The sequence below is a fragment of the Anolis carolinensis genome, chromosome 4, assembly GCF_035594765.1.
Source record: "Anolis carolinensis isolate JA03-04 chromosome 4, rAnoCar3.1.pri, whole genome shotgun sequence".
Taxonomy (NCBI): domain Eukaryota; kingdom Metazoa; phylum Chordata; class Lepidosauria; order Squamata; family Dactyloidae; genus Anolis; species Anolis carolinensis.
This window is the reverse complement of record NC_085844.1, coordinates 111,047,542-111,191,720: the sequence shown is the minus strand read 5'-3', so window position 1 is coordinate 111,191,720 and position 144,179 is coordinate 111,047,542. Positions and strand designations below refer to the sequence as shown.

Below are 144,179 nucleotides of genomic sequence, written 5' to 3'. Positions count from 1 at the left end.
TGAATTGGAGATTAAAGATCACATATTTCAGTTCAGTCAGTTCAATTAATTATAGATACAAATCTTCTCTGTTACTGATGCTTAAGTGATCTAATAAACATTAACCTTTAGATTGCCTATACATTCAAACATGCCCCTTTCTAGAACGATCTCATCAAAAAAGTGCTTATCATCCTGAAATGCCTACAACAATGAAGTAAATATAACCACCCTGGCATAGATATATCTCAATTTTGGATGCTTAAAAATGTCACTGTATTCTGAAGAAACCCAAATGCTTGCAAGTTCCCTGACCTCCATTATGTGCTGAGGTGAAAAAGTCCAAGGAAGAAAACAAATCTATAATCATAGCCAGAAACCTTATGTTTATTCATAAATGGCAGCACTTGGTGACTGCTCATTAACTGCACTCATTACTCATTAGGTGATGATCCCTGGGTCTTTAGGTTGAAGAGTGCTTTGAACTGTTTCTTCCCCCTGTTTTTAATTAATCTTGGGTGATTCAGTAATTTCCTTTAATGTGAACATGGTTGTTGAGCTAAGAGGGAAAACATAGGCTAGCATAGGCAGAGAAAGTTTGCAGAGATGATCATTGCTGCATAAAGAACCTAATATAAGTAAAATTGGGAAGACTCCTGTATTACTTTTCAAAGCAAACTGATCTGATCTTCACCTTCCCAAGACATTTTAGTTCAGAGCAGTTGTTCTTCAGATTTCACAAAATCAGAAATAATGGAGCCCTGAGATCAAGGCTAGGCAAATGTTATGTTCTGTCAGTGGATACATTCCACAGGGACAAGCTATAAAGATTGATTCAAGATTAGATACCATATAATCTTTCTAGACTACACATAAGGATTAGGTGAAAAATTGTAACTCATGGTAGAATGCATGAATAACTCAAATGATAAGGCTTGAACCATACCTGGTATGAAAGTTCTCCAAAATGGTCCATCTGTGAGGCTGACAAAACTTTAAAATTGTATGCATGGGTGAATGAATTAGACTTTATTTCTATCCCACCCTTTCTCCCCAGTGGGAACTCAAGGCAGCTTACAACATATAGAGAGGAAAACATTCAATGCTGTATGGTCATGGCATTAGCACAAGTTAAAAATAGAGATGGGGAAATCCATCAGATATCTCTTTTTACAAATTCATTTTTAAAGCCTTCAGGTTTCTTCTATCCTGTTTCTGAAGAAATATATGAAGAGAGAAGAAGAGGCAGCCCCATCTACAGGCACATCTCTGTCATGCCCAAATCCAGGAGGAGATGAACAACTCTTCCTTCATTGCAATTGTGACTGTCTTGGACTTGGAGAGAGAGTGATGAAGCAAACTCTATCATGCCTTGGCCCAAAAATAGATATGTTGTCGAGCACCAATGCCTCCCTCCCAGGGTCAAATTAATAAAGGAATAAAGTTGGATTCATGGTGAAGAGACCAGGGGGTGCTGGAGCACAGAGCCCAGCTGACCGATTGATCAGAGGAATGGAGGAGCATTACAACAGCTACCAGAACTAAGGATATTTTCTATCAAAAATCCTTTATTACAAAGTAACTCCCTAATAAGCATACACTGTGGTGTGTTATCCTAATTTCTTATTCTTTGTGTCCTTTTTGCTTCCTGTGTCTTTCTCTCTCCTTTTCACCTCTTGCAGTTTGTTCCGGTGACCACTTGGCCCCCACATCCCTAAGAGTGGGGCATCCTCCCTCTTCCTCCCCAGAATATTAACATCCTTTTACCCTAACTTAACCCCAAGTCAACCCTCATTCCCATGAATACCCCGGCTCCTATAATTGGGTGCCCTGCTATCCACAGAGCCTCTTGTGTGTGTAATTTAGCATATTTTATGTTTTATATAATCTTCAGAGACATGCCACCGATCAAGACTCAAGTAACCTTTCACCAGCACCTCTTGACCCTGGAATGCCCTCCAGCATTTTTCTGGTCATCACATTAACAATGGACTTAAGCACCCATCATCTCTGGAATCAATTCATCTCTATTGGTTCCTATAAGACTGGCTGTACAAGGGATAACAGGACCCTGAGTGATTGCTCCACCCTTCCTTTGTACAATGACATGGACACAAATAAGAACATTAATCACCTGGCACTCTTCCCTGATACCTGGAGGTCCTGCCCCACTTTCCAAGATGCCATTTCCACTTTTCTCAGGGACAGATTCCATAATCCCATCACTTTGGACAATACCCTGACATGGACTACAATGGACATGGACACCGTGGGTGCCCAACCCACCTTGATGGGTCACTCACAATACAAAGGAGAAAATCATAATCATCAGGTTTCTGATGGCCCCATTTTGTTCATCTCCAAATAGAGACAATGTGATTCACTCAAAAACTATGTATTTGTGATGTCTCAGGCACCTTTGCCCCCTGACCCCACAGCCATTGCTGATCAAACTGAAGAGGACTTGGGGTTTTTCCCAAGTGAGCAAGATTCAATTCCTTTCCAGATGCCTTCTGTTGGCATTTCCGTGCCAGAGCCAATTAAAGATGCCCTTGAGACGGTGCCGGCGCTGCCCGGATCTTCGGAGGGTTTACGTTTTGATAGAAGGGCTTTCTTGAAAACAGATCGCTCCCAAAGGCAAAGTTTAAGATGAAGTGTCAGATTAGCAGAGCGAGGCGATTGTGGCTAAACGCAGTTCTCTTGGGAAGAATTAGGGAGGCAGGCACCTGGTGTGAGACTTTGGTGGCTCAGTTCTCTTGGGAAGTTTTGGGGAGTCAAACACCTGCTTGGGGGAGCTATGAACTTCGTTAAAAGTCTTGCGCGGAGAATCTTCTGTGCGGTGTCAACTTAACTTCAGATTGAAGAGTTCATCATCTCTCGCTCCTGAATTCCAAGTGGCCTGCCGGCGCGCTTACCTTTGAGTAGACCGGGCGTCGAGTCTCATCCCTTGCCAAGTTTGGACTGCATTTCAGATCCATCATGAACAGCCATAGCCTTGCCTTGAAACCTTTCCTGAGGAATTTTGCTCCTTTCCCCACTCAAACTTCCATTAAGTTTGAGTGTGTTTCGGTTATTGGACTTTGGACTCTAATACTGGACATAAGACTTTCATTTATTGGACTAATTTTGATCTTTCCTGAAAGGTCAACTGCTTGACTATCTATTCTGCTTATTTTTGTTTGAAACTTTAATTGCTTTAATAAATATATTAGATTGTTTATTGGCCTCCGTGTTGGTTCCCAGTGTTCGCGCTGCTTAGGAATGTTACAGTATTATTTTCTCTCATGGGTCATTCTTCCCACCGTCAGCCATTGGAGAGCAGAAAATTGCATTGAAAGTGGGGAACCCTCCCTGATTGACTGGTGAGATCTGCAGTCCTGCCTCACAGTGGGAGTCCTCCCAGCTAGCCATGATGTCAAGACCGGCTTCACCAATCAGTACAAAGCTAGCCCCAGCTCAGCATGAGCGGGAAAAACAAGACTATACAGTATAAAAATGTATCTTTTACTTGTATTAAACATGTCAGCTTCTTTGAGTGGCTTATTACTGAATAAACTTCTGGGTGGCTTCTTTTTCAACTGATGAGATTTTTTGATTGGGGAACATTGGGTCATAACTTTTAGTATTGCCAGGCATGAACTCTCAGCAGCTCGCTGCTGGGTTTCGTTATCTGCCTAATGCATCTTGATTCCACATATTGGATCTCACTATCTGTGATCCAGATCTCACTACCTTCGATTGTATTAAATTGCTCAATTTCAGACGAAAGGCCCTCTATCCATCCCAACTGTCATTGCCCTAGTCTCAGGCCCTATCAACACTGCCATATAATCCAGTTTCAGAATCCAGATTATCTGCTTTGAACTTGATCATATGGCAGTGTAGATCCGTCCTCAGAGGGAGAGAAGAAGAAGAAGGCACATTTCCAACTCGCATGAGGCACAGAGTATAACAGAAGAGGCAGCATCTGATAGACTTCATCCCCTTTTCACACTGACATCCTCTGAGGGAAGGGGAACATTTTTTCTGCTCTTTTAGTTGTAAAGTCTGGTATGTAGTCACTAGATAATTTTAAAAGAGTTAAATTAATTTCTTCCTGATTTGCATGAGTCAAACTCAAGAAATACAGCTGCTTTGACCCCAATATAGAGTGAAACATGTGGTCCCCATTTGCTATAAAACTGCTAAAGATGAAGAGACTATCTGAATTAAACCATAGCAACTTTCATTAAACATTAACATGGTTCAACACAGAGGCATTAAAACTCACCCCATTCACATCCAACCCACTCAAAACACTGAGACCGTTTGGGCAAACATGTCTATTTCGATTTCTTTAGAAAAACCTGTAAGAACATTTTAGGCTAAATGTGAAGAAATGTTTGCATTTTGTCAAGTTCATTGAAAACAAACTAAAATGAAATTATCAACCATTTTACTTGATAAAATGGGCACAAAGGCAGTCTGAACACAGTTCTAGACCTCATGTTGAAAGAATGTATCATTTCATTTGTATATCTGAACTTTAAGAACCTTAAATCCAAACTTCTCTGTTAGAATTGTGCAGCTGAGAATGCTTTGTTCCTAAAGCAAAAGCAGAATGTCTGCTTTGGAGGGTTGTGTTAATGCTATGCCCAACCTGTGAAAAATGATTTTGTCCTCTTGTCTCTGTCAGCAGATAGCATTGAGTTTCTAAGACAAAAAATTCAACTTTGCATATAGTTTTATTGTTTTATTCATTGAAAGGCCAAACCGCTTGTTCAAATCTCATTTGCTCTCTACCTTTTCAGAATATTTAATGTCGGCAACTGGAAAAGTGGCTCTAAGTTGAAATAAAACGGTTTTAATTAAACTCTAAGCAAGAATGGAAAAAAGCAATTGTCTGTAGAGTAAGGAAATGGGAAGATTTCCATCATCTCAGACAGCAAATACAAGTGAATCACTAGCTAAATAAGGATGAAGCCTCCAGTTCTGTAAAGCTAACACAGAAAGCAATTTTTCCCTCCAAATTAGACTATAATGTCTTTCTTTTCCTTCCCAGTTTTCCCCTTGTGATCAGCATGTGTTCAATTGCTTTAAAATACAGTGCATTTTGGCTAAGGAAAAATCTTATGCACAAAATACTAAAGACTCCTTACCATGTTGAGCTATGATTGCCTTAAGGCACTTCCTAAGAAAAGTGCACAAACTATGTGTTTGTGCAGGAAGGTCAGCATCATGATTGCAAGTTGGAAACATTTGCTTCTTTGGAATGATCAACCCAGATTGGAGAGGGCAAGAAACTATTTTAAAGGCACACTGATCATTTAGATTGGTGTGAGGTTGGATCAGTTTGCAGGCAGCCACCAAACATATGCAGGCGGATCCAGATTAATCCAAGGAAAGCTGTTTAATTTGACTACACCACAGCTTTAAAAACCTCAGGGGATAGCCCAAATTCTCCACCACAGTTTGATATTTCTGTTGTGTTCTGTCAGTGCAGATACCCATATTGGTAGTCATTCCATACTCCTCATGTTCAGGCAGCCTAGGAACACAGGATGGATGTCCCCTCCTGACCTTTTACTCCCTATACTACAATCAGGATAGGGCACATGCCTGCTCTAGTTTCATGCCATGTAACTGACAAAGGAACCTGGGAGGAACAAGGGAGATCGCTCTTGCTGGGCTCCTTTGCCATTTGCATTGCATTGAACCTGCAAGGATTGCTGCTGAGAAGCTAGTATGTCATTCCATTGCTACTGTAACTGGCAACAACAGCAACAGAGAGGGAGTGGCATTTGTTTCCATGCACAGTGGCACTGAATTGACTTCCACATGACTGGAGAGTAGGAACAGTTCAGGGTTTCCTTATCAGGAATCAATGCATGCCAGAACCAGCATTTTCAATGCCAATTCCAGCCCGCATTATGTGTTTGTGAAATGTTAAGATGGCTCAAAGCCTTGGTATTGACTGGATGCTCAAAACCAAAGAGTTGGCTTCTGATGTTCAATTGAATAGGATCTATAGTTCTAATTTAGGATGCTGCACACATCTTTGCAAAAGCTGTGAATTATAATAACCACAATTAGACAATTATACAGTACATTTAATATGCAAAGCCCTTTAAGAAGTTTAGCCCAAATCTTCATAACAATCTTATTAATTGTTATGAAACAAGACAAAACAGAAGTGCTCCTGGTTAGTTGAAAGGAAAATTGGGGAATAGGGGTTCAGTCTATGCTATATGAGGTTGCATCCCTCCTGAAGACACAGGTCCATAGTTTGGGGTTCCCCTTGAATCAGTGTTTTAAACTTGTTCTCCAACTGTTCCTTGAGATGCTGGATTTGGCCATGGTGGTACATGCCTGGCTTACATCCTGTTTGGATTACAGCAATGAGCTCTGCTTAAGACTTCCTTTGAAGAAACTTCAGCTGGTCCAAAGAGACTGTTCAGTGGGACTATATGAAGTTGGAACAGCTCCAGTGGCTGTCAGCTGGTTTATGTGCATGACCTATTAAGCCCCATATGACTCAGGCCTAGGCTGTTTTGTTGATTGTACCTCTCTGTACAAACCTGCCTGAACCTTAAGATCTTCAGTAGAGCTCCTTCTCTCAGTCCCACCCTATCACAAATGCAGTTGGTGGAGATAATAATAATAATAATAATAATAATAATAATAATAATAATAATAATAATAATAATAACAACAACTTTATTGTCTTATCTCCACAAGGGGACTCAGGGCGGATTCCAACATACAATGGCAAACATCTAATACCTCCGTAAATAAACAAATACTGACAAAATCCCAGAGAAACCCTACATATGAAAATGACATTAAAACCTAACATCAAATTAAAGCCGAACATCAGTAATTAAACCTAACATCAATTAATTAGTTGATGTTAATTAATTAATTGTGGGGGCACATTAATTTACAACAGCCAACTAGAGTTCACAGTGTGGGTTGGTTATGTAGTCAAACAATGATCATTGGGCTGGCATGGACTAGGAAGGTCCAAATATGATATACATAGTTCTCAGCCAGGGACCTGGTAGTGATCTCTCATTATCTAATCATCCTCCTCCTCTCCATATGCCAGTGAGCATAAGTAGGTCTTCAGATGTTTTTTGAAGGAGAGGAGGGAGGGAGACAGCTTTATTTCTTTAGGGAGTTGCAGAGGTGGGGGGTGACCATGGAGAAGGCCCTCTCTCTCGTTCCCACCAACCGTATTTGAGATGGGGTGGGACTGAGAGCAGGGCCTCCTGAGCAGGGCTCTGACTTTCTCCCACACAATTATACACTGAATCCTGATTCTGAAAAAAGATGTCTCAATATTGGAACTTGGTGAGTGGCATACCAGGATGTGAGAATCCCCCCTCTTATTGCCCATAGGAGAACGCAAAACATCAGAGATCTTTTAATACATTCTGATATAGTTCCAAAACAACATTCCATAAAACCCAATCTGATGGGTAACTTTGCATGTCAACACTGTTCCATATGCCCACAATTTCTTCAAGGGCAAGTTCTTCAAGGATCAGTACAATAATTTTGAATACAAAATACATCATTTTGCTATCTGTACCACTAATGGGGCTATTTATGCTATCACTTGTTCATGTCCATTAATGTATATCAGTCAGACAGGCAGGGAAGTTAAACTTTGAATTATAAAACATAAAACTAAGATCAGAAATCATTATATTGATTCTATTTTTTGCAAGCATTTTGAAGATTTGAACCATAGCCCTGAGTCACTTCGGGTCAAGATTCTAGAAGTTGTCACACCTTCTAAGGCTATTGATTTTCAGACCAAACAATCACAATGTGAATCATTTTGGATTTTCACTCTCCAGACAGAATTCCCTAAAGGTTTGAATGATATTAACTCCTATGACTGTTTTTTTTATAAATTGGTTGTATTTCTTTAAATGCGACTCATGAGTTAATGCTACACATTGTATTGTAGAATACCCGTGTGAGATTCTTTGTTATATAAACAGCAGGTTGAGCCTTTTAGGTTCATACTTGCAGTAGAATAAAACCTGAATGCGAAGTATCATTGATTGGAAACAGAATGCTTTGTAAGTATAGGCATAATATCTTTTCAATATATATTATTTAATGTTTATTCACACTGTGTTTAATATATTAATAGAACAACTAGTAAGCAACTGAATGTTCCCAATAGGTTCCACAATATCTATCAAAGATTTTACTCTTCATTGATTACACTCTTGAATTGTTTGAATTAAATAACAAAAGTAAGTAGTATGTATTAATATTAACCAATTTTCTAGACCGGAAAACACTTTGCACAATTGTATAACTATTACCCAATACTTGCAGACCCTACCACCAGACAAAGATTATAGGTAGTAGAAACTTGTTGTGGATCAGGGGTCTACTCATCCTTTACAAAGACTCAAGAAAATAAACAAGAAAGTTTACTACATTGTGAATGCAACTACCATTGATCATACTGTGAATGTAACAGTTTGATTGTGATTTGTAACCATTTATCTGGTATTTATATTCATATATTGTACATAATGCAATGTTTAATGATATCTAATACATTGTTATTATAAAACATTTCTTACTCAGGCAAACTTTTAAAGAAGATAGTTTTTAAGATTGAGCCAGAGTGTCCTGTGTAAAGTTTAAAGGTTTTTAATAGTTTTAGTGGTTTTATGTATTTGTATCTATTTTAACAATTCTTTGTTTAATTCTATTATACTGTTTGTATCTTGTGACTTGTAAATTGTATTTTTAGTGTTGTTAGCTGCTTTGAGATTCCTTTAGGGGAGGAAAATGGAATAATAATAAAAAGCTATGGAACTGTTAACTTCAAGAGAGGAATTTTCCAGAGCGACTCACTGTCACCACTGTTGTTCATCATTACAATGATCCCACTGTCAGTATTTCTACATAAAACAACCCCGGGCTATTAAACTGCAAGAAATTCACCAAAAGATTCCCACTTGCTGTACATGGATGATCTGAAGCTTTATGGAAAATCAGAAACAGAAATCCAGTCATTGACCAACACAGTCAGAATCTTCAGCACTGACATCAGTATGGAGTTCAGCCTAGAAAAGTGTGCCACTGTGGCATTAAAGAAAGGGAAAATTATTCACAGGGGGGCATAGAGATGCCAAATGGACAAACCATAAAGTGCAATCAGCTTGAAGCCTATAAATATCTGGGCATACCACAGCTGGACAATATCAACCATAAAGGTAAAGGTTTTCCCCTGACATTAAGTCCAGTCATGCCTGACTCTGGGGGTTGGTGCCCATCTCCATTTCTAAGCTGAAGAGCCGGCATTGTCCGTAGACACCTCCAAGGTCATGTGGCCGGCATGACTGCATGAAGCGCCGTTACCTTCCTGCCAGAGCGATACCTATTGATCTACTCACATTGGCATGTTTTCGAACTGCTAGGTTGGCAGAAGCTGGAGCAACAGCGGGCGCTCACTCTGCTCCCGGGATTTGAACCTGGGAGCTTTCAGTCTGCAAGTTCAGCAGCTCAATGCTTTAACCACTTCACCACTGGGGCTCCAATATCAACCATGGACATGTGGAAAATGTAATCAGCAAAGAATATGTCCAAAGGGTCAGAAAAATTTTGAAGAGAAAATTAAATGACAGAAATACAATCAAAGCTATCAACACCTGGATCATATCTGTCATCGGATACAGTGCTAGAATTGTGAACTGGACGTCTGCAGAATTGGATGATCTGGACAGAAAAACAAGAAAACTGATGGCAATCCACTACTCATTCCACCCACGTAGTGATGTCAACAGACTTTACCTGCCCAGAAAAGGCGAAAGCAGAGGGCCTTTGCAAGTGAAACAAAAGTAGAAGAAGAGAAACTTGCACTGGCAGATTATGTGAAAGACAGTCAAGAACCAACATTGATGGAAGTCAATGATAAAGACGGAATGATAAAGACGACCCAGATTGTTATATGGATAAAGTTGGATGATATTGGACGAACGGATTTTAAGCATATGTTTTATGTTTTATATTTTGTATGTTTTATATGTTGTTGTTTTTAATGATGTATCGGCATCGAATTGTTGCCAATTGTACGCCGCCCTGAGTCCCTCCGGGTGAGAAGGGCAGGATAGAAATATTTGAAATAAATAAATAAGTCAATAGCAGAAAACTGCTCAAAGTGCAAAAGACAAAGAGTGAACAACATAAAAATACAGTGCACAGCAGAAGAGAAAACTGTCAAAAGAAGACTCTCCATGGTCAGTTCCTCTGAACAATTGAGAGCAAAATTGACAAGGAAAAAACATGGATGTGGCTCACAAATGGAATTTTGAAAAAGGAGACTGAGGACCAGATTCTTGCAGTCTAAGAACAAGCCATGAAAATAAATGCCATAAAAGTCTGAATTGAAAGTTGACTAAAGATCCCAAGCGTAGACTCTGCAAGGAAGCAGACTAAATGATGGATCACATACTTAGCTACTGTAAGAAGATTGCACTACAAGCAGAGGCATAACACTGTTGCTCAGATTATCTACTGGAACTTGTGCCACAAATACCATCTTCCTGTGACAAAGAACTGGTGGGATCACAAGCCTGAAAAAATTAGAGAAAATGGACACGTAAAACTCCTCTGGGACTTCCGAATACAGACAGAGTTTTTGAGCACAATATTCCTGACCTCACGATCGTGGAAAAAAGCAAAGTATAGATTGTTGGCTGGTCCATGAGGTCACAAAGAGTCGAAAACGACTGAACGAGTGAGATGACAACGATGATAGATTGTTGATGTTGCAATCCTAAGCAACAGCATAATTAATGAGAAGCAACTGGAAAAGCTTACATAATATGAGGATTGAAAGATCAAACTGAAAAGACTCTAGCACAAGCCAGCAAAGGTGGTCCCAATTGTGAATGGCACACTGGGTGCAGTGCCTAATGACCTTGCCCAGCACATAAAAACAATCAGTGCTGTCAAAATCACCATCTGTCAGCTGCAAAAGGCCACCCTACTCAGATCTGCACACCTTATTCGCTGATACATGACATAGTCCTAGACACTTGGGAAGTGTCTAATGTGTGATTCAATACAAAAGCCAGCATAGTGATCTTGTTTGCTGTGTACTAATCTTGTTATGTATGTACTACTACTACTACTACTACTAATAATAATAATAATAATAATTAATATAAGGGTTTTCCCTGTCAATCATGAGCAATCACTTGTGTCTGAGTAGAATGGACTTCCAAGCATTGGGTCTTGATGGTGGGTCTATAGGTGACTGTGGAGACCTATTCTTACCCTCATGTTATCCCGCATTGAGGACATTGGTTTCCATATGGAAGGTGGTCCCGGTCATGATTGGCTTGACATGCCTTTCTCTTGATGCATTATTCCCTTTCACTCTCAATTTGTGCCTCTTTGAAGTTCACAGCACTGTTGGTAACAGCTGGCCTCCAGTTAAACTGCTTGAGGGCTACATCTTCCCAGTTCTCAGTGTCTATGCCACAGTTTTTAGTGGGGGACAGAATAATCATGGGAAGGAGGTAGACTAGCAGCAGGATGTGCACAAAGTTGTGCTATGGGAAGTGTTTTAATGCCAGTTTGCCTCCCTCTTGTAATATAGTCCTTAGACTAATAACAACTTCCAGAACCATACCACTCATCCTGGGATTCTGTAAGCTGCAATTCAAAATTAATTTTCCAAGTGATGAGTAAGCCAGTAACTTCATATCAACCAAAAAAAAAGCACAGAATACCAGAAAGCCACAAGCTAGAACTCTGTCTAGTTTATACTTCAGATAGATCCAGATTTTGTTTTTTTTTTCTTTTACTTTCTGAAATGCACATGTTTGTTGAACAGCAGGAGGGAGAAATCTTTTGAGAAAACCCCATTTAAATTATATGCCTACATCACTAATGTTAATGGTTTGAATTAGTTGATAGCTTTCCCCACCTTTACCCTGATTCAGACCCAATTCCTATGTAGGGAACTACATATACATTATATATTCCCTCTGTCATTGTAGAAAGAATATCCTATGAAGAGATCTCCTGTAGCCCTTTTTTCTTTCACTATACCACTTTCTCTTTCAATGTAACAGCAACAACAACAACAGCAACACATGTATTACCCACCTCACCTTGTGGCTTAAGGTGGGGCACTTTATGGGACTATTCAAAAAATCAATATTTCTCATAAGGAAACATATTTAAGAAATTAACCATCAACCTGAACTCTTAGAGAACACGCTCTAATGGCTCATTATTTTAATAGGATTGTTGGCTCTTATTCATACCTGAAGCTGCACTAATCAAGAAATGAATGTGTGCATTGCCTGTAAAGTACAGATCAACCCCAATACACATGTCACAATGTTAAAATTATTTTTAGAGCCTTGCTTGGACTGTTTCCAACTGAAAGGGGGAGGGTGGCTTTAGACATAGGGACTTAGATATGTTGGATTCCCAGTAATAGAACTTTCTCATCAGGAAAAAAAATCATCTAACACTTTGTGCATTTATTTATTCATTTTGTCCAGTTATTTGTTGTTTTTGTGTGCCTTCAAATTTCTATGGTGACCCTGACGCAAAACTATTACCTAGTTGAAACTGGTGGCTCAGCCAATTAGGTATTAGGCTCTATCAGGGAATTAAAGAGTCATTGTTCAGTGCTCAAACAGCTACATGCTGGTAAAGCAAACCACAAGACACCAGAATGTTACAAGCCACCATTTCTGCCCATCCCAGTCAGTTTCTTAAGGTCTGTCTACATAAGGATGCTTTGACTTGCGAGTGGAAGATGTGCAAGAAGAAGGCTGTCTCTATTGTGACCTCATCAGATGGGATTTACACATTGTGGTGAATCTGGTTGTGTCCATGGGGGGGGGGGGGTGGAGAACCCATCACCCCATGCTCCACATTGCCTAACTCACCGAAGTCCCCATTCCATGTGGGGAAGTGTTGGCCAGCTGGCTTCCCCTTGTTGACTTATGTTCAAAATGGGAAAGCTCTCATGTTGCCATTGTGACAGCATACACTTGTTCACTAATACTTTTATGACACATCCCCACCGAAAGTTGCTCTATGTTGCTCCGTTGTAAAAGTATTAGCAAACCAACACATGCTGCCGAAAAGGACCTGATGAGGTCATTATTCCCACCAAAAATGATTAAGAAAGTGATGGGAGAGACAGGAGTTCTTTTTAAGATTTTATCTATCTCAGAGGATCATAAATGGTTCATAAAAAGTTTGTATATTAACCTTTTAATTGTTTTATACATGTAGAAGCCTACTGAATGACAGTTGGACCTTACTTCACTGGACAGCAATACTTCAGCCCATCTGCAGTTGCATGATATACAATCCCTAGACAATGTGTCTTCCAATAAATTATTATTGCTGGAGTATTCAGGAAGAACAGTCAGAAGACTACATTGCTGTCTCTCAGTATCTTCTGCCTGAAGAGAGGGATGCAACCAGCTTGTTTATGGGCACAATTCAGAGTACTCATGACTTATACAGCTCTATATGGTTTAGTTGCAGATTATCTGAAAGACTTATCTCCCTTTATCAACCTACCAGAACCTTGAGTACTACAGGGGATGGCTTTCTCTCAGCCCTGCTACCATCATAGTCTCACTTGGTGAGGACATAAGAAAAAGACTAATAATAATAATAACAACAACTTTATTTATAACCTGCCCTATCTCCCCAGGGCGGTTTCCAACAAAAGATGAAAAACATTCAATGCCATAATAAGCAATAGAAACAAACCAAACTAAATCAAAACAGTTAACAAACGCATCAATACAAACTTATAGTAACTAGCCAAAAAGGTAAGTAATTAAATAGATGTGATAGATCTAAATCAATCACACTTACAGCATAATAAAAAATCTAATCAACAAAAATGCCTTAAAATTAATGAGTGATTTATAGCGGTCAACAGAGCCAAGATGACTCACCCGTTTCCAGATGAGGTTATACCTAAAGACGTTCTAGTCCTCCTCCTCTCCATAAGCCAGAAAAAATAGATGAGATTTTAAAAGTTTTTTTTTTAAAAAAAAAAAGAGAGAGAGAGAGAGAGAGGAGAGAGAGGCTGTTTTTATTTCTTTGCAGAGGGAGTTCCAGAGGTAGGGGGCAATCACAGAGAAGGACCCGTCATTCGTTCCCATCAGCCATCCTTGAGACGGGGGTGGGACTGAAAGCAGGGCCTCCTCTGCAGACCACAGCACCAGTGCTGGTTTATATACAGAGATGCAGTTTGTCAGATAGTCTGGGCCTGACTTCTTAGTTGCGATTCTGGAACTCTTTCATGGGAAGATACATTGCTCTTTTTTCATTGACATGTTTATTTTGGCAAGTTTTTTTATTGGACATGTTTTATATGTCCTTTAATTTTTGTGTGTTTTAATTGATTTTAAAACTATTACATGATTGTTTTTCCATTTTGTATGACTTTTTAAACTTTATTTATTTTTTTTGAACTGCACTGGGTACTAGACATGTGCGATCCAGAAAATAAATAGTTCTAAACTCTGTTCGAAAATAGGGGGTGCTGGAGCTTCATTTCTAAAGTCATTTCTGAATTTTGAAGCAAAAAAATTTGAAACTTTCCAAAATTTCCAAAACTTTGTAAGTAATTTGTTAATGGCAGACACGCATGCACAAGAGTGAAAAACAGCACTGAGGGGGGAAACTTTAGGGGACTCTCCCACCCTCAATTTTTAGCTATCCTGATTAAACTTGCTACAGTGGTAGAATACATTTACAACTGCTAGCTCACCAAATTTCAGAATGTTTCTGTTATCCTCTGATTTTTGGCGAATTTTCATAGTGTGTATGTGTGTGTGTGTGTGTGTGTGTGTGTGTGTGTGTGTGTGTGTATATATATACACACACACACACACACACACACACACATATACATACACAGTAGAGTCTCACTAATCCAAGCCTCGCTTATCCAAGCCTCTGGATAATCCAAGCCATTTTTGTAGTCAATGTTTCCAATATATCGTGATATTTTGGTGCTAAATTCATAAATACAGTAATTACAACATAACATTACTGCGTATTGAACTACTTTTTCTGTCAAATTTGTTGTATAACATGAAGCTTTGATGCTTAATTTGTAAAATCATAACCTAATTTGATGTTTAATAGGCTTTTCCTTGATCAGTTCTTATAGTCCAAGATATTAGCTTATCCAAGCTTCTGCCGGCCCGTTTAGCTTGGATTAGTGAGACTCTACTGTATGTATATATATATATATATATATATATATATATATATATATATATAATTACAGAAATCTGTTCCTGGTTTGAAAGGAGGAGGGCAATTCACCACCAGCAGAGAGGGTTTTTGGAAATGATGAGACACACAATGCTTTGAGGAGGCTCAAGCCAAACTAACAAAACAAACAAACAAAGAGAGGGGCCTTGATTCAGCTATGTAATGTCGCTGGGCTCCCCAGACTAAGGGAGTACAACAGAGAGGGTTTTTGAGAATGATGGGACATGCAGTGCTTTGAGCAGGACAAAGGCATCAGATTTTTAAAACAAAACAACCCCTTTCCCCTCCCCAAACTTCCAACCCCACTTTTGTCTGAAAAAATAAATGCGTCTTCTTTGTCCTTGATTTTAGAAGACAATGCGTCAGGTTTTTAAAATAACCCTTTTCCCCTCCCCAAACTCCTTTATTTTAGATTTTTAAAACAAAAAACAACAACCCTTTTCCTACCCCACCCCCAAAAATGCCTTCTCTTCTTGGTAAAGAGTTGACTCCTTTTTTTTTAATGACTGCCCCAGTTCCTCTAGGTTCCCCCCCCCCCAACAACAACAACAACAACAGACCAGGCAGGCAGGCACAGGCAGCAAAAGACCAGCCACCCTCCTCGCTCCAACTTCCAAGCCAGAATGAGCCTCATGGCATGCAGCAGATGCTTTTAAAGGAGGACCTCCAAACCCCTCCCCTTACATGAACGTCCACACAGATTGGGCAGGGATTCAAACCGAGGCTAGGCTGCTCCTCCCTGCAAGTTTGTTTGCTTCAAAAATGCTTTCTCATATATCTGATCTAAATTATGAGCCCATTAAATTAATGGGCTTCAACGTTTAGTACGTCGGAACCCCGTTCGAAAATCGGAATAGATCCAGTTTTATTCCGATTTACGATGATTCTGAGGAATTCGCCCAGGCCTACTGGGTACTGTTCTGGGATAAACATGGCATATAAATAAAATAACATAATATAAACTATCTAAACTGCTAGCTATGCCTATATACGTAGAGAACCAGGATGCTAACTTTAGAAGAAGCCAGTTCACATTTAGTTAGTGATAAAGTTGATGGAGTCACTTCAAACTACCGTTTGCATCAGCCAGATCACCAGCCTCACTATCACCTGACTTGCAGATATCTTTTTGATGTTTTTTTGTGACAGCAAAAGTTGTCACTACATCTAAGAAGGGGAAAAACAAAGCAAAAGGAAAGGCTTTAAAGTGTTTTCATCATGGACACTTCCACACATCTTTTCCATAGTTCTAGAGATAGTGGCACCAACATTAAAGTAAGCCTTGATAATGAGGTATAGAATATATTAAACCAAAAGAAATCACAGCAAGGGGCTAGTTTGAACTCATTATAGAGTTACTGATTAGAGTAGTTGTGTGGTGGGTTCATAACCTCTTTACTATTATTTTCAAATAATTTTAAATGTCCAGGGCTTAGTATGCAATGTTCACAAGAAAGAAAAGAGAATGTTGAGTGAAACACAATCTGCATGATGGCAGGCAAGAGACTGATGACAGAAGGTTGACATCCTAGCTTGTCCTTTGATTTTATTGGATTTTTTTTCAATAGAGGATTAAGAATGGATTTAACCTAAAGAAAATGTCAATTACAGGCAGTCCCCAATTTACAAACATAAGACTTATAAACAACTCATAGTTAAGAACAATGATGCGACAACAGGAAGTGAGAGAACTCTACCCTTAGGAATTCACTCCTAAAAGAGTTATCATGGCAAAAAGGTGTCTCCACTGAAGCTTTATCACAATCCATGTTTCCACAACAAGCCAAATCTTGCAAAATCCAATTGTCACAGGGACAGAAAGTGAGGTTAAATCTTCTGAACAGAGGCACAGACAACAAAGCAAACATCACAGGGGTATTAACCCTTCTCTATGCTATTTCAAAGTATGTGTGGGTGTGTATCTGTAGTTACACTTTAAAAATTCACCTGTTCTGACTTACATACAAATCCAACTTAAAAACAATCCTACAGAACCCAACTTGTTCAGAACTTGGGAACTGCCTGTATCAATAAACCGTTAACATTTTGCCAAGGTGTCCAAACGAACACATTACTTCAAATACTGAAAACAAGGGCAGCGTGCACAACCTACATAAAACAACCTCTGAGAGATTATCAGAAAGCAATATCTAAAGGTGGCTGCTTTAAAGAAGTGGTTTTGTTGTTCCTTTTTATGTCAGTAGGCACAAGATACCAGTAACCCAAACTTATTTACTTTTTCATTTTTGTTGCACATTTGCATATTTATGTATTGCATTCGTTTCCAATCGATCTTTCAGTGACCTCAGAGTAATAGATATGGCTCACCCTCTTGCCTTTTAACTTCAAAAGCCTTATAAAGTAGATCAAGTTGGCTCTCTCTCTCTCTCTCTCTCTCTCTCTCTCTCTATATATATATATATATATATATATATATATATATATATATATAATCACTCAACATTGCTAAGCCCTGCTCCAAACTCCAATTCAAGAGTTGGCAATTTTGTATGAATCAAAGAGTTAGGTAACATCTACATTGCATAAATAATGCAGTTTAGCACCACTTTAACCACTATAATAATAATAATAATAATAATAATAATAATAATAATAATTATTATTATTATTATTATTATTATTATTATTATTTTATTTTTATACCCTGCCCCATCTCCCCGAGGGGACTCGGGGCGGCTTACATGGGGCCAAGCCCAGGCAACAAGCAATATAAAACTCAGCAATAAAAACAAATCATAAACAAATGAAATCACATATACCAATAAACAATAAGCACACTTTGATAAAAACCTGGGTTGGCTCCTAAAAGGGTAGTGGGCCAGAAAAGTGCAAATAGTTTTGTACAGTACAGATTTGGAAAGAGGTAAAAAGAGAGAGAGAGAGAGAGAGAGGTGCTATGGAATCCTAGGATTTGTAATTTGGTGAGGCACCAGCATTCAAAGAAGACTAGGATTCTATAGCATTGAGCCATGGCAGTTAAAATGGAATCAAACTCTATTATTATTTCTACAATGTAGATGCACCCCTACTGTATCTACGGCAAAGTCATCCAATGAGCCTCATGACTCAATTCTAACAATCTATATTTTATTATTGATACACTACTCCTAACACCAACTTAGTACCTTAAGATATTTAAGAATGCATGGAATTTAGTACACCAATCTGCCATTTTATGACCTCATCACAAGGGTAAATTTACCCGTCATACAACACTTTCACCACAGTTGAGGGCCGAAGCCCACCAGATCCCATCAAACAATGTACATCTACTTCCAGTGGGGATCTGTCCCTCAATTGTGGTGAAATTATCATAAGAGGGAGCAGTGGGAGGCTTTCTGTGTTCTCATTGAGAAGAACAGGGAGAGTGTGGAAGGAAGCCGAATGCCGATGCTTCCCCCATGGGATGGGTAAAGGTGATGCAGGTAAAATAGGGCACGGGGCAACAGCTTCCTCCCACTGCCTGCCAGATTCACCATGCTGCATGGTGAATCCCCCAGCTATTGTCTACCATGTGGACTTCAATGTGATGTGGTCTTTAGAGAACTGAAAATGTAATAATCCTACCATTTGGTAGAGTGAAGCAATTGTTTGAAGTAGTAGTTCCTGCAGGGCAGTGGGAAAATGGCTTCAGCTATTGTTTTTGTGATTCCAAGCCATTTTCTAGTCCTGTGCATCAAGTTAGATATTCCACATTACCATTAACATTGCCTTTGGATGCGGAATAAAGGAGTTCCATCAGCAGTAGTCTAAGAAGGGTTAATTACCAGACTGGTCATCTTGTTGACCTGGAATGGAATACAGCAACATCTTGTTCTTTGCTGCAGAAAGGAAATCCATCTTAGATTTTAACCACGATTGCCTTTTAACGTAGTCCACATTCTTCGAAGATGTACTGACAGTGATCAAAGTCCAAATTAACAAGTAGTTTCTATCCAAGGCAGGCAGCAAAATATAGTCATATTAACAATTTCCTTGACATTTTCATTTCAGTTGAATTCCACAGCAACTAATTTTGTTTCAGGAAGAGATAGACATATTTGGGGAGATGGATTTAATTATCTTATAATTTTATCACATGAAGCTAACTTAATATCATATGTAATATTTAACATGGTTTAGATTTAGAATTCACAGGATAATTCCTGTAAAAGAGTGAGGGAGACAATTTTTTTACTTATTCTACTTTGTCTTCTCTGAATTTAGCTGAAACTTCAATAAAAACTGTGGGATAGATTATAGTAGCATATTATTTTGATCAATAATATATTATTTTGTGATGTCCTGTTACTAAAGTATTTTACATTGGCTTCTAATGGGCAATGAGACAAATAGGCTTTACAAAAGACATACTCCTTTGGAGATGCTAGTTACAATCATGTTGGCTTATTCATATATGAATCATGTGGTTGCCATCCCAATTACATCTTTCTGTGTGTCTATTCAGATATTGTGACATTTCCCCTTATCCCAATGTACAATAGCCATATTCCATAACTTCATAAATCTGAGGCTGCATTATTATTTTGTGGTTTATATTGTTTCTTCACATCATGAGAAGACAAGAAAGCTTGGAGAAGATCATGATGCTGGGGAAAAAGGAAGGAAAAAGGAAGAGAGGCTGACTAAGGGCGAGATGGATGGACGGTATCCTTGAAGTTACTGGCTTGTCCTTGAAGGAACTGGGGGTGGTGACGGCCGACAGAGAGGTCTGGTGTGGACTGGTCCATGAGGTCACGAAGAGTCGAAAACGACTGAACAAGTGAGACGACGACGATTGTTTCTTCAGCATATTTGTCTCCTCAGGGACCAGAAGTGTTTAGGATGTATGCAAATGCACATAAAATCCTGATAGATAGATAGATCTTATTATGTTTATTTGCATAAATATACATAATGGGATATCTTGGAGATGTTTATGTGCAAAATGGTAAGAGTGTCTTTTCTATCCATCTTACTTTAATCTCATAGTCTACTTTTTTCAGTAAAAAGCCTCACCACTCTCCATGTCCATAATGGGATATCTTGGAGATGGGACCCAAGTCTAAACACAAAATTCATTTATGTTTCATATACATTTTATACAGGTAGCCTGCATATAATTTTATTTACAAGGTAAAGGTTTTCCCCAGACATTATGTCTAGTCATGTCCAACTCTGGGGATTGGTACTCATCTCCATTTCTAAACCAAAGAGCCAGCGTTGTCCGTCGACACCTCCAAGGTCATGTAGTCAGCATGACTGCATGGAGCAGCGTTACCTTCCTGCTGGAGCGGTACCTATTGGTCTACTCACATGTGCATGTTTTCAAACTGCTAGATTTGCAGAAGCTGGGGCTAACAGTGGGAGCTCACCCTGCTCCCCGGATTTGAACCACCAACCTTTCGGTCAGCAAGTTCAGCAGCTCAGCGATTTAACCCACTCTGCCACTGGGTGCTCCTTATAGCATGACACAAAGCTTGTGTACATCAAACCATCAGAAAGCAAAGGTGTCACTATTTTAGCTGCCCATGTGGACATTATTTTTTTATTTTGCCATATTTCAGATTTTGAAATCCCAGATAATGGATGCCAACCTGTAGCTTATCTTCTGAAGGTGGTATGTCATATTAGAAAATCATGCCAAAATTTGTCACTTCTATTTCAAATATACTAGATACCATGTATTCCACCTCACATCCCACTCTGCTATAATATTGTGTGGGAATAACTTTAGAAACTTAGGGATCAATGCATCTTTTTGACAGAGCAATATTTTTGTTGACTGCTCCTTGCTTGTGGAATTGGATTCCTTGAAGATATTCCTAAGAAAATTTGAATACGTTGTAATGCCCCTAGGCAGCGCGAACACTGGGAACCAACCCGGAGGCCAATAAACAATCTTTATTAAAGCAATAAAAGTTTCAAACAGTAACAAGCAGAATAAATAGTCAAGCAGTTGACCTTTTAGGAAAGATCAAAGTTAGTCCAAAAAATGAAAGTCTTATATCCAATATTAGAGTCCAAAGTCCAAAATCCAATAACCGAAACACACTCAAACTTAATTTGAGTCCTGAGGAACTTTGCTTCTTTCCCCACTCAAACTTAATGGAAGTTTGAGTGGGGAAAGAAGCAAAGTTCCTCAGGAAAATACTTGAAGTAATAGTCCAGAGCAAGGTTACAAGGCAAGGCTAGGGCTGTTCGTGATGGATCTGAAACGCAGTCCAAACTTGACAAGGGACGGGACGCAACGCCCGGTCTACTCGAGAGTAAGCGTGCCAGCAGGCTGCTTGGAAGCTCAGGATCAAGAGACAATGTATTCTTCCATCAGAAGTTCAGTTGACACTGCAACAGAGATTCTCTGCGCAGAACTTTTATTGAAGTCCAAGAGCTCCCCCAAGCAGGTGCTTGACTCCCCAAATCTTCCCAAGAGAACTGGCTTAGCCACAATCGCCTCGCTCTGCTAATCTCACACTTGTCCTTAAACTTTGTCTTTGAGAGCGATCTGTTTTGAAAGTAACCCTTCTATTAAACTCCAAACTCTCCGGACATCCGGGAAGAGCCGGCAACATCTCAAGGGCATTCCTAATTGGCTCTGGCATGGCAATGTCAACAGGAGACATCTGGAAAGGGATTAAATCTTGCTGCAGTGGGAAAAAACCCAAATCCTCTTCAGTTTGATCAGCAATGGCTGCGGGATTAGGGGCCAAAGGTGCCTGAGACATCACATACATGTGCTGGGAAGTTATCGCTTCTGAAGACCAGCAAAAGAATGAGCAAAAGTAAAATGGGATTGAATCATTGTCATTGCAGGTTTTTGTGATTAATATATTGTCACCTGCCCTGAATCCTTAGGATGGAGTTGGCTATTAAATCATATCAAGCAAGTAAGCAGTTCAAACCTCCCTGTATGATAATATTTCAGTACAATGGTACAAGACAGACATTGGATCTTATATATAGTTCTTTTCTTACAAAATCACATTGGTGCATATATATCAGTCAATAAAATGGTTGGTGTTTCTCCAATGAAGTTTTATACTGGCTGTAAATTTCTCTGCTTCCTAGCACATGAGCCCCAAGCTGAGCTTGTAGAAGATAAGAGAACAGCTGTAGTGTGTGCTGGGATGAAGTCATAAATAGCTGTAATAGTTTCCTGGTTGCAAAAAGAGAGAAACTTTTGATCCAATGAAAGGTGCTGTGTTTATGTCTACCACAAGCAGCTTCTTGCATTTTTGCCTAGGCCCATGCTTACATGCATATGAAATATGACAAAGAGCCCTTAGCTTAGTGCTGGTTAACAACTGCCATTACTTGAGGCATTTTCCACTTCTGAAGCATGACTTTGGTGCCCATAGGGGGGAAAAATAGGCTGTAGTCTATCTGCTGTTCATGGCATTAAATTCCTCGGTGAACTGATACAGTGATATGTTGAACTGTAAGGAGCTTGCATTGCCAGAAATGTACTTTAAACACTGATTGAAAGCATTTCTTTATCTCCTACATTCTATCACTCAAATGAAAGGATCCTATCTTTGGTTTAGGATGCTTTTGCATACTAAAAACCTTTCCTTAACACAGACAGACAGACAGAAAGTGCTTCCCTGCCTTCAGAAATGTGAAATATGCTTCTGTAAAAAAAATGTTCCATGTGGGGAATGGGGGATATTTCTGTCAAAAAGAAACATCATTTCCTAAATTTGAAGGGGGAACAGTTTCCTTCTGTGAGGAATGAAAATGCTAAGGGAAGCAGAACAAGGAACATCATTAGTACACCTAGATCAAAGTTACTGCGTTCCCTGTCAGTGCAGCCACTTTAGAAAGGCAAGGCTTCCTGAGGGTATATGGGGAAGGTTTGAGTGCTCTCTCATGGGCTCACAGAGGAGAGATAATCAAGTCTCAGCGAGCCGAGCAATTCAGGTTGAGGAGAAAATATGATATGCATATTCAGGAATAGCTCTAAAGGACCAGCAGGGAAGGGATGCGAAAAGAAGGCAATCTGAAATCATATAATGACTCTGTTTCAGTCAGGCTGCAAAATAACAAAGGGAAAAGCATGCCAGAGGAAGTCTTGGGTACACAACAGATTGCATTATTGTGCCACTCACAAACACCACAATGATAGGCATTGTTTGAAAATAATCTGGTAATCATTTTCAAACACTGGTAGCTTTTTTTAGTGTGGATGAGGAGGAAAAAAGAGTAACTGGGACAGAGTAAAATGAGCACCACTGAACAAGAAGGAACCCTCAAGAGAAGCATAAAAGGAAAGACCCAGGATATCTCCCTGGTGTGTCTGTCTGTGCTATAGTTCTGACTTTTCCATAAGCTGTAAAAACTTGTGCAGGCTTTTTTGTCCCTTACTTTCATTACTTGGAAGGTTGATAAGGAGAGAGGCATGGAGTTTATGTGCAAAATGATAAGAGTGCCTTTTCTATCCATCTTACTTTAATCTCATAGTCTGCTTTCTTTCAGTAAAAAGCCTCGCCACTCTACCCTGTTTGCAACAGAAATGTCACCATTGTTTACAACATGAGACTGGTTTTTTTGTTTTGTTTTTTTGTGGCCTTCACCATTACTGAAAAAGCCTGTTGTCTGGCATGTGCCACTTCAGAGCACCAGTGAGAGTCAAATCCTTGAATATTTCTTTCTATGACACGGGAAATCCAAACACCAGGATCTTATTGTCATTCCTGACATGCTAGTTTTCTGTTTGGGCTGTGTTTGTTTTTGTGTTAAAGATGGAATAAAGTATGGGAATGTACTCCCAGTATTTGCAAGGGATAAATTCCAGACTTCACATGGATGCATGCTAACATGGAACAGTGAACCTTATTGAAATGAATAACTTCTGACTCAAGAGTTTCATTGGAAGACATTGCTCAGTTGTATGGAATTCTGGGATTTGGAGTTTTGTGAATTATTTTCCCCTCTCTGTCAGAGAGCCATGGTGACAAAACAAATTACAAATCCCAGAGATCCATAGGGGGGAGCTTCCCATTAAATTGGTATCAAACTGCTATAATTTTGCTCTGTAGATGGGAGGCTAAAGAGTCAGTAGAGAGGACATATTTTGTCAGATATGGATAAATGAAACTGTGAATACCATTTCTATGAATATGGAGGCCATACTGTATATGAGCCCCTATAATCATAGGGAGGGGAGGAGAGTGGAAGGCAGCGGATCCATTGCTGTCACAGAGGGTGAGAGATTGAGAGAGAGAGGAAGAAAGAGAAAGAGCAAGAGAGAGAGGAAGGGGGAATAGCCCTGTTGCTTCAAAGCCTGGCTGCAATAATGCTATCAAGCAAGTATCCAGATCTTCGGGATTCAGAAGCTGGATTTCATTTCGCCTGCATCTGTAGCAGACATCCTCAGAGGCAAGTGGGATTGTTGCAATTGTCACTTCAAGATAAAATTCCTTGAAAATAAGGCCCACTGAGTTGAATTAAACTCTAGCGCCTTTCAGAGCTGTCTAGGCAGTGTTCCAGAAGCATTATCTCATTATGATCAGAAGCAAGAGGGAATGTTGCAACTGGCCACCTTGATTGGCATTGAATAGCCTTGCAGCTTCAAAGCCTGGCTGCAATTATGCTATGATGCAAGTATCCCCTAGTAATTTGTTTGTATATGATTTTGAAAGTATTATACAGTGTATACTACTTTGTTTCCAGAGCACATACAAGTAAGTTGCAGAGTTTTCACCCATTCCTCATGCCAAAAATAACACTGAAATACCTAATTCCTCTTCTTCCTATCTTTCTTTCTTACTTACTTCCTCCTCTTTTTTAGGCAGAATCCCAAAGGGACAAACTGAGTGTGCTCAGAAACTTCTCAGCTCTCACATTAATGCAGAGTGAGGCTGAGATTTCAAGGAGAGGAGGATTTCTTTCAACAAATAATGCCGGTGGAGGGAAGGTGGGCAGGGCCTCAGATATGTAATTATATGAGAAATTTACTCAAGAATGTGTAGAACATACTAAGTTGCATGGAAGTGTGGTGAAGGTAAGAAATTCATCCATTTTAAAAAATGAAACTTTACTAAGCTCTACTGAGTAAAACATTTTCATCCATTTCATTGCCTTAAGTCCTTTGAAGCAGCTAAAATTCCCTTCAATCACCAACTCAAAATTCAGAATAGGGGTCTTGGTCAGAACAGGATCCTAGTGTGGACATAAGGGGATTTTAAACATTTTGACCCACTTTAGTCTAATCCAGATTACATTTGCTGAATTCTTTGAAATAGAGCAAACACAAAATGTTTCAACAATTACTTTTTTAAAAAAAGTTAATATTGGTGATTATGTTGGTTTTTTATTTCTTTGTCTCTCTGGGCCCATGTGCCTGTATGGGGCAATGAAGAAGGCTGCAGTGCTGTAATGATAGTAATTTCAAGAATGGATATGGAAGATAAGCAGCCACAGTAGCAACTCGTGCTAATTGTCATTTGCCCTCTGACGCAAGTGGATACAACTGTAAACAAAGAGCTTCAGTTGCCTAATTAGCAAGCAACAAATGCATGTAATGAAATCTTAATTAGTAACTATGATATAATTAACTTTTGATGAATAATCTAACATCTTAATCAGCCTTCTGTGTCACTTTACACTCCCTCAGTCCTCTTTCAGATCTCTAGATTTGTACTTCGGAGCAGTTAGAGCAGAGATAATCCCTCATGAAGCCCTCTCATAATGTTAACTTCTTGGGTAGTTTTATTGTTAGTAGTTTCTTACTTGGGAAAACAATAGAATCATAAAACCTTGAGTGTGTGAAGCAAAATGTAATTCAGATACAACTGAAGTGCTAGAATATTTTAAATCAATAAAGTTTTTATTTTTTTTATTTGTAGGCTCAAAGTAGTGGATTTCTAAAAATAAACTTTTTTTTTAGCCATATTGCTTGCAAATCAAAATAGTGTACATTTTCTTGTGATCCCCCCCCAAGTTTTTCTTTATTCACCATTAAACAGTTTGGTTGGGGCCAATGGTGAAATGGACTCCACCTTTGTCAGTGGTTCTCAACCTGGGGTCCCCAGGTGTTTTGGCCTACAACTCCCAGAAATCCCAGCCAGTTTACCAGCTGAGTTACGAGCCAGAGGAGGAGGCTCCATGCCCCACAAGTGGGTCTAGGGTGAGCCGTGAGCCTGACTGAAGGAGAAGGTTCCATGAGTGGGTTGTGGCCAAAAAAGAAAGCTCTGCGCCCGCAGATATTGCAGAGCGTGGAGCCTCCTCCTTCAGCTGCGGCTGGGCTCACTGTTTGCCAAAGACCTAGCGCAGAGCCTGCTCATGACCTTCCTTCAGTGGGACAGTAGATGGAGAAGAGTCACCCCAATCCCCGTGGGACCTCCTTCTCCACCAGGCACCACAGGGAGACCTCCAGCTCGGTCTTTGATAGGCAGAGGCGGTCCACCCGACAGGTGAGGGAGGCATTTTCCTGTGGCGTCATCGTCCCGGGGGCACCCTCGGCCCCCCGGGATTATGGGCCCACCCCCTGCCTCCTTCGGCTAGGTGCCGAAGATCCTTCCCGCCCAGGCCTGGCTCTTCTTGCTGCGAACTGTGCCTTGCCGTGGCTGCCTTCAGGCCCGCCCAGCTTGGCCCCGCCCACAACGCTGTGCGGCACTGCCCACCATGTCACGCGAAATGGTGGGTGGAGCCACACAGTGTGGTGGGCAGAGCCGGGCAACATGGTTTGGGAAAGGGGGCACAAAAATTCGGGAGGGGGGCACAAAAATGCTCTGTCTACCCCTAAAAATTGCCTAGGGATGACTCTGTTGATAGGTACTGGTCTGCAAGACCTCTGACAGGGAGGAAGAGAGGGAGGGAGATTAAAATTGCTTTAATTCATTCTGTAGCCAAGCTCTTGAGAAGGCGGGGAGGTGGTGTGGTTTTTGGGGGGCTGGAACAATTTAAACACATTTCAATTGGAAAAATTGTTTGACATACAAGCAAATTGAGTTACAAGCTTCATCACAGAATGAATTAAACTTGTATGTCAAGGTATCACTATATAGCCGTTTGAGTGTTGAACATGGATGCTGTGACCAGGGGTGACCTTGGGGAAATCAAAGTTTTTGAGAATGCATCCAAACTTATCAAATCAGAACATGGTTTTTACTCCTGTAATTAATTCTTTTTTTACAAGGTTCAGATGTCACTTCACACATTCACCTATCCTCTCCTTTCTTGAGTCTAGTTATTCCTTTCAATAGGATGCTTTCTTTTAAAAAGATACTTTCTGGTCTTCTAGTGTCCTCCTTTTTGTTCCCATTACATATCTTCTGCACATTTTAAGTCAGGCTTGCAGTAGTTTGAATCCCCACCGTGAAATAAAGAGACAGGGAAGTGAATGCAAAGAGGAGGGGGCTACCTGAAGCAAGGTTCCTTTAGCCCCTCCTCTCTGCCAACTGGCGGGAATGCCAGCCGGAACCAACTGGTCCTTCGCGGGGGGAGGGGGGGGTTCAATTGCTCCCCTCCAGCCCTTCGGTTGGCTCCTTCTGTCTGGAGGTGCGTTTTGCTTGTATGTGTGAAAGAGAGCAAATTCACAGGTTAAGGACTGAGGAAAATGGAAGTCCTCATCTCTCCCCTTTATTTTGCAAATCACATAGATGAAAAGAAGTGAGGTGGTGGAAAGAGAAAAAAAGATGAAAGAAGACATTTTCTAGATTTCTTGTTCAGTTTAATATGCCCGGTAGCGAAGTGTATTAAAGCACTGAGCTGCTGAACTTGCGGACCGAAAGGTCCCAGGTTCAAATCCCGGGAGCGGAATGAGCGCCCGCTGTTAGCCCCAGCTCCTGCCAACCTAGCAGTTCGAAAACATGCAAATGTGAGTAGATGAATAGGTACTTCTCTGGCAGGAAGGTAATGGCGCTCCATGCAGTCATGCCGGCCACATGACCTGGATATGTCTATGGACAACGCTGGCTCTTAGAAATGGAGATGAGCACCAACCCCCAGAGTCGGTCACGAATGGACTTAACATCAGGGGAAACCTTAATATGCCAGAAGATTCTCTTGTTGGATGGTGATCTTGTTTTCAAAATACTTAATAAGGAGAAGGAGAACATGCACTTTAATCTTTTATTTTAAAAAAGAAAGAAAGTAAGTTTGTGAATATGCAAAGGTAAGAAGCAGCCCAAAGTGACATTAAAGGTCTCTTTTACTTTAAATCAGTGCTACTTGCCAGTCCGAAGACACTGACAGCATCAGAGTAAGATAAAGGCAAACCTCCTCTGAGCAAATCATGCTGAGAAAAACTTGTGATACAGTTGCCTTAAGGTTGCCATCATCTGGAAATGATTTGCATGTATACATTAACATAACAACAAAATACATGCTTTTACACTTATGTGTGCATGTGAGTGTGTGTGTATCTGTGCATAGTGGAAAGGCATATGCATACACACAAGTTATGTTTACAACTGTGTTCTGGCTTAAACTACCTGATGCGAGTGATTGGATACTCCCCTCCTTCAGTATGTGAAGGACTAGTACGCTTTTTAATCTCTCTTTTATTACAATTGCTTTTTTCTTTCCTGGAAGTTCCTTAGGAAACAGCACCAGTTGACAAGGCATCACTTTGAGTAGCACTGCTCTAGCTATCATCCACTTACCCATCTGGCCATCCCATAGTGTGATATATTTAGAAATCCCTTGCCTTTCTCATTATCATCTTTACAAGAACTGTTTCTCCCCTTTCTGGTAACCTGGCTCCAAGTTGCTGTGAATTTTGTAAGTCAGTAGTATCACTTTAAATAGTTGTTCAAATAAATATAACTATTTTCTAAATAAAATGAATACATACATTCTGTGGGACATGTGTGTGTATATGCAGTGGGGCATTCTGTACATTCTGATTGTGGGAAGGCATTGACAGAAAACCATTAATTGAGGGCAATATGGCTGAGCCCCAAATAATAATCTCCTTTTCTTGGAATTAGTTTGTTAGATACTAGAGCATGCTCAAGTATAACTGAACCAATTATTCACAGATCATTTTGATTAGCAGCAAATCTGCGATGTCTTCGGGGGCCAACGTTCCTGCGACTTAAACAGCATCTTTTGTCTTCAAAGTGTGTTGAATGAGCTTTGCAGTTCCAGCAGAGCGGTGTTCAGTGTTCACTATTCATGCTTTCAGAAGCATGTTTTGCAGAATTATATTCCTGCATTTGTTCTTCCTACATAATAATGGAGTTTGAAAAACAGCAAACACCCTTGATTCTTTAAAAGTTTTAGACATCAGAGTTCAAATGTACTTTTGTTGGAAGACTAGTAAAAAAATACAGCCAAAGGGTACATTGAATATTAATTTCAACGTTGGAAAAATTTATTGTTGGTATGAAACATTGGCAGATCTAAAAATCATTGTAAATACTGCTATACTTTCTTCTTAACTGGTTGATAATATACAGATTGAGTAGTGGTTGGTCAGGGCCCATTCAGACAGGCCCATATCCTGGGGCCTGTCTGGGTTTGTACCAGGGGCATTCAAATGATGCCTCCGATGAAAATGAATTACCTAAGTTATTCTGAATTAATTAGATACCCTATTAGATCCGGACCTTCCTGAAAGGGCAAAGTTTAATGGGATATTGGGCCTGTGGGAACTCACTTCTGGGTAGTCCTGGGACTACCCGGTGGTGAGTCCTCATTTGCCATCCCAAACCTTGGAGCCTCCGGTGGTGCAGTGGGTTAAAGCCTCGTGACTTGAAGGTTGGGTTGCTGACCTGAAAGCTGCCAGGTTCGAATTCCACCCGGGGAGAGTGCGGATGAGCTCCCTCTATCAGCTCCAGCTCCATGCGGGGACATGAGAGAAGCCTCCCACAAGGATGGTAAAAACATCAAAAAACATCCGGGCGTCCCCTGGGCAATGTCCTTGCAGACGGCCAATTCTCTCACTCCAGAAGCGACTCAAGTTGCTCCTGACACGAAAAAAAAAAAAAATCCCAAACCTTTTGGGCTCCTGGAGCCCAAAGGTCTGGGATGTCACACACTCCTTCCCTCGCAGCCCCCCCCCCCATTTCCCCTTAAAAATAAAACTTACCTGGAAATGATGCACATGGAGATGGGGGGGGCAGGAGGGAGGAGGTATGTAGCCACCCCTCCCTGGAAAGCAAGGGGTTTGGGGGGGGGGGGAGTGGGGATGGGAATCTGCACCAAAGTGGGTTTATAGTGCCAGATTTATAATGTGCAGTGTTTAAATCGTAATTGACATCTGGCAATGGACCTGACTATGGCCTATTAGATGGGGTTTTAATCTATTGTTGTTTAACTATGTTTGTGCTGTCAATTATGTTGATGATGGGGTTTTTTAAAAATAATTTAATCCTTTATTAGATATAATTATTCTGGTGCTGTTCATTTTTATTGTATGTTATTATTTTTTTACATGTTGTTCGCTGCTTTGAGTCTCAACTTGGGAGAAAAGAGGGATAGAAATAATCATTATTACGTATTATTCACAGTCCTTTATCAGTGGAGATGGGATCAAACTGCGGCAATAGTGTAAAATAAAAGAGACCTGGTTGCGGCTATTCACTAAGTAGCTAAGAGTAAGAAGCTGTCAGAAAGAAGGGAAACTTATGATCTGATGCATGAGTGCATTGCAGTCATTATATAGAAACATATACATACACTTATAGATTCATATACAAACTGCCAATATGTGCAATAGATACTTGTGGGGTAAGAAGCAGGAACATTGTCTTCTTCTTCACCATGTGGAGATTTTGTTTGCTTTCAACTTTGATTACTATGAAGTTGAACTAGATGCTGATAACAACCACAAGCATATTGTTGGTAAGCAGGAAAACCAGGAGTCCTTTTGCTTTTGCTTGAGGTGCCAGATGTGCTTCTAACTAGAGAAGATGGATTTGGTCATTATGGTTTAAGCTTTAAGAACCTCTTGTAAACTGGAAACTATCATAATGTATTTTACATGGAGGTAAACTTGAAATGGGTTCAGAATCTGCATCTAGTGCAAAATGCAATGTCCTACCTGTTGTCTGCTGTTCACATTAGAGACCATGTTCTACCTTTCCATCTAATGAGAGCTTCAAGGGAATACATTAAGCCACATTCTACCTATAAATCCAAGCTCTTGACAAAATTTCACACAAATACTAAATATTTACCAATTAGCTGTAAATATTGTGTGTAAAGGTAAAGGTTTTCCCCTGAATTAAGTCTAATCGAATCTGACTCTGAGGGTTAGTGCTCATCTCCATTTCTAAGCTGAAGAGCTGGCATTGTCCGTAGACACCTCCAATGTCATGAGGCCGGCATGATTGCATGGAACACCGTTACTGTCCCACTGGAGCGGTATATATTGATCTACTCACATTTGCAAGTTTTCAAACTGCTAGGGGCTAACAGTGGGAGCTCACACCACTCCCCGGATTCGAAGTGCTGACCTTACAGTCAGCAAGTTCAGCAGCTCAGTGGTTTAACCCACTTTGCCACCAGGGGCTCCAAAAATATTGTGTGTACAATCATCCAAAATAGAGATGTAAATTTTCACTAAGTTTCTTGAGTAATTTCAGCAATTTTCTTGATAATAGGAAAATATCTTTGAGATCTATGTCAATATTTAATTAATTTTAAACATATCAGAAGCAAAACCAATTGTACAGTTGTAATGTATTTAGAAACACAAACAAAGTTAAAAACTTAGCATTTTTCTTAATGTCCTTTGACCAGAATCTGGCCACTTGGAGTGCCTCTGGTGTAGTTGTGAGAAGGTCCTCTGTTGTGCATGTGGTGGGGCTCAGATTGCATTGTAATAGGTGGTCTGTGGTTTGCTCTTCTCCAAACACATGTCACAGGCTCCACTTTGTGACCCCATTTCTTAAGGTTGGCTCTGCATCTCATGGTGCCAGAGCGCAGTCTGTTCAGTGCCTTTCAAGTTGCCTAGTCTTCTGTGTGCCCAGGAGGGAATCTCTCATTTGGTATCAGCTATGGATTGAGCTTTTGGGTTCTAATCTGCCACTTTAGGGTCTCGCTTGCTGAGGTGTTCCTGCGAGTATCTCTAGATTGTAGAAAACTATTTTTTTTATTTAAGTTGTTGGCGTGCTGACTGATATCCAAAAAGGGGATGGGCTGGAGATGTCACTACCTTGGTCCTTTCATTGTTGGCTGCTACTTCCCAACAGATATCAGGTGGTGCAATACCAGCTAAACAGTATAATTTCTCCAGTGGTGTTTTGTGTAGACATCCTGTGGTAATGCAGCATGTCTCATTAAGAGCCACATCCACTGTTTTAACATGGTGAGATATGTTCCACACTGGGCATGCATACTCAGCAGTAGATTAGCAAGGGCAGATGTCTTCACTGTATCTGGTTATGATCCCCAGGTTGTGCCAGTCAGATTTCGTATGATATTGTTTCTAGCACCCACGTTTTCCTTGATAATCAAGCAGTGCTTCTTGTAGGTCAGAGCACAGTCCAGGGTAACTCCCAGGTATTTTGGGGTGCTGCAATGCTCCAGTGGGATTAATTCCTAGGTAATCCTCAGAGCTTGAGATGCTTGTCTGTTCTTAAAATGAAAAGCACACATTTTATTTATTTATTTATTTATTTATTTATTTATTTATTGGACTTGTATACTCCCAATTTGGCTTGGAGCGGTTTACAGAAATAGATTAAACAATACAATTGGCTTTAAATAACAATAATAAAAGAACATAACCCCAAGTTTTTCACCCATTGAAAGCTGTTTGCATTTTATATGGATTAGGGATCAGCTAGATTTCCCTGTAATAGGCAGTAAGAGCACCTAAAGTTTCAAAGAGCTTCTTTTCAACCATTTCAAAGCTCCCTGCTTGGGCAGTGATGGCATGGTCATCAGTGACTGATCATTTGTGTAAATGTTAAACATTGATGGAGCAGGCATGTTCCCCTGAGGGAGGCTGTTCTTCTGTTTTCACCATCTGCTTCTCTGCCCATGGAATTCAACAAAAAAGCTGCTGTTTTGTAGCAGATTTCCTATGAAGCAGGTGAGGTGGTAGTCCTTTGTGATATTATAAGTTTTTCTCAGGAGACGGCAATGATTTACAGTGTTATAAACTGCTGACAGGTCTATGAAGATAGCTCCTGTAATCTGTTGCCTTTCAACACCATCTTCTTTGTGCTGAGTTTGGTTCAAAACCTGTAATATGCAGCTTTTACCTTTCCTGAAGCCATCTTGCTGTGGAATCATATATGGATCTATTTTTCCCCATAATTCTATGCAAAATAAGTCTCTTCAGAACTTTGTAAAGATGGCACAATATGTAGATTGGTCTATAGCTTTTTAATCATTATGATCTTTGCTTGACTTCAAGATGGCTATGATTCTTGATTCCCTCTAGATTTTGGGAATCTGACAGGATGCATGCAATGCAGTTGTTAATCAGCTTCAGCAGCCAGCACCTTGCTTTTGGGCCAAAGTTCTTAATTTGTTTCATCCATATATCATCCAGCTGCTTTGCCATTTTTACTTTTATTGAGCGCTTTTAATGACTAATCACAAAGTGAAATCTTTTCCACATGTGTAGTTGTTTAATGCAAAAAAAAACCCCCAGCATTTTCTGCACCTGAAAAAATATGATGTGGAAAATCACATTTCAATGCAGAAATTTAATGCATTCAGAGAAAATTCTGTATTTACACAGAAAATGCTATTGTATAAGCACAGCAGTTGTGGATTGCTCTTCTGATTCTGAGGGAGGAGGAGGACAGGTGGTTGAAGATGCAGCAGTACTTGGGGATTTAGAGTTAACTGGTGAGGAAAAAAAGATGAGAAAGGAGTGATAACAGATATGGCAGAGATCTCTACATTTTTGGAGCTACGAAGGAAGAAAGAGGGCAGAAGAAGGTCAGCTAGGCTAGTAGAGAAAACACTGAGCAATCAGACCTCACCCTAGGGTCAGCTATGCTGGAAGGTTCAGGGCTATAAATCAGCAGCAAGGCTAGATCCCAGTGCTGGTTGCAACTGTCTTTCGAGAAAGACGCTGAACCCAGCATCATGTATAGCATGGAATCTCTGAAACCTCCTGTTATTGGCAATTCGTAAGCCTGTTTATTTGATGTCTGCTGCAAATACATTTGTTTTGAGTTTGCTTGAAGATTAATATTGAGATATCACTTTCTCTTTTCTAAATTGCATTATCTTTATTTTGGCTGAAGTAAAACTCTTTTTATTTACTTTCACTGGTGTCTAAGGCTTTTTCTGGTGCCGACCTGGACAGCAATTATGTGTGAACCTTATGCAAAAATATCCAGAATTATCGTTCCTTTCTGCACAATATTAATAATTTTGAAATGAAATGTATTTTTTATTGCTGAAAATGGTTTTCTTGCAAAGAACATGCATATTTTGCACAGAATAAGTACCGAGCTGCAAAGATCCCCATCAATTAAGAACTCTTCTCATCAGAGTTTCCTGTTGGTCCGCGGTGGCGTAGAGGGATAAAGCCTTGTGACCTGAAGGTTGGGTTGCTGACCTGAAGGCTGCCAGGTTTGAATCCCACCCGGGGAGATCGCAGATGAGCTCCCTCTATCAGCTCCAGCTCCATGCGGTGACATGAGAGAAGCCTCCCACAAGGATGGTAAAAACATCAAAACATCCGGACGTCCCCTGGGCAACGTCCTTGCAGACGGCCAATTCTCTCACACCAGAAGCAACTCAGGTTGCTCCTGACACGAAAAAAAAAATCAGAGTTTCCTAACATTAAAAAAGAGATGGTTTTGGCCACAGTTAAAATATTTTTTGATCATCTTTTCATTTCTAGTATGATTAGATCAATGCATTTTGTGCTATGTCTATTGTTATCAACCTAAAATTTCCTCATTGGTTGGCTTCAACTGGTCATGTGCATTGACTGTAAAGGTGTATATTTCTCATGTAATAAATGCCCCATCGGACTGAAGCATTGTTCTTCATGTGGAAACACAGCTTCACATAAAAGAGATACAGCTAGGAATGGAGTGCTGATGAACACATTAGGACAGAGATAATAACCTCCCCATGAATTGTTTTCCAAAATGAAAATGGACAGAAGTAATTGGATGTTCTGTGAATTATTCCCTAGGGAAAAATATGATTGCATGGGCTACTCTTCCTCCTGCCAACTTACTCTTTATTCTGCACGCCAAAGATTACTAATGTATTGTTGTCTAAGGATCTAAAGAACATTCTCTGTCTTGCATTATTTTTTCCCATAGCCAGTGAATTAAATCTATCAGATTCAATTATATGACTGATGGAAGATATTTCCAGAGATGCTTAAATGCATCATAGTAGTCAATAAACCTATACCCTGAATACAAAAGGTGCAAAATGCTTTTGTGGGCATCTTTGTTTCCAAAAACAATGTCATGATTGTGTAATTCAGCTAAAGGCTTGAGGGAGCTTGAGTATAATCAAATATGACAGAACAAATAGAACAGCAAATGCACTGGCAAAGGTCCACATCGCTGAAGGTGTTCGTGCCTTGATATTTAAAAATACCCCTCTCTTTTTCATGTTTCCTTTTTCAGAAGCATTGCACATAGATAACAAGAATAAGCTTATTTTTGTATTTATCCAGGGGATCTCAAGATGGGACTTGGAAAATCAGCTGATTCTCCTGTTAGGCAAGAGGCACCAAGCAGCATGTGTCCAATCTCCACATCTATTTGTATTCAGTATATTTTACCTTAGTCAGCATGGTCAATCTTAAATAATGTAGGAGTTGAATTCCAATAGTTGAAGGACTATGGGGACTGCACTAGGCAAAGTGAGGGAACTAATTTAGGCAGTAAAACTGGAAAAGCAGTGAATACTTCAATAGGAAATTTATTGGCTTTTATTAGAAGCTTCTTATCTGGAACCCCAGTGGCGAAGTGCGTTAAAGCACTGAGCTGGAGACCGAAAGGTCCCAGGTTCAAACCCCGGGAGCGGCGGGAGCGGCCGCTGTTAGCTCCAGCTCCTGCCAACCTAGCAGTTCAAAAACATGCCAATGTGAGTAGATCAATAGGTACCGCTCCGGCGGGAAGGTAATGGCACCCCATGCAGTCATGCCGGCCACATGACCTTGGAGGTGTCTATGGACAACACCGGCTCTTCGGCTTAGAAATTGAGATGAGCACCAACCCCCAGAGTCAGACATGACTGGACTTAACGTCAGGGGAAACCTTTACCTTTTGTCTGGATGTTCAGTCTACTCCTGGAAAACACTCTCATGAAGAAAAAGGAACATCCATGTTGATGGTGTTGGTTTCCTTCACATGCATGATAGCATTATTTGAACCATAGACTATCTGTGTTTGCTGCTACTTTCAATTATCCATCTTCAAGGCAGTAGTGAAGCAGGAAGTAGCCAAATCCTAAAACAAACAAAAAATTAGTATTTATAGTGCTGGAGTTGGAGGTGTGGGGGGAGAGAAGTATTGTTCTCTGCCATTCTTTTTCTAGGAAGATACTTGCTTCTGACTACACATGTTCACAATTTTGCTATAAGTAGTGTATGTGTGTACATACACACACCAAAATCAGTAAGCAAAATAAAATACATCCCTGCTGTGAATAACTTTCAATCTATAGTTTGAAGCATTTCAATTAATTTTGTAGTCATTTTCCCATTCAAAATAAAGAATTTCCTTGTCTTTGTTTTAGGTGATCCAAAATTATCTCCACCCAAAATCCTCTTTGAAAAGCCTGATAAAACCATTTATGGCATACTTATTGAAGGTGCAGTAGTAATGAGTATTCATAAAATTGTTGCTAATATAGAGAGGTCAAAACAGTTTTAGTGCTGATATCTTTCTGCAGTTATATCTGTCATTCATGATGAGCCTTCAGTATGCAATCACAGCCATAGCTTCCTGTCATGCCCCTATTATTCCTGTTTGAAAAACAGAATCTATAGTGCTCTGTGATTGCCTAGAATTAAAAATTTCATTAGCTTTCATACCATAAAGCTTTTATTTATTTTACCTTGTGTGTGAACTTTTCCTCAGGCTGATATAAAAGGTGACACATTCATATAATTAAGATAGCACATTTAGCTGCAGGAGCAAAGGCATCTAATTTAGTATGTTTGTATAGTTTTTCATAGGTTTAATGGAGACTATTTATACAGCAGAGCCTTGTTCCTTTATTTCTCCATCATTTTTTTTTCTTTTAAAAAGGAGATCCTTTTTGCAGTGTTTTAAAATTTCATCTCAATGATTATTTCAGTGCAAGGGAAATTTTGCCATTACATTTCTTTATATCATAGATCCGTAATACTTAAAGCAAAAATAATGGGTAAAAGGAGAAATGGAGTGGGAGTCAATATTATACCACTAAATAGAGAAGACCCTCAGCATATTTGATGTCCATTACACTTTAATATTGGACTTTTGGGTTAAAAAAGTAACTGTTTTATGCATGGTAAAGGTCCTGATCCTGAATGAACATGTCAACTTGATTTGTATTACAAGATTTTGCCAGATGAAATGGGGAACTTATCTGAGTTTTGTTCACTTGGGTCCTCTGTATGGAGGTGGACAAGAAGTGGACGTGGGGAGGTAGAATTGGAGTGATATAGTGTGACTTTATTTTCTTCGCAAGGAATCTGCTGGGCTTGATTGTATGAATTTGATGGCTAGGGTAGCATAGGGATTCTGTTGGTGCTTGGACCACTATGTTGGTTTGTTCCTGAACTGGCTCTATTGTTATGTCAGAGTGTCTACAGTTTGTTTAGCTGGCAGACTTCAACATTCATTTGTCAAGAATGGCTCAGAACATTATATCCTCCATGATGGCCATGAATTTGCACCCAAATAGTGTCTGGTGTCATCTATGGAACAGGCCACACGGTAGACCAAGTTTTCTATGCAGGGTAGGATAAGGGTGATCTGAACATGGAAGAAATTGACATAGTTCTTCTGACAGTAAGACCGGAAACTTTTTCGGGGCAGGGAATTGATTAAGATGGTCTACAAGAGGAAGCTAATGGATCTAAATGGATTTCAGGGAGTTCCCTGGTATGCTAGGCTCAGTTGACCTCCAAAATTGAAAAATGACTAGAATAGTAAACATGTCCAAGAAAGTAAGCAAATCCCTGGTTTACTAAGCATCTGGCATGGCTGAAACAAATGAAATGGATAATAGAATATTGATGGCAGAAATCTTGGTCAAACATCTCTGGTTGAGCTTGGGCTAGAACCAAACATGTCTGATTGAACTTGGGCTAGAACCAATTTAGAAGCTCATGCCCTGGAAGTGGTGGCAATGAGAAAATAATATTTCTCTTTCATATTCTCTTTGCACTATGTTGTATAGTAAACATGACCCAAGTGGTTAGATGGTTTCTATATTCTGCTTTACAAAAAGAGAAATCAGATCACCATTATAAAGACTTTGCATGTGCTTCTCTCTTGTTTTTTTTGGGGGGGGGAGATACTTTGACCTATTTTGATGTGGATGCTGTAGTTTACATGTCATGTGGGTATAAGTTTGATTCTTGCTTGTCCCATGTTACTGGATACATTTTGGTTTGTGTATTTTGATGATCCAGACAGAATTCTTGTAATGATTAGAGCTGGACCTGTGTACTTGTGTCATTCTAGGCTCATAAAAGCACCCAAAGAGTGTTGAAGTGTAAGAGAAATAATTAATTCTTCACTGTGACAAGGTAGGCTGCTAGTAAAGAAGGCTTCGCTGAACTCTACTTCACTATCAATTATTGGCTATTTTCCAAACATTCTTTTTGTGGTCAAAAGAGTATTTTAATAGGATGTTTGCATGTGCTGCACTTGTATATTGTTGTTCTGTGCCTTCAGATTATTTCTGACTTTGGTGATCCTAAGGAGAACTCATGCTTACTATTAATTTTAATCAAAATAATAATAATAATAATAATAATAATAATAATAATAATAATAATAATAATAATAATAATAATATGCCTCAAGTACCACCTCCCTGCACTAAAGAACTGGTGGGATCACAAACCTGCAAAAGTATTGGAAAATGAGCATGCAAAGATACTGCGAGACTTCTGAATCCAGACTGACAAAGTTCTGGAACACAACACACAAAACATCACAGTTGTGGAAAAGAAAAAGGTTTGGATCATTGATGTTGCCATCCCAGGTGACAGTCGCATTGACGAAAAACAACAGGAAAAACTCAGCCGCTATCAGGACCTCAAAATTGAACTTCAAAGACTCTGGCAGAAACCAGTGCAGGTGGTCCTAGTGGTGATCGGCACTTTGGGTGCCATGCCAAAAGATCTCAGCCGGCATTTGGAAACAATAGGCATTGACAAAATTATGATCTGCCAACTGCAAAAGGCCACCCTACTGGGATCTGTGCGCATCATCCAAAAATACATCATACAGTCCTAGATACTTGGAAAGTGTTCAACTTGTGATTTTGTGATACGAAATCCAGCATATCTATCTTATTTGCTGTGTCATACAATTACAATAATAACTTAAATTAGTGTTTTTATATGATAGTATTTTTAACAAAATATATCTTCCAGATTTTTCTTATTTCTGGTTTAATTTTGTTGCAAGCTATCTTGAGTTCCATGCCAAAAAAAAGATCCATATACATGAGTTGTAAATAAATAAATATGGAGAGAATGTGGGTGCTATCTGTTCTAGAATCTATGTTCAGGATTCTGCTACAGCATAGCATAAGAGATGTCTGTCCAGCTTTCTGATAAACATCTCCAGTAAAGGAATACCCCACCAATTCAAAAGTATTTTCCCCTTTATATTGACACCAGGATGTTTTTTCTTAATGTTTCATTAAAAACTGCTTTCCTAAAACTTTTACCCATTTTATTTTGCTGCCCCCATCCCGACTATAACTGTATTTTTTAAATTTTCTAAACTGATGCCTTAACAAACACCTTAACAGGTGTCTGCCACCAAAAATTAAACTATATTCATCCACATTGTAGAAACGGAGGGGTCATGCATCTTTTAAATTGTTGTACATTTTTAATATGTTATATATTTTATTTCTTTCATAGAATACAGTCCACTCCTAGAAATGTTTCTTATAAGAAATTGGAGTTGGTTCTGAGCTCAGGTTTTTACAGGAGAAAAAATATCATCAGTGACAGAAAGAGCACTGTGCTTTGAGCTGCAATCCAAGCTCACATATTGAACAAGTCATGCATGCACCTGGAAACATGCAGGGAACCAAGCTGTAAGTCCTCGTGTTTATTATTAATATAATTTCAGTTTTCTACTGAAAACAGCAGAGAGGTTAGAATGCTGAAAGCATATGAAATCAACATCTATGATTCATCGTGCAAACGATTACATAACATGGCACTTGAAGAAAATTGTGCCTCTGCAACAATCTTTTATTTCCAATCAACAGTAACACTTAACATATTTTGAGACAAAGAATACAACATGCAATCATGCAAATGAGATTTCCAAAGCAAATTAAAAGGTGGAGGATGTTGTGAAAAATGATGATGGGCGATATACTGAATGCACCAAAAAAACAAAAACAAAAAAACCCTATCAATTCCATCTAAACAAATTGTAACAGACTTTTCCCCACTGATGTTCTTGGTTGTCCCTAACTTGCAGTTTTTCCAGAAAGTGTTTTCCCTACAATACTTTTTTCAAAACCAACTTCTAACTTCTTTTAAATGCTAAATTGTTTGTTTAGGAACATTTTCTGCCCCATAGTCTTTGAAGGTTAAGAGAAAAGGCATGGAAATTGTAGTTTATTCTTATTATTTATGCCTTAACATTTATGCCCTATTAGCTAAATTTTAGGATAGAACATTTAGGGAAAAAAACCAAGGCAAATCAAAGGGCCAATTTTCTACTCCCATGACTCTCTGGGTCTGGATGAACTGCCAGAAAATACCTGACCCAAATATATAGAGAGGGAGGAGGTGAGACAGAGATCCCCTTCTTTTTGTGTTGTTGGAAAAAGCATTTTGAATGCCACAGTGTGTGTGCGTGTGTGTAGGGGGGGCCTTGAAATTTATTTATAGCAAAAGATTTAAGATTGCTATTTATTGGAGCCCCTGGTGGCACAGCAGATGAAACCACTAAGCTGCTGGACTTGCTGGCCAAAAGGTTGGCAGTCTGAATCCGGTAAGCAGGGTGAGCTCCCACTGTTAGCCCCAGCTTCTGCCAACCTAGCAGTTTGAAAACATGCAAATGTAAGTAGATCAATAGGTACCGCTCCGGCGGTAAGGTAATGTCACTCCATGCAGTCATTCCAGCCTCATGACCTTATAGGTGTCTTTGGCTTAGAAATGGAGATGAACACCAACTCCCAGAGTCAGACATGACTAGACTTAATGTCAGGGGAAAACCTTTACCTGTACCTTCCATAAGAGAGGCAATTAACATCCCTCCTCTTTTGTCTGAAAAAGGCCAGTCCAGAAGTAAGGAGGGATGAAAAGCAACAAAGAGCACAAAAGAGAGTGTGGAGTGGGGTCAGGTTAAAGTTAGAAACACGTTTTCCCCACCCTTATACATACAGAGGAATCTCAACAAAATGGAGTATATAATTCCTGACTTGATTTTTGTAGAATTAATGGATTTTTGATCCAAGATCCAGCAATCCTTATGGCAAGGTTTCAAGTTGTTATGCCACAACTTTTGTACAGATTTATTTGGACTACAAGTACCAGAATCTAGTAGTCATGGTTGCTGGAGAACTGGGAGTTCCAGTTCACAAAAGGGATTTTGTTTTAAACTCTATGACATTCTATGTTATACTCCTTTTTATTTTGACAAGAAACTGTTACCTTTATTGACCAGGTAACTTTTGACAGAGCTGCCAACATTTTGTCCTTGAAAATCTGAACATGTCCCATCATTTAGCAACTTGTAAGACATCTCTTCCATCACACCTACCCAGTCAATTTTAAGTGATTAATTTGAATTTGCATTTTATCAGTGGATTTTTACTTGTATTTTAACTCTCTGTATCTTGTTTTATGTTTTTTAAAAGTATTTTATCTCTTGTTTTAATTATGTTGTATCCCACCTTGAGCCACAGGGAGAGACAGGTAATAAATGTATAATCATCAACATCAACCACCACCTGTTGTTGGGGATCCTGAAATATGGTGGCCTTTCTATGGCTTGAATCATGATAACAATTATGACCCCAAGTCTTCATCATAATATACAGTACATTTTGAAAAGGAAACCACATAGAGATTTCTTGTGGGAGGAGTGGGAAAACCATTTCAAATGAATCCCAAGAACTGGGTCTGATTAGAATGGCAAAGAAGACACTTTGCCATAAATATCAGTGTAATTTTTGTGAGACTAATGTTATAAGATCTCTAAAATTCACAATTCCTGCAAATTTGGGTGGTACATTTTACAATAGCTGCAGCTTCTGAACAATTCTCAAGGGCAGCCTCATGGAAAGCCTAATTCACAGTAGTCTAAAATCTAGCTAGTTGCTTCGTTGTGACTTAAATGTCAGTTGGAGAACTGGATAAGCTGCAGTCATATCATCTTTACCAATAACAATGCGATGATGTCTTACACTATTGAGTAATACAAAATGATTCAGCAAGAACCAAGAAGCATGGGGAATAAATAAAATTCCTTTTTTCAAATAATCCTAGTGCGAATTTAGAAAAGATGCCTTAAATGAGAAAGCGGAATGGAAAAGCAAAAAAGCGGAGCTCTTGAAATCACAAACTTGGTAATAGAATCAGAATTTATTTATGTTGAAAAACACACTCAAAGATGTGATTAGAGTCCAGGGCTTGGGAGAAAGATGAGAGAAATTCAGAATGACACAAAACACTCAATATTAGGCAGGTGTTGCCATCAGCTTGAATACTGCGTGCTACTCAATAACTCCTGTACCTTTTGCAGAAAAGCGACATCATGAGCTTTTGCTACAACTGACTCAGAGGTTGGAAGTAACACATTCGAAATAATTGATGATTTGCAATTGATACCTAAGTCCAACAAACAAAGTGACTACATTAAAATGCATTTGTGTCAGTGATGGCTGGATGCTTTAATGTGAATGAGCTCCAGGTTTTAGTCAAAATTACAAAAAAGCTACCCAAGGAACTGAAAACAACCCAACTCAATAAATCAATTCAACATGTTAGGCAGCAGTTCTAGAACTGGGATTAAACAGAAAATATATTCACTGCCCTTTTAATATGAAAACCATCAACCATCAGTAAACTGTAACTTAATGAAGAATAGTGTCACACTACTGTTACAGGAGGAATGCTACAGTTCAACAGATGATTTCTACTGTACCTGGTACAACTCCCCTGGGTACCTTTTGTAGAAATAATAACAAGATAGGCAGGAGGAAAGTGTGCTTTGTTTGTACAAGAGGCCACCAGATTGTATCACAGGGTTTATGGAGGGGGAAAGAACATTAAATTTGGTTACATCTAGAAAATTGGTAAAGTTTTATAACTATTGCAAATTTACTAAAGCTTTTAAACTATAACTATAACTAATTATTTTTAAAAAACAGCTGTTTAAGTATATTTTAGGCAATATATGTGTATATCGCAGGTTGTGGACTTAATTTTATAATGCATTTTCCTGTGGATAATTAATCTCTTTTCCTGGAGTTTGCTGTTTTATGTCAGGATTGCAATTCTTCTATTTTTTTCCTCTCAAGAGAAGCAATGTGTAACTGTAAGAATTTTCTTCCCACTGTGAAAAAGTCTAAAATCTGAAGTTTGGAAGATTGTTCGCATTTACTCTGCACAAAAATTGTCCATGGTTGTTTTATGCAGAAAAAAGCACTTTCTCTGAAGGAATCAGCTCTTTTTTGCATAAAAATAGTACTTATGCATGTATAAATATTTTTGTGCAACAAATGCTATTTTGCGTGTGAAACAATGATACTGTATATAAATCTGACATAAGATAAATTGCTAATGCCAGCAGTTGAATATAGAGATTAGCCACCTTCTCTGTGCAGAAAATAATATTATTTGTAGAAAGGTGTTTTATGCCAAAATAAAATCCTGTTTATGCACAAAATGACTATATATACAGAATTATCCATAAAGAATAAGTCCTGAAATGGGAAGGTTTTTTAAATCAAATATTATTCTCATTATCTTATATTAACCTTAGAAATAGGAGTCTCAGTGGGCACCTCTCCCCTCCCCCAAGAAGCCAGCCCTGCTGCTAAGAGTCAACTATCTCAGGAGAGAGACCATTCTTTGAATACTCATTCTATTTCTATGTTATGTTTTAGGCTCTTGATGTTCTCCCTGGCCTGTCTGGGTCCTTGATCACAGTCAAAGGTAGGACAGTGTCCAAGGTATATGTGTACCACTGTCTATTAGGAAGTATGTTAAATCTGTTCTGCATTTTTACCCATCCCCGCAGGTGTCTTGTTCCCATTTATCTTCCATTGATCATGTAAGCACATGCACTGTTTGGTTTGAAATAAAACTTAAGGTTGGAAGATGTTTTGTTTTATTCAAGTGCTGTTTGTTTTGCCTCATTTTTGAATATGACATCAAAACATTGTATAGTTGACCTACACCAAGCCTATTTGTTTATTCTTTATAACTTTTAAAAACTCACCCACCGAAGTATCCTTCTTAGAACAGATAGAGTGAAAAGCAAGTCATGGGGCATAGCTTTATTCCAATTTCATTTAAAGGAGCTATTTCTAGCTTTACAAGGGCAGCAGAGGAAATGGTTTATTTTCAAACAAATAAACATTCATCGTAAGTTAAGTGCCACTTTCCTAGTATTGATGGTGCCAGATAAGTGGCTTTGATAGTTCTTCAATACAATCAGGGATAAAGAGTTCATTATCAAGGGTTGTTTATCATGTGAACAATGTGAGGTATAAACTCAGAAATAACAGCTATGGTCAGTAACAATACCCATGATTGTGATGGGTTATAACTGTGGCACAATAATTTAGTTTTCTTAAAAAATATATGTGGATGCTATCTTTCCTTACATCAGTTTACTTGGTGACATCATTTCTTAAACAGTGGGATAATGATTCACTGTGATTGGGTCAAATAAGTCATCTTTTTATTATGTATTATAGGTTAATCATCTCTTTTCTAGACTCCCAAAATCTGAAATACTCCAAAATCCAAAAATTGTTCACATGGAAACAGTGATATCTTTGATTTCCGATGGTTCAATATATGCAAATCTTGTTCTAAGCACAAAATCATTAAAAGTTAGGTATAAAATTACCTTCAGGCTATATGTATAAGGTCTATTAGTATTAGGAGAGAATACTTTTAGAACATGGCCATACAGCCCGGAAAACATACAACAACCCTGTGATCCCAGCCATGAAAGTCATAAACATCCACTCCACATGTCACAATTATGCAATATGCATTGCATATTGCTATAGTCTCAATCTGACTTAAACATGATTTAATGTGTTGCCGATGTTTATGAAATAATGCACATGCTGGATTCTGTTCAGTATCTTTATAGTTTGAACCAATGTTTAGTAATTGGACATTTACTGGTACACGTATTTATGATAATATATTAAATTATGACAAAGACACAATGGTTGGTGCCTTCGTTTTAAGCTTGCAGTTTCTCAAGCCGATCCTCATAGTCTGACAATGTGTCTGTTGTCCAATTTTCTTGGCATTAGTACAGAGAGAAAGAAGGCAAAGCAGACCAATTAATAAAACACTAAATAAAGTGCATAGAAAAGTGTTATCCACTCTGTTACTTTGGAAGAAATTATGCCTTAATAAATGAATTTCTTGTTGATCCAATTTGTAGTGCTGCTGAACTGTTGAGGTTATACACAAAGGTTAATTTCCACATCAGTTCTCTGTGAACTACTCTTTATTTTTTACATAATGATCTCATCTCCTCATCCCCCCAACCCCTCTAATATTGTAAATGTCAACACTTTGTGTATTTCTTATGCTCACTTCTGGCATTACTTCCACAAACAGGCAATATTAAAAGTCAGTGATGCTATGAATTTTCTAATTAGAATGAAATCACAAGGACCTAATTAGAAATTGGTGGTGCTGGACTTGTTCACATAAAATGCAAAGAGAAGTTACGGTTAGGAAAAGCACATTAAACACACAGTCATTTTTAACCTTTTTTTCCTAACCATGGGCTTTCAAGGTGAAGTTAAAAGGTACATGGCAAGTCCAAGTGGAAATCCCATGCAGAAATTAACTATTTTGTGGATTTCTTAAAAATAAGGAAATGACAGCCCAAGTGTTCACGCCAGCTTTTCTAGTAAACAATGAGTGGAATTATTTATGCTTTCTTCCAGTAATGTTGTAAGCTTACTGTATGATAACACATGGTGTCCATCTCTCCATGTAGAGGTGTTTTGTTAAATATCACAGCAACAAAATGTCATGAAACTGTATGGAAATATTGTTTGTCACAAACATAGACATTTGTTCAATGTTTATGTGGAGTTTGATGTGCAGAAAAGGGATAGTGTAGCTTATTGGCCACATGCAGATGCTAACTTTGATTTCTGTGCTGTCTCAACCCCCTGAAAACTCCCAAAGCCTTCTGATCAGCTAAGGAAAGGCCAGACTACCATAGTTCAGCAGCTTGGATCAGTTTGTCCCAGTATATCTCACCCCCCCCCCCCCCGCCATCATGTAGATCTCCCAAATGATGACTTTTCTGCTAAAAAGGAATTTGCAAGTGATATATTGACCACTGGATTAGCTGAGATGTATAACTACTAGGCATGAGCAAAAAAATTGTAAAAGTCGTTAATTGTAATAAATTGGTTAATCGTAATAGATCTGAATGGGGTTCTAAGGTGGTTTGGTGCTTCGAATTTAACCTTCCAATTCAAAGTGTTGGCACCCATGCCTCGGAATACCTTTGGATAACCTTTGGATATATGAGAAATCTCCCTTCCAAAGGACTCTTAAAGTGGTTGCTGGAGAGAAATCTCCCTTCCCTTCCTGGTTGCAGAAGCGAGGTTTGCAAAGGGCTCTTAAAGCAGTTGCTAGAGAGAAATCTCCAAGCAGTTGCTGGAGAGAAATCTCCCTTCCCTTCCTGGCTGCAGAAGTGAGGTTTGCAACGTTGCTGGAGAGAAATCTCCAAGCGGTTGCTGGAGAGAAAGCAAGGTTTGCAAAGGGCTCTTACAGCAGTTGCTAGAGAGAAATCTTCCTTTCTTTCCTGGTTGCAGAAGCGAGGTTTGCAACGTTGCTGGAGAGAAATCTCCAAGCGGTTGCTGGAGAGAAAGCAAGGTTTGCAAAGGGCTCTTACAGCGGTTGCTAGAGAGAAATCTCCAAGCAGTTGCTGGAGAGAAATCTCCCTTCCCTTCCTGGCTGCAGAAGTGAGGTTTGCAACGTTGCTGGAGAGAAATCTCCAAGCGGTTGCTGGAGAGAAAGCAAGGTTTGCAAAGGGCTCTTACAGCGGTTGCTAGAGAGAAATCTTCCTTCCTTTCCTGGTTGCAGAAGCGAGGTTTGCAAAGTTGCTGGAGAGAAATCTCCAAGCGGTTGCTGGAGAGAAAGCAAGGTTTGCAAAGGGCTCTTACAGCGGTTGCTAGAGAGAAATCTCCAAGCAGTTGCTGGAGAGAAATCTCCCTTCCCTTCCTGGCTGCAGAAGTGAGGTTTGCAACGTTGCTGGAGAGAAATCTCCAAGCGGTTGCTGGAGAGAAAGCAAGGTTTGCAAAGGGCTCTTACAGCGGTTGCTAGAGAGAAATCTTCCTTCCTTTCCTGGTTGCAGAAGTGAGGTTTGCAAAGTTGCTGGAGAGAAATCTCCAAGCGGTTGCTGGAGAGAAAGAGAGGTTTGCAATGGGCTCTTCATGTGGTTGCTGGAGAGAAATCACCCTTTCTTCTTGGTTGCAGAAGCAGAGGTTTGCAAAATATAGATAGTATCATTCTGGGAAGGGAAAAGGTTTCACTTTAAATCTATGTTTTAGTAGTATTCCATTTAAAATTCGCTCTATATTTGTGTGTATGTGTAAGCCCCATAGGAAGAAACCCCTCCTGGTTAGAAGTGGGTTAAGCCCCATCGGAAGAAACCCACTCCTAGACTATCTTCTTATCCCAGATTATCTGGCAGTGTGGACTCATATAATCAAGTTCAAAGCAGATAATCTGGGATCAGATCCTGTGATAGAGGATTGGTGTAGAAGAGGAATCAGGATCTACACTGCCCTATATCCCAGGATCTGATCCCAGATTATCTGATTTAAACTGGATTGTATGAGTCCCCACTTCTTCTGGGATAAGAAGAAAAGTGATGGATCTGGACCAAGCTTGGCACACAGACCCAATTGGCCAACTGTGAATATTGTGAATACTGGCAGGCTTTGTGGGTGATTGACCTTGGCATCAGAGAGTTATAGTTCATCTGTATTTGAGAACACTGAACCTAGCAAGTGACGGATCTGGACCAAGCTTTGCACACAGACCCAACATGTCCAACTGTGAATCCTGGGGGAGTTTTGGGAGGGTTGGGAATTGTAGTTCACTCACATCCTTATATATTTTCTCATGGGAGCATCCATAAAAAACAAAAGACTGAGATTTTTCCCTTAGACTTAATGTAACATCAGAAGTGGGCTAAGCCTCCTAGGAAGAAAGCATTGGGCCCCTTTTTGGGACAGCATGGTGTAGTATAGTGGTTTGAGAGTTGGACTATGATTGTGGCTTGATTCCCCACTCAGCCATGGAAACCCACTGGGTGATCTTGGGCAAGTCACACACTCTCAGCCCCAGAAAACCCAATGAAACAGGAAATAACACTTTCAAAACAGGAACAGATTTCCTTATTCAGAGGCTGATGGTCATCTGTCAAGAGTGATTTGATGGTGTGCTATGATTTCTGTTCCTGGTTTATAAATGTCATTTCCTAATTGGTTCTGTCATAAAAACAGCAAGGGACATTGTTCTATAAAAATAGCACATTATGGTTTGCTGAGTCTCCACCAATTTAACAAAGTTTCAGCCATAAAAACAGATTCTGAAGTAGAACAACGACTTTTAAAGTGAATACAACCCAATGAAACAGGAAATAACACTTTCAAACCAGAAACAGATTTTTGTTATTGTTAAAAATGTTTTTTATAAAAACTTTGAAAATTTGCCAAAAATCTGAGGATAAGTAATAAATTCTTAGATTTGGTGAGCTAACAGTGGTAAATGTGTTCTACCACTGTAGCAAATTTCATTAGGATATCTCAAAAAAATGAGGGAGAGAGAGGCCCCTCAATTTTCCCCATTGACGATAATGTTTTCCTTCATGCGCATGCACACTCGTCATTAACAAGGTACATACAAAGATTTGGAAGTTTCAGAACGTTTTGAATTTTTTGCTTCAAAATTCGGAAATGACTTTAGAAATGAAGTGCCAGTGCCCCCTACTTTCAAAGCGAGTATTGAACCATTTTTTCATGGATCACACATGCCTAGTAACTACATCTGGCTGATAGAATGTGCCACCCCTAAAAAAGATATCCCTCCCATCATACATACGAAAACATATTGTACATTTTATTGTATTTTCCCACCCTGAATTTTGAGCTATTTTGAGTCCCAGTTTTGGAGGGAAAACAATCTGAACTATTAAATATTTCCTTTTAAACCTGTCTAAAGCCCAGAATGAATTCACTGCCACAATAACTTGGAAGCCACCAACTACACTATGTGAACATACACTCATATGAGATTTTTTTTATTATTTTAGATAGGGCTTACACAGCATTATGCTTACCAGCTTGGTTCTCTACTGATATTGTACTGCAGGTCCCTCCCCACTGCTTACATTCCTCAATGCTGCTTCCATGCTATTTGTCAGGATATAATTTAAGGATGCCATTTAAGTACATCTTCTGAGCTGCTCATTTAAAATACAGTAGATTTTATAGTCTTAAAAATAAAATCTGGATTGTTTTGAATCAAGGAATAGGGAGATTTTATAAAGCATTTCCAGAACTTGTGCCAACTGTTATTTTAATCAACTATGAAAAAAGATCCTTTTAGTTAAAGCCAATGTTTACAAGCCTGGTGTTCTCTACATGCCTTGAACAAAGTTGTCAACCTATACTGCCAAGTTGAAAAATGCTGTTCACAGCAACAATGTCACTTTTTTTTAACATATCCTTGGATGGATCTTGACCACTTTCTACATTCATCTAGCAATCCTGAACTGATGAGTTTGTGAGGAGTTAATATGTTCTCTGTGGTTTGTATTTTAAATTACTTTTCTGAGGAAAAAAAAGAGTAATATCCATATTATACCTGGAAGGGAGACCTGAGCTGTAAACTTTAACAGCAGCCTGAGTTGGCAATCATTTCACAGGGACAAGACACTGCAATGGAAATTGCTCTATAAATAAGATCCCTTACAGAAGAATTAAAATGGAATTCATATTATTGATGTTCACTAGAAGTCGTAAAAAACATAAGACAGCCAGGAAGTGGCACTTGTTTCAAATCACCAACTGACGCACCTGAAGGACATCCTCAAAGTCGGTTTTGATCAATGGTGATGAATCTGTTCATCCGGTTCTTTGGGTAATTCTAATGCATTTGGAAACCTTGAGGAAATGTAGCTAGAAAGAAGGAGATAGGAGAGATATTAGCTGGGCCTATGGAGAGTTCAATTCAATCATTAATCCTTAAAACTGATTTTTACAGTGGAAGAATGTCAACTTAAATGCCTTGTTGTTTGTTTGTTTCATTTCTCTCTTTATTTAGATAGGGTCTCCAAGAGTAACAACCCCTGAAGTAAAAATAATCATACTTCACTTCAGTGCCAAGCTTTATGTTTCACAGACAGTAGCTCTTTCAGATGTTCCATTTAAGGACTGTGAGAACAAAAAAAGAGAGAGAGTAAGTGTGCTAGGTCTACCTCCCAGTGCATCTATCCACTCTGGATAAGGATGAGCTTCTGCAAAAGGGAGGCTTTGTATCTATTTAATATAGAGGCATGCATGTAATAATTTAATTTTAAACCCTACAACATTAGTTGTACATTTGAATGCAAAAATGGTCCATTGGCTTTGTAATTCTCTATGAAAATAGCTATTTCACATCTGATGGGCAGTAAGCATTAATACATTCTCCTCAGAAATCGTCATATGTGAGTACCATATTTGGTCAAAAGATGTTCAAAGCGATACACACATCTAAAAAGGCGCATAACTAATATAACGCAAGTAATATAATATAACAAGTGAAATTTGTATACCAAAAAAGTCAAATCAAATTTTTGTGTGGGAAATTGGAGAGAGGTTGCAACACAATACAACATGGGATGGATGAGAATACGATTTTTTTTTAGAAATGCAACAAAGATATAACTGATCAATATTTAACTCCATACTTCTACATCATGTGAGACGCCTATGCAGATCTGTACTAAATATTTGGTAAATATTGTGCTTATTCTTAATGTCTCACATGTTTATTTAACCCTGAATTTGAAAATGTGAATAAGGTCAGCATAAGTTAGGCTGTTTCACCCCTTTGCATACTCAGATTTGTTGCTAACATTTCCCCATACTTCTCCCAAACTTGTGAGAGAAGCTAAACAATTCCTTGCAGTGATCCCATTTAACCTTTTAATTTGAAATGAGACAAAAGAACACCTAGCAATTCAACTCATCTTTGAAATCTTGTTCTTTTCATATTGGGGAGTAGGGGTTAAGCTTTTGTCTATGAGAAAAAGAAAATGAGGAGCAATATGCAAGAAGTTAGATACCTTCAGTGGCTAGACAATCAAATTCAAAATCTGAATGGGGAAAGCAGCATTTTAAAAGTCGAAGAAACTAATAGTTTTTTTCAGTGCTGAATTTTATTGTTTATGCCTCCCCGCCCTCTTCACAGAGATACAGAACTTGGTTTTTCTTATAAGTTGGATAAGGTGGAAGCCAAGTATGACAAGCTGAGTCTATTATGGCATGCGGTATTTCAAGTGCAGTGTGATTGATGCTCTGTTGTTAGCAGTGACATTGATGGGGCTCCCAACCTAGCAGGTACTGCAAATGTTTCAATTTTGTTTAAACTGGCACTTACTTTTATTTGCTATGCTGGAAAATTATTTTGAGTGAACTTAGCACCTGTGAAAAGGAAGAGATTTACAACCTCATGGGTTTAAACATCATGTTAAAAACTTCACACGCACACAGACACAGTGGGAACATCAGGTTGTTAAGAAGTACAATCTTTCTTATGGAGCACTAAAACATCTCTTTAAAAGGAAAAACAAAGTTTATTCTTGATGTTGCTCAAAACAGTCTTGTGCAATAATCTGGAATTGGAATCTTCTTTTCCTTTTTTTTTAAAGAAATGCCTCTGGTGTATGTTTTATTTTAAAAATAAAAATATCTATATTGTATCTATATTGATATCAATCTATCACAAAAAGATCTATTGAATTGCATACCATCAAAAATGTTGTATTTACAATCCAACCCTGTTTGTTTCTAAATGCTATCAAGTCAACTTTGACTTACGATCAACCCATCCATGAGTGATACTTGTCATCACAGTCCTGCTCAGGTCTTGCAGACTTAGAGACATGGCTTCATTTGTGGAATCCATGCAGATGGCTTTACTTTCATTTTGGCATGGGTTGTAGTGTGATAGATTATGTGCTGATATCCCCACACTTTTTGAGTTCAATTTCCCAGTTTGCAATTGATAAGGGTTGTTGGGAGTTTTCTGGGCTGTATGGCGGTGTTCCAGAAGCATTCTCTCCTGACGTTTCACCCACATCTCTGGCAGACATCCTCAGCACGGAAAACTCACAACAACCCTGTGATTCTGGCCATGAAAGCCTTCAACAACACATTGTCATTGATGACTTTGCCATGAGCAACTAGTGTTCTCTGCTTTTGTTGGTTCAATCTCAAACTTTGCATCTGAAAAAATATGAATGATACACACATTTGAAATGGTCATCACAAACTGAGACCAATTTTAATGTCTCTATAGAACAGCCTTCTCTTTCTTACCTAAAAAGGGATATAAACTATGATGCGACTATTTGATAACCTAATTATCCAATTGGCATTCACACACACACACAGCCTTTATTGGCATACAACAACAAATTTGGCATGCAACACTGGTATACTATATACAACAAGAGGAAATCACAGATCAAAAGAAAACATACTTAAAAGTTACTAATCTCAAAGATAAAGGGTTGTTGTATGTCTTTTGGGCTGTATGGCCATGTTCCAGAAGTATTCTCTCTGGAACATGGCCACACAGCCCAAAAGACATACAACAACCCTGTGATCCCGGCCATGAAAGCCATGAAACACCTCAAGGATAAAATTTGCAACAGTCTAAAAAAAAGAATGCGTCAGCGTTCAGAAGATATGGAATTTTCTAACACCCTTGCCATTGAGAACACTGTGAAAAAATTAAATTCCTCTTTTTCATCTGTTTATTATCATATTTGGAACAAACAAAAAATAGTGAGGTGTTTCAACACAGACCAAGTTACACGAACAAACCCTTTTGGAATGTTCCACTTTTTCTATCTCCCGTCTAAAAGAGCTAATGGCAGCACATTACATCTTGCAGTCACCAAACTCTCTTCAGGGTGGGATTAATCAAAATGAGAAGATATGCAACCATGACTCCACACTTGCATGGAATTAATGATGTGGTAGGGGAACAAGTTGTCTTTGCGGCAAGAATCAGGTCTGGTCTGAGGAGGAGGAGGGGGATACTTTGGTAATGGGGCCTGATACTCTTGAAGTAGAGTCTGAATTGGAGTCCACCATTTCTGTAATGTCTCAGGAACAAAATCAGATCTGTCTTTGGAGAAATTCCCATCATCCAGAGAAGAACTATTCTCTGGATGATGGGAATTTCTCCAAAGACAGATCTGATTTTAGTGAGAATGTTTCCATGAAACACAGCCAGAGGCTCGGCCTGACTATGGGAATGATATGAGGGAGGAGGGCGAGGCTGGGTTGTTGCCTATCTCTCAGTGCCTTCAGTTAAGGTGAGATAACACTAGACAAAGGCAATTAAGGTTCTCACAACATCTAAAAGATAAACAAAGAAATGCCAGTTAGTAGATCATTAGTGTCCCCATGAAAACTAGTCAGTTTATTAAGTCAGCTTTGTGAGTTGTTCTTTGTGAGAACAACTTTGCATTTTCAAGGGAAGGTTATGTTTTTTTTTTTCATGAGCTCCAGGACAAAAGATTTTGGGCTTTGCTTCCATGTCATGTTTCCTGGTTTGGAACTGGAGAATCCTGTTTTGGATATAGCTCTTGGTCTAAGTTCTGTGGATTTTTGGCTTTACTTTCTATAGTGATCTGTGTGGTTTGCTGCATCAAGAATATTGTGACTATTTATGCTTCTGCCTTTTATGTATATGTTGGAGAAACTTGTTTTACTTTGAGTTAGCTTTTTTATATTACACTTCTTTTATAATAAACTTTAACTCAGTTGACTACTTTCTTGTTGGCTAAGTGTTATTTTGGGTTCAGAGGTGTCACATCGGTGGCTGGGCTGCAACATCAGATTATGGAAGTCAAGATCCAAAAGTCTGCTCTTGATTGACTTGCAGGCTTCCACATTTATGAGCATTAAAAGTGCTTCCAAAGACAGGCCAATTGCTTCGATCTTTCTGAGAATCAAAGAATACGGTTCTAAAATAAAAATGACCTGATAACAGAGAAGGAATATAGCTATCGTGGTCTGCTTGAAAATGTATATGCAGCTAGAATTTTTTTAATTCTCGTCCATGTCAATGTTTCAAGAGTGGTTTGACCTGTCTCAATGTGTAGAATGGCATAAAGCATACATTTCGAGAGTCCTATTAGTTTCCTGAGAAACTTGGAATGTGGTGTTTTAAATGATTTATTGATTGCAGAATTCCAAAGAGGGGAGCCATATAGTAATAGAGATCCAATCCTAGCCTCAAAAACTTAAGAGGACAGCAGGGCTATATTGGTTACCCTTATGGTATATTAAACAATATATTGCTGCAATGTAGGTATGTGTAGAAGCCAATACTGCTTGTTGCTGTGAGAGCCACAACAGGTTATATCAATAGCAAATCCCAAGGTAATGGAAGTATTTGATCTGTGCAATTTTGTGGCCCCTGATCTGCCAAGACATGGGCTTCCACTTTTTGGCAAAAATGAGAATTTTGGATTTCACCTAGCTAATTTCCAGTCTATTAATTTCACAGTAATTGGCAAAACAATGAATTAAGCATTTGAGGCCAATACTAGATAAGGACAATAACACAGCATCACTTGCATATAAGAGTAAGGAAACGTGTAGAATGGAACTTAGGACGATGACCATTCACCAACGCTAAAGCCTGGGGTAAATCATACAGGAATATGTTGAACAAAGTAGTAGTATGCAACTCTACTTGACCTCACATCTAGCACTAATTTCAGATGTTAGCTGGCCTTCCTCGGAGCATCTAATTTGGCAAACAGTACTGGAGTACAGTTGTCTAATTAGAAAAAAAGTCTGTGATCGATATTTAAAGACCTCAGCTTGTCACACAACATTTTTCTTGTTATGGAGTCAAAGACTCCTTTTAGATCTTGTTAGCAGCAAATAGCTTGGAAGCTTTATATGTGGAGTATTTGTTTGTCAAATGTGAAAGTACTAAGCAGTGATCCAAGATTGATTTATCCTTACGGAATCCAGCTTGCTCAGGGCTGATCATTTTATTATTGTCCAGCCAGGTTTGCAAGTTAATTAATAGGAATTTTGCATAAAGCTTTCCAATTACAGATATAAGGCTAATTGGCCAGTACTTAGAAGGATTGGTAGGGTCACCCTTTTTGTAATTGGAACTATAATGGCAATCGCCAACTATTTGGTAGGATACTCATGTTGTTAATGATGTTGAACAAGAGAGGGTCTACCATTCAGGATCTGATTTCAAAATCTCTGGGGTAATTAAATCCAATCCAGCCGCTTTTCCATTTTCTAGACCAACTCTCAGGTCTGCAATTTCCTGTACTGAAACAGGAGGCCAGTTGGTCAATTCATGTTAAAGGCTCCCTGGACACTTATCATCAGACAACATCATCCTAAACTAATTTTCAAGTCATTTTAAAGTTGTATTAAATGAAAATGGTTTTTCTCCATCTTTTATCTTCTGAATGCGCATACAAAAAGCTTTAAAAAGAGGGTCCAACAATGCAAAGAATCTGAGTCTGAAATGAATTTTGGAGTGGCAATGCATTCCTGTGAGCCATCAGAGTTGATATTGGTGACCTTAATGCACTGAGAATTATTTATGCTTTGAGCTTGGAGCACCTCCACCAGCACAGCCACTGGTGCTTGTTGATCCACTCAACTCTTTCAGCTCCTCTTCTCCTCCACATCAGCATCCATTCCAGCATTAGCTTCCATATCAATTCCATCCACAGGCTCAGAGCAGCAGCAGCAGCAGCATGCATTCCAGGAACAGTTCCACTTCACTAGCTCCACTAAGACTCAACTACTATTAAATCCATTGTTGGGGTGATGGCCTCATTAGATGATATTGCATGCCATTCATGCTTCCTGTGATGTTGATGAAAATAATATAAAGTGAGGCAGAGAAAGACACCCAATGGCAAGATAAATCCTTTCTCTCTGACACCTCCTCTATCCACATAAAGTTTTTTGTGGATATAAGATTTGGCCTTTTGTCTCTCTCTTTCCTTTCTTCTTAACTGTAAAAGCTCATAATTTTGTGAGTGCACTGTAGCTATCTGGAGGGTTAAGAACCACTCTTCTGGAGCATGCCATTTGGTAAGACACTAGCACTCTATCAGTTTTAAATCCTAAATCTGCCAGTCACAGAATTCTATGGGATGTTGTCATGACAGTTAAAGTGGGAGATAGTACTATAATTCTACAATGTAAATAAGTCCCGGATTTCCAATCAGTCTGGATGACGCAACACCCACATTTTGCCATTGTTAATAAACCATCATATATCTCACTTAAATGTGATGCTGGTCATGTATCTCTGGAGCAAGCTCAGAAATAATTTTGAGAACCCATTCGCAACCCTTCCATTATTTTCTCCTGCAAAAATGCTGCTCAAGCTTAAAAACAATTACTGGAAATCCTCATATTTATTTATTTATTTACAGTATTTCTATTCCACCCTTCTCACCCCGAAGGGGACTCAGGGCGGATCACATTGCACACATATAAGGCAAACATTCAATGCCTTAACATAGAACAGAGACAGAGACAAACGTAGGCTCTGAGCTGGCCTAGAAATCATGACGTCTTGGTCAGAGTGATTTGTTGCAGCTGGCTGCTCACCAGCCTGCGCCACAGCCCGGCATATAGCATAAGGAACAGACAAAGTCTTATTACATTACACAGAAAGAAATAAGGAGCTACATACAGAGAATGAGACAGGATCAATAGGCAAGGGACATTTCTTATTTAACCGTGTATGTGTGAGGTGAAGCTTGATGTCATACCACTAATTTAAATTAGGATTCTATGAGGCTGAGAGTAAGAATACTTTCCCAGATCTTGACCATCTCCCCCCCCCCCCACACACACACACTACTATTCATGTCAAATACACTCAAATACAATAACTAAGATCTTTTAATTTTCTTAGATGTCTCTGATGAGTTCCAAGTTAATCAAAGGTACATTATAAGAGCTTGGCCATCTTAAGGGGACCCTGTTTGTTGTATGGAGGGACATATGTTTGTTTGAGCACTGCAACTCTATACAGAGTGGGGAAACAAGGAAGATTTTGAATTCCCATTCAGTATGCCACATTAGCTGCTTCGGCGGGGGCGGAGGTGAGGGGGGGGGTTAAACGAATCTCGTTAAGAAAGCAAATATGAAAGATTTCATGTGAGCACGATCTTTGATTTTCCAAAGGACTCTGTGGGAATTGGAACCTGTTATTTTTATTTAAGTCATTTTTAACATAGGGAAAGCAAAGTCTGGGTATTGCTTATTTCCTAAGAGCAAAATATATGGGAGCAATGTCTAAAGAGACCACACTCTCTGAATTTTTCCTGTTCACTTTTTACCTCTATGGGGCACATCTACACTAACCAGTTAGGTCAGTTTGGACCTGGTTTAGGAGGAACTGGTTTTGCTGAGTGGATGATTAAATTGACATTATCAGGGATTGTCTGTGTCTCCCCACACCCACCCACGATCATCTTCATTTCTGGGAGAGATTAGCATCAGTGTTTTGGAGGCAAATTGAATGAGCTATCAGAATTTAAGGCCCATCTCTTCCAGCAGTTATATCAAGTCAATTTTCAACCATGAGTTTTTGATCTGCATTCTATTGCCACTGTATTTTATCTTTTCACCATGTGTTTTTGATGTATGTATTTATAATGGTGCATTTTGATATAAGTATTTTTGTTGTATGTACTTGATGTTGATGTGTTTTGATTGTGTTGTACCCTATTTTGAGCCATTAGGAGAGGCAAGTAACAAATAAAAAGATTATTATTATTATTATTATTATTATTATTATTATTATTATTCGGTCTGTTGCAACAAAAAAATGGTAGCTGGCTGCCCTGGGATTTGGAATAATAATAATAATAATAATAATAATAATAATAATAATAATAATTTTATTTTTATATCCCGCCCCAGCTCCCCGAGGGAACTCGGGGCGGCTTACATGGGGCCACACCCAGGCGAAACAGACAATATAACACACAACAGTATAAAAACAGATCAATAAACAAATAAGATCAGATATACAAAAAACATACTTTGATAAAATCCTGGGTTGACTCTTAAAAAGAACTGGGCCAAAGAAAGTGCAAGTAGTGTGAGCTATAATTGGGGAAGAGATAGGTATCAGGAACAATTGTCCTGTTATAGTGCTAGGGAAGGCGTACAAGAGATAATATGTGCGACTAATGGAATGAAAAGAGCTATACAGATAAAATAGGCAACAGGACGATCCCTAGCTATGGAAATCAGTCGCCAAAGGCCTGTTGGAAGAGCCAAGTTTTCAGGCTTTTCCGAAAAGTAAGGAGGTTAGGGCCCAGCCTAATCTCCCTGGGGAGAGAGTTCCAGAGCCGGGGGGGGGGCACCACGGAGAAGGCATCTCCCTCATCCCCACCAACAGCAATTGTGAGGGTGGTGGGAGCGAGAGTAGGGCCTCCCCCAACGAACGAAGAGACCGTGCAGGTTCATAGAGGGAAATGCGGTCACGAAGGTAGGTGGGTCCCGAACCATTTAGGGCTTTGTAGATGGTAACCTGCACCTTGAATTGGGCTTGGAAAATAAACGGCAGCCAATGGAGCTCCTTGAACATGGGTGTTGAACACGCCCTGTAATTCACTCCAGTTAAAAACCTGGCTGCCGAGTGGTGGACCAGTTGCAATTTCTGGGCCGTCTTCAAGGGCAGCCCCACGTAGAGCGCATTGCAATAATCCAGTCTAGAAGTAACTAAGGCATGGACCACCATGGCCAGATCCGAATATGTTGTGATCTGCTGCAGCAAATTAAAGAGAATATCACAGATTTTTCTACAATTTACTTTTATACATTGTAATTCCTTTCAATCATGATGCAGAACACATTAACAATGTGCATTTTGTAGTTGCAGTTTCAAGTCATCTTGTAGCTGTATTGAAAGGCCAGTGTAGCTGTGCCTCCAGATTGCTCCAAATTGTTTTGTAACATTTTGCTCTGGTGCTACAGAAAGGTTAATTTTGGCCAAATCGGCGCTTTATACGGGTTATGATTTTAGGATTCAGCTAAACTGGATATCCCATTCAACAGACAGTGTGTTTAAACTAAAGATAAGAATACTTAAATATATTAAACTGGAAAGCTACTAGGCTTTGACAATCAGTGTAACTCTTTCTGTCTTCTTGATACTTGTTTTATAGCACAGTCCTATACATTTTCTATAACTGTGCATCTTGGCACCATTGTGATTGATGGAGATGCCAGTACTGAAAAATGTCAAAGCAAGTTTTGAAAAACTTTTGTCTCGTACATCATGCCAGTGTGGAATTGGGGAACATGCTGATCTTGAGTATCATTCACTCACTTGCTTATCTGTCCTGTGATTTTGTAGGTCAATGCCTTTTTTATCTAAAAGGGGCTCACAGAAATTTAAATACAATAAAAACTTTGATAACTGAGGTCACAAATCTTAACAATCTTTTACTTTTTGACATAATATTGGGAGAATTCAAGTGCAGTGATATGTTGAAAGTGTGTGCTTGAGCCTCTCATGTATCACTCATTTGTCATTCAAATCTTATCCTCTAGGTTGTTTTATCCGCAACAAGCTCCTCATATTCCAAACAAAATATTTTGCAGATCAGCAGCTAGTGGATATCTTTGTATTGTGGCTGAAAAAATCTCCTTTCCCTCATTCATCATGTTCTGTTTTCAAATCTAGAAAATGAATCCTGTGTCTTTCATTCTTATTGTAGTGCTGCACAAAAACATCTGCACTCAGAAAATATAAGGGCAGTGAAGGATTCTAGCAGTGATGACCTATTTAACCCATTTAATTTACCTATTTATGGATTTAAATATATAACACATCTTGCCAGCTATAAACAACAATTTGGCAGGGACCAAGCCAGAGGAAAATCCTTTTAGCAACACAATGAAGCACTGATGCTTCACATGCCAATAAAAACACTGGAAAGGGACTTTACTGGTGGTCCCTTTAGCTCTATAGTTAGTAAACTTGTACAAAAATGTATCCCTAAACTACATTTCCCAGAATTCTGCTCGCATCAGAAAGCCCCAATCAGGAGAGGGGAGAGATGTTAGCTGCCCCAAGTCCCATGCGAGGAGATGGAGGCAGGGTACAAAAATAAAGTTATTATATTATTATTATTTGTCCCTCGGTAGCAGCAGCCAGACAGAGTTCCAAGAAACTGTTGAATCTGCAAATAAGAGGACCGACTGATACTCCATTACTTGTAAGTAAATCTGTGCTGGGTTGGGAAGAAATCTCTAAATGGATGGCCCATGGGGGTCCCTTCCAACTCAATAAGAGAAGCATATTAATTAGTCTAGAGGCTGGATGGCCATCTGTCAGGAGAGTTTTGATGGTGACCTTCTGCATGGAAGAAGGGAGTTGGACTAGATGGCCCTTGGGGGTCCCCTCCAACTCAATAAGAGAATCATATTAATTTGTCTAGAGGCTGGATGGCCATCTGTCAAAAGAGTTTTGATGGTGACCTTCTGCATGGAAGACCATTGGGGGTCCCCTCCAACTCTAAGATTCTATGAAAATGTATAATTAGTTAATATTGATTTCTATTGGTTAATATGAGATACATTCAATGAGATAGCTGTAGCAGCTTTAAAAACGTTTTTGTCAAAAAACTTTTTTAAATTCCCTAAAATCAGTAGATGTATGAATATTTCTGAAAGTTGGGGGAAATGACCTCCTGTTATCTTGTGTCATTGTATAGAAAATTTAAGGAAATAGCTCTTGTAGTTTTTTTTTTACAAAATGTTGTTTATAAATATTTTAAAAATTCCCCAAATATCTGTGGGTAAGTGAAACATTCTTAATCTTGATGGGCTGACAGTGGTAAATGCGTTCTACCACTGTAGCAAGTTTCAGCCCAATAGCTGTAAAAATGAGAGAGGAAAGAGTCCCTGAAATTTCTCCAATTATAGTAATTATTTGCAATTACTATAATGAAAAAGTAACAATTTTTTTACTCTTGTTATAGTAATGAAATTTTCACTAACCATACTTTAGAAACACTTTAGTAATGAAATGCCGGTACCCCCTCATTTTGTAATGACTTTTGAAACATGTTTAATCGATTGCATGTGCCTAATAGTTAGGGATATCAGTTGTGGAAATGTTCTCAGAAACAAGAATACACTGTTTTGTTTCTCATTCTTGCAAGAAGGGCACTAAAGTTCTGCAGTTTTTGCAGTCTACTCACAATTAAGTACTTACAAAGGAAAACAAGAATAGGTACTCTTTTGTAGAGAAAACAGGTTCTGTGTATTAAAATGTAATTAACAAAAATCTTATTTTCTGTGCAGGAAAATTGTATTTTATATAGAAACTGGATTTATGGAAAAAATTCAATATGGGATAACATCATATCAAGCAGGAAAAAGATTATTATGAAAACTTATAAAATACTTCTAGAGTGGAGTACTGAGAAAGAATTAGTAAAAGAATGCATGATAAAATGGTCAAGGAATATTGGAAGACCAATAGGTTTAAATGAATGGGAAATAATGTTGAATAAGAAAATAAACTATACATATGCATTTGAGTTAAAAGAAAGCTGGTTAAAGATGATGCACCAGTGGTATATGTCCCCCTAGAAAATAGCCAAAATTTCAAAAAACACAAATTATAAATGCTGGAAATGCGGGAAGAATGAAGAAACTTTCTATCAACTATGGTGGCAATGTGAGAAGGTGAAAACATTTTGAAAAAAAATCACGAAGCAATTCAAAAAATCTTAAAATACAAAATACCCTTGAATCCCAAACACTTCTTACTGGGAATGACAAGCTTTGACTGGAAAATAAATAAAGATAAGCTCTTTATTTACTTTACTACCACAGCAAGAATAGTGTACTCCAGAGGATAAATACCATACCGGAGAAGGAAGAATAGATAGGAAAAGTAATAGAGGTAATGTAATGTAACAGTAATGTTGTCAAGATCGCAAGGGAAGAACACAAAAGAAACAGACTGGATCCCCTTCACCGAATGGCTGAAAGACAACAAAATAAAATGGCTAACTTAAAATTAGTCTAGATAAAGCAAATCACTACCACTCTTAGAAACGTAAAAATGGACTCCAATTGACTGTAGAATCATAGAATCATAGAATCATAGAATCATAGAATAGTAGAGTTGGAAGAGACCTCATGGGCCATCCAGTCCAACCCCCTGCTAAGAAGCAGGAAATCGCATTCAAAGCACCCCCGACAGATGGCCATCAAGCCTCTGTTTAAAAGCTTCCAAAGAAGGAGCCTCCACCACGGCCCGGGGGAGAGAGTTCCACTGTCGAACAGCCCTCACAGTGAGGAAGTTCTTCCTGATGTTCAGGTGGAATCTCCTTTCCTGTAGTTTGAAGCCATTGTTCCGTGTCCTAGTCTGCAGGGCAGCAGAAAACAAGCTTGCTCCCTCCTCCCTATGACTTCCCCTCACATATTTGTACATGGCTATCATGTCTCCTCTCAGCCTTCTCTTCTGCAGGCTAAACATGCCTAGCTCTTTAAGCCGCTCCTCATAGGGCTTGTTCTCCAGACCCTTAATCATTTTAGTCGCCCTCCTCTGGACGCTTTCCAGCTTGTCAACATCTCCCTTCAACTGCGGTGCCCAAAATTGGACACAGTATTCCAGGTGTGCTCTGACCAAGGCAGAATAGAGGGGGAGCATGACTTCCCTGGATCTAGACGCTATTCCCCTATTGATGCAGGCCAGAATCCCGTTGGCTTTTTTAGCTGCCGCATCACATTGTTGGCTCATGTTTAACTTGTTGTCCACGAGGACTCCAAGGTCTTTTTCGCACACACTGCTGTCAAGCCAGGCATCCCCCATTCTGTATCTTTGATTCCCATTTTTTCTGCCGAAGTGAAGTATCTTGCATTTGTCCCTGTTGAACTTCATTTTGTTAGTTTCGGCCCATCTCTCTAGTCTGTCAAGATTGTTTTGAATGTAGAAAAGGAAGGAAGAAAACATAACCACTACGAAGAAGAATGGAAGTACAATCTCTTCTCTTTTTCCCCTTTTTCCCTCCTTTTTTTTTCTTGTTCCTTCTCCCTATTCTTTTTTCCTACTCTTCTTCACCCAAAATGCTCCCCCACTTTTTATGAAGGAAACTTTTTATTTTAATAAAAATTATTACAAACATTGAAAAAAAAAGAAATGTTGCCTTCTGATTTTCTGCATTCAGAAACATATAATTTCTGCCTAGAATAAGTATTAAACCATGAAGATTTTCACTCTTCTAGAATTCTCATCAGGATTTCCAGACACTCAAGAAACTTATTTTCTGTCCACTTTTAAATAATAATATTATTTCCACAGTATGTAAAATCAAGGCAAAGCATGAGTGCATGGAAGGCATGTCATGAACAAACACAGCTTGTGATTTTTATGGCTGATTTGAGGTATATTTATTAAGGCTGAAGAAAAAGTCATGAAGCCTGTTTAAATCCACCTCAAACTTCTAAGCTACAATTAGAAATATTGTGACTCATCACTAATCATATGGACATGGGAAATGCCAAATATGTTTCATGATGATAAAATATGATGCCTTTCAATTTATTCACTAATGGACATCCATTTTGGACAAAAATTTATCTGGTTTATTTTTTGCTTCTTGGTAATAATGGGCCTGTGTAAAATGGACTGCTACTATTAAATTATGATTTACATATTTAAGTGTTTAACTGTAATTTTTGTGTGTCATTTATTTCTTCTTTACTTTCTTTAGACCTCTAATTTTTTTGTCCCTATACTAACAGAAAGCAAAAGAATACTAAAAGATAATGTTAAGCGGTATTTAACAGTTGATTTAAATGGGACATAGATAATACACATTATTGCTGTTATAGATTGACAAGTGACTCAACAAAAGCCAAGCTGAATGGCAGTCTCTCTCTCCACCCCCCCCACCCCTCTCTCACACAGACACACACAGATATGTACACCAAAAACTAGGTAATGTGTTTTTAAGTATCACTCCATCACAGTACTTAGTTTCAGACATGGAGTTTGTATCAGAATTATACACAGATCAAACAACTATGTTTCTTCAGTGATTGACTATAATGAAAAGACAGCTATATTGTAATATATGACTCCAGTAATTTTTAAAGCTGAAGTCGATGCTATCACTGAGGTCATTCTATAGATCATCTGAGCTTTTGGAAAATAAAGTTAGGCATGAATTGCCAACAAATTAATAAGAAAAAAACAGATCACTTATAATCATACTTCATTACTTTAAGAATGGTGAGTAACTATCTGTAGCTACTAGAGTAGCGTTATTTTATCCATTAGTCATATCCATGCTCTTTTAGATAAAGCAATTAAATGCATCATTACTCATTTTATGGAATGTCCATTCAGAAGTCAGAGGAAAATTGTTCTTTCCTCCAGGAGGAGCTATATATAATCCTTGCTTGAGGAAAATAAGAAACCTTCCAATGAGGCAAGCTGTATATCATCAAATACCATATTATTAACATGTCCCCAAAGCCACTATTATCATGATAAATTTATTATACTCTGGCACAAAACACCTAACTCTATTTGGTAGTAGATGAAAGTGAGTGTGATGTTGGTCTGAAGAGCAATTTATAATGTTGCAAATATAGAGAAAGGATGAGAGCCAATGAGGTGTAGTGGCTTAAGTGATACTGGTAGATCAGGGTCTGAATCCCTGCTCAGCCATGAAAACCTACTGGTGACCAAGTCATACTCTGAGCCTGTGAAGAATGCAAAGACAATACCTTCCAAGCAATTCTACCAAGAACACCTCATGGTTTATCTCAATAATTTGTCTTAATGTTGCCATAAGTCAGAAATGACTTGAAGACGCATGACATCAGTAGAGAAAAGATGATTAAAGAAAACATGAATGGTCAAAAGCAGGGACACAGTAGTTTTAAATTCATGGAAATAGAAGAAAAACTGTAAAGGAGACTTGTAAAGTGAACTTATAAAGAGTTACACAAAAGTCACATTGGATCAGAGCAAATGTCTATCCAGTGTAGCATTTTGTTCATATAGTGTCTGTTCACCTGCCAGGAGGACATGAATGAAACTACCTTTTATCTCAAATTCTCCAACATATGATACACAGCACACAAACTGCCTCTGATAAAGGAGATAGCACCTAAGTATCCTGATGGTAACCATTGATGGTTCTGTCCTCCATGAATGGCTGGACAATTCTAAGAGTTGTAGTTCAAAAATTATTTTTTCAAAGTTAGATTACCTTGTTATAAAAAGCAGCAAGGAGAAAGTAAGAACTGAAGGTTCTTCAACAAGTCTCACCATGGCTCTCAACATAAAGATTGGCAGTGATTGCTCAGGATGTTAGAAACTGAAGGAAAAAGAGATGAAAGAGTAAGAGTGCTACATGTAGCATTAGGAATTCATAAGATTGCATAGCTTCAATCTTTCGTTGCTCACTGATCTTGATGGCTTTTTTAAATTTCAGTGTTTGAACTGGTTCACCTTCTTTCTTATTAACAAAAAAATCCCTCATATTGATCAATGGTAGGACAAAAATCTTTGTCAAAGGTTGCCTGCTACAACTGTGTTTCTTTGGAGAATCCCCTCCAAGTTGATCAGGCATCTGTCACCACACAGTTAACATGTTTTTTTAAAAAACAATTGCAGTGTTATTCTATGGGGATAAAGTAAATGTTGGCATAAATGGACAACACTGAAATGGGGGGGGGGAGGCGGCTCTTGTGAATTTATCTCATGAAGCTGTTATTCAATAGCAGTTACACAATTATGAATAGTGACTACATACCAGCTAGAGATGTGCATTTTTGTTAGTCCTTGTAAATTCGTACTTATGATGCGATATCTGATATTTGGACCTGGCCCGTGCCAAAAATGTAAGAATAGAAACTTACCCCATACTTTTTCATTTTAATTTTGTGAATCTCAGAAGGCTGCCAAAGTCAGTTTCATATTCAGTGCAAGGAAGCAAAGCTGAAAGTCAAGTCAAAAAGGCTGCCTTAGTGCCTTGCCTTTCCTCTGTAAATTAATGGAGTCTCGCCATTGGGAGCAGTGTTCTCTGGGAACAGCACAGAATTCTGGGAAATGTAGTTTAAGGAGGCCTATGCCTGAGAATTCAAAAGGCTCTGCCCTAAACTGCATAACCGAGAATGCAGTGTACTGCTCAGCATCAGAGATATTTGCTGATCCCTAGCCAGCCAGGGTTCAAATAAATTTAATATTCTACACTATAATTTTGTTCCTGGGTTATAAATGTCATTTCCTAATTGGTTCTATCATAAAAACATGGGGAAAGTTTATTAAACTGCAAAAACTTTGTCTTTGCGAGAGAGACATTGTGTAATAGCACATTTTGCTGTAGTATACTATTCTGTCGCCCAATTTAACATTGTCATCCACCCATTTCACAAAGTTTTTGGTGCAAAAACAATGTTCCTGGAGTAGAACTACTACTTTCAAAGTAAGGATTATACAATTAAACAGTTTAACATTTAACATGACAATTTAACATTGTCATCCACCCATTTCACAAAGTTTTTGGTGCAAAAACAATGTTCCTGGAGTAGAACTACTACTTTCAAAGTAAGGATTATACAATTAAACAGGAAATAATACTTTCAAACTAGGAACATGTTTCCTTCCTTCCTTCCTTCCTTCCTTCCTTCCTTCCTTCCTTCCTTCCTTCCTTCCTTCCTTCCTTCCTTTTCTTCTTCTTCTTCTTCTTCTTCTTCTTCTTCTTCTTCTTCTTCTTCATTAATTTATATACCACTCTTCTCCCCCAGGGAGAATAATAATATATTATATTATTATTATTATTTTTCAGAGGCTGGATGGCCATTTGTTTGGGGGTGCTTTGATGGTTTTTGTTGCTGTGGTTATATTTGTAATTTCCTAATTGGTTCTATTATAAAAACATGACAAAAGTTTATTAAACTGCAAACACTTTTTGCGTGAGAGACATTGTGCTACAGAACATTTTTGCTTTCCAGTCCACTCGTTTAACATAGTCATCCACTCATTTAACAAAGTTTATGACCGAAAACATAGTTCCCAGTGTAGAATCAGTACTTTCAAAGTAAGGACTACACATTTAAACAGGAAATAATGCTTTCAAATTAGGAACATATTTTCTTTATTATTAAAAATGTTGTTTATAAAAATTTTGAAAAATCCCCAAAATCTGTGGATGAGTGAAATGTTCTGAAATTTGGTGGGCTAAGAGTGGTAAATGTGTTCTACCACTGTAGTGAGTTTCACCCCAAATAGCTGTAACACTGAGGGAGAAAGGAGGCCCAATTATAGTAATTATGTCCATTCACTATAACAAAATAGTAATGAACTTTTGTTACTCTCATTATAGTAACAATTTTTTTACTAACTAGACTTTAGAAACGCTTTAGAAATGAAATGCCAGCACCCCCAGTTTTGTAATAACCTTTGAACCATTTTTAATGGCTCGCACATCCCTCATACCAGCATGACCATCCTTGCTATCACATGCCTCTGCATTTGTGCAACTACACTAATTTGCCAATTAGTAGTCCTGCCCACCTACTTCCACATAACCTATTAACCCCCCCTCCTGCATTTCTGCTGCACTGTAATTTAAAAAATAATTTTAAAACAATTTTGCAATTGGTTATTAAAAAACTAATAAAACTTTTTAAATGCCTCACAAATAGTGAGGGGAAGGGGGAAGAGGAGGAGAAGAGGAAACTTCCACCTTCTGATGTCACTTTAGTGTCAGTATGCTGATACAGAAGCCAGAATGGCCTTATCGCAACAGAGAGATGATGCGAGCTTGGCACAATTTATAGGTATTGATGGATTTTTTTCTGTCAATATCAAGGGATAGGTTTATCATAGGAAGGAGGCAGACTGATGATGCGAAGCACACAGCATGGTGTGATAAGGACCATAAACTTTGGTGACAGTTTTGCTTTCACGTGAAGAAGGTAACCAATGATAGTTTACCTCTTACATGTGGTAAAGTCTTTTGACACTTTTTGAAGTGAAGATCTTATCTTGGCTCTTTCACAAATATGCTCCAGATTGTAACTTGCTTCCTCTCAGAACTCAATGGGCACCACTATGAATTAAGCATCTTTTTATCATCTCTACATGTGATATATTATGACATGATATGCCACTATGCAACATAACATGAAGGAGTAAGCATTGTTTAATTGTTATGCAATCACAAATAGAGATTGCTTTTTCTTATACTATTCACAGCTAATCAGGCTCTGCCCACTGAACTAGATAGAGATGCTTTTGGAGGAACACCTGCTAGGCTAAATTACAGCTCCAGAAAGAAATAGCATCAGGATGACAAAGTTTTGTGCCTCTTAGAGAAGTTCTCTTTTTGTTCTAATGGTGCATCATCATTTCCTAAAGTTTCAACTCTACCATCCACTTTGAGTGTACCCTAGAGAGCTTTCTTGCACAAAAGACTGAGCACTATACAGCTCCAGTTGTTAAGCTCATAATTGACTGGAGAAAATTCATATGCATGTTTAGAGGAAATTGGCACATAACCTCATCTAACAATAATGGGAACCATAAGCTCTAGTTTCTCGACCTACTGCTATCGTATAAATAGCACCCCACCACTACCGTCATCTCTTGCTGGCATTCTACTGACATTTCCCAGTTTGGCTCATTCTGCCCCCTTCTAGTGCCCTGCACATTTTCAATGCTTCTGTTTTAGTTATAAATGCTACAAAAGAAGTGACTGAATAAAAATAGTACCTGGGCATTATGATCTTTAACTTCATAGCCTAATACATTTCTCTTTTGTAGACCTCACACTGACACAAATTGTGAAATACTGAATATGAAGTCTTATCTTTTCACATAGTTCAGTTATGTTTAAGACATCATTAGAAAGCCTGAAAACTAAACAACATTCTTCACAGTATTCTTCTAAATTGAAGCTAAAATTTATTCTCATTACAAAGCCATATCCTATCATATTATTTTGTAGTACGAGTGTAAATTCTCACTGACCTCATTCTTAAGATTGAGAATGAAGAAATATATATTTCCCTTCACCAGGCAATATGGTGATGGATTTCACTTTTTCCAGAAGCATATAGAATTTTAAAAGTGAATTTCCACATAAATTCCACAAATTGTGTATATAAATTATAGCAGCTCTATACCATGGTATTTTAAAAAGTAGAACCATTGGATGGATTGAAGAAATCAACAATCATTTCCTTCTGTATTGGCTTTTATTTGAGAGGGAAGAGACTAGTTTTGGCAGGGCTTCATGTACAATTTGCAGAAACCTTAACTGGAATGGGGTTCATTGTTTTTGTCCTATAAAAAGAGATGAAAAACTTCACTGTAGTTGCTGGCTATTATTGACATCACTAGTTTATAGGCATTTATTTCATTTCTGGTTTTATACAGAGCATTGGCATCAACATATATTTCTAAGTAATGGTTCTTCACAACGGGCCTCATCACAAAGGCCAGGCAAAGCATCATACTGGATTTGCAGCAAAAAGAGAGGGGCAGTGGGATGAATGTCACCCTGCTCACAGCTCCCTCTCGGCAATGCTTTCGCCACCACATGTGGGAATCGTTGCCTTTCTGTAGAAAATCTGTACTGGCTCCTGTGTTGTGGGGAAAGCACCCAAACAACACTTTCACCTCAGTTGGGGGTCGGGCCTCCACCGGAAGTCACACGACATCGTGTGATGGCCAGTGTGGGGCTCCATCCCCAAGACAAGGTGAAAGTGTCAAAAGATGCTGATTTAGGTGAGTGTGATTAGGTTGAATATTTAATTGCTACAAGAAATATTATTATTATTGTTCGCTACCATTACATAGCAAGCAGAGGTCTGGACATAAGTATTTATTACTTAATAGCTGATGTGTACTTGCACAGTCTAAGTCCATCTTTACAAATCGAAAGGGGCCTTCTTATTTTCTGCTTACTGTAAGCAGAGTCCCAGTCCAACATTCGTATCACTACATTCACTACATTACATGGGGATTCAAATTCAGACTTTTAAGAACTGGACCACCTATGGAGCAGGGATGGTTAACAATAATTTTGTGATGTCTTTCTTAAATGGATGCTTGTCTAAAACTGTACTACTTTTTAATAATTCACAAATTAGGCAAGGTTTCTCAGGAAGTCCAGATATATGAAGTTCTTTTTTGTTTTAGAGAGCTTACTAATGCCACCCCTTTTTCCTGCTTGAGATGCTTCGAAAGGAATCCAGATTCAAAGTTATTTGTTCTGAGGGTGACTCTGCTTGAACTAAGAGCTAAAACAACCTAGTGTTGGTCCCATTCTTCTGAAATCACTACCTAAATTAAGCTTCAATCCTTCAAGATGAAATCACTTGTAGATTTTCAGGATCTAAGATTTTGACTGTTAGCTCATTCTCTTGCTCAAAGTCCTGGCTATAACTAGATGACCCTAGTTAACTTCCCTCCTTGACCTTTCAGTATCCTAGCCAGGACTCCCTACCTCCTTATAAATCCAATAGGGCCAAGGAAGGGTAGCTTCTGACACCTTTTAAATCTATCTTTTGGGAAATAGTTTAATTACACTTTTACCTCTTCAAAACTGTCCCTTTTGTGGTGTGCGAGAGTTTGTGTAGGGAAGGTATTACATCATCATCATCATCATCATCATCATCATCATCATCATCATTTATTCATTTCTATCCTTTTTCTCCCATGGGTGGGATTTAAAGCACATACAACATATAAAATTCTTACAAATACACCGAACCACAATATATAATCACTTAAAACATCATATCCCAATATAAAAACCCAACTTTTTTCTTTATCTCTCCCTTTTTCTTATATTTCTTCTTAGCAACCACTACAGTTTCAAACAGTCTGATTCAAAAATCATGCAACCCTTCATATATGTTTATTTTGAGTTAGTATCTCCCTATACTACAGCATCTGTATTTTTCTGCATGCACTTTTACCCTTTGTGAAGCTCTGTCATAATATTTGTTATTCCTCAATGAAATTATTTTAATCATTCAAACATATATGTGCTCAATAGAATTCTCCCTGTAGAAAATTCTGTTTGAATGTGAGTTTTATTTTGATATACCTATGACACAGATTTGACCAAGGATACAAGATCCTAAATAGACATATATACTAAGAGCATGAATATGTTCATTCATGTGCTCTGAAACAATGTATTTTCTTTCTTGTTATTACATTTATCTCAAGCAATCTACAACCTCCCAAGATGCCTAAAATTTATGATCTGAAAAAGACCCCTCAAAATGCTCTCTCTTGATTTTAGTTGTTTATGCAGTTTTCTGAGACAGCTGCCACAAACTGGAAAGATGTCTGTCAAATTAAAGAGAAGACACTGATGCACTTCTTATCCACATCATTTTTGACAAAGCATCTACTAATGTGGAAATAATTTCATGACCCAGTCCTGTCCAAAATGAAACCTAGACATCATAATATTACAGTTTATGAAACCTTTGGAAAATTCACCACATTCAGTATATAATAGTAACAATACATTTATATAGTATAAATTTGCACTGAAAACTTCAGCTCTTTCAATAATATGGAAGAGAGAGCAAGGATAGTGGCAATGTAAGGGCTTCACTCCATGAGGTAAAAGCTTCTAAACATTACAGGGTGTGCATGTGGAAACATCTCAGCAGGAGTGTCATTCTAAGTAGCATCCCTACAGTGAGTGCAATGTGTCCTCCAGCTATTAAACCAAAAGTAAATAAACATACCATAAATCAATGGGGAAATTATTCTCATTCAAGGTATTGTTTGGTAATGAGAGTAGTAAGAGAAATCTCAGGCTTAAAGAACAAAGAGTTTTGAATTATATGGAGAAAATTGTCCAAATTACCAAATATGCACAAATGTTTTTCTTTGTTTTCTTTTCTACTCTCTTTGTTTCTTCTTCTTATAAAGTTTTGCTCATGGATTTTTCAGAGCAGCCCAGTGAGAAGAAGTTTATAGTGTGATGCTATCCATATTTATTTGGAGGTAAATTCTACATCTTTCCATTGAAGTTTTTCCTCCTGCCAACTAATTGTTCTGATTATTACAATGTATGTGGATGAAATGTTACTTATCATGGAAATGAAGAGTTCAAAAAATCAAATCATTTTGAGATTCAAAGGATTATATTGTGTTCATGCAGGTGGAAGGATGCAAAGCTGAACATATATTTGCAGGTTCGATGGTACAGCCTCTTTAATGGAATCATATCCACAAAAAGGCTGTATCCACAAAGGGGTAGTGTTCAAAATATAGACTTCAAAGTGGAAATGATATGGAGGAATGCAAATTCTATTTGGTCTGTTTTTAGGGGTCTTTTCAAAACATACACATTTCTCACAATACTTTCTGCACTTGCTCTTAAAATATTGGAATTCCTAAACAATCCAGCATTTTCATCAATGCATGGAGTGCAAAGTTGACTTCATTTCTTATTTGTTGTATTTAGAGACAGATGTTCCTTTTTTGGGCAAGATGATTGAGAAGGCAGTTGCTCTGCAACTCCAGGCAGTCTTGGATGGCACACACTTCCCTGACCCATTTCAATTCAACTTCAGAACAGGATATGGAGTTGAGACTGGAATGGTCACCTTAGTAGATGATCTTTGTCTCAACACCAACAGGGAAGTGTGTCCCTGTTAGTGCTTCTAGGCCTCTCAGAGGCCTTTGATACCATCAACCATGGTATCCCTCTGGAATGGCTAGAGAACCTGGGAATCAGAGGTACTGTTCTGCAGTGGTTCCGGTCATACTTTTCAGGCAGGTTACAGGTGGTGGTGTTTGGGGATAGCTGCTCCTCCAAAAAGGAGCTGTTATGTGTTGTCCCACAAGGTGTCATTCTATCCCCGATGTTCTTTAATATTTACATGAAGCGACTGGGAGAGACCATCCGTAAGCATGAGGCAGGGTGTTATCAGTGTGCTGATAATACCAAAACCATATTTCTCCATGCCATCAAAAACAGCTTCAGCTAAGGATAGCATGTCTCCTCTAAATGAATGCCTGGAACAGATAATGGGCTGGATGAGGAAAAACAAATTGAAAATGAATTCAGACTAAACAGAGGTGCTTGCCATCAAGGGTCCTCATCTGGGGATAGAGGTTTGTCAACCAGTTCTGGATGAGGTTACAATCCCCCTGAAAGACTGTGCTCACAACTTGGGAGTATTCCTGGATCTGCCTCTTCAAATGTCAGCCCAAGTAGATGCAATGGTCATGAATGCTTACTATCAGCTTTGGTAGCCAGCTGCCCCCATTAGTAGATTTGGAGGACCTGAAGATGGCAGTGCACACATTGGTAACCTCAAGGTTGGACTTCTGCAATGCGCTTTACATTGGTTTATGCTTGTACCAAGATCAGAAACTCCAGCTTGTTCAAAATACAGCAGCCAGATTGGTTACAGGAACATCTAGTAATGTGCATATTACACCTACACTAAAGTCACTCCACTGGCTGACAATTAGTTTCTGGACAAAGTACAAGTTGTTGGTTTTGACATTTAAAGCCCTACATGGTTTGGGTCCAGGTTATTTAAAGGATTGCCTTCTCCTGTACAATCTGCCACACACACTTTGATCTTCTGGGGGGCATCTGTTCCAACCAGACAGAACTCGAATGGCAACTATCACCCAGAGGACCTTTTCATCAGCTGCCCCATGACTGTGGGGCAGCTGTCAGAATTTAAAAACCATTAAAGAGCTATCCCTTCCGACAGGCCTACCCAGGCAGTCTTTAAACATGAATGTTAAGTGTTCTTTGTTTGATCTCTGTGTTGTATGTTTGAGTATGTATTTTGTAGAGATATGGTTTGCTGTGTAATTTTTATGGAGGTACATTTTAGTGTGTGTATTTGTAGCGTTTTGGCTGTATTTTAACTTTTTTATAACCCACCTCGAGCCATGAGGAGAGGCAGGTAAGAAATAAAGCTATTATTATTATTATTATTATTATTATTATTATTATTATTATTATTATTATTATTAGTTTAATATCCACTATGGGAAATACATAGTTTGCTGAATGTATCTTGTTCTGATCTCATAAAGGCTCTCCTTACAATACATGAAGAATTATATAGATAAGAGACTATGCTGATGATATTGATACTGTTAGGATATATACAGCGTTCCCACACTACTTTGCGGTTCGCTTTTTGAGCCCTCGCTGTTTCACAGGTTTTCAATAAATATTAATGTACACATTTATCGTGGTATTTTTGCTGTTTTGCGGGTTTTCTTAAGGTTTTTCAAGTGAAACATGGTGAAAAAAATAAAAAAAGGGTTTAGGAAGGGAGAAAGGGAAAATAAAGGGAGAAGGGGGAGGGTAGGGAAGGGTTGGAAATAAAAAAGGGTTATTTAGCTTCCATTCTTCTTTTCTGTCAGTGTACTGTATATTGTAACTGCTAAAATAAAGTATAAATATTAAAATAAATATAGCATCCCTACTTCACATATTTTCACTTATTGCAGATGGTCCTGGAACGTAACCTCCTCGATAAGTGAGGGAGCACTGTATATCAGAAGGAAAATTTTATTTCAGTTAGATTTTTAACATTGAAAACAATAAAAATATAAATAAACTGGGGAGTGGGAGGCAGATCATATCTAAATTATTATCAATATCACCAGTCTATTGTCGAAGGTTTTCATGGCTGGAATCACTGGGGGGTTGTGTAGTTTTTGCGATGTATGGCCGTGGTCTAGTGGCATATTCTCCTGACTTTTCACCTTCATCTACAGCAAAATGCTAGACACAGATGCAGGTGAAATATCAAAAGAAAATATTGCTAGAACACATCCCTAAAGCTTGAAAGTTCCACTTCTCTGATTTTAGTACAAAAACAAATGTATAATCTAATGATGTGAGGTTAGCAGATATGAATGAGACTTTAAGTACAGCAGAAGCAGCACCAGCAGCAACAAAAAACATGGTATCCATGTGTGTGTGTGTGTGTGTGTGTGTGTAATCTGAAACTATCAAATTTATTGTTAAAAGTAATCAGATTTTTACAACTATGCCCTTGCTCAGTTGCCCCTTTATAGGATTGCAACTCTGTAGTAATTGCAATCCTGTTAACAAATGGAGAAATAATTCTCCCTACTGGCCTCACAGGAGCAAACGTGACATTAGAATCTACTATTTTAATACAGTAAGAAATGCAACAGTGCTATTTTAAATAAGAAAAGAATGCTCAGACTACTTCTTTCAAAATGTTTTAGCATATTGAATTGTGCCATTATGAGGTCTGAACCAAGTATTGACCTAATTTGTGCAGATATTCTCCTTTACCAATATGCTTATATCCATGACTGATTCTGTTGGAGGTCTTTCTTTCTTTTATCTTTCTGCTCACATTTTATATTTTTTTTACATTTCAAGAATATTTCACCTTTTGCGTAGACTAAAACATATTTAAATAATATTGTTCCTGTGTTGGAAATGTATCAATATTTTTAGACACATTTTTAGACAACTGCAGCTGTCAACATGAGTGTGAATTGTTTCAATTCCTGCAGACAATATGGGAAGAGCAGACTAAGCCAAGCCTGTTGAAACTTGGACTAAAAGCAAATTCCTTGAACGTTCCTCAAATGTATAAAGTCCGATTGAGCTGTAATGGATATTCCTATGCACTCCAGGTACGCATATTGAACTACAGTGGAGAAATGAGCATGTATACTACTCACATCACAACTAGTGCATTAGATAGAGTTCCAGTGTGAGACAGAAGCAATGATTTTATGTCATTCATCTTCCCTTCATATGATATGAGAAATGTGATTCTCAAGTGTGCTGCTCAGAAATGAGATATGGAATGGACAATAGAATTGGGAGAAAACTTTGTCTTTTCTGGATGCATCATATCTAAAGATACATATGTTTATGTTCAATGCCTCCATTCAACACAACGTCTATATAAATAAAATGTAATGTCCATTTGTGAGGGACCTAATAGCTTCCAAACTACTTCACCAATTGCTTCAAAATTTGGACACAACATAGCATTAAAATTGGCAAGTGTTTAAATGTATTCATATAACTACTACTGTAAACCTGTCACACTCGAGACAGGTAAAACCATGCTAAGCTTCACAAACAGTGCCATCTGCTGGACAAACAAGCAACAGCTGCTCTCCTACAAATGACTGTTTAAGAAAGGAGAAGTGTGCATGGAGATGGTGAGGGTTGAGACAAAACCAGAAGCAGTGGGGGAAAGGGAAAGGATGAAGGCAGCGGGGGGGGGGGGGGGACCTTTTCCTCTGCCTTGGATACAGGCCACAACAGGAATCACCTCCCTGCAGGGAAGCCTGAGGATGACTTAGTGACAGGGAAGGGAATGGGGGCGTATCCTCCGAGGCAACAGTGGAGGCAGAGGTCTGAGGGTGAGTGTCTGAGAGGGAAGGGGAGACATTTAGGAAGAGCCTTCTTATGCTTAGGGAGGGTAGTATCTTTGGGGTCACACACACCAACAGCAATAATAGAAAGGAGGGGGAACTGGAAAATAACATGGGGCATGGCTGACAAGGAAGCTACACCCCCTGTCATTCTCCCCAAGGGGAGGACAGAGAAAGAAAGAGACCTATATTCATCCATCCATCTATCTATCCATCAATCAATCAATCAATATTTACACTCAGAGACAATCATTAGAATTTTGCAACTCTCCTTATGCTTAGGCAGGGAGGTGTCTTTGGGACCCCACCCACCCACTAACAAGAACTACAACAGCAATAATAGGGAGGAGGGGCACTGTGGTTGCTCCCTGGGAGGAAGCCACACCCCCTGTCATTCTTCCCAAGTGAAGGGCAGAGAAAGAAAAAGATATATATCCATCCATCTATATTTACACTCAGGGCACTCTTTAGAATTCTGCAGTTTACATCTAAACACATATTGCTTCTCACATGGACAATAATATGTTGTGTGTTCCAGAGTCGCCAGACTATGCAATCTCTATATCTGCACTCACAGTGGAACAACTGCAAATATTGCCTACCCACAAGCATGTGGCACAGCTGGCTAGTAACGAGCTGCTATAAATCACTACTGACCGAGAGATCATGAGTTCGAAGCCCGGGTCAGGTTAAGCCTCCGACCATTTTAAAAAAAATAGCTCCGGCTTGCTGTTGACCTAGCAGCCCCGAAAGACAGTTGCATCTGTCAAGTAGGGAAAATTTAGGTACGCTTTATGCGGGAGGCTAATTTAACTAATCTACAACACCATAAAACTGCTCACGAGGAAAAGAATGAGGAAAAACAGCCACCAATGGACGGTGAAGCAACAGCTCCCCCTGTGGCCGGAATCGTGAACCTGGAAAGATGTTAAAATGCCTCTGTGTCTGTCTAAAACTGAATTTTGTTTGTCTGTTGGCATTGAATGTTTACCATATATGTGTTCATTGTAATCCGCCCTGAGTCCCCTTCGGGGTGAGAAGGGCGGAATATAAATACTGTAAATAAATAAATAAAATAAATTGTGAAATCACATATATCTGAAACCTGCTCTTTCTCAATCCTTACTTTCCATTTAACCAGACTATGCCACAGCAACAAGTGGCCGGGTACAGCTAGTTTCCATTATTTTCCTATAAGCATGTGCATTGAGTCCACTGGAATGTCTTCAAGTAAATCCTGAATTTTTGTGTGTGTTAGGAGCGATTTGAGGAACTGCTGATGGGAAGAAACAAATTCTTTAGGGTTTAAAATTAAAGTTTGAAAGTAATCCAAAGATAGCAATTTATTTAACAACAGGTAGACTGAACAGATTGGCAGCTGAACAAATATGCATTTTGCCATTTGTATCAGTAGTGCATAAAACATATCAACCAAAAATTGAGTTGAAGTCACTAGGATGCACCAAATGTAAACTACTCATAATGAACATTTCCCTGACATGTTAGCTTACTATGGTTATCATCAGAAATTGGCAGTTTAGCATAGCTAAAATGGCAGAATGCACTTTTTCTTCAGAGTCCTAAGACTTCAGTGACTCTACAGCTGGATCTACACTGTCATAGAATGCCATTTCAGAATGGATTAACAGCATTGAACTAGATTATATGAGTCTACACTGTTCAGTGCAGCTAATCCACATTCTGAAACTGCATTATATGGCATGTAGATCCAGTCTAAAGCACCCAAAACTATCAATAGTTGTGGATACTTACTTTTGACATGGCTGTACCTTATGTTGGTCATCCTATGGCTTAGTCTTTGGTGTTCATAGAAATGCATTCTAGTATATTTGTTTGATCCCATAAACTGGCTGCACACAATCTAATACTGATCCTTCTCTTTAATTGTAGCATGTGGGTTAACAGTATGGTGTCTGCACAATGATAGGTGATAACACAATTAACAGACTCTTTCTTTCCCCAGTAAATGTAGGTCCACAAAAACTTCCAGTGGGGGAAAAGGAGGAGGAGGAATATTCAAGAATTTTCTACTTTATGTTTTTCTACTATCCACTTCCAAAGCTGCTTTCACCTTGTGGGTTTTTGATGTGTGTTGCCAACAGAAATATTCTGAAGCTTTATGTGGGGAAGTAGATGGAGAGAAATTAAGCTCTAAAAAGGAGTAAAAATGTATGCTGAAATAATACCTAATTCAGTATCAGTGTTTTCAAGTTTTCTTATACACCATCATATCGAACATTGCTGAGGGACATATCCATATACACAAATAAAGCAAAATTCCTCCCATCATTTCATCTCATCTGTCCTTGAAATCTGTTAAATTTCTACTGCTGTGCTGGTTGATTTTAAATAATAAGTATATTTTTGTTTTCATTTCTTTTTAAACAGAGAACTCTAACACTGCTCTTATCTGGAAAAGCCCTTGCTATATCTTATTCTCAATCCTTATCAATCAATGTTACAATCCTATGGGAATCCAGTAATGCTTCAAATGCCTCTAAATGGTTTTCATGTCCTTAAATCTTCTCCTTCTTCTTTCACATGGAAAGAGCAGATTGATGACAGTGTTTCACCAGTTTATAGCAAGGTTGGGACATGGTGATAAAATGCCATCAACAGTGCTTCTGACATCTCTCATATGCCTGTCAATCTCACCAAGGATAGATCCAAATGGTTTTCCTGATATGCTGAAAACACCCAACAAGAATACTATTCCATAATCAGGTGTCAAATATGAAAAAACATAACTCCTTTGAATCGTCAAGGGTCTAAAGAGAAAAATTATGACCACCCAACAGCCTACTGTAAACAACTTGCTTAGTACTTTGCAGAACCACTCTGACTTGGGTTCTGTATTTGACACATGTCCAGTGGGTATAAATTTGACTGTCGAGTGCTAATGCATACTTTTCAATATGTGTAACCCAGAATGTGGAGATGATTTTTGGAGAGGAGAGAGACATTATGAATATATTATGAATAGATTAGATCCTAGTCCTTCCCCAAAAAAGTGAGTAAAGGGTGTGGTTAATCTTTTGAATCTTTCTTCTGAAGTCCCAGATCAACAATAAAATATTACATGATGCTGACTTTACTCAATGCAAGGGGGAAAAGGTTCTATTGAAAGTTGTAGATCATCACAAATTGTCTTCTGACAAGAAACAAAGAATAACTTTAACAACGTTCTTCCTACTGTGAGAAAGACATGCAAGGCTGTGTAAAATATGCACATGATTTATTTATTATTTGGGGGGGGGGGGGGTTGGCACAAAACAGTATTTTCTAGTGGAAATCAACCACATGAAAATCCAGCATGGAATGCCTGAAACCTTTTATTTTTTGCAGAAAATAATATTTCAGCATAGAAATAGCATTTTTTTGTACAGAAAATGCTGTTTTATGTGCAAATCCACTACATGTGTTCACAGAATAAGACTTGGAGTATGAAAATTCTTATGAGTCTAGGGCCACTTCTATATAGCTGAATAAAAATCCCACATCAGCTTTAAACTGGAATATATGGCACTGTGGACTTAGATAACCCAATTCAAAGCAGATATTGTGGGATTTTCTGCTTTGATGTTCTGGGTTATATGACTGTGTTGAAGGGCCCTAGGATTCGTCTAATCTGGGTTTCTCATTGTTCAAATAATGTTTTTCAACCTTTTAAAGAAATATTTTATTCCAACACAGGATACATAAGAGAAACAGTAAACCCCAGTGAAGTCAAGAAAATTAATGTTTCTGGAGTTTCTGGAATAAACCATCTCACAGTAGGTAATAAACGTAATATTTTGGATTGGTCTGGAGCGGTATCACCTATATAAGGTGAAGGTTTCCCCTGACGTTAAGTCCAGCCATGTCTGACTCTGGGGGTTGGTGCTCATATCCATTTCTAAGCCAAAGAGCCGGCATTGTCCGTAGACACCTCCAAGGTCATGTGGCTGGCATGACTGCATGGAGCACCGTTACCTTCCTGCCGGAGCGGTACCTATTGATCTACTCACATTGGCATGTTTTCAAACTGCTAGGTTGGCAGGAGCTGAAGCAACAGCAGGCGCTCACTCCGCTCCCGGGATTTGAACCTGGGACCTTTAGGTCTGCAAGTTCAGCAGCTCAGTGCTTTAACACACTTCGCCACCACTCAGGGAATAATCCTAACCTGGATTGTGATGTCCATTACCATTTTGGGAAAAATAAGGACCACATAATTTGAGGGAAATATATAGCTTACGTTATCATTGTCTTGAAAACAAAATCCAGAAGTGGATAAGTTTAATTTCTCATCAAAGTTAGCTCAAAGTCACTGATCACAGGGATTAGTCTGTTCATCAGTCATAAAATCAGTATCAATGCATGCAGTTTCATAGTCCTTCATTTAACTCTTTTTCTATAATCACAGACAACAGAGAATACATCAATAGTGAGAAATATCTAACCTAAATCCCATTTGTAGGAAAGAACAAGACATCTAAATTATATTCTACAAAAATCAGTTCAGATCTAAGGACACCCAGTGATTCATGACACACTGAGAAAGGAATATATATCCTGTTTTTTCCAGTCTATGCCCAGTGTACTGTTCATGATTCAGCACTAGATCAATGAATTTACAGGATCATTAACCTGTTATATAAAGCATGAAACTGCATTGCCCTTCTGTGTAGTATTATGTCAACTAATAGCAATGGCACTTATGCTTTTCAATATCTTGACAGTTTATTAGTCAGCTGTTCTTTTGATCTGGATCAACACAAATAGTATTGATACAGTTTTTACAGTTTGTACAGCAGTAAGAGTTTACTTTGTCTCTCTTGTTTTGTCACCTGCAAAATACAGGATGATGATAATGATGCAAGAAAGCATCCTGTTAAAGTATAATATTAACAATATAATACATAAAATAATTGCATATTTTTAAAACTATCCATTTTATTTTGAATTAATTTTGCAGAAATATTTTATGTGTCAACAAATGCAAACTATAAACATACCAGTATCTGCTCTAAAACCCAGAAGTATCTTATATACCTTCCATTGGAATGCCACTTGCATGAATCTTTTTTATATTCAGGAGACTGTGCCTTGGAAACTTGACAAAAATTATGCCATCTGGTTATCCATTTGCTTATTATGAGTCCCATCAAAAAGGAAAGAAAAGTGCATTGTTAGGTCTCTCTAGATTCAAACTAAATCAAAAATGCAGTTTGTTTGATCTAGTATGGTAGATATGTCTTTGGGGATTGATTAAAGTCAGAGATACATGGTGCTACATTTCTTGTGTGTATTTCATCATCAAAGGATTCTCATTTAGCTCTTTGAATAAAATATGAAGATAACAGATAAAGCTCCCACGTCAAAGCTAAAATCTTTCAAACCAATATTTATTAAAACTGAAAGCAGAAGGGAGCAAATGAAGACACCTTTGTATTAGCATGAGCAAATAAATCTGATATTGTAGATATCTTTTGATTCTTTGGCAGATTTAGATTTCTTATTTAAATGGAAGGCGAAAAAATACATTAAGTCTAGGGGATAAATAAGATTTTATTTTTATAAACTCTCAGCCAAATAAATGATACTGTATGGGGGTGATTCCAAAATATCAAATTTGGGAAGCAATGTGTGGCCTTAGTGTGGTACAGCTGAAAGCTGGAAAGAGAATTGGACATACAGAAATACCATTCTTGTACCATGTGATTATGTCAACCTAGAGATAGAAGAGTTCATTAAAAGGTGCTCCTATATTACATTTGTACAGTAGAGTCTCACTTATGTTGAAACGGGGACATTGGTTGAACGAATAATGATTTTAATTTGATTACATGTATACTAATTCTAACATGGCATATAAATGTTTGCTATATTATTTGAACCTTGCCAAAGTTAAAGAGGGGGAAATACATTCATGTTTACTCTTCCTTGCAGTAATTGCCATTTGGGTGAGAAGGAAATACTCCATGAATTATCAAAAGCTCAAATTTCCATCCTTCTCACATACTAAAATAGAACAAGAAGATTAAGACCCAATACATACAACTAAAAAAAGCAGAACATTTAATGTTTTTTGAGTGACTAAGGTGTCTATGAAGAAAGAAGAGGCATATTTATTTATTTATTTATTTATTTACAGTATTTATATTCTGCCTTTATCATCCCGAAGGGGACTCAGAGCGGATCACAATGTACACATACAAGGCAAACATTCAATGTCATATGAACATAGAGACAGAGACAGACACAGATGAAATTTAACCTTTTCCATCTTCCAGCTTCCTGAGAGTATGCTCAATTCTGGAGACAGGGGGAGCAGCTGCTTCATCATCCACTGTGACGCCAACTTCCTCATTCCAAACGGCAGCTGGACGATTTTTGTGGTGTCTTAAATTAGTTATATTAGCCTCCCCACATATAAGTGGTACCTAAATTTCCTACTTGATAGATTTTTTGTGTGTGTCAGGAGCGACTTGAGAAACTGCAAGTCGCTTTACAGTATGACTGCATGGAGCGCCGTTACCTTCCCGCCAGAGCAGTACCTATTGATCTACTCACATTTGCATGTTTTCAAACTGCTAGGTTGGCGGGAGCTGGAGCTAACAGCAGGCGCTCAAGGGGGAAAGAAGGGTTATATGGCCTGTGCAGATATACCCTGAGTCAAATAGTCAGAATTTTCAGTATTCTTGGCTGTTACAATCCATAGGAAATACTTTCTATCTGTACAATTGGTGCTGATTTGTTGCAAATTATTATTTCTACAGTTAGCACTATTGAGAAATGTTCAAGAAAATCGGTGAAATGTATTGAAGCATCAATATTTTCCTGAAATTGTCTTAGTTTTTCATTATTTCCATTCTGTCTGGAAGATTATATATATATAGATGAAATAATAAATATTATATGTGGATTATTCAATAGGATGGCAGTACATGATTCTATAATTATTTAATATCATGCATTATATTGGCTAAAATATTTTATAGGAAATGTCTCTTTCATTTAAATTGCCTTAAGGATACTGTATTATCTTTTGGAGATGATTGACACCCCAGTGATGAAACAATGATTCAGCATCATCACACTTTATTTCTTCTATCTGAATACTGCAAAGAACTTTATGCATCCATAACAGCACAACTGAGCTTATTCTTAAAGCAAAAAGTGTATTCAAATATCATCTGACTTGTTTAATTAAGAAAGGTCCAGGGATGTCATAAGAATCCACTGTCAAATTGATCTGATGTTTATCTAACTTGTGTACTGAAATTTTAAAACACCAAGAACAACTGGAGATTGCAAATGGCATAAGGGAAAGAAGTATAAACAGCCAGTGAACAACCCAACCACTAACAGACAATTTGGTCATGGAGTTAATTTGACTTTGAAGATTTGAATATAATTTATTACTTAATGCCGATTTAATTTTAGTATTTATTTACCTTTCCTAAGCTGTAGTTTTCTTACTGCATGATTTTTTTCTATTTTTTTCAAGTTAGAACGTTACCTTCCTTTTGGAAAGAATAGGGCAAAGAAGGAATTAAACAGTTTGACTTCTCTCTATTTATTAATAGCATTTCATCATCTTTGGCAGTGGCTTCATGATATCCTTGTTTGTCCTCTTGCTGCAAAAATACTCCCTCTCAAAAAAGAGGTTTCATTATTTTAAGGTTTTCTAACAATAAGGAAAAGGTAAAGGTTTTCCCCTGACATTAAGTCCAGTCGTGACCGACTCTGAGGGTTGGTGCTCATCTTCATTTCTAAGCCGAAGAGCTGGCATTGTCCGTAGACACCTCCAAGGTCATGTGGCCGGCATGACTGCATAGAGCACTGTTACTTTCCCGCTGGAGTGGTACCTATTGATCTACTCACATTTTCATGTTTTTGAACTGCTAGGTTGGAAGGAGCTGAGGCTAACAGCGGGCACTCATTTCGCTCTCGGGATTTGAACCTGGCACCTTTTGGTCCACAAGTTCAGCAGCTCAGCGCTTTAACGCACTGTGCCACCAGTATTTCTAACAATACTTAGCTGATTATGAGCATTAGCTTTTCTGAATTTATTCCTAGAATTACTGGCTACTTGTTTGTATTATTTTCTGGTGATTTCCTTCTTCTTTCAAATTTCTTCAATCTAAGCTGATCTGAAAATTCTTTGTACACCTACTCCTAGCTTCTTTATTTATTTTCTACTTTTCTTCCTCTTTAGAATTAATTGCAACTGTATTTTCACTGTCTCACCTACAAGAAACTCGCATGAACTTCCTTGCCAAATTATAGCAATGTCTTCCTCCCCAACTTTGTTATGTAAACAATCTCCCTGTCAATTTTTTTTTTGTTTTTTAATATAAAACTATACGGCTGTCTTTGTTCTTTGTACCTTGACTTTCTTCAGTAATCATTACAATATTTGGTGATTGGTTTTGCTAGTGGTATGGTATCATCTATGTACCTTTACTTATTGATATTAAGTGTTTCAGACCTCTTTCCTCCAAGTTTAACCCTGCTTTACATATGGCACATTCAACATACAAGTTAAACACATAAGGTGATGAAATGCAACATAGGCTGGCCACCTTCACATTAGAAGCCATTCTGTTTTTCTGTACTCTTTCCTAACAGTAGTTTGAGTGTTGAGAAATTCTGATGAGAAGACTCCTAGACTGGTGAGAATCTGGTGCAATACTGTGTGTGTTAGGGGTTTTTTGGAGCAAGGGAAACAGCATTTTTTTTTAAAAAAAAAAAACAAGAACCCAGTAATTCCTTTGTAGCAAATGGTATTTATATGCAGAAGGATTACAGCTTTGATGCTATAATGGGGGGGGGGGGGACATAATATGTATAAAGTTCACACAAGTTTGACTTGCATAAAAACTAATATTTTCTGAACCAAAAGCAGAATTTTCTGTGTATTGATTAATATTTCTGTATTGCAACATTCTTTCCCAAATAAAATTGCTGTTTTTGAAGACTTTCTTACAGCGGGGGAAATACTGAAATTACTTGTTACTATGTTAAAAGTTTTTTTTGTGAAGAAACACATTACTTTATGCTCAGGGAGAACACATGGCCCAAGAATAAACAAAAACACCTACAGAAGCATCCAAGCAGCACAGCGAAACAATCAACCTTCTTTGGTTTCCTCATAATCTGAATTCCAGAGATTGCATCAGCAGATATATAGATCCAATGACTGCTGTTGCTTCCCAGACTTGTGAATTCCAGTGTAGTCTACTCAAAAGTGAATATTTCATCAGCTGGACATTTCAGTAATGGTACAGAATTGGAGACCGAATTTGCTATTCTATATACAAACATGGGATAATACATTTATGAGCAGACATACAAAGAATTGTTTTGAAATATTGTGTAAGGCATCCAGAGCCTATGTTATTTTATTTTAGGCTTCCCAGAAATGAAATTGTTTTGCTTTTGTCCAGCAATCCCTTGCAATTTCAACAACACTTATATCTCAAAACTCATTTTGAGTTTTGGGCCGTGGTGGAGGCTCCTTCTTTGGAGGCTTTTAAGCAAAGGCTGGATGGCCATCTGTCGGGGGGGGGGGGTTTGAATGCGATTTCCTGCTTCTTAGCAGGGGGTTGGACTGGATGGCCCATGTGGTCTCTTCCAACTCTACTATTCTATGATTCTATGATTCTATGATTCTATGATTTCTCACTAAACAAAATGCACTCACCTACTAGAAGAAAGACATATATTACCTATATAAACATGTATCTATTTTTCATTGCACCTAAAAGAAACCATCAAACATTGATAAACCATTTACCAAACTGCTACAAAGCTTGTGGTAGAAATTGTGTTGGTGTTATCAGGAGAACCTGGAAATGTGATAGTCTGTAGTACAATTTCCAGATTTGCATTACTGTACTTAGAGAATCCCACCAAAATAACTTTCTCAAGCTCTGCATATTAGTCACCATAATAGCCATCCTGATTTTCATCCTGCTAAAATGCTAAAGAATGTTCAAACTTCCGTACAGTGGCACTTATTTCCCATGCCAGTAAGGTAATGCTCAAGATCCTGCAAGGCAGACTTCAGCAATACATGGAGCGAGAGCTGCCAGATGTCCAAGCTGGATTCAGAAAAGGCAGAGGAACAAGAGACCAAATTGCCAATATCCGCTGGATAATGGAGGAAGCCAGGGAATTTCAGAAAAAACATCTACTTCTGCTTTATTGACTACTCTAAAGCCTTCGACTGTGTGGACCATAACAAACTATGGCATGTACTTGGTGGTATGGGGATACCAAGTCACCTTGTCTGTCTCCTGAGAAATCTGTATAAAGACCAAGTAGCCACAGTAAGAACAGACCACGGAACAACAGACTGGTTCAAGATTGGGAAAGGAGTGCGGCAGGGCTGTATACTATCGCCCTACCTATTCAACTTGTACGCAGAACACATCATGTGATGTGCATGTCTTGACGAATCCAAGGCTGGAGTTAAAATTTCTGGAAGAAACAATAACAACCTTAGGTATGCAGATGATACCACTCTGATGGCTGAAAGTGAGGAAGAGCTGAGGAGCCTTATCACCAAGGTGAAAGAAGAAAGTGCAAAAGCCGGGCTGCAGTTAAACATCAAGAAAACCAATATCATGGCAACCAGACCGATTGACAACTGGCAAATAGATGGAGAAAACGTGGAGGCAGTGACAGACTTTATATTTCTAGGCGTGAAGATCACTGCAGAGGCAGACTGCAGCCAGGAAATCAGAAGACGTCTACTTCTTGGGAGGAGAGCAATGGCCAACCTCGATAAAAAACTGAAAAGCAGAGACATCACACTGGCAACGAAGGTCCGCATAGTGAAATCAATGGTATTCCCCATAGTAACCTATGGATGCGAGAGCTGGACCATAAGGAAGATTGAGCGAAGGAAGATAAACACTTTTGAACTTTGGTGCTGGAGGAAAATCCTGAGTGCTTTGGACCGCAAGAAGATCCAACCAGTCCATCCTCCAGGAAATAATGCCCGACTGCTCACTGGAGGGAAGGATATTAGAGGCAAAGTTGAAGTATTTTGGCCACATCATGAGAAGATAGGAAAGCTTGGAAAATATCATGATGCTGGGGAAAATGGAAGGAAAAAGGAAGAGAGGCCGACCAAGGGCAAGATGGATGGACGGTATCCTTGAAGTGACTGGCTCAACCTTGAAGGAACTGGTGACGGTGACAGCCGACAGGGAGCTCTGGCGTGGATTGGTCACAAAGAGTCAGAAACGACTGAACGAGTGAGACAACGACGAAAATGCTAAATACTAGTCACTCAAGTCGTTTCTATAGGAGCCCCAGTTAGGACAGAAAACATGTAGATCAATTTTGAAAGCAGTAGCATTGCTGCCAAAGTGCTACAATGCTCTTAAATTGATGTAGTATTGCTTTAGCTAAACTCAATGTGGCACAAGTGACCATTGTGCTTTGCTTTTCTAATTCAAAAATATGTTAGTCAACATTTTAAAAATCTTATTTTTTTCATAGAAAAATGTTATTCTCTTCTGCTTCAAATATGTAGAGACTGAAGAGAACATTTGACATTTCAGTGGCAGCTATGTGACAACCAGACCTAAACAAGTAAACAGAGAAATGACTATTGTATCTCAGCTTCCTTTCCATTGCTATTTAATAATGGTCCCCATTTAGACACAACCACAGTGCGGATGTCATCTTGGATAATTCTGTTTCTCGGTTCAGTGCAAGGACAAGGTGAAAATCACATGAATGGTGATTAACAGCATTATTGATGCTTTGTCATTGGTTTCCTGATAAACACACTAAGCCCTTTTTCTCCCTCAGCTAAGAGTCTGGGGAAGAATATTTTTACACATGACAAAGTTTAATCACACTTAAAGTATGGCAAATGGCACTATTATAAATGCAACTGAAAACATTACTTTTTCAAATGTCTCCCTATAATGCTTTGTGGTAATGTACTGTTGTGCTTTTAACCTTGACCTACTACTCTCCATTGTTTCTTATGCCTACAACCAAGACAAAGTTTCAATCAACTGGCGTCCTTTCACCTTTTATTTTTATAGCACCATGATTCCACTTTAACTGCCATGTGTGCATTTAGTATATAATACTTTACTAATTTAATGGTTAAAGAAACAATGAGTAGTTTTAAACATTTGTTTTCTTACTTGGATAATGTCTACAAAACTACAATATTTTCAAAGACAATTCACAATTCTAGAATTATCAAGTCTATAATTTGCCAATGGTGTGTGTGTATATGTGTGTGTGCAGAAAATAGTATTTCTGTGCAGAAGTAGTATTATCTGAGCAGAAAAGTCTGATTCCTGCACAGAAGATGCATTTTAAGACTTAGTAAGTATATAATTTATACAGAGCAATTTTTTGCTCAGAAAACAACATTTTCTGTTTTTAAAAATCCCATGGGTGAATTAAGGTAAGGATAGACCTCCAATTACAGCATCTCTATTTTGGAAGCATTTTGGGAACACAATGTGCAGGGAATTTAATAATAATAATAATAATAATAATAATAATAATAATAATAATAATAATAATAATTTATTTATATACCGCCCTATCTCCCGGATAGGACTCAGGGCGGTTTACAGTCACAAAAGCAACACAAACATTACATAACAACATAATACACATTATTAAACAAAGTAAAATAATACAATTATAACAATAAATCACACTTACATCTTTTTTGCATCTTTTGAACAAAACAGGTCACAAGCAAATTTTGTAAATACAGTAGAGTCTCACTTACCCAACATAAACGGGCCGGCAGAATGTTGGATAAGCGAATATGTTGGATAATAAGGAGGGATTAAGGAAAAGCCTATTAAACATCAAATTAGGTTACGATTTTACAAATTAAGCACCAAAACATTATGTTATACAACAAATTTGACAGAAAATGTAATTCAATATGCAGTAATGCTATGTAGCAATTACTGTATTTACAAATTTAGCACCAAAATATCACGATGTATTGAAAACATTGACTCCAAAAATGCGTTGGATAATCCAAAACATTGGATAAGCGAGTGTTGGATAAGTGAGACTCTACTGTAGGTGCATTACCTTATGTGATATAAACTTTTGTGTCATGCAATGGGGTGGGGAGAGGCAAACTGAGGGCATTATCTCCCAAATAGCAATTCCCCATCTTCAAGAAGTTTTCCTTCATTTGATAAATGTTTATCATTGTAGTAACTTTAAACTCCAACTAAGCATTGACAAATACAGTTTAGATATCAAAGGAATGCATAGACAAAAATGAGGAGAAATTACTCACAAGGCCAGCAATTATGTCATCTAAAATTAAAGTAGTTCAGAGACTGAAGGAAAATTTCTTTTCGGATGGCAAAATTCTTATTTGAAGAAGCAAGTCCTTCATGTTGCTATTACCTTTCTGGAATCCACTTCATTAGATACATGATATATCTGAAATGCTGATGGCTCCAAAATCTTAAATTCAGTTCTGCTAGCCTTTCAGACCTCTTTGTTGTTTCTTCTATATTAATCATTGACTCTCGATACATGTGAAATAGACATTAAGTGAGAAAAAATATATCTAAAAACCAGAAATGCAGCCACTAAATAAAGCATAGAGAGATGAGGGGCTGACAAAATATGGAAGGAAAAAAATGGTTGACAGTTGAAGACAGGGATTCTTTGTTATTAGTTTTGATGCTATTTATGATGACATAAACCCTAAGCAATGTATTATGTAGATTAAACAGAGAAATAGTTAGTGACAGTAAAAAAGAACAGAATAAAGAAGAGTCAGTTTGTCACCATGGATAAAAGAAAGTTTTATTTCATTAAGCATTTATTCTAGAAGGCATTTGAACAATTCACCCTTTAGTCATCATATAAAAGCCTGACACAAAATATTCTTCTCCTAACAATGCTTATGTATCTATAATTAAATAACCAAAACTAAATTCCTTGCTACAGATATTCTACCATTGAATGCCTTAAGTTCTGCATTAGAAGAACAAACTCCCAAATAAATATGCAACATGGACAGACAGATATTTCTTTTTTAAAAGAAAGGATGAAATATCTTGGCTAAGGAGATCCATCTTTATAAGTAGGATTATTCACACATATCACTGGATTTTTGTTGTTTATTCATTCAGTTGTTTCCGACTCTTCGTGACCTCATGGACCAGCCCATGCCAGAGCTTCCTTTCGGTCATCGCCGCCCCCAGTTCAAGGTCAAGCCAGTCACTTCAAGGATACCATCCATCCACCTTGCCCTTGGTCAGCCTCTCTTTCTTTTTCCTTCCATTTTCCCCAGCATCACGATCTTTTCCAAGCTTTCCTGTCTTCTCATTATGTACTTCATCTTTGCCTCTAATATCCTCCCCTCTAATGAGCAGTCGGGCATTATTTCCTGGAGTATGGACTGGTTGGATCTTCTTGTGGTCAGGATTTTCCTCCAACACCACAGTTCAAAAGTGTCTATCTTCCTTTGCTCAGTCTTGCTTATGGTCCAGCTCTCACATCCATGGGTTACTATGGGGAATACCATTGCTTTAACTATGCGGACCTTCGTTGCCAGTGTGATGTCTCTGCTCTTCACTATTTCATCGAGGGTAGCCATTGCTCTCCTCCCAAGAAGTAAGTGTCTTCTGATTTCCTGGCTGCAGTCTGCATCTGCAGTGATCTTCTCGCCTAGAAATATAAAGTCTGTCACTGCCTCCACCTTTTGTCCCTCTGTTTGCCAGCTATCAATCAGTCTGGTTGCCATGATCTTGGTTTTCTTGATGTTTAACTGCAACCCAGCTTTTGCACTTTCTTCTTTCACCTTGGTGATAAGGCTCCTCAGCTCCTCCTCACTTTCAGCCATCAGAGTGGTATCATCTGCATATCTAAGGTTGTTAATGTTTCTTCCAATAATTTTAACTCCAGCCTTGGATTCATCAAGCCCCGCATGTCACATGATGTGTTCTGTGTACAAATTGAATAGGTATTCACTGGATTAGGGATCACAAATATATAGCAGATACACATTCAGAATTCAGCTGAAATCTTTTTCTGCTATATTGTTCTAAATAAAATTTACATTCAGATGGACATCCTCCTATCTACATTCTTGCTGTACAAGTAATAAGTTACTACATTGATGCATGCCTGGAGGCAGTATCCACACATCTTTCTTTTCTTTCTGAGAGAATTCATGTGTTCAAATTCTATTGATTTCAGTGGCATTAAAACTGTGTTTAACCATCTCATTGAAACTGAAGAAACTTAAAAGGGCTAAACTTTGAACAGATCATGCTGTGTGTGTATGTTTGTGTAATAAATATGAAAAAGTATATCTATATATAACTTTCTGAAACTATAAAACTGAATTTCCCATGGGTAATCTTAAGAATCTAGGACTGTGTGCCTACACTTTACCTGATTTTGAGAACACAGTAATTACAGAAAGACATCAATTAATTGCAGTACCATCTTTAGTCATACATGGCAGATTTCCCTGAATAATACATTGGATGAAGCAGGGATGTAAACAATCTTCAGAGAGAGGAAAAATAAGGGGAAAAATAAGAAAAATGTGTTTTCTAAGTTTTGCAAAACCCTGATGAGGTAAATCCTGAAGGCCACCTCAAACAATTGAAGACCACACTAATAGAAGATGACAGCCAGTGTGAAGAAATGGTTTGAGCACTGGACTACAATAATGGAGACCAGGGTTCAAATTCTTGCTATCGAAACCCACTGAGTGATTTTGGCCAAGTCAACTTAACGTTGCCATAGGTTTGATGACCAGCCATAAAGCAATGAGGCCAGACAAAAAATGGGTTAAATAAAGATCACATTTTTGGATCTATAATTTATTTAAATGAATTGAAGCTGGAAATCAGCTGAAGGGAAGAGCAAGTTGGTGCAGATCTAGCTGAAGACAAGTGTCAGCTTGTGACCATCTCCTAAGGCAGTGGTTACTAACATTTGGTCCTCCAGATGTTTTGGACTTCAGCTCCCACAATTCCTAACAGATGGTAAGCTGCCTGGAATTTCTGGGAGCTGAAGTCCAAAGCACCGGAAGGACCAAAGGTTGGGAACCACTAACCTAGGGTGAATCACCTGAGTCCAAGAGCAACCCACCAGTAATTTAATGGACAGCAAGCACAAAGCACTGCCCACCCCAGTCTGAGGACTTTATATGAAAGAGCAAATAGTCACATAAGTACCAGGACCCAGAGGTGGGGCAGGACCTAAAGAAGTCATTTACCGGAAGGGCACCAAAATGTATACCAAACTCTTGTTCTCGCTCACTACCTGTCATGAACAATTGATGAGTCTGCTTAGTTTCTTTCTCCTAATGGGCCAACAGGCCAACCAACATGATCCTCCTCCCTCTTGCAGATGCCCTAGAAACAACATGCTTACCTCTTCATTGATGGTTGAATACAGCATAGCAAAAGCTTAATTTAGCAAAGTCATATTTTCCATTTATTTTTGGGACCCAGAAGTTTCAGCGCAATAACATCAGCTCATCTTGGATAATAAAGTATATTCTGCTATGAAAATCAACATTTGTCTCATTTAATGTATACCTTGTCTTTCAGCCAACTGAGTTTTGTTTCTGCACACACTTATGGTACTTTGTGGCATGTTTTTGGTCTAATAAGTAGCTCAACATCAAATGCAGGGCTCAAAGCAGGTTGATGAGGTGGTTTCAAATGAAGCCAAATTCAATTAACTCACACAGTTACAATAGTGTACCTTATTTGCTGACAAAATTGAGTTTGTTATTCCAGCTTTGAAACAATTATAGCCAGTCATCATTTTTTCCGTTTATGAAGTTCAGAGGTTTTACTCCTCACCTCTACATGCACAGATGTCTAGATTTTTTTTATTTGCTCCAATAGAATAGACCTCATGAACAACTATTGAGCTAGCTTCTAAAAGGTATCTAATTCATCTGAACCAATTTTAGAGGAACCCAAATAAGTACTGAGGATATGCATTTTGATTTGTGTAAAACATTCTACTCCTAGCTAACATTGTACGTCTATCTATAACTCATTTTTCATTTTCATTTCAGATTTGGTACCTTTTGGAAACAAACTCCACAATTATTGAATAAAAAGTTAACACATATGCAAATCCCATTGTAGTTGGGACTACCAATAGGTTTCATGTGACAAAAAATGTTAAATAATCACTTCAGTGGAATAAACTCCAGGCCACCCTTCTGGCTACTTTCCAGAAGACAGTTCTCTATTTGAAGATGCCCTCTGTTTGCAGGTCTCTATAGTATAGATCCTATTTAAAGTTTCTTTAAAAATCTGTAAGAAGATAGTGAAGGGCTTCTGAAGTAGTTAGGAATTGAACAACAGGTCTAAGGGTCCTTCCAGACAGGTCCTATATCCTAGGTTCTGATCCCAGATTTTCTGCTTTAAACTGGATTATATGAATCCGCACTGCCAGATAATCTGAAATAAACAGAAAACCTGACATCAGCTCCTGGGATATAGGGCCTATCTGGAAGGGCCCTAACTCATTATTTCATCATTGTTAATCAACTGTCACTGTTTGCCAACTGGTCAGCTTCAACTTTTGGTGACTCTGTGACTGAGAGACCTCTTAAGATGCCTAGTCATCAGCCACCCTGCTCAGGTTTTGCAAATCCTAAAATGGCATCCACTTCCATTCGTCGTCCTCTCACTCGTTCAGTCATTTTCGACTCTTCGTGACCTCATGGACCAGTTCACGCCAGAGCTCCCTGTCGGCCGTTGTCGCCCCCAGTTCCTTCAAGGACGAGCCAGTCACTTCAAGGATACCGTCCATCCATCTTGCTCTTGGTCGGCTTCTCTTCCTTTTTCCTTCCATTTTCCCCAGCATCATGATCTTCTCCAATCTTTCCTGTCTTCTCATGATGTGGCCAAAATACTTCAACTTTGCCTCTAATATCCTTCCCTCTAGTGAGCAGTCGGGCATTATTTCTTGGAGGATGGACTGGTTGGATCTTCTTGTGGTCCAAGGCACTCTCAGGATTTTCCTCCAGCACCAGAGTTCAAAAGCATCTATCTTCCTTCGCTCAGCCTTCCTTATGGTCCAGCTCTCGCATCCATAGGTTACTATGGGGAATACCATTGCTTTGACTATGCGGACCTTTATTGCCAGTGTGATGTCTCTGCTCTTCACTATTTTGTCAAGGTTGGCCATTGCTCTCCTCCCAAGAAGTAGACATCTTCTGATTTCCTGGCTGCAGTCTGCATCTGCAGTGATCTTCGTGCCTAGAAATATAAAGTCTGTCACTGCCTCCACGTTTTCTCCTTCTATTTACCAGTTATCAATAGGTGTAGTTGCCATGATCTTGGTTTTCTTGACATTTAACTGTAACCCAGCTTTTGCACTTTCTTCTTTCACCTTGGTGATAAGGCTCCTCAGCTCTTCCTCACTTTCAGCCATCAGAGTGGTATCATCTGCATACCTAAGGTTGTTAATGTTTCTTCCAGAAATTTTAAGTCCAGCCTTGGATTCGTCAAGCCCCGCACATCACATGATGTGTTCTGCGTACAAGTTGAATAGGTAGGGCGATAGTATACAGCCCTGCCGTATTCCTTTCCCAATCTTGAACCACTTTCATTACATATATAGTAATAGACTGGGCTCACAGTTGAACAATATACTAGCAATCATATGTAGTCTTCCTTATTATATGAGGGCAGCAGCACATTTTAGGATGTGTAAGAAAGGTGGTGAAGTGGATCTATCCTACAATGAACAACTAGTAGGATGCCATATTTAACCTTCTTCCCCCCACCCAATCTGTCACCTGAAAAGTAGTCACACCTTGTCTAACAATACAATTGGCCGTGAAGGTTAATCCCTAAATTAATTATGCAACATTTAATTGATTTAAGGTTAGAGCTAAGTTCATTTTCAGATTTGTGCAATCATTGGGCAGAAAGTGACAGCTTGTTTCTAATGGTACATTTTGAAATGGCTTCCAAGAAGAACAATTTATCTATTATATGCTCCAGTGTTATATGTTTGTCACTGTGCAAGCATCATTTTGAAATTTTCATCTCAGGTACCAAAATGTTTTAGTCTGGCCTTGATTATTTTTGGTCATCTTCTTAGCAATTCCAACAATTGTAATCTCCATTTCAAATAGTGTTTTGTATCTACTTTGTAGTGCAGAAGTGTATCATACCATTGTGGGCACATCTAAGCTAAATTCCAGTTTCAAAAGGGACAATTGATTAATTTTCCTCTTTTGTACAAGAATGCTGACAGTCCCCACTCTCCTATTATAAATTCGTAGGTTTGCCATAGATGGTGTAGCATTTCTATCCTCTGGAGTATAATTGTACACAGAGTTTCATGAATGACAAATAAGGATTTAGGTCTTTTAAATCTCTGACAACAGCAAGGTATTTTAGTTATTATAGCACACGCTGGTATGCAAAACTGCACCTTCAATTTTCTTCTTTTTCTTTTTCTTAAGGACACATTATAATATAAACCACAATAATCCACTAGGGAGGGATATTTGAAGTGTATGACAATAGCATCTTTATTTTGGAGAAAATAATGCAAGAAGACATTTCCATTATCCAAGCACAGATAAACTGAGGTATATGCATTTTAATACCTGCACAAGATTTAGACATGACCTTCAAAGAAAACAGGGATGGAGGAAGGGAGGGAGGTTTGAATTGTGCAACTGTTTGGATCCCTCTGTTCATTATTATTCAGATAAGAACTCTGGGAAGAAAATATTTTACTATGACCCAAAGCAAATGTCTCAAGTGGCATTTTTCAGACCATAAACCCCAATTCTCCTTTAGTCATTTGCTCCCAGCTGCAAAAGCTTTAGGGGTGAGTTTGACTTTTCTGCTCCACCTAAAGGGATGAATATCACTTATTATGACACATAAAATCATAAGAGTTGAAAGAGATTATAAGGACCATTCAGTTCAAGCCTCTGCTATACACAAAGAACATTGGTGGTGGGGTAAGGTGGGGTCGGGTGTTTCCTAGACATCTTTCACTTTTGATGGGTGACAAAGAAAGTTGGTAGCAGCAAAAAAGGAAACAAAACAAGCCTGTACATGTGGTCTTGACATCTGAAATTGCAGAGGCTCCACCAGTGAAAGGATGCAGCAATGGCAATCGCTGCTGGAAAGTTTATATTTCAAGTCAGGTATTCAGAGAGGGTCCCAGGAGATAAATTAATGTGATGACATTTTGTCGTTGCCACAACCATTTAGCAGCAGCCTTACAGCTCCTATCATAGTTGAATTGGAGCCTCTGGTGGCCTAGGGGATAAAAGCCTTGTGACACAAAAAAATTAATAAAAATAGTTGAATTTAGGTTTAGGTATCTCTCACCTACTGAGAGATAAAACACATGGGATAAAATCCATACTAGGTAGGTGAGGAAACCTAATGTCCTACATTTAACTTTATTTATGTGGATGGATACATATAATGCAGGAATAAAATAATTTTAAAGGATGGTGGATAGCAAAATTGGATGTAGAGGGCATGACCGGAACTGGGATTGTACGTATTGCTAAAGAAATTACAAAATTTCAGTGATATTTGACCTGTATTATGTAGAGAAGGTTTCAATACATCCATCTTTCATTCACATTATCTTAATAGCCCTTATCATTGGAAATTTTGGGTTGGAGAATTGGTAGTCTCATCCAAAGAGAATAAGTCAGAACAGGCACTCAAATGTAGAAATGTACTTGTGAAGAAAGGTCTAGTATGAATGACCCTTAGCTTCTCCAAGGACCTCCTCACATTGAGCCAGAGAAGCTGGGGGACAGCAGGGGATAATGGGGGAAATTGTGGGGCAGCATCACACTGCATTCCCTACCCGTCATGGTATCCCTTCCCACAATGTTTTCCCATTGCCTCCGCTTCCTCTTCACTTCTTTCAGCTTTCTTGCATGAGGAGTCTTGTGCTGCTGGCATGCTGCTGGCAAAGAGCCCCATGAAGCCCTGCTGGAAGTAGCTCTGTGTCATATGATGATTTCTGGGGGACTCCATGCCACCAGCATACCAACAGGACAGAGAAGCAGGGAGAAGACGCTTCTTGGCATCAATGTGACACGTTCCTTTGACTGATCAGAAATGGTATAGTCAGAATGGGATCCAGAAACAATGCTTCAACACTGGATATGGTACTGAGGCAAGGAGTTGGGACAGATAGCTTTTGTGGTATCTTCCAAAACTGATATTGTGATTCTAGGACTTTGCCAAATGAAGGAAAGGGAGGTGTGTTTGCAATATAGGGTTATTCAATATCAGACTAGTTTCCATTTAACAAAGTTCTAATTCTAGTTCAGACAGTCACATCCAAAGCACTTGAAAATATTGGATTGTCCTAATACATTGGGCAGCGCTTTAAACAGAGAGTGCTTTCAAAAAGATGATTATCACCGGAGACACCATAAAATAGAAAGTTTCCTTTCCCATAGCAACAAAAGAACACTTAACATCTCAAAATATTCAAATGATCTTATGGGATATTTGTTTATTGCATACAAATAACCACATAGTCCAGCATGGTTAGACTACTAAAAGGAACAAATTACAGGGAGTATATTATTCTGTCATGTTTTGCAAATGCACTGTGCTGTGTGTGTTAACTGGAAAATGAGCCGATTGGCTGAGCCTGCAAAGACTTGGGGATTAGTTTTGATACTGTTACTGTTCTGCTGCTGCAAAACCAGTTTGGACAAGTTTTTCAGTGCTGACTGAGTACTGCTGGAGACGGGAGCTGTGTACTCAGAAAGGCCTTGCTACTTTGAGGCCTGCTTGCTGCTGAGAAAAGAGGGAGAAGAACAGGACTGTATTCTTCTCTGAAGCAAATTTATGGATTGAGAAAGGACTATTTATGACTGTGGACTTCTGTAAATGATCAGAGGGACCATTGTCAATACTATTATTTTTGATCTTTTGAAATCAGTAAAGTTCCTGCATGTTTGTTCTGCAAACCTGAGTGTCATGTTATTGTTCTGTGGGTGATTCTGGATCACAGACACACGTAAGAGCTTCCATTTATCATAATCAATCCATAACAGGTTATGGGCCTAGGCTTACAGCCTGTCTGATCCTGTTCCACACCTGCTTGTGTTAGTGCCACTGCAGAGACTATTTTAAAAGACTGTAGCTGTGATTTTGTAAAGCTGTGCTTTGGCAAGAGGAACCTGGAAGAGGGAGGTGAATCTTGCAGCTTTTCCCATGGCCAGGTTTGGGGCCAATAACTATTCCAACTGGAAAATGAGAATGGAAAGTTATCTGAGGAGGGAATCCTTGTGGGAATGCACAGTGGCTCTGGCCCAGGAGCAGGTCCAGGAGAGAGTGAGATCAACCCTCATTCTGAGTGTGGATGATGACCAGTTAATCCACATTGGCAGCCTGGCAACAGCCAGTGAGACTTGGGTGAGGCTGAGAGAGGTCCATGTTTCAAGTTCAGCAGTGTCAGTTGCTGTTCTTGCAAGGAAATTATACAGAACACATTTGCAAAGGAATGGAAATTTGAAGGAACATTTGCAAACTCTTCAGACTTTATTTTTGCAGCTGGGGAGAGAGGATTTCATCTCACAGAGGAGAAAAAGTGCTATATTGTTCTGTCCTCGATGGACAATTGTTTTGATGACATTGTTAATGCATTAGAATTGCTTCCACAGAGCCAGCTAAATCTGCAGTACACCTGTGCAAGACTAACAGCCGATTGAGAGAGGAGAAAGGATAGTGGCCTGGAGTTTCAGGGGAGGCAATCAATGGGAGTGGCAGCAGTGACTGAAGAAGAGACAGAGAAAGTCTACGTGGTCAAGAGGTGCTTCAACTGCAGATCTCCTGGACCTCTCAAGAGAGACTGTCCTAAGCAACAGAAGAGGAAGGTGAACCAGAGGAGGGGTTCATCGCACACCAAGATCGTGCAGTTATCATCAATGCATAACATATTCCTCTACTAAAAGAGATCCATTGGCTGCCTATATGTTTTTAGTCCCAATTCAAAGTGCAGGTTATCACCTATAAAGCCCTACACGGCTTAGGTCCAGCCTATTTGTGCAACCAGGTCTCTCCTTATGAACCAGTGCGAACCTTGAGATCTGCCAGAGAGACCCTCCTCTCGGTCCCATCACTGTCACAAGCGTGGTTGGTGGAGACAAGGGAGAGGGCCTTTTCAGTAGTGGCTTCCCAGCTCTGGAAAGCCCTCTCCAAGGAGATTAGATTAACCCCCATCTTACCAGCCTTCAGGAAATTTTTTTTAAAAAAATTGGTATTGGTAGCAGGCATTTGAAAATGGCTAGTGCAAACAAGGAGATGCACCTTTTTGGGAGGTACATTTTAGACCAGATTTTACTGCTTCTAACAGTGAGAGTAGGATGCCTGATGCTTTTAAATTATATGTATATGTTTTTAAACTTTGATACTTATACTGATGGGTCTAAAGGCCACAAGCTGTTTTAACTATGTTTAACTATGTTTATTGTTTTATCCTTCATTTATTGTGTTTTGTTTTTGATTTACAGCCTTTTGTTTGATATTATGTATATTGTTTTTGTGGTGTGAGCTGCCCCGAGACCCTTTGGGTGAAAAGGGGTGGGATATAAATAAAGTTTTTTATTATTATTGGCATGAGATAAGTATCCTGGATTTCGTATCACAAAATCACAAGTCGAACACTACCAAAGTGTTTAGGACTGTGTGATGTTTATTATTATTATTATTATTATTATTATTATTATTATTATTATTATTCATCCTATTAACCAACTACATAAAGGGGAGTTTAGTACAAGAGAGCATTCAAAAAGATACCTTCCCTTGTAGTGGGTGGTTTTTTTTTTTTTTTTAAATAGGACATCTTGAAAAGAGTTGTAAATTTTTGCTTAATTCGTTTTCACATTTTTTTAAAAAAATGTACAAAAAACAAAAACATGAATTCATTTGGGGTGGGGGGGAGTTGCAGAAAGCAGTGGTTTTGGTTGCAATCCACAGCTCCATATGGTTTGTTTTTATTTGTGCCCATGCATACAAATTATTTTGTCACTACTGTCTTGAAATATGAGAAACAGCGCAGCAGTTTCCCACTTTCTCTATTGTATTTTTTGGAAAGGCAGAAAAATGTGCTAGTATTTTAATTTCCTAAAATGTGTGATTATTTTTTGCATATCTTGGATCAAGAGCATTTTCTCTCAGAGCATCTACCTTGACAGAACTGGCTAGAAGCCCACAAACAAGATATGTGCATAGAAGAGAAAATGAAACACACAGCTGGAACACTCTTTTCAGTTTTCACAGCAGAAATTTCCACTGCCAAAGTCGCAATATGGCAAACAGCGTGAATAGCAACATGCCTGTTTGGTGAGCAATGAGAATTGGTTACTTGTTATTCCTTCTGTATTCAAATTATTTCCTCCAAAAAGCTCAATGCAGTATATACATGTAGCTATCTTATATTCAAGAGCCAGCATGGATTAATAGTTCAAGTGATGGACTATAATTTGGAGACCAGATTCTAAATCTCTGCTCAGCAATGAAAAACCACTAGATGATCTTGGGAAAATCACATTCTCTCAGTTGCAGAGGAAGGCAAAGGAAAAACCTTACAAAACAAACTTTGTCATAGGGTTGCCACAGTAAAAGGTCACTGTAAATCAGAGATGAAATCACACCACCAACATCACACCAATCCTATCATAGGGCTCATCTGCATACACAACCAAGGCCCCATCTACACTGCCATATAAAATCCACATTATCTTCTTTAAACTGAATTATATGGCAGTGCAGACTCAGATAATCCAGTTCAAAGCAGATAATGTGGATTATCTGCTTTGAGAATCTGGATAATATGGCAGAGTAGATCCAGCCTTCATCTGAGGCTGATTCAAAGTAGCAATACTCCAGATCAACTCTGAGTGAAGTTGCAATGTCTCTTTCCATGCTGGGAGCAGTTGTTGGGAAGAGTCCTGCACAGTCCAGCAGGGCCAAAATGATTTCAACTTTGCTGGACTGTCATCTTACCTTGGTGGTCCCTTATAATTTCTACTGGACTGTGACAGAACTCCAATGTGTTTGCTGACGTTCAGAAAATCACTTGCATGACCAGGAACAAAAAGGTGCTAAGTAGCTGAGGTGTAGCTATGGTGGGGGTCAAAATGAGAATGCTCCCTGTAAAAAAACGATTCTGCCCCTTATAAAAGTTTTCTTCAGTCTGCTAATTTCTATCATTGCAGTAATCAAATACTTCACTTGAGAATTTAGAAAGACACACTACCAACGGTCCTGGGAACAGAGCAAATATGAGGGTTTGTGGTATGAACAATTTCCCGTTTCTCACTATCTGGAATAGAAGAAATGTGAGGATTGAAGAATTCTGTTTTTGGGGACAAAAATGATCATTCAACGTCAAACTACATGTGCCATTATTATTTTTTTTGAGCAGGGAAGTTTTTTTTTAAAGTACAGTATCACTTATCCAACACTCACTTATCCAATGTTCTGGATTATCCAACGCATTTTTGTAGTAAATGTTTTCACTACATTGTGAAACTTTGGTGCTAAATTCATAAATACAGTAATTACTACATAGCATTACTTCATATTGAACTACTTTTTCTGTCAAATTTGTTGTTTAAACATGATGTTTTGGTGCTTAATTTGTAAAATCATAACCTAATTTGATGTGTAATAGGCTTTTCTTTAATCCCTCCTTATTATCCAACATATCGCTTATCCAACGTTCTGCCGGCCCATTTATGTTGGATAAGTGAGACTCTACTGTACCACTACATTACATTTGTACCATGCTTTTCTTCCACAAGCCTCAAGATGCCACACATGTCCCTCCACCAATCCATTCCTTCCTTATAGTAACCCTGTAAGGTAAGTGATTCTTTGCTATTCCAAACTGAATACATCAAAAATAAGTTTTCCTTTTTGTTTAACTTTATAGGTCGGTAAAGGTTTTACCCTGACATTCAGTCTAGTCATGTCAGACTCTGGGGTTTGATGTTCATCTCTATTTCTAAGCCGAAGAGCTGGCATTGTCCATAGACACCTTCAAGGTCATCTGGCTGGCATGACTCCATGGAGTGCCGTTACCTTCCCACCGGAGAAGTACCTATTGATCTACTCACATTTGCATGTTTTCAAACAGCTATGGAGGCCAGGCTGTGGCGCAGGCTGGTAAGCAGCCTGCTGCAATAAATCACTCTGACCATGAGGTCATGAGTTCGAGGCCAGCCCGTGGCCGGGGTGAGCACCCGACAATTAAAAATATAAAATAGCCCCTGCTCGTTGCTGACCTAGCAACCTGAAAGATAGTTGCATCTATCAAGTAGGAAATTAAGGTACTACTTATAAAGTGGGGAGGCTAATTTAACTAATTTACCACTCCATAAAAATCATCCAGCTGCCGTTGGAATGAGGAAGTGCCGTCGCAGTGGATGATGAAGCAGCTATTCCCCCTGTGGCCGGAATCGAACATCCCCTCAGGAGAAGGTTAAATTTCCTCTGTGTCTGTCTCTGTCTTTGTTCTATGTGTATATGGCATTGAATGTTTGCCTTATATGTATACATACATATACATGAGTACATACATACATGAGTCCTCTTCGGGGTGAGAAGGGCGGAATATAAATACTGTAAATAAATACTGTAAATAAATAAATAGTTTGTCAAAGCTGGGGCTAACAGTGGGAGCTCACTCCTCTCCCATATTCGAACTGCCAACCTTTCAGTCAGCAAGTTCAACAGCTCAGCGGTTTAACCTGCTTTGCCACTGAGGGCTCCTAACTTTATAAGAATATCATAAATATGTCTTTTATGATTTTCTACTACAAGCTTATATTGCACCAGCGACATGACATTTTGTTTGATAGAAATATTAAGTATTCCTTCACTTCACGACTAAAAAATTGTGAGTGAGAAAGTAAGCCCCCATTCACTTAGTGAAGTTTCAGTATAGATGAGAACTGCCTGCAATTACATTTAACTTAAAATAAGTCTGCAGTGGCCAATAAGGTCCCATCGACACTGCCAAACAATGAAGTTTGAAACTGCATTGTATGGTCAGCGTAGATTCCTATAAGATGGTTCAATGCAGTTTCTCTAAGTTGTATTATATGACTCTGCAATGACCATAAAATGTAGTCTAAAACTGCATTATATGGCAGTCTCAAAGAAGGCCTATGTCTGTGGTGGTCTGATGAATATGGAAAAACTCACTGGAGTACCATGTTGGTATCTACATGATACAGCAGAGCTAAGACTGCATTGGCCCTTCTGTGCCATCACCACACTTTTTATGTTGCTGTTGTCTCTTCCAGACAGTACAGAGCTTTATGTGTGAGTTTCTAGCTGTTGTAAGGTCCTATTCTTCCATCAGCAGAGGCGTCCAGAAGAAGAAGGCAGATGACCTCTACTTTTCCTCCTGGTTATGTGGAAACCTCACTGTCAGAACAGCAGCAGCCTCATGGGAGTGGCAGCACAGAAGCAATTAATCTCTCTTCCACCCCCACCCCCCACTGCACTGATGAGTATAGAGAAAGGATGATATCACTAATGTTTAGAAAGTGGTTAGGCCTGAATCACAACTGATCCAACTCTTCAGATTGCTCCAAAGACATGGGAAACTTGAGTTTTCAGCAAATTCCAGAGTAGTCCCTGACTTTGTCTACAGCAAGACAAAGCAGATTTAATCCTGTAAAACTCACAATACATATCAAAAGTCATGAAATGTTGTACGGACAACCAGAAATGAATTCTGAAATGAAGGTGACTCCAGGTGTTCTTGCTCATGTAGACCAGCTGTGAATCATGGTGGACAAAAGAACATTGCAGCAAAAAGGAAAAGTATGGTATATAATATACTATAAAGTAAGTTATAGTTCTATACTCCCTCAAGTGATATAATCACTTATATATTATGATTGTAGTATCATTTTATATATTCCAACTGTACAGATAAGTACATATTTCAATGTCCAATTTTAACAAATATAATTATTGGTACATAAAGTAGTCTTATTATAGTCTTGATAATATTCTCAAGGTTTGTAATATTCTTCTTCAAAATCGATCATTCAAAGTAAATCAAAGTTCCATGTCAATAGTAACTCATTCAAAGTACAGTAGAGTCTCACTTATCCAAGCTAAACGGGCCGGCAGAAGCTTGGATAAGCGAATATCTTGGATAATAAGGAGGGATTAAGGAAAGCATATTAAACATCAAATTAGGTTATGATTTTACAAATTAAGCACCAAAACTTCATGTTATACAACAAATTTGACAGAAAAAGTAGTTCAATACGCAGTAATGTTATGTTGTAATTACTGTATTTACGAATTTAGCACCAAAATATCACGATATATTGAAAACATTGACGACAAAAATGGCTTGGATTATCCAGAGGCTTGGATAAGTGAGGCTTGGATAAGTGAGACTCTATTGCAAATCAAAGTTCCATATCAATGCTATCAAGACTATAATAAGACTACTTTATGTACCAATAATTATATTTGTTAAAATTGGACACTGAAATATGTACTTATCTGTACAGTTGGAATATATAAACTGATACTACAATCATAATATATAAGTGATTATATCACTTGAGGAAGTATAGGACTATAACTTTATAGTATATTATATACCATACTTTTCCTTTTTGCTGTATATAATAGACATCTGTGCATATAGCTGGACAAAAGAACATTGGCAGACATGGCTATGGATCTCCTATGTGGCCTACGCTACACCCACTGCACAGACTACTTTTTGTGATGTTCTATCATTGTAAATAGTGTACTTTAGATTAGCAAATTATGGAGAATACAATAACTGTTCAGGGAGATGCTCTTTTCCTGTTTTTATTCATCATCTCTTCCTTGTTTGTTGGACACTGCCTATCTGGGATCATATGTGAGATATTATCTGTGAATAGGAAATCAGCTCAAATTATGTGTTTGACCTTTTCTCCATATTAAAATCTTTAATAAATATTTTGATTGTTTGTTGAGACTTAGCTGCCAGATAGCTTGCATTAATTTGAATAATGAGACACTCATTTACCTTCCATTTGGAGAAAAGTCTCTGGAAGGGAGGGAAAACTGATTCGGTACCATGACAGCTTGCATTAATAAGCGCAAAACATTATGGTTTCATCTTTGGCTTGGTCTGTCTGTTTGTTTCTAATTTGAATATGCTTGGGACGATTTCTTGCCATTTTAACTTCATCTGCATTTTTCAAGGAGAAAATGCTTTTATTACTGAAAATAGCAGGATCCCAGTGTCAAATGGGATATAGGATTTAATTAAAATATATACTTTTCTTGAGTGGGGAGTACGAGAATACTTCTGTGCATGCCATTTTCTTGCCTTGGTTTCCCTTTGGTAGTAGAATTTAAGGGGCTTCAGAAAAGCTAATGCATACAAACAGTTATCCACTACTTTAAAGATGCCTCTTTCCCTTTTTTTTATTTGAGCAATTTAAAGACTACTGTAGACATGTCAGAAATATCTTCTACCTTTTAGACATATATTTGAATATATTTAAATACAGGGTTGGAGCGGGAGAAAGAGACAAGGGATATGTTGGCAGGAATTAGCATACTTTTCAGAAGAAGGGAATCAGATCAACCACTTTTCAGTTGTATTCATGCTTGGGCTGAGTACCAGTTGTGAAAGAAAATTACTTGGTCTAGACCAGGGGTCCCCAAACTAAGGCCCGGGGGCCGGATGCGGCCCTCCAAGGTCATTTACCTGGCCCCCGCCCTCAGTTTTATAATATATTTTATATCAGTTTTAATAATATAATAAATTGTATATACATATAATATTGATAAAAATATTATAATGTTATACAATATAATACTAATAATAATACCATATAATAATATTAATTATATGTTATATATTACATATAGTATTACAGTATAGTGGTATAGTTCAATATAGTAATGTATAATGCTAATATTTTGCTATGCTAATTATATAATATATTGTATGTACATACAGCTGCTCTGAGTCCCCTTCGGGGTAAGAAGGGTGGGATATAAATGTAGTAAATAAATGTAGTAAGTAAATAAATAATTAATTTTAGACTTAGGCTCACCCAAATTCTGAAATGACTTGAAGGCACACAACAACAACAACAACAACAACAACAACAACAACAACAACAACAACAACAATCCTAATTAACTTGACTATCTCATTGGCCAGTAGCAGGCCCACACTTTCCATTGAAATCCTGATAGGTTTATATTGGTTAAGATTGTTTTCATTTTTAAATATTGCATTGTTCTTTCATTGTTGTTGTTGTTGTTGTTGTTGTTGTTGTTGTTGTTGTTTTGCACTACAAATAAGACATGTGCAGTGTGCATAGGAATTTGTTTGTATTTTTTTTCTAATGATAATTCGGCCCCTCCATAGTCTGAAGGATTGTAGACCGGCCCTTTGCTTTAAAAGTTTGAGGACCCCTGGTCTAGACTTTGAAAGAAGCAAAGAGTAAACTACAGTGGCTGATAGACGAAGAGACTGGAAAAATGCTCCATTAAACTACAGCTCTCAAGATTCCAGTCAGCATGGCTACTGTTTACACTGACCAAGAATTCTGCATAATCTCTAAAACATAATTTATCTATGCTCTCAATAATTCTATATGTCAGTGATATAAAGCTACCGATACTGTTTTTCATCCTAAAGTCTTACAAAAAAAAATAGTAATAGAACCAAGATTTGTTTTGGGTTCTCCTTTGTTTAAGGATGCATCATTTGTAGCTAGTAGCTTAACTGTTCTGCTACATAGGAAATACTAAAATAAACCACCCCCAACCTGAATCATGAAATGCTAAAATTGTCAAACCAGCAGCTGTACCTGTAAAACAAGCATGATATATGCACTCTTTGCTCTTAATCAATATTGTAAGGTGAAAGGTTTTCTAACACAATGGAGAAAAATTAATAGCAATCATAAATCCATCCTTCTTGCTAGATTGTGGAATTTATAGGGGTTAATGAATTTGTCCCATCATTCGCTAAATAAAATGCATCCCCTTGGATGATGTGGTGCCATTTCTTAATTAGGAACTCACCAAAGTGCCATGCAAATGTACATAATTTATTCTCATCATAGTGTTGAACTGGGAATTTTGCCAATGAATAAAACATCTCATTCTGGAGGAAAGAAGAAGAAACTCATAGTTTCAAGTTTGATGAGAGAGACTGATTCCTTAAGCTGGCATGTCCATAAATCTAAATTTTCATGAAAGGCAAAGTCAGGGTAATTTTTAATCAGTCTTCTTGTGTGGGGTTAGAAGGAGACTTTCAACTGGTGATCACTTAATAAAGCAAAGTGTATGAAAACCATTAACAACCAGACTATATATGCTTCACTGTCAACCTTCTCCTTGTTTGATAGAAACAATTGGGATTGCATTTAAACCATGCTTTCTTAGTCACTCCAGAAGTTGAATATGATGTTTGATGAAGCAAAGAGGACTAACTTAATTGAAGTAAAGCATTCTACTGTTGGTGTTCATATAAAGTTATCTATGAATTAAATAAAGATGTTAAACACATAGACTTGCTCCCCTGAAAGGTCAAAACGATTGTTCATTAATGAAAGGATTGATCATTAGTCATTTACTTTTTAGCAATGCAGCCAGTATGTTAAATGCAAAAAGAAGTTGTTGCTGTTGCTGTAATAACATCACAGAGAACACAAAATACTTCATAAACAAAAAGGACTATGAAGAACAGGGCTGGGAAACTACATTGTTGGCTGTACTGGCTAAATTTTATTTGAGCTCAAATTCAACAGCATTTGGACACTCCCTTATATGCATAATGTGAATGCTCACAATTTGCAACTTCTGAATATCATATATCTGAGGCCCCTTCTATACTACCAGATAAAATCCAGATTATCCATAATGTGGATTGTCTGCTTTGATAATCTTGATTATATGTATATAGGGCCTGATTCTGCATCAGACTTCAATGTCCAACTCCTAAACAAAAAGAAGAGGCTGTACTCAATGGGCATTAGCTGAAGATTTGCTGGCTTTAGATTTCAGATCAGCAGGAAAAAACACTACAGACCATTCCAGATTTCAGTTACAAGGAAATTATACACTTGTATTGTCTTGGTTAAGAATTGGAAACCTTCCATCTGAGACCCTATCATATCCAAAAGGGATGGAGTGCATAGGGGCTCAAAATCATCAGGGCTTCTTAAACTTTTCCAGTTTGCGACCCCTTTTTGCTCAAAATATTTTTATGTGACCCCAGGTATATAAGTGTATACAAAAGCTATACAATATCTATCTATCTATCTATCTATCTATTTATCTATCTATCTATCTCAACTCTTGGCTTTGCCATTTTATATTAGGGACATCATTTTACTACGTCTTTGTATATCATGGAATTTGAGCATCCATGGGTTTCGTCATCCACTGTAAATCCTGGAACCAATATTGAAGTCTACTGTATTTTTTGTATGGAGTTTGAATGTTATGTACTTGGAAGGTAGATATGCCCTAATTGTAATTACTGTGGTACAATTAGTACTCCATATCCATGGATATAACATAACATCTGATATTTTATATATATATATATATATATATATATATATATATATATATATATAGTTGTATAAGTAAGTATAACTGTCTCCATTATATTACAGCAGTATTAAAGAAAAATCAATACATATATGTAGAGAAGATAACATACTTTCTAGTATAGCTCAATTTCTACTCATTTTTAATTCCATTTTAGGGCCCTTCTACACTTCCTGAGAAGACAAGACAGCTTGGAGAAGATAATGATGCTGGGGAAAATGGAAGAAAAAATGAAGAGGGGCTGACCAAATGCAAGATGGGTGGATGGTATCCTTGAAGGGATTGTCTTGACCTTGAAGAAACTGGAAGTGGCGATGGCCGACAGGGAGCTCTGGCATGGGCTGGTACATGAGGTCACAAAGAGTTGGAAGTGACTCAAGGAATAAACAACAACACACTGCCACATAATCTAGAATATCAAGTCAGATAATCCACATCTGTTTTGAATGGGATTATCTGAGTTTACACTGCCATATAATCCAGTTCAAAGCAGATAATCTGGATTTTATTCAGTTGTATAGAAGGGGCCTGAGTCTCCTACCTATACATTTCTTCTTATTTTCTGCCCCCTCCCTCTCTCCCCCTATGCCGTCACACCCAGGCACCTTTTAAAGCTTTGAGATGTGCTTCTTCCTTTGCCCAGGTAAACTGTGGGGCCTTACTTAGAAGCTCTGGAAATCCCAGTAACCAAAGGCACTTTGAGTTGAACAATCAAACAAAATTTTATTTTCACAAAGTCTATGGCAGACTTACGAGCCCCGGTGGCAAAGTGTGTCAAAGCACTGAGCTGCAGACCGAAAGGTCCCAGGTTCAAGCCCCGGGAGCGGCATGAGTGGCCGCTGTTAGCTCCAGCTCCTACCAACCTAGCAGTTCGAAAACATGCAAATGTGAGTAGATCAATAGGTACCGCTCCAGCAGGAAGGCAACGGCGCTCCATGCAGTCATGCCGGTCACATGACCTTGGAGGTGTCTACGGACAACGCCGGCTCTTCGGCTTAGAAATGGAGATGAGCACCACACCCCATAGTCAGACATGACTGGACTTAACGTCAGAGGAAACCTTTACTTTTACCTTATGGCAGACTTGGCACACGTAGTTAAGGTTGCAAATATAAACAGTCAATTTATAAAACCTTACAGATGTTCCTTTCTTTTCCCCTTTAGTTGCTGGTTTAACTTCCTCCAAAGGCGAAGAGATCCTGAGATCCTCTTTACCCTAGTCCTGAGCTATCAGAAAGAGCAGATCTATAACTTTCTAAGTTCCAAGCTAGTTTTTGAGGCGAAGTAGGTAGAACTTCCTCCAGTGGCAGAGAAATCCTGAGATATTCTCTGCCTCAATGCTAAGCTACTATTTTTAGAAAGAACAGGTCTTTCCCTATTTATGCTCAGTACTGGTTTTAAAGGCAGGTCAGAGTTGGCCTGGCTTGGCCACACAAGCACATCTAAGTTCTTTCTTCTTCAGTCTAGAAGGCAAGAGGCTTCTAAAAATGGAGCCTTCTTTCCCCAGGAAAAGGGGCGGTCTCCAGAACAATAAGATACATTTGCAGGCTGCAAGCAGCAAAGCTTTGCAAACAGGCTACAAACTCTGCTAATCGTTGACTATCAGATTGCTGCAGAATCTGCAACAGCCCTGGAAGAAATGCAAACAGGTGCTATTCCTGCAACTATGGGCAACTTGTAAAATCAAAACCTTGGGAGATGGAACGCCCCCCACTCTCCAGGAACATTTGTGATTCAATTTCAGCTTTTATTCTATTTGCTGGATCATGGATATGGTTTGATTTAGTTCCTTGTATTTTCTTTTCCCCTTCACTTTGGCTATCAGTTCTTTCCAATTCGAGACCCAGTTCCTCATATGATATCTGTTTATGTACCTATTTATCCTTTCAGTGATATAATCTTGGAGCATATAGTTGGCTAGATAGTCATACCATTTTTATTCCCCATTTTTATATTCTTTCTTTTCCAGCACAACCTTTGCTTGTGTCACTCCTATGATACATTTTATATTTGTCCAAAATGTATTACAACCTTTTCCTTCCATTTTCAATTTAAAAAACAGTTTTTATTCAGTTCTATTTTTAGTCTAAATATTTCTTCCATTTCACAATTTATTTTACTATAATTTTGTACCTTGTCACATTCTCACCTCATAATCATAAAGGTTCACATTTATGCCAACATAATTTTGTTGTATTTTCGGTAATATGATCTTCTATCTCATGGGGTTGTACTCCATTTTGTCAGTATTTCCCTTTATATTTCCTTAATTCTTAGATGTTTAAGTATTTTGATTGAGTTAATCCATGAATCAATATCCTTCTGATTACTATTTACTTACACTTTCCATTCCTCATTCAGTGTACCTTTCAAATTGTATTATTTTTCTATTAATTTATAATTGTAGCAAGTTTCATGCAGATAGTTCTAATAATGAAAGAGAAAGAAGCCCCTGAAGTTTCCCCATAGGCAAAATTACTTAACAAAAAAGTGGCAAAAACAATCATATCATTATTAGGCCTGTGCGATCAATGAAAAAATGTTTCAATACTCATTACTAAATTGGGGGGGGGGGGGGGTCATTTCTAAAGTGTTTCTAAAATATCCTAAGGAGTTTGTATTGTAACTATAATGGATAACAACATTTTTGTTATTTTTTAATTATGTAATTCCGCAAGGGGAAGCTTCTGGGGCTCCTTTCTGCCTCATTTTTTTAAAAATAATCTTGATTGAAAGTTTCTGAACCAGGAATGATTAAGAGGTAGAGGAGGTTGGAAAGGGGAGTGTTGGTTTTGGAAAGGGAAGGTGGGAAAAAGTGAAAAAAGTTGAAAAAAAAGGTGAGAAAAGGGGAAGGTGTGAACAAAGGGAGAAAAGGAGGGTATTTTTTTTGTCTTCCAGTCTTCTTTTTTGCATTATTTTATATTTTTAATTCTCTTTGTAGTTTTTTTTAAAAAAAATTCTTTCCCCTTATCTTAATCCATTTTCAGAGACCTTTCATTTCCATCTTCTTTAGATTTATATTTGCAAATTCATATAGTACTTTAATGGCTGTCAGTCGGTTACCTATGTGGGTCTTCCTGTATGTTTCTTCATTTAAAAATGTTAGTCTATCCGTGTCCATAATTTCCATTTCTCCCTCATTTTTAGAGCTATCAGGATGAAACCTGCTACAATGATAAAACACATTTACCACTGTTTTTATAGCAGCAGCGGCCACTGTCTTGGTCACTTCTACTCTGTGGGGAGATTGGGGCTGGGGAAAAAGCCTTTTGTGACTACAGCATTGATCTAAGGCAATCCCATTTGGAATAGGGATTCACAGATTAAGAAACTCTGTGATATATACCACAGGTGTTAGCAAAATATGCCCTGTGGGTTACATCTGCTTGAACTCTAAAGTGCACCCACTTTTTTCATGTCAGGAGCAACTTGAGAAACTGCAAGTCACTTCTGGTGTGAAAGAATTGGCTATCTGCAAGGACATTGCCCAGGGGATGCCTGGGTGTTTTGATGTTTTACCATCCTTGTGAGAGGCTTCTCTAAAGTCCCTGCATGGGGAGCTGGAGATGACAGAGGGAGTTCATCTGCACTCTCCCTGGATTTGAAATGGTAATCTTCAGGTCAGCAACCCAAATCTTAAGGTCAGCAGTCTTGCCAGCATAAGGGTTTAACCCATTGCACCACTGGGGGCTCCTAGTGCATCCACTGAAGCTCCACATTGCCTTTTTGTAATAAAAGGGATGATTTTCACCCCAAATCTAGTTGAATCCTCCAGCTCCCCCAACATGTCAGGGGATGATGGGGTGCAGAGTGGATTCCAAAACTCATCATCCCGGTCTCACCTTTTTCTCCAGACTGTATTCCCATGCTGAGAAACAGCACTGGTCAAACAAACACTCCAGCAGACGAAGTCCAACTGTTGATTAACTTTATTTACATGTCTATTTACAGTTTGCATTTCTCGGCTTCAGAGCATAGCATTCATAGTCCATCTTCAGCGAAAGCTCACGCCGAACTCCACACATAAGATAAACAACATTCCTCAGTTCGGAGGAAGTTCCAGCTCTCAAAGGCAGGAAATCAAGCCTGATAGGTCATAGCAATCACAACAGGCTGTCAGTCAAAACTAGCCTGCTGTTAACTATTTCATTACTGAAAAATACACACTATTGCTCATCAGCAGTAAACACTTGATTTACATTTCATACAAATACAACCATACTCCAACACAACATACCATCAGACCTTTAAAAATGTAAAAATATGAAAGAAAAACCCAATAATTTAACCAGAAATAGGCACAGTCATGCAGTCCACTGAGGGTTGCGTGGGAGGGAAAATTGCACCCTCCCCCTCCATGATTGCTCACCCCAATATGTAAGATCAACATGAATAGCTCTCCTGCAATCTTACATTCAATAATAGAAGTTGGGAACCTACTTATTTTTAGGATAGAATATTTTGAGGCCAAAGCTCATTGAAGAAAATATCTGTTGCAATAAGACCTAATGTGTGGAAGTAGCCGCAAAATACACCCCTCCTACCTACCCATAATATTGGCCTAATTTTTATGTGAAGAAAAAGAATATTTGAATAATATCTATACATACACATTCCAGAATATGGGCCAAACTGATGTGGTTGATCTACTACATTGAAGCGGTGAATGAACTTCTCAATTTTCATTCATATATTTTGAACTGTACTAGGTGTGTTAAAGTTGTACACAAAAAAACTGTAACATGCTACAGGGTCAGAGAGATAGATTCACACAGTCAACCCTGCAAAAAGTAGTCTAGAGCAGGGGAGAAATATTATTCTGTCACATCTTAAATAACAGAAATCAGCTGCGTGACACTGTATTTTTCTTTCTTCACCTGAAATTTATTAGAAGGTTGGGCTATGATGCTTTGCTTTAGATTTTTTTAAAATTTTGTGTGTCCTTTGAGGAGACTGGCTAGATGATGCATTCCTTTTTCTGATGCTATGAATTCTTTTTGCTAACTTTCACTCTCTTGCTGGTCTTTTATTGGTTTTAATAATGTTTTAGCTTGTTTCATTGAATTTTAAATTAGCATTTTATGGAAGCTACCTTAAGAACCTGTTCCTGAGATCAGAAAAGCATTAAAGATATTAATAAATACATCCACTCACTCACATTTTTACAACCTCGAATCACTTTCTTATCAGTAAAAAGAGGAGGCAACCACAACTAATGGAAACACAAAGATGAGAGAACCCACACACAAGTGGTTAACAGAAAAGACATCTCATAAAAACTACTTCTTCTTCTTCTTCTTCTTCTCAATCTTATGTCAGCCAATATTTTGAGTCAATGCAATGAGATAGTCATAAATTGCCATGACCTAAAGCTTTGGATGGATGAATAAGTCCCAGGGATATAAAAGGCTTTGAGATGATATATTTATATGTTATAGTCAGCCTCCTTGTGACCATGAAGCTTCTGGATGCTGTGATATTAATACATCGTAGAGAAAGTGGGAAATCCAGATGCTTATTTCTGTCTAGCAGAAAGCCAATAAAAAGGTTGTTTATGTTTTCCAATTTAATTGCTTGTAAAACTGAATCAATATTAATCATACTAGCTGGCAAAGAGGTAAGTGGCGTACAGCAAGCCTACTGTAGGAATGGCAAGCCAGCATTAAATTCATACAGCTGCAAGCCTGACAGCAGTCACCGCAGATCTGAAAATCCATTTCACTCCTTCTGATATGCATATGGTTACAGCTTGCCTTTCAAATAAATCTGATCACGATTTTGTGGTATGTGAATATTTTCCCCATCTGGTGAATTGTTCATAAAATGCATTTACTCTTATTTACTGAGGCTAGGAAGGAGAAAACAGAGTGAATAGTTTAAGATTTAAATTTAGAAATTTGATTGGGGTGAAGAAGTAATGTATTTCACCCTAATCCCTTACCTGCACTACAATCTGCTTCTCTTCTTTAGAAACTGATTGATTTATGCTTTGGTTTTATTTTTGCATATACTGTGCTAAAATTAATTTTAAGATTCTTGCCTACTAAGTATATGTGTTGAAAGGGTGGAATATGCAGTAGATGGTTAAATCATGTCATTTCCTGCTTATAAAATTAGCCAGACTATTCCTGAAAACCATGACATGGCTGTCTGACAGTTCTGCATACAATATATGTTTTATCTCAGGATAACATAGGATCAGAGCTTGGAAAGATACTTTCAAAATATATATATTTAAATTACTTACATAGTTCCAAAAAGTATTTACATAGTTACAAAATCCCACTGAAGTCATAAATTACCATTACAATTGTGCTTTTTAAAATTGCTTTTACTTATACATTTCTCAAACTGTGTTACTCTTTAACCTCATCTGAATGTCAGAAGCCACTGGAATGTTGATACAAAATATTTCTCCTGCTATCTCCTTTGCCATTGATTTAAACCCACAATAGATCATGAGTGCTTGGCTCTCTGAATACCCCACAGAGCCAGACAGAAAAGAAACAGAGTCCTCTAGCTAGAGCCAACTTCTAACATAAAAAGCAAATAAAAAACAAAATCAATGTGCTATTCTGCTCCATAGGAAGTAAATGAGATCTCAGCCAAAATGTTCATGTTTCCGATAGAAATTTTGGATGGATGAATGAATGGATATATCTATCTAACTATCTATCTATCTTCAAATGTGGGAGGAAGCACAACAGATGACAAGGTCATTCATCCAGGCAGTGGTCTTTGAATGTTTCACCATAAAAAATCCTGCATTTGAATCCTCTTTGCATTCAACCATGTTAGTTCAAAATTAGGGTTGTCACCGCTTCTTCTAAAAGATTCCATATTTTAATTCCTACATGACAGATAACTATATGGTTGTCTTCCTAGCAGACATTGCTGCACCTATTGAATATAGTAGGTCTGAATGAGTGAAAAATTTGTTATGTTAAAGAACTTCAAAAATGTGCACTTCTCAGAAAGGATTTCAGATTTTATAAATTTGAGAATAAGAGAAAGTGGAACAAAGACCATCGGTAAATTTACTTTTTCAAAGTGCAAAGTGATCTTTCTAAGAATGATGGCAAAAAACTATGGAGGTATCCATGACTACAGATGAAATGTAATGCCTGTCAGACTTCCTCTGTACCATTACACACACATACATCCATTTAATTCCACCTAACTAGTAACATTTACTTTTGTATGTTATGTTAACACATTATGATAGTGTTCTGAGCTGTGTATTTGAAACCATTAAATTAAAATCCAATCGAATCTGATGGATCTGAAGTGAGTGGCACAGTGTTTCGATTTCAAAATTTACTCTGAACTTAAAGAAAACTATCCAAGGTGCCAAAATATGTCCCCGGATTGTGTTCAGCTTTAAAAAAATGTGAACAGAATAGAATCACTGTTTCATTAAAATTGTAGTCATAAGCCTGCACTGAGAGACAACTTTCAACATACAGAACATATTCCAGGGAAAATAATGGGCTACATCTTTACTTAATATTGACTATCAAAATATCATTGTCACCTTCAACGTTGTCATCATGATATATCTCAAATGTGGCAAACTGTGGGGCAAAAGTAGGCTGAAAACTAATCAACATCAGGGTGAGGTCTCTCAATGAAACACATTTTCAATTGAGACAGGTTGATAAAATTGTTGTGGTCCCCTCAACTTGGAAACATCTGGGAATTCTTCACAATATCTAGTGTTGGTTATCTGGGCATTTTCTACTAATGTTTGAAGGTTTTCTTAAAATGCAAGAATCTACACATGATAAGCTCAATGCTTTCTGGCATGATTTTTTAAAAATTTAATGTGGAACCAAAATGTCACATCAAAAGAGCACAGTAGAAGGAAGCACTTCTCTTTTTTTATTAATGTGGAGTCAGAAAAAGAAGTGCTTCCTTCTTTCATGAAAGGCAGCTGAAGGATGAAGACATTTCTGTCTTAAATCTCATGTAATAGGGAGGCTGATGGTTAAAGAAGAGAAATAAATTTCCAAACAGGCGCAATAAAGGATGATTTAATTAGAAGACTGACAACCAAAGTATGGATTATATTGCACCATCCTCTGTTAAATTATGCTTCACCTTTCTTCTTTTTCTTCTGCATGAGAGGGTTCTAGTTTTATATCCAAGAAATTCTTGGCATCATGCTTTTAAACCACCAAATACTTCCTTAAAACTATAACCAAATGTAGTTTACTTAATTAAGAACACTTTCTTCTCTGCAAGAAGTTCATTTGCACCATGTGGGTACTTAAGTGGAGAGAGATCATCCAGTGCATCCTACATGGTGTCAAGACCTATTGAAAAATATAGTCTATTTCTGGACAAGAAATGCAGCCACATTATCCTTTGTCTATCCATAGCATTGCCATGGTTGTGCAGAGAAGGAATTTAGCAAGTGGTGCTTGCTTGACAAGCAACACCTGCTGAAATTCTATCTTCTGTAGATGATATCACATTAGTGTTCTAAATTGGATACTCCCAGTTTCCTATTGTGTGGTTGCCTTTAACAGAATTCTGTGAAATGTAGTTTAGGGATGATGAGGACCTCTCTAGTTGAGAATTCCAAAGGCTTGCCCTAAATTGCATTTCCCAGAATTCTGCAGGATGCAGCCACATGATAGCAAAGCAGGAATGTCTGCTTTAAAATGATAATATGATATTGTCCTATAGGATCACTAAATTTACAGCGACCATATCCTGTTTTTCCACTGACAACCCTATACAACTGGGATGAAGAACCCATTATCTCTCAGTTGCTGAAGCTGATTTTTTAAGAAAAGCCTTCTAAGGGCCATTTAACACAAACACACATTGCCATCTACTTTGTACTCTTCTTCCATTTCCCATCTCTGTGTATGTGTCTTTCTTTCCTTCACTTTCTCCTATTTTCCTCCTTCCTTCCTTCTTTTTTAATTCTGTGTCTAGTAGGGGTGTGCATTTGCGTTAGTCATAGTAAGTTCGTACTTAGGTGATATCTGACATGTGGGTGTGGCCTGCGTCAAAATCTTAAGTATCGAAACTTGCACAATACTTTTTTGTTTGCAATTTGTAAGTCTTGGAGGTCTTGGAAAGTTAGTTTCATTTTCAATGGAAGAAAGCAAATCAAAGCCAAAAAGATGAACTTTTCCCTTTAAATTAATGGCCTCTCACCAATAGGAGAAGGAAAGCAGGAAGCAGTGTTCACTGGGAAAAAGACCGAGAAAGCACAAAACTCTAGGAAATGTAGTTTGGGAAAGAGAGAACCCCTATAGCAGAGCATGCAAAAAGCCCTAAACTACATTTCCCAGAATTCTGCTCGCATCAGAAAGCTTCAATCAGGACAGGGGAGAGCTATTTTTCCCCATAGCAGTAGCGAGCCAAAGTTCCAATAAATTGTTTAATCTGCAAAGAGGATGACTGACTAATACTTTGTCTTCGTGCTGGGCTAGGAAGGGACCCCTAGGGAGTCCCTTCCAACTCTATAGGAGAAGCATAATAATTAGTTTGGAGGCTGGATGGCCATCTGTAAGGAGAGTTTTGATGGTGCCCTTCTGCCTGGAAGAAGGGAGTTGGACTAGATGGTCCTTGGGGGTCCTCTCCAACCCTAGGATGCTATGAAAATGTAGAATTGTTTAATATTGGTTTCTATTTGTTAATATGAGTGACATTCAATAAGATAGCTGGTGTAGCTTAATTTAAAAAAAAAACCTAACATCAGTAGATGTATGAATATTTCTGAACATTGGGGGTGGGGGGGCATGATTCCTTGTTATCTTGTATCATTTTATAGAAAATTCAAGGAGATGCCTCTTGTAGTATTTTTAAATGTTGTTTATAAAAATTTGAAAATTCCACAAAAATCAGTGGCTAAGTGAAATGTTACAAAACTTGATGGACTACAGTGGCAAATGTGTTCTACCATTGCAGCAAGGTTCATCCCAATAACTGTAAAAACGAGGGAGGAGCTCCCAAAGTTTCCCCAATTATTGTAATTATGTGCAATTACTATGACAAAATTTTCATTATAGTAACAAAATTTTCACTAACTATACTTTAGAAACACTTTAGAAATGAAACATAGGTTCCCCCAGTTTTGCAATGAGTTTTGATTTTTTTTAATCAATTGCACATGCCTAGTGTCTAGAAGCCTTACATTTTCTTGTACCTGAAACTGATTCTCTTGTAGAGTAAATCCCACCATAGACACTAACAGTCTGAAAATGGGCAAAATTGAACTGATAGACTTGAAGAGCCACAGCAACACTGTGTCCAGGTCACCCTGCATATCCCACAAACCTCTTTTTACTCCAGCCCCACAAACCACAAGCTCAATTTTATAGTTTCTGTATGCTGTTATCCACTTATAGCCTTCTCTGGCTCTTTCCCTTTCCTCCCTAACCATTCTGCAACCACTGTACACCGCAGCATTACAATTAAAATATTGTAGGGGCACGAAGACCAATAACTCTAGTAGAATGGGATTCTATTTGGACTAAAAAATTGAAATACACATACACAATGGACCTGAAAGAGAACTGGCTAAAAATATTCCATCGCTGGTACATTACACCAAAGAAATTAAATCAAATGTATAAGAATACTCAAAAAAATTGTTGGAAATGCGAGTAACTAGAGGGAAGTTATTTCCATATGTGGTGGACATGTAAAGAAACAAAAAAATACTGGGAGAAGATCCATAAAATCTGTCAACAAATACTTAAAATAAATTTTCCTAGAAAAGCTGAGTACTATCTACTAGGTATAACGGACCGGGATTTACATTTAGATACTAATGATGACATCCTATTTACATATTTAACCACAGCCGCTAGAATTAGCTTCGCTAAAAGATGGAAGCAAAAGGATATACCGAATATGGAAGAATGGCTACAGAAAGTGAGAGAGATAAAGGACATGGATAAACTAACTTTTTTACTACAGAAAAATACATGGACTCCGATAAGATATACAGACTGGACTAAAGTAGACGAATTTGAAAGCAAAAGAAGTTGAAGGACACTAGTTAAAGAATAGAAGAACAAATTTTTTGTTTTTCTTTTTTTGGGGCATTTTTTTCCGAAAGCTTTATGTAAAGCAAAGAATCATTGATCAAGCCAATATAAAGGGCAACACCCTTTTGCCAGGGTTAGTCCTTACCACTACAGAAAAAGAGACAGATTCAATTTTTTTCTTGTTATTTTTCTTTTCGGATCAATCTCTTGTGTTTATACAGAATGGGAAACGCAAAGGTGAAGATGGAAGTCATTTTTATTATTTTTTATTTTAATTTTATTATTTATTTATTTTTAAATGTATTCTTCTTAAATTTTCACACACACACACACACACACACACACACACATATATATATATATATTCTTTTCTTTTTTTCTTCACTTTCTGTCAAAAAATCAATGTTCTCACTCTTTCGTTGTTATCTATTTATTCTATATACCAATAAAAGTTGATATATATAAAAAATATTGTAGGGGCACTGACAAAGACACACCCTAGGTTTTGTTATTGTAGCAGCAAGTGCAGCAACAGCCTGTTACTTTAGTGTTGAGTTGCAATTGTAGTCTTGCTCTTGAAACATAAGGTTTTCCTTGCTTTGTTTTTTTTACCATTGTTAAGTTTTCCAATTTATTCTGTACAAGTTTATTTCTCTGAAAAATAACAAAGTAAGTCTTGAAGTGAATACTTATTTTTAATTCTAAGCATTACATAAACATGTTTTGATAGAAACAAATTTTTGGTTTGGGGATGATGGGAGAAATGAGAAGGCATGGCAAATGTCACAACCTTTAGATGCTTTTGGGTACACACTAGAGGCCCTTCCAAACAGCCTCATAATCTGAAACCAAGAAGTGGGGTAAGAAAAATGTGGTGCAGGTCCAAACACGGGGCTGTCAGTATTGGCAAACCAGTCACCTAGTGTTTTTAGTAGATTTTAGAAATCTGCAAAATGGATGTGGGACACCCGCCAGAAGATTTCTTTTAATTTTTTTATTGACTCTCTGAGATGCGCTGGACCTCATAAGCTCTGCTGTGGACATGCGAATTGTGTGCACAAGCAGATTTCTTGTCATTATCTCTCATCACCATTCTGCTGCCTTTGCTTTTGCCCTCTTGAATCCTGCTTCTCTTTGGGGTCATTTGCCCAACATGCTGGTGCCCACTGTGTAAATGCAAGCTCTGTTTAATTTAATAAATACAAGAACAAAAGGAAGTGTTGCAGAGAGTCCTCATGGGAACTGCTTTCCATTTCACCACCTGTGCATCCATAGTTTGTTTACAGCCCTCATCAGCTGTTTTGGGATTTTAAAATGTGCACATGCATTGGAGCAGTCCACAACAGTGTCCCATGTTTTTCTTGAGTGCAGGGATATACAGTGATGTAAATATGCACATTATTTTTTTGCTGATTTTGGATTTTAGGAGCACCCTTTTAACCATGTTTTGCAGCCAATTATGCAATTCAGCACACATTTTTGGCAAGCATCATCTAGCCACTACCCCCTTTAAATCCCAGTTTCTTTTTTATTTTAGGGCCTATGTAGAAGGGCCCTAGGACTTAGGGGATCACAAAAAACTGGAATCTTTCTTGTCATAAATAGTACACTATCCATTTTATGTTACTTACATTAGGTAAGCAGAGAATTACCCATAAATTCTAAAAAGGGTATAAGGCAGCATGGTGTATCAGTGGCTAAGTATTAGGGTTGGGCAAAAAATTCGAATCCTTCTGATGTCGTATCCAATTCGTATGTTTTCTCACTTTTGAACTGTGTTTAGAAAAAGGTTATCCTGTCGTATGTATCCCACAATATCGAACCCTTGATTGCCAATATTTCGAATGGTGTCAAATGTTTCGGAGGGGGCAAGCATTTGCAAAGGGCTCCTGGACTACTTGACTGCTTATGGGGCGCTTTAATCCGCTTTGCAGAACGAGCGCCGCTTTAATCCGCTTTGGAGAATGAGCGGGGGAGATGTCTGGGTGTGCTGGAGTCCTTGGCTGCTGCTTACAATGGGCCGCTTTAATCCGCTTTGGAGAACGAGGGCTGCTTTAATCTGCTTTGGAGAATGAGCGGGGGAGAGGTCTGGGTGTGCTGGAGTGCTTGGCTGCTGCTTGCAATGGGCCGCTTTAATCCGCTTTGGAGAACGAGCGGGGGAGAGGTCTGGGTGTGCTGGAGTGCTTGGCTGCTGCTTGCAATGGGCCGCTTTAATCCGCTTTGGAGAATGAGGGCCACTTTAATCTGCTTTGGAGAACGAGCGGGGGAGAGGTCTGGGTGTGCTGGAGTGCTTGGCTGCTGCTTGCAATGGGCCGCTTTAATCCACTTTGGAGAAGGAGCGGGGGAGAGGTCTGGGTGTGCTGGAGTGCTTGGCTGCTGCTTACAATGGGCCGCTTTAATCCGCTTTGGAGAAGGAGCGGGGGAGAGGTCTGGGTGTGCTGGAGTGCTTGGCTGCTGCTTACAATGGGCCGCTTTAATCCGCTTTGGAGAACGAGCGGGGGAGAGGTCTGGGTGTGCTGGAGTGCTTGGCTGCTGCTTGCAATGGGCCGCTTTAATCCGCTTTGGAGAAGGAGCGGGGAGAGGTCTGGGTGTGCTGGAGTGCTTGGCTGCTGCTTACAATGGGCCGCTTTAATCCGCTTTGGAGAAGGAGCGGGGGAGAGGTCTGGGTGTGCTGGAGTGCTTGGCTGCTGCTTACAATGGGCTGCTTTAATCCGCTTTGGAGAACGAGCGGGGGAGAGGTCTGGGTGTGCTGGAGTGCTTGGCTGCTGCTTACAATGGGCCGCTTTAATCCGCTTTGGAGAACGAGCGGGGGAGAGGTCTGGGTGTGCTGGAGTGCTTGGCTGCTGCTTGCAATGGGCCACTTTAATCCGCTTTGGAGAAGGAGCGGGGGAGAGGTCTGGGTGTGCTGGAGTGCTTGGCTGCTGCTTGCAATGGGCCGCTTTAATCCGCTTTGGAGAAGGAGCGGGGGAGAGGTCTGGGTGTGCTGGAGTGCTTGGCTGCTGCTTGCAATGGGCCGCTTTAATCCGCTTTGGAGAAGGAGCGGGGGAGAGGTCTGGGTGTGCTGGAGTGCTTGGCTGCTGCTTACAATGGGCCGCTTTAATCCGCTTTGGAGAAGGAGCGGGGGAGAGGTCTGGGTGTGCTGGAGTGCTTGGCTGCTGCTTACAATGGGCCGCTTTAATCCGCTTTGGACAAGGAGCGGGGGAGAGGTCTGGGTGTGCTGGAGAGCTTGGCTGCTTGCTATTGGGGCGCTTTAAACCTATATCCCAGGATCTAGTTTCAGATTATCTGATTTAAACTGGATTATATGAGTTCTCTCTGGAGATAATCTGGGATAAGAAGAAAAGTGATGGATCTGGACCAAGCTTGGCACACACCAGCTGTGAATCCTAGGGGGGTTTTGGATGGTTGACCCAAGACTTTTGGGAATTGTAGTTCACCCATACATTTTCTCATGGGAGCATTCATAAAAAAAAGAGAGAGAGAGACACCATGGTGTAATGTAGTGCAGGGGTTCATAGTCCCTCAGACTGTTGAGGGGCCAGACTGTGGTGAAATAGTCCAAAATTAGGATTGTTGTTGTTGTGTGCCTTCAAGTCATTTCAGACTTAAGTCAACCCTAAGTGTAAAGTTTAGGACAGGGGCCAGACTAATGGCATTGGAGGGCCTCATCTGGCCAACGGCCCTTAGTTTGGGGACTCCTGGTGTAGTGCATTATGGTTTCCTGAGTCCACCAATTTAACAAAGTTTCAGCCACAAAAACAAAGTTTCTGAAGTAGAACAATGACTTTCAAAGTAAAGACAACCCAATGAAACAGGAAATAAGACTTCCAAACCAGGAACAGATTTCTGCAATTATTATAAAATGGTTTATTATAAAAGCTATAAAAATTCGCCAAAAATCAGAGGATAAGGGAAATGTTCTGAATTTTCGTGAGCTATCAGTGTTAAATGTGTTCTACCACTGTACCATGTTTGAAGAAGATAGCTCATAAAAATGAGGGCGGGAGAGACCTGCAAAGTCTCCCCCCGCTGTTTTTTTTGGCCACTGCGCATGCGCGTCCGCCATTAACGAATTACTTTTGAAATTAACGAATTTTCGTTAAATTTCGAAATTTTTGAGGGGCAAAATTCGGAAATGACATCAGAAACGAAACGCTAGCGCCCCCTACTTTTGAAGCGAGTTTAGAATCAATTTTTTCATGGATCGCTCAAGCCTACTAAGTATTACTGGAAACATATGCACCATACCCTTCCACTGCAGTCATTTCACTACTTAAGCCTTAGAATATCCTGTAAAAGGAAGACACCATTTTACCAATAGATTCCCATGCATCAACTAATAATGTCGTCATCTTTGATCTACATATTTTGTAACACTGAGTAGTTTCAGCATCATGGCGCATGCATGCATACTTTGCAGTTGCATTTAGCTTTTTAAGAAATATGGGCTCAGTATATTTTTATTTTTGCATTTATGAAATAATTTATCTCCCAAGGAAGTTGGGGTGGGAAGGGCTACTACTGTGCCTATCATTCACTGAGCAGTACATTGAGAGTATTGTCCTTACGGCAGTTTAATGCAATGCAGCAATCATTTAATTACACAGCTTTGAAGTCAAAAAGAGTTACGTGCTAATAAAATGCAGGGAGCAGAATGCTGAAGAACCCAACTCAGTCACAAAAGAATGATAATTTCAAAGTGGGAAGGCATTACTAGATAAAGATCATTAAACCATGTCAGCAAAGTAATTAAAGAAATCATTAGAAGTCAAGCAAATCCTAAGGATGGCAAGAGACCAACATAAATACTGATACTCCTGAATTGTTGTTAGATACGGCTAAGGAAACAGAAACATCCAAATGCCTATAGCAAAAAAAATTACCTTTACCACATCATTTACTTGATGAAGGGATTAGTTTTGCTCGTAAAAACAAAAATAAAGAGAAATATTTACACATAAATTACAACCAACAGAAAGATTGTAGCAGTCACTGTTGGTTTCTATGCAAATCAAACACTATTGGATACATGAAATTTAGGATGGGTTTTGTCTTTGGCACTCCCAACCATAGTTTCAAGGTGAGGGAATGACAGACAGACTAGCTAATTAACCAACTAACCACTCACTGACAGCACTTGGAATTAATTAGTTACAAATAACTAATTGCTTGTAGTTATTTTATTTGTAATGAAAGCATAACTACAGCATATATTTTGCAGTGAAACTTTAAAAATAGTGTTTATAGTTATGGGGTTCACCAAATAGTAAAGGAGGAACATTTCATACTTCAAGGAATAGCTCATCATATTCTTTATACTCAGCTCTTTTTCGCTCCTGTAGGAGTTGAGGAAGCAAGAAGACAAGTGGAGAATGGGCTTTGTAACATGAAGGTAACTGAGGGGGGAATGTGTTTTCCACCACAAAAAAGCAGGTTATTATATTCAGAATTTTTAAATAATTAAAAGAAATTGTTTCTATCCTCACAGAAATAGGAAAATAAAAATTGATTTTAAAATTGTGATGATAATTGCATTGTTGTAAGTAGAACAGCAGTGGTAACCAATTATTTTTTAATTTCCTAAACTGTGTCTACCAAAAGCTATTGCTTAGTAACAGACAATATACTTGGTATGCAGAAGAATTTATTTATTTATTTATTTATTACAATATTTATATCCCTCCCTTCTCACCCAACAGGGGACTCAGGGCGGCTTACAATAAAACACATATATAAAAATTGTGCAATACACTATAAATCAGTTAAAAATTATTAAATTAACTTAGCTTAAATCTCTGACATCTTCAGTTAAAACAGGATCAAATATTATAGATAAGTCTTGACCAAGGATCCTGAAGAAGATTGTGAAGAGATTTCACAATAGACAACACTAGGAAATACTGACAAATAGTCTGACCAAAATAGCTCTTCTTAGGCCTTTGTCTGAATATATTGAAGGCTAAAGTGATGATAAGGAGCCCCCAATGGTGCAGTGGGTTAAACCGCTGAGCTGCTGAACTTGCTGACCGAAAGGTCGCAGGTTTGAATCCGGGGCGCGGAGTGAGCTCCTGCTGTTAGCCCCAGCTTCTGCCAACCTAGCAGTTCGAAAACAGGTGTCCCTAATTGGCTCTGGCACAGAAATGTCAACAGGACGCATCTGGAAAGGAACTGAATCTTGCTCACTTGGGAAAAAACCCAAGTCCTCTTCAGTTTGGTCAGCAATGGTCAGGGGCCAAAGGTGCCCAAGACATCACACTTTCTTTTTTCCCCTGCAACCTTCTGTTTTATCATATACTAGCTTGGGGACCCGGTGATGCCCGGGTCATTTGAGAATGGTATTATTTGTCTTTTAATGTTATGTATTCTGTTTGGAGTGGGTGAACTACAATTCCCAAAATTGTGGCTGAATCCTCCCCAAACCCTGCCAGTATTATAAGTTGGCCATTTTGGGCGTGTGTACCAGGTGTGGTGCAGTACTCTCTGGATGGGGGTGAACTACTGCAATTTCTAGATTCCCTGGGTAATTGCTCTGAAATATATATCAGTATCCACAGCAGGCAATATTCAGTCTGTGTGCCAAGTTTGGTCGAGATTCGTCATTGGCTGGGTTCAGTGGTCTTTGGATAGAGGTGAACGACAACTCCCAAAATCAAGGCCCCTTCCTACAAATACCTGCAGTATGTTCATGAGGTCATGAGGCTTCTCTGTGTGAAGTGCATTGTTGGTGGGGGTCAATGTTTATCTGGCTGCAGGTGAACTATAACTCCCTTTTCTCCAAACTTGTCCAATATGTTGTATTGGTTATGGGGGCTCCATGTGCCAAGTGTGATGCTCATTCATTGCAGGTGAACTATAAATCCCAGTACCTACTATTCCTCAACTTCCAGTGCAGTTCCCCTCCAAACCCACCAGTAGCCAAATCTGGGCATATCGGGTCTGCATGGCAAGTTTGGCCGAGAGCCATCATTGTTTGGGCTCATAGCATTCTGGGTGTAGGCGAACTACAACTCCTCTATATTCCCCAGTAGGAGTGACAGTGCTCTGACTTGATGCAAGGTGAACTACGACTTCCACCATGTGGAGTCAATCCTTAAACTCTTGTAGTAAGTTTAGTTGCAGCTCAGTTCTGCTCTGTTTGTTATGTAGAGAGATTGGAAAGGAAAGGGCAGTGGGCGGGGTCATGCAAATTCCACAGCAATGGAGAACCCTGGGATGCCTGCCTGTCGTGGAAGAAAATGCAAAATCTAGGAGGAAATGGTCCCCAAACAAAAGCATTCCTTGGGTGGTGGGCTGTAGTGTTTTGGAAGGACATTGGCAGGGGCTGGGCTGCATGTTCATGGCACTCGCTGTAACCGCAATGTCAGTGGAAAAGAGTGACTTGCTAGATTCTTAACCCTGGGAACTATAGCCTGTTTGTGGAGGCCGGAGGCTGTCTGTGTGAGCAGACATCCGTGCCACATACACACATACGGGTTTTCTCTTTTATTATGGATTTAGATAGATTTAGATTAGATAGATAGATAGAGGCAGCAAAGTTCTGCTTTGTTATAAAAAATGCTTTGCATGTTCCTAATCTTGACTTCTTTGCAATACCACTGCTGTAATTTCTTTCTGAAGGGGAAGGATGGGATAAGTGAATAAATTATATTATCAGGAATTAATTCCAAATAGTTCAATTGTGTCAAGGTTGCACATTGCTGGTAAGCTTGTTAGTTTTCTTTTTCATAAGGCATCCCCATCCTCATTCTCCACACACACACGTCTGTATGCTTCATGACTATAATCTCAGCTTTGCAGATACTAATGTCCTGCTTGTTTGCAGTAAGACCATGGAAGTTTGAAAAAGTCAAAGCTGATCCATTCAGAGCACTGAGAGACGAAAATCAGGGCTAAAGCAATGTGATTATACAGATATACAAAGCTTTGCCTTAAAGGGTTTAAATCTTCTGGATTTAGCATTCAGCATACACAGCCAAATCTTTTGAGTCTTATTCACACATTTGGACAGCTAATATTTTTATAGGTAAAATGTGATGTATCAACATGGAGCTTTAAGAGTTTTAGTTGAATTTTGAGAAAGCAGAAGCTGGAAACTGTGAGAACTACCTTCTTGCCTCCATTTATGACTGGGATTGTTGCTGAAATTCACATCACGAAAAGTCTTGGCTAAATGTCTGGGGAAATTCAAGTGAAAGAAAAGGTTGTTAAATCTAGAAAAAAATTCTCAGAGGAAAGAAGAGGAGGAGAAAGACTGGTGAATTCATACATACTCAGAGGCATGGTGTGGGTGGGAGCAAAATGAGGTCATTGCCCCATCAAATGAAAATTCCCTTCATTCCTCTAGCATTGTATAAGGTGAGACATGGAAACTCATTTACACCTACAGCACTTATATTTGCTGTGCTTGCATTCGCACAGTAACTTATCTATCCCTTTTCTTTGGATGTCTCAGCTATATTTCAAAATGCACAACTAAAGATTTAAGTTACTGCAATACTAGACCTATGGAGATCGAAGGAATATCTTGTGGGAGAAGGGCATAATTTTAACTTGGAGGCAATGCTTTCAATTTGTTTCCCATTACAGCTACCACATCCTTGTATACAATCCTACTTTGGATTCTCTGAACCCTTTTTTACAATTGTTTTGTGTAGTCAATTGCTAGCTTAACAGTCTAGGATGATAAATTGAAATGTAATCTTTGAGGAATAGGGTATGAAGAAAGCAGGCTGTGGGGAATGTTCCAAGTCCTGAAAAAGGTCTTCTTGTAGGACAGTGAAACACAAATGTGTTTTTAATGTTCCCTTCCCTAAATAACTTACATGAAATGTTTCTGCACAAAAACAGCATCCTTTCTTTCTATATAGATAAACACGAAATTATGTATAATCACATATGCACACATAGAGAGCAAAAGCAGAGGGACTAATTGATCAAACAATCAATGGGTTCTATTAAATGTTAATAGTCCGTGCAGCAAGGCATGGTTCAATGCAGTTTTAAATATCTTGTTATAATGTAGAGAGATCAGTCCCAAACATGTTCAAAATATTTCCAAGGTTGACATGAAAACACACGTTGTCATTTACAAGCTACAGAGGAAGAAAGCAATGGTCACACTACCCGCTATTGTGACAAGTTTAGTAATGGAAAGACTATATTCAAATGACAGTCAAAAAGTGAGCTTCCCAAGTGATGGAAATCCTCTTTGAGAAGAAGACTGGATGAGAAAGAAACTTTGAAGATTGGGGCTTGCTATGCATGAATAATGCACATGATTTTCTGCATAGTAAATAGTGAAGAGTTGCATTTTTGTGCTAAATTTTGCACAAAAAGCCCACATGAACTTCTTTAAGGCAATATAACCTGAACTACCAATATGCCTTAAAATGTGACAAATTTTCAGGGACTTATTCACACAGAGGAGGGAAAAACTAAGTTATTCCTTGTTGACTGCAATTCCCATCCTTAGTGAGGATCAGTCAATTACAATTTGCATCTTTAGTGAAGGATACATTGGAAATGGTTTTCAAAGGAACAAATAAATCTGAGTGGATAGCATATCACATAATTGCCTATTCTCAGATTTTAAAAATACTCACCAAGGTTCTCATAAAATCTGAGTACACAATCTTACTTTGTGGAAAACTTTCTAGGAGTCAAAAACAATAGGTCCTAATCATCCTTGGGAATGTTGCCAACTTCAAATGCAGAGACGTGACTTGATTAAAATGCATACAAATATGAAAAAAATAAATTATATACAGAAATAATATTGTATTAAAACTTGAGCAATTGTGTACAAAAACCTTATTTTAAGAAGATTACATGCAAGCATGTTTTAGGAGAAATGGTGTACAGTAATAGAATTTTCATTCAGTTTTTTTAAAATACAAAAATGAAGAAAAATCCATAGACATTCAAAATGTAAGAGAAATGACTGAATCTATGTGATACTGAGATAGGCAAAAAATAAATTGTTTTTTCCAGCTTACTCTAGAGCGGTACAAAGCTAATATACAATATCTGGCATGTTCCACTATTTGTAACGGCACACACCTGGGAGGCCTATTAGACTAGCTCTTCAAAATAATAATAATAAAATGTTCTGGGATGGCATACCAAAGATTGAGTGCATTAACTGGGTCAAGGACTTTGCTATTAACAATGAAAATGGAATGTGTTGAAACTGTGTGTTAAAGGGTCTATGGAATGAAGAATTACTGTGCCACTTCTTTGAAACGGGCAGTGATGGACTACTAAAATATTGCAGCAAGAAAAGGTTAGGTGCAAAATATAGCACATGCATCAAGGGAAGCCAGAAAGAAGAATGGAAAACTTCCTTTCCACTTCTCATTAAAGCGATGTCAAGTTGGAAATGTGTATATATAGATGGGAGGGGAGGAGAGAAAGAGAAAGAGTTTGCCTTCAATTCATTTCCAATCTATACCAAAAATAAGGTAAACCTATCATGACTTTTTCCCCTGGAGATTCCTTTGTAGCCTCTGAAGCTAAGAGAGTGTGGAATGCCTGTGATCACCCAGTGGACTTTGATGGCTGTTCAAAGATTTAAACCCGGGTCTCCCAGAATCCTAATCCAGCTCTCAAATCAATGCCCTACACTTGATTTTAATCCCTGTACAGCTGACCACATGTTCATTGAAGGGTATATTTTCATTATTTTCATTTACATTTTTAAATAGAAGATGTGTTCAATTAAAGATGGTTCTGCAGATAATTTACACGTACAATTAGTGAAGATCATTCAGTTTGTGCCCTATGGACATGACACATTATTGATACAAAATGGGGGGGGGGGAGGGGAGAGAATATGGTTTGAAACTACATTTCCTCAGTAATACAGATTATTTGAAGAAACACACATTCCCATATAAATTTGTCCAAACACATAATCAATCACTTAATTCTTTCTTTGCAGCACCTGAATTAACACCATAAGCAGGCCCGTAGCCATGATTTTGTTTTGGGAGGGGCTGGGATTTTGGTTCGGGGGGGGGGGTGCTGAGTCTGAGCGGGACAGGATCTACCCTAACAAACCTTTTGTATCGTTATCCCAGTATCCCCATGCATATGGGATATATTGAGCATGGTGATCAGATCATGATATGAATAAACATAACAGTTTAAATAATAAATGTAAGGCCTTCTCATGGACCAGCCTGAACCCCCCCCCACCCCCCCACCCCGGCTACATGCCTGACCATAAGTTGCTCTTCTGGCAATTACTTTAACATTTTTAGGGACGTCAAGTATCGGATGTTTCTTCTCTCTGTGTACTCTTCTACACTTACCTAAAATCCAGGAGGATGGGGTTAAAATAACTCACATCCTCCTAGGTTTCAGTCTTACCTCCTCCCACAACCCTGGTCTTTCTCTTGGGAGGTGGCTAAATGCCATCCCCCAACCCCTGATTTTCCCCAAAAAATCTAACTGGGGGGTCTGCCAGCAGCACATCTCCTGATGCAAGAAAATGATATGTCAGGAGGTGGGAAACAGAAGGAGGGATTTTCATGACTTTTGGGCGGAAATGGGGTGCTGGGGGAGGGGTGAGTGCCATCCCACTCCTTTGGGCTCCAGGAGCACAAAGAACTGTGATGGCTGTGGGGGATGACCCTTGGGACTGCAGAAGCTGTGGGGATTCACCCCCCGGAGTCAATCCCCACAGGGCCTACACCTGAATAGATACAGACCTTAGCTTAAGATCTGGACCTTTCCAGTTGTTTAAAAAATGTGGAGTAACCCGGGAAAACCCAGTTTGCACCACATTAATTCGCTTTTACCTGAGGTGTTGTTTGGAGGCCTCACATAAAAGCGAGACAGGTCCCGCTCTTTGGGCCTATCTAGAAGGGTCCTGTCAGGCATGGCTGATCATTCCATCACATTAGGGTTGGTAATTCTGCTTTCAATTTTATCACTGTTCCTTCTACAGCTTCTATTAATTTTTGAGAGTTCTGCAAGTGACAATCCTCTGAAGGAATACAGTCCAGTACTGGGAGAGATCCTGTTCTAGTTAGAGAGCTGTGGGAGGTGTGGAGATAATATCAGGGGTGGGTTCCCTGATTCTACAGTGTTGGACCCACCAACTGACCTTATTTTCAAACAATTATTTCCTTTATTTATATTTCCCCTCAAATAACTATACAAATCTTTCCACACTAGCAGTACCACAGAGACTCCTCCAGCTGTTGTGGAAAGTGGAAGGGGATTCCCACCACTCAGTGACATTGAATGCAGTTTAGCACCACTGGGAATCTACCTTAACTGCTTCCCATCAAATACCCATGCTTCAGCAGACTCTGGCTGAGGTATTATTTCCTCATTACTTGCCCTGATGCAAGAAAAAGAAATGGTGTGTTGAAAAAGGGAGGAGAGAAGGAAATCTAACAATCCTTCCTTCCCCCTTTCCTTCCCAGTACTCCCGGTTGCCCAGGGCTGATATCAGGACAAGAAACAGATACATCTCATGCTGTGCTCAGAGACTGCCATGTCATGGGAGCATCAGGAGAAAGGGGATTGTCATTCTATGTCCCCAGATTGCCTTAGTTAGGGAAATGCTGGAGGGCAATGGAGACAGTTGAGTCAGAATTCAGACTTTCCATCTGACTTTAACATGGGGTAAGGCTACACTACTGCAGATCAGCCCAGTAGTGTTGATCATCATCTACACCAAAATAATAGCCCAGTGTAGATGTGTCCAGATTTACCATGAGGATCAAAGTGGGTGAAAAACAAGATTCTGATCTTCTTTTGCTTTTTCAAAAATGTAATTCTTTGTTAAATTAGTTCTCAAATTTTAAGCTTTCTTCCCAGTATTCAGTTTGGGATCAATTCTGCACAAAATTTGCATTTGACTTTTTTGCATAGAAAATAGCATAGTATGTACATCAGCAGCCTTGTCTACACAAAAGTAATATTTCTGTACAGAAATGTCTTCCACCCAAAAATTTCCTCTTTTTGTGCAGAAAGTACTGTACTTGGGGACTTAGTCTGAGCAAAATCCACATGTATATTTTCCACAGAAAATACTAATTCTGCTGAAAAATATCCATCTCAAAGTTGGTAAAACTACAGACCACACTTTTGTGGCCACAGAGCCCCCATCAATCCTCCTTAAATACTATTTTAAAACATGCAACAAACCCTTCCAGCACTTCCCCACACTGAAAACACCACACGGAGAATATCTTCAATTTTTTCACCAATTTTATTTCCAAAATAGTGAATGGGAGTTAGACAACATCACTTCCAGTTGCCAACTGTATCCTGTTCTAGCAAAATGAACTCAATGTCATGACATGTAAAAATGTTTATAAATGTCATTGGAAAACATGCAGGTTTTTTCATATGATAGGATGAAGTAGGAGGGGTGAACTGGAATTTGTTTTCCTAGTTAGGATTGTTAATTTAAGAAAAAGGATTTGTTTCCTGCCCATGCCTCTTTTCCTATTTCCTACATAGAGAGATTATGCTCTGTGACCCTGAATTGTGCCTCATCCCACAAGGATAGAATACAGAGAACTGATAGCTCCAGCTTTAGCTGAAATGGAGCTGGTACAAGAAAGGCCACATAAAAGTTATGCTCATTTCCCTAGTAAAACACACACCTCCAGATAAGGTGTTACTTTGCTAATTAAGTAGAAATAATTAAATAAAGTAGCATTATGGGACGTCCCTACATAGCCTATAAAGTATGCATGTGGCAAAAAATGTTATCTACTAATTAGTGTTATACCTTTTTTGTATTAGGGTATGCTTTGTAATTGACATTCAAAAACATTTAAATGATTGGAGGGTTGTTGTATGTTTTCCGGGCTGTATGGCCATGTTCCAGAAGTATTCTCTCCTGACGTTTTGCCCACATCTATGGCAGGCATCCTCAGAGGCTGTGAGGTATCTGAGGATGCCTGCCATAGATGTGGAAGAAACGTCAGGAGAGAATACTTCTGGAACATGGAAATACAGCCCGGAAAACAAACAACAACCCTGTGATCCCGGTCATGAAAGCCTTCAACAACACATTTAAATGATTAGTCATTTGTCTTGCTCATGCTGTCCATTTGTTTTATAGTCTTGGAACCCCATACAACTTTGCACTGCAAGTAAAATAAATGTTTGTGATCTCTGTGATCTTATCTGACTAAAGTGCACTGAGGAGCAGACTGTGCATGCACATGATTTTCTACATATTTTGATCAATTGGCAAACCCACCATTCACTGTGTATTCTCAGCATAAATCTTTCACAGGTCCCAGACCTTGCCACAAATTATTTAAATATAGCAGCAAGCTACCAGTTCAACTGAGGGAATGAAGAGATAGACATCACACTTGCTGAATGCAACAAACATTTTAACTCAGCTAGGCCCTGTGAGACATGCTGGGGACAAACATCACAAACTGGCTAAGCTGCAGAGTTCAAATGGACATTCTGAAGGGGACAACAAAAAATAGGCAGCTGTTACTAAACTATCTGCTGTTACTGTTGGCACTTCTGCAGTGATTGCTCCTCCTGTTAAACAGCACTGGAGGGCAGGGTAACACGATTATGTCTCTCAAGCCAGGGGATAAAATGAAGTCCATTTTTGTAATGAGAAAACTGAAAATTCTAGTGAGAAGATTATGACTAGCAAACCACCTCCATATTTAGTCATTCCGAGGCAAGGGGACTTTGATGAACCAAAGTTTGCTGCTTTAAGAATTTCCATGTATTCTTAAAACATGATCATCTTCCTATATTGAGCATACTTGTATTAGGCTTATTTGCACAATTTTCTAGATTGTATTTTGAAATGACTCATTTGATTCCTGAAATGGATCCTCTCTATATAAGCCCAGGAAAAACTGTCCAGATGTTGCAGTTTGCCTCATTTTCTCTCTTCATAAAATGTCCTGCTGTCTGGGGATAGTTGTTGAAATGGCCTATTCAACTCATTGGCAGTTATCATTGCAGTCTCTTTAAAAGCTCTTCAAGTACAGGGAATAATGCAGACTGTACAATGTCACCCTTTTGCAAAGGGTGCAAAGGGAACAACTTTCGCTTTGTTTTGTTATTTGTAACAAATGTGTTTACTATCAACTTAAAGACCTTTAATGATAGTCAACTATTCTAGGATGCTTGTTTATTGGGGACCCTACAGTTTTAACAAACAAGTGGTGAGCCAGCCCCAAAACTTCAAATGCCACAAGGCAAATAGGAAATAAAAGACTAATCCATTACAACATTGTTACAAATGGTCTATGGCCCCTTCTACACTGCCATATACAGTAGAGTCTCACTTATCCAACGTAAACGGGCCGGCAGAACGTTGGGTAAGCAAATATGTTGGATAATAAGGAGGGATTAAGGAAAAGCCTATTAAACATCAAATTAGGTTATGATTTTACAAATTAAGCACCAAAACATCAGGTTATACAACAAATTTGACAGAAAAAGTAGTTCAATACACAGTAATGCTATGTAGTAATTACTGTATTTACAAAGACGGTTTTTAAGATCAAGTCAGGGGATGCTGTGGTTTTTAGTTCTGAATATGTTTTTTATGGATTTTAACTTAATTTTTAATACCGATGTTTTAATGCTGTTTTAATGTTTGTATATTTGTTGATTTTAAATTGTATTTAAATGCTTTTAATGTAAGCCTCTTTGAGTCTAAATGTGGAGAGAAAAAGCGGGGTATAAACAACAACAACAACAACAACAACAACAACAACAACAACAACAACAACGGAAATATGAGGATGAGGAATGAAAGGTACTTTTTACTCATAAACTTGAAGTAATAGACACAATTTTTGAAAGGGTTTTCATATTAAGGGAAAATGCACATCTCCTTGTTTTCAAGGAGGCCATAAAACATATAAGTTAACTGGGCAAGCCATGTTTATGCCTTGTTAAAGATAAAGGTAAAGGTTTCCCCTGACATTAAGTCCAGTCGTGACCGACTCTAGGGGTTGGTGCTCATCTCCATTTCTAAGCCGAAGAGCCGGCGTTGTCCATAGACATCTCCAAGGTCATGTGGCCGGCATGACTGCATGGAGCGCCGTTACATTGTTAAAGATAAGATGCACATTTTGCATGTTAATTTTCGAGGCCCGCTATTGGTGCTCGACAAGCACTATGTACATGTTGTTATTAAAAGTTTATCTATTTGACTATTCTGAAGCTGAATGGGAGGAAATAAAAATGGGAGAATGTTTTTGCTTCCATTGGGAATCATATCAACATATTTTTGTCTTTTGTATTTTAGCTGAATTTTTCTTTGTGTGAAGGTCTTGAAATTCTATTATTAAAACACCCACTATCCTAAGGGAAGACTGAGCAAGCTGGTGTTACAGATGGGAACAGCGTGGACAGAATGAGCTATCAGCATAACTTCAGCACCAAAGGAACTTTGTGTACAGCTGTAAAATGTATGCCTCTCCCACCTTTCTTCTATTATGTCTGTAAGGATATATTTTTGTAGCTCCAACTAGCATTTATCTCCTGTGCACTATAACTCACTGTACCATTTTGACATTTCCACACAACAATTTAAAGGGAATAGTTATTCAATGTATTCATATTTTAGTCAAGGTTCTTAATGCCCTTTTACTGGTACTTAAAAGAGAAAAAAAAGCCTAAAACACAGGGGTGGCATCTATTTCCTCCTACTTTTACTAACCAAACAGTGTTCATATTGCACCTTGAGGGAAGCTGTGGGGTTAAATAAATTGCCACCTTAAAATCCTGTTTCTTCATGTGCTTCAAAAAAGATATATCATCAGATTATAAATATAACATAGTGCTTTTTTAAAAGCAACAGCATAAAAATGCTAACAACAGTATCAGACATAATTAGGTGATATATAATTGCATTAACCAACATTCTTGCAGAGTAAGTAGGCTTGATATTCCTTTCTAAAAGCAAGACACATACTCACTGGGAGATTTTCCCATACCTGTGGTGAAAGACAGCATGAAGATTGTATCCATGCCAAAAAAAATTACACAAGCTGTTAGTGTTTTACCAGAAAAGGGTTGAATAGTCCATGGCTGTGCAATCTAGGCCCTGTCCTCCCCTTACTGAATTTCTCTATTCACTTCAATTGGTGCTGCTGCTAAAAGTGGTCCAATCTGATGTCGGGCTGTGGCACAGCTGGCTAGTAACCAGCTGCAATAAATCACTACTGACCGAGAGGTCATGAGTTCGAAGCCCAGGTCGGGTTAAGCCCCCGACCATTAAATAGACCGGCTTGCTGTTGACCTATGCAGCCCCGAAAGACAGTTGCATCTGTCAAGTAGGGAAATTTAGGTACGCTTTATGCGGGAGGCTAATTTAACTAATTTACAACACCATAAAACTGCCAGCAAAACACGAGGAAAGGAATGAGGAAGTACAGCCACTAGTGGATGGTGAAGCAACAGCTCCCCCTGTGGCCGGAATCGTGAAGCTGGAAAAATGTTAAAATGCCTCTGTGTCTGTCTATACTGTATGTTGTTTGTCTGTTGGCATTGAATGTTTGCCATATATGTGTTCATTGTAATCCGCCCTGAGTCCCCTTCGGGGTGAGAAGGGCGGAATATACATACTGTAAATAAATAAATAAATGTCCTGGAATGGGGGATTTCCCATTTCCTTTCTGTCATGAGCACAAATCAGCCAGCACCATGGTCTTCAAACTGCTCAAAGTGACTTGGAATCATTGTTTCAGTTAGGACTACACATTTGAGAGGAACTGAAAAACTACTTCTTTCCCATAGGGAACTCAAATGAGCCCATGACTGAAGTCTCTCTACCATTAATAGGACAGAAGAAGAAAACCCTTTTCAGGGTATCTGGGAATAGGAAGTTTCAGCCAGCTATTTCTTTAGTGACTCTGAAGGAACCATTGCTCTTGCATAGACTCAGAGTGAAGGGAGATAAATAAAGGGTAGTTCTACCCTGATTCATAATGTGGGAAAGAACTGGTGCTGAGCCTAACAGGGTGCCTCTGCAGTGGGAGGATAAACACACTGTGCTGTCACACGCTAGGCCTGTAAGAATGACTGTTTACAGGATGTGCCTTCTGTATGCCCAACAGGACACCGGGGTGCATCAGCTGAAGGGTCCCTTAGATTTCCCAACACAAAGTTCTATTGAGGCTCAAAATAAGTTCAACAAAGTTCTTTATTTGGGCTTAAATCTTCAAACAAATGCTTTAAAACCTTGGAAAATCGGTAGCTTTCTCAATCTGCTATCAAGGGTAGGCAACTGTTGGTAAACTGTTTCCTTTTACCTTTGGGAAATTTTCTGACCCCTCCCTGGGTAATCTTTCTCTACCTTGCTGGCATGAGGCCCCTACTCCCTGCTCCAAGCTGCGTTATGGATAGCTTGTGTGATCCCTTACCAGGCAAGGTTGCTGCAGATTCTGTCAAACTGGAAGGTGTCCTTTTGATTTACTCCACGAGGGTTGTGGAAACTGTGCTGATGTCCCAGCAAGGACTGGCTGTGTTCCCCCAGCAAAGCTGTGGAACTGTTCTTTTTCTCCCCCAGCAAAGCTGTAAGAAGTGAAGCTTTTTGCAGGTGAGAAAGAGAATCCTACACGTCCTGCTATTAGACTTCCAACAGTGAGACTGGGCAAAATCCCCCCTTTTCCTCCAAAACCCTGGGAAAAGGGGCGGGTCTAAAGATTCCTGTCAATGATTGCCAAGTTATTAGCCCTATAATTGCAATCTGAGAGAAACTACTTTGCAAACTTGTAGTGCAAGAAAAGGCTTAAATCTCCTGGCACTGCCCTGCCAGCACATACACTGTCTAGCTTCAAGCAATAACAATGACAATGCCCCCCCACTCCTCCCAAACTCCTTTGTGAGTCACATGCTACAGAATAAAGAAGAGAGGTTGCCGACCATGCAGTAGGTTCTCCTGTTGTCATTGTAGCTGGCAGCCACAGGATGGGGAAGAGGGGGTGGGGACAGACATCTCATGTCCCTGGGTTGCCTGAACCCAAAGTGTGTGTGATTGCTGTTCATAGAATTCATAGAATTCATAGAGTTGGAGGGGACCACAAGGGTAATCCAACCCCTGCCATGCAGGAAAATGAAATCAATATCCATGGCTGATTCCATATAGGAATCAGTGGTGGGATTCAGCACTACCAGAACACAGAGAAAAGTCTAAATCCTGGTGCGAGATTTCGGCTTTCCCCTGTTTCTTTTAACCTGGAGTACGGTTGTGCCAAATACCTCCCCTGGGGCGAATCAGACCAGCCTGTGTGTGTTTTGTAGATGCCCATAAATCTCCACACCAGCCTATATGATCAGTGTAAATGGACCCATAATCTTTCCCTGCATCCAGTGTGCATGGTCATATTTTGGCTTATGCTGACAAGCAACAATGCTTTGTAAATCATTGGGCAGTACATTTCCCTGCCCTGCCCTTATTCTACCCCCTCCCCCCAAATAAAAGATCGAACCTGTAGAAGCCAAGAATATCAACCTTCTGAATAGACTGCAAGGTCTGATCACATAACTCAACTTTTCCAAAGCTAGAAATATTTCTAGCCATTTCTCCAAGACTTTTCTAGGGAGGAGTGGAGAGTCCAGGCAACTCCCAGACAGTTCCAGAGGCAGAAAGAATGGCTCTTGAACCAACACAGTGTTGTCAAGTGTCCATTATGATAAAGGACTTATTTCAGGGATTGAAACCTTGTCTTTTTAAAGGATGGCAGGTATTCCTTGTTACAAGGGATATCCATATTTGAAGGGTGGAAAGGTTTCCCTATTATGTCGCCTAAACAACACATTAAAACTACTTATCTTGGAATACAGGCTTCTTCATAAACACATTATTTGCATCAAGTAATTTACAAATGTGGACAATATGTTTATTTTACAGAGAAGCAGGTGGCCGAGTGCCCATCTACACAAGTCAAAAAAATTTTTGTGTGTGTCAGGAGGAACTTGAGTTGCTTCTGGAGTGAGAGAATTGGCCATCTGCAAGGACGTTGCCCAGGGGACGCCTGGATGTTTTGATTTTTTTTAACATCCTTGTGGGAGGCTTCTCTCATGTCCCCACATGGAGCTGGAGCTGATAGAGGGAGCTCATCCGCACTCTCCCCAGGTGGGATTCGAACCTGGCAGCTTTCAGGTTCCGCAACCCAACCTTCAAGTCACTTCGTCCACTACACCATCTGGGGCTCACAAGTCAAATGAATACAGCCTTGTTCCATGTTAAAAACAATTCTGATATCATTGAGCCATGTAGACACTTTCAAGTCACGAGATTTGCTGGTACATGACTTATAGTTGCCAAATCATAACCTCCCTGAACCATTGCAAACTGGATAGCAAGTGTCCCAGAAGAAAGCAAAATACAGCAGAGTCCTTTCACAGCAAAAACATATGCTTCAGCCTGTGTATCAGCAGAGTCTAATGGCCAGCATCTGACCTTATCTACTTACTGTATTAGTAAACTCACGTTTTAATCCAAAATATCTGGAGGTTTTAATTCTCACAGTTGCAATATATACAAATGTATAGACAGGATACACAGATCCATTTTCCTCATACTTACAAACAATCAGAGTTATCAGATAGTCACAAACAACATAGGCAGATACACTTAGGCAAACAGGAGAGAAAAAGATGAACTATTTCATCTTCCTTATATAGCCACCTGCTGATAGGTCATCAATAAAAGACACTGACTGATATAACCCCTTTGCAATACACCTCACCTCACATAGTGACTCAGGGCCTTTCCAGACAGGATCTATATATCAGCATCTGATCCCAGGTTTTCTGCTTTAAAATGGATTATATGAGTCTGCACTGCCAGATAATCTGGGATAAACAGAAAACCTGGGATTGATCCTGGGATATAGAGCCAGTCTGGAAGGCCCTCAGCCATTACCACATTCCCTTATGTATTGCATCATGCAATTGATAGTCATTACACAAGTGCTATCAATCAACCACATGTTCCTCAAATAGTATTTTCTTTCATTATTAGAAATGCTATGCTCTTTCTATCTAATATATCCAGCCACTGGACCAGCTTGATGGCTGGCAGTGCAGGCCAAGGTGATGCTGATCTGGAGTGCCTCACTCTGAATCAGTATTGCCATTTGAGGTCCATATAGATGGACCCAAGTTAAGTGAAAGCAAAACTTTCATTTAGAATTTAGCTGGAACACATGTTAATAGCTACTTCTTGCTTGTCAATTCTGCATGTCAAGACATTTAGCAGCCCTTGAGTGAAAACTCAACAACACAAAGTCTAAATAAAGCTTGAAAGATTTGAAGAGTGGCTTTGCAAGCCCTTATTAAAAGTAAATAAAAGCAAAGTGGGTGTATCTGAAAGTGCTAGAAAGCTTACATTAGAAGAATGACATCACTGGATAGAAACTTTGGATTCTTGTAGTAAAGGTCCTGAGTTCATACATGGAGATACATAGAATAGGACTCTATCTACCATATTCTTCTAAAAGACCAAAGAGAATTTACACTTCCCAGATATATCTATAATTTAGAAAAATCTATTAGGACAGTGGAAAATCCTTTCACTCAGTTGGATACCTTCTGATGTTTCACAACAAAGAATTGGCTTGAGTGAGGCTTTGTAACTTATGATCCATTGCATGCCTTCTCACAGGACTTAATGTGACGAAGGACTGCTATGGTATCTTTTTTCAAAGACAGAACTAAGCCTAAAAATATGGGAAAGTTCAGGATCCCTATGAGTGTGCAGATTGCTAAATAATTAAAACTAACAGCATACATCTTAAAACAGGAAAAGACTTGGGGAAAAAGCAGGATCTTCTCTTTTTCTTCTTCAAGCAGAAATACCTGAAGCTCCTTCAAACACGAACAGCTAATGATTTACTAACCTTCACATTTCCCTTCTCACCAGTTCTCAATTATGCAGCCCCAGGGCAGAAGAAGATAAAGAGAAGATCATGCTAAGACTGTCTCTGTGTCACTGTGGCAATTAATGAGCTGCAATTAGATGCAACCACAGAAATGCAGCCGTTGACTGTTTATCTGTTCAATGAGCAGAAGCTTCTGTTGTGAACTGAAAGAATTCATTGCTATATAATGTGCACTGGGTTTTATTTTATTTAGGAGACAAAATAAGAGGGGAAAATCATGGCCCTTCCAAAGCTGCTGAATGGTCACACCCAGAAAGCCTCATAACTAACCAAATGCCTACTGTTACAGAAGGGAACAGCATGGACAAAATGAGCTATTCAATAAACACTTCTCAAACCATGATTATCTGATATGTTTCAAACCTGTGACAAAATTTTGTATTTTTTTTAACTCTCAGATAAATTACAGTGGGCCTTCCTTATCCACAAATCTGACCATGAGTTGTGTGTGGATTGATATCTATATCTATCTCTCCCTATCTCCCCCCCCCCTCTCCACCCCCCCCCCCCCGCAATAACAAAGTTTGATTTTGTCATTTTAAATGAGGACCATCGTTTTACTATACCATTGCATATAATGGGACTGGAACATGCATTGATTTTTCTATCTGTGGACATATTCTGCAATTTTGCAGTATTTTTGCAACATTTTCCATTTCCAACTTTAAATTTCAGATCCACATTGAGTAGCTTGCTAAACCAGCAGGTGGCCCAACATTGTCCACTTCAGTTGAATCCGAGCTTGTGCAAAAAGTTTTCTGGATTCTTGATTGGGCCTTTTGTCAACGATATGTTAGTTACCTAATGAAAATGTCTGCAACAGTTGTGTAGCATAAGCACTGCATTATCAGCACCACAAAATTGTGTAGCTGGCCTCTCCTGATCACTCCTCTCCCCATTTGACAAGATATGATTCAGTCAAAATCTGTGCCAACTATTGCTATCATTCTGAAACATACGAGAATACAAAGACTCCATTTTACTACCTTTTGTGCAGAATATGGGCAGGAGAAGAAGATTGTACTATGCATTTATATGTTAGGCAGAAGCCCTTGATCTCTCTAATATTTAACATTCTTTTTTGTTCTGTATTCATAGTGTTAGCCTGATCAATCAGCACAGAAGCAGTTTCTATTAAGACAAATTCCTAAGAGCATAATTGATAGAGGACAGAAGGGAATGTAGGAAAAGTTTAAATGGTACAAAGAAGTAAATTACTTCAAAGGTTAGGCTACTAAACTTGTAAGACTCAATCCTCCACCATCCCACAAAAGTCAAA

At 38.7% G+C, this 144,179-nt stretch overlaps 1 long non-coding RNA gene across 1 annotated transcript; it reads right to left on the bottom strand.

The window, feature by feature from the left end:
- Positions 1-36,326: 36,326 nt before the first annotated feature.
- Positions 36,327-139,566, bottom strand: LOC134298695 (uncharacterized). The gene is made up of 3 exons (XR_010005807.1): positions 139,376-139,566; positions 50,674-50,775; positions 36,327-36,614 (listed from the first exon to the last, which is right to left on the bottom strand). It is a non-coding gene; the product is annotated as an uncharacterized LOC134298695 (long non-coding RNA).
- Positions 139,567-144,179: the final 4,613 nt, after the last annotated feature.